Genomic DNA, 112,133 nt, shown 5'->3' on the forward strand with positions numbered 1-112,133 from the left:
TATGTTGAAAACGATATAGAAGGTCTGATTGATCAAAAAACAAATCGAGAGGATCTAGCAAAGAAGATCAGGTCACATTTAGAGACAAAACATAATTCATTTGATTGGATGGTTGTTGCATTTAAAACCAAAAACTCTGAGCGTGTATTTAAAATACGAAACAAACACACCCTGACAGGGTTTACTGTGGTGAAAAAAGGGGAAATTAGTGTGGCTGTAGCCCAACAGTCCAAAGGGGCACACACCATGGCAGGTAAAGTGAAAACAGCCATTCAACAGTGCTTTATAAAGACACCTATGTGTTATGAAGTTGAAAAGACTCTCAGGAAATGTAATAAAACTGTGGGTGAAGTTCCACTGTCCCAGACTTACACAGCAGTACATGCTTTCCATGGAAATGCTCATGAGAGCCACACAGATGTCAGTGATGTCAGTAGTCAGAACGCTAACAATTATGAAGAATACAACAAAGAGGTTGATATCAGTAGTGTTCAGGATTACATCCACTCAGGGGAGTGTTGGATATTTGTTATTTTTTCTAAAACACCCATTAAAGGAAAATACCAAGTTTTGATTAAAAGTGATGAAGCAATAAAAAACAATCCCTGCTCCAACATGAAGTGTGGTAGTAATAACCAAGGCCAATGTGTTTCAGTAGGCTTTCCCCCTTTACCAATGTGTGAGTGCAATCATCCTTACTATGGCAAGAACTGTGAGAAGACTATAGATGATTACAAAAAGAGCTTGAGCTTTGGTCACTAAAGATGTCTTTTGATGTTAATATGGCCTGGTGTGACCGAATGTCATTAAATACTGCTTGTTATTTTTAATTAATTAAGTGAAACTTGTTTATTCTCTTTTCCTCATAGTATGGTGACATCAGTTTCATTTCTGTGAACCATGATGAGGCTAAACACATTCTGAACCTAGTTTTCCACAAATACTGCAGGCAGATAGCGTAGAATCTTGCACCTTTTTTTAGCCTGACCCAAAATGGTTTCTTTCCTAAACAGAACAGAACTCAATTAAGTTGCCACTTACAACATGGCAAGTTTAATCAGATGACCTCCTGCATGTCACACACTGGACAGAGGTTAAACCAATGAGATTCTGTTCCTGCTTCAAGCTTATGTCCAGACATTGTTAGCTATAAAATAAATAAAAATCTGACTGTAATTGTTGGTCTGTGATTTATGCGCATACCTGTAAAGGTAGTTAAATCTTCAAATTAAATCTTTACTAACTTATTCAACTTGTTTCATTGTCTGTTTACTCTTAATTTGAAAATGTCACACTCAGAGTGTTTTTTGATTTTTTTTCACTGGTTTTGTCAGAAGATTGAAATTACATGCTGGAAGCGTCAATGTTTCAGTGTACGATTTAAACTGGTAGTAACACTTGACACTGAATCAGTCTACTTGCCGAGCTTTTCCTGCTCTGTAACAGCTTTACTTTATTCATTACACTCCGCCACACTTTGCACAGCTCTTCAGATAATCAGGATAGTTAGGAGACTACAATAAATAAGAAGCTAGTAAACTCACTAAATAAACACAAATGTGTGAAAACATGTCAAGATGGAGGACAAGTGGAGGAAGATAGCAAGAAAGTTCCTGTGGGCTGGTGACATCTGTGAGGCCTTGTAGTCTGTCTATCTGATAAGGTGTTGATATCAGACTGATGCCAGCTTGACAAGATACATACTTTTTTCTAATCTACGCTAAAGCACATTGCTTATGTTTTATCAAAAAGCAGACATGTCTCTGAATATGCCGATCTTTTCTTATCTCGTACGCACACGTTGAGAGGCAATGAATATCCTGGTAGATGATGTATATAAAAATGTACGTTAAAAAAATTATCGCTCTCTAGTGATAATTTTGTGCAAATCTCATGTTTATATCAGAAATAAAAACTTATTTTTTATTTGGCTTAAAACTGTTTAAAATCTGTCCTGGTTTTTAACATACACATTTAATTACAGGTGCTTTGGGAGCACAAATTACAAAATCTTTTAGTGTGAGTTTACTCTGATTAAGCATATTAATGATGCATTCACTTCATAAATCATGAAATACTACTCTCCCCTACAGGAAAGCACATGTAGGGTTAAGTGCATGCTATTAAACTAAAAGTATTGATATTAGCCCTGTATATTTACTTGGTATCAGATTGAAGCCAAATTTCGCAGTATCGCCCACCTCTACAGAGCGGTGTTTCACACGTGAGGACAGTCCTTACTCTGGCCATCTCCCGCTGTGTGTTGCATTTGCAAAATGCCCCTCTGGACAATGTCTGAGGCTAAATTCTCCTCACACTGTCCTTCATATGTAACACACAGTTCATACCTGTATGTGGAACAAGCTTCAGGTTAGCAGAGGTTGTGGCAAAACAAGTTAAGTATAGTGATTACATGTTGTTGTATTTCAAAATGATCTAATTATATAATAGACTTTGAAACAAGAGCAATGGCAGAAACATCTTGTCTTCTGACCAATTCATCATTTATTTCGCCCATTTACATGTAAAACCAAAGGTGTGTCAGCAGATGTCGCCATTGTAATTGTCGAATGCTTCAAAACCCTGAACCATTGCTTCACCCTACTGATCAGTTCCTGTTTAGTGATATTTAAATCTAAAAAAAAAAATTAATAAAAAAAAATCATGATTATGGATTCAATTCTGCATATTCTCTTTTTCTGTTTTATCCCTCAGGTCTGTGGTTTCAGATTTGACGGAGTTAACGTTCCACATAAATAGTTAACAAACGACCCAACTAACTTACCTGTAACCTGTTTAAGTTAAAACCCTAGCATAAACCTGCCCCTCAGTTAGCCGAACGTTTCATCGATAGAAATCGAAATTATAACAACTGCCCTAAATATAATTTTCCTGCTGAGCTAAAGAAATAAGAAACCAAACACCGTCTGTTGAGTGTTCATGTTAGTAACTAAGGGAGTTTGCCGACAGCACATAGCATCACAGGGATAAACTGGCAGCTAAACTAACTGCTAATTAGCATAACAACCGGTTAACCAGTTAAAAAGCAGTTCGGAGCAAATTTGACAAAGTAAACTCATAATTTTACCTGGTACAGGTGGCAGTAAGTCTCCTACCCGTGGATGTATCTCAGTTTGAACCCAAGTTATGGAAATACTGGCTCTTCACCTTCAGGATAATCACGGTGTTTCAAAAGTTAACTGCTGACCGTTTCCCAACAGCATCGATATTTACGCTCTTGAAAATAGGAAAAGTGTACGTGTAACTTTAAGAGTTAAAATACTAATTAGATAAAAGTGCAGTGTAAAGGGACAAAGTGGCACTGACAAGGATGGATACTGTGGCATCTGTCATGACTGCGAGCAGCCACGGATGCATTCGAATATAACCAGTTCATTTGTAACACGGGTTCTACAACTGAATATTAAAATAAAAAGCTTGTTAATAATAATTATTGACTTCATGGAAACCAGCTGAATCTACACAAACACTAACAATATACAACCTTAACAGTCAACAACAGAGCGGTTTATTCAGTATATGCTGTGCATGGAACTTTCATATCAGGGAGTTTATACCAGAAAAAGTTAAAAAAACAAACTAAAACTAGGTCAATGCACATCTAATGAGCACATTCCAGTTCTGATCATTTATCATGTTTTTCTCTGAATTTCAACCGGTCTTCACTGATATAAATGAGCTGGACTAAAGAAACCACAAAAAAACATCTGTCACAGCTGGTAATATTTGAAGCAGTGAAAATTACATTTACCTGAATATTTCTACTTTTTGCATCTTACACTTCTTCTCTGCGTTGTCTACACTATATGATAAAGATGGTACAGTATTTAACAGCGATTTCCCAGTTACTGCTAAGTTAAACCATTTATATATAAAAACACATGAATAATAAATCAAACTTATTACAAAAGTGAAAGCAGTGGTTTCCAGTTGTTTGTTTAGACATTTCAAATTTCAAATCAATGTGTAGCTGTGTTTGTTCTAGCTACTGCAACCAGTTTTTTCCTCTAAACCTCAAACAAATTTTATTTAAATACGTTTTCAAATCCCAAATAAGAAACATAACAGATTAGAAAAAACTCCTGACATGCATTTTGGAAGCTAAACCAGCTCCACTTCGAACATTTCAAACTATACAATAAACACTCACTACTTTTAATGATGATATTTATACTGGATGAACTCCCAATACTTATGTTGGCCAGACTTTCACTTGTAATGGAGTATTTTAACATAAACTGATTCCTTTTGTAAAGAAAAGTAAATTCATCACCAGCAGAGCACAGATGATTGGATCCCACAGTTTGATCAGCGTTTTAAAACAGTTCAAACAAAAGTTTTGTCCGTGCTGTTAAAGTGAACACGTTGTTACGGGCAGGCAGGGGCGTTATGGCAGGTCTGCTTTTCATACTTGTCTGCGGAAGCCATTGGGCCGCAGTCAGCAAGTGGTGTCCCTGAGAATGTTGCTTCCTCCTTCAGACGTGTAGTGACAGGGCTGTAACACACAGACAGTGACATCATTGCATGTTGGTGATTTAAAAATGTGTAAGTGTGCTAAATATTTTTGGAACTCTGGGCGTTTGCACTGGACTTTTGCTCAAATTGCAAATGGACACGTACTCGTAGCCGCTGTAATCAGGTTTACAGTATCTCTTCCTGACACGTTTGGAGTTTTCACCACAGAGTGGTTTACATGGAGTCCATGGTTCCCAGCCTTCCCAGGTGCCCTTCACTGCAACACAAACAAGCAAAAACAAATAGAAAAAATATGCAATTTACAATATTAATTCATAGTTTATGAATACAATCGTGACTGGTTCCTTTTGGTCCCCATAGTTAGAGACATTGGAAGAAAACAAGACCAAGAGTATGAACTTGGTATTTTAGAAGAAAAAGGAACACAAACTCTACCGAGGTTTTATATAAACAAGTTAATCCACGATCCACCCGGATCCATCCCGAAATGTAGTTGTTGTTTTCCACACTATCAGCTCTGTGAATGTAAATCCTGGATTTACGTTCAGGCCTGATTTACAAATCTGGCCTTTAGTTCTGATGGTTGGGGTTACGGGCTTGGAAACATATGCTGATCTGGACATATAGTACACAAAGAAAGACAAAGCCATTTGTGACCTACAGACACACTTGTCGACATCATAGCAGACCCGTCGGTCCGTCAGCAAGTTTCCGCTGCAGATGGATCCATTGTGAGCTCGATGGAGACACCAACGCTCCCGACTCTGACTGCCACCCAGCTGCTTACAGCGAATGTCACGGTTGGGTCTTTTACACAAGCTCCACTGCGACCACTCAGACCACACACCATCCACTGTAAAAAGACAGGAATAACTCTTCAATACAAAGGAAGCTGCTGATTCATGTGTTCATCCACATCCCTGCAGTGTCACACGAGTCGGATTTGATGCTTACATTTACATATACATTTACATTTAGTCATTTAGCTGACACTTTTATCCAAAGCGACTAACAAGTGAGGTACAAGGCAGCAAAAATCTAAGTCAAGGAGAAAACATCAAAGCAAAGTCCTATCAGAAAAGTGTTCACATTTCATGACATGCAAGAGCAAGAAAGAGCAGAGAGGAAGTTTGTTTTCTGAGATTTAAGTGCATAGGAAGATGCGGAAGAGTTCTGTCTTCAGCAGTTTTTTGAATATTGGGAGAGAGTCTGCTGAGCGTGCAGCGTTTGGTAGCTCGTTCCACCATTGTGGGATCATTGCGCTGAAAAGTTTTGCTTGGTGTCTTCTGTGTGGTCCTGGGACCACCAGACATCGTTCGTTGGCAGACCACAGCAGACGGGAAGGGTTGTAGAACTGGATGAGGGAGTTGAGTTCAGCAAGAGCTGTTGAGGTGATCACTCTGTAGGCGAGAGACAGAGCTTTGAACCTGATGGGAGAGAGTGAAGAGTGGTGTGACATGGGTCCTTTTTGGCTGATTAAAAATGAGGCTTGCTGCCGCATTTTGAAACATCTGCAAGGGTTTGATTGTGGATACCGGTAACCCCATCAACAAAGTGTGGCAGCAATCAAGACGAGTCGGACCAGTGCCTGTACAATGAATTGGGTTGCATATTCCATGAAGTAGGGTCTGATGTTTCTGATGTTGTAGAGGGCAAATCTGCATGCTCTAGAGACTGAGGAGATGTGGTCCTTAAAGCTCAGTTGGTCGTGGATGACCCCCAGATTTCTGGCTGACTTAGTTGGGACAATCACTGTAGATCCAGTGTTGTTGATGATATTGTGTTCTGGCTGGGAAGACAAGGACTTTGGTCTTGGAGAGGTTGAGCTGAAGATCTCTCTTTCTCATCCAGGTCTGAGAGACAGGCAGAAGTTGTCCGGTGGAAAGGACAGGAAGAGCTGTGTGTCATCAGCATAGCAGTGATAGGAAAAATGGTGTGGGGGATGTTGGTCTTCATCAACCGGTAAACCATAGATGATCACCTGATACAGTGGTGGTAGCAGTGCTTTGAGTTACAGTCCACAAAGATAATTACATTAATTGATGTAGTTTATCAAACAGTCCTGAGGAGGGCAAACCAGGCCACCATCATGTCAGATGATTTTATAAGCCTATTTAATTCCATCAGGATTTTATGCAGTGGTCAGGAAATAACAAAAAATCAACAGACTATTTTTCTATTTCAATATCTTGTATTTTGGTTTACACAGTCAGCCAGCAGCATGTCATCATCATACTGATAATTCTATGTTGCATTTCACAGCAAACTGTGCACAATCACTACTGTTTATCTTTGCTGCAAGGATAAACAACTAATCTGTTTGTGGACGTGGCCACTGTTGTCACAGAGCGACTGTGGCTGCTGTTCTCTGCCTCACTAATAATCACAACTGCAAAAAAGCTTTTATTTTTTTTTTACAGATGTCATGTTAGTGCACAAAGATAATTATCACAAAACCAAACAAACGAATTTAGATCTATTTCTTACACTGATTAGATTTTAGCCTATATGTACACACAATAAATTTTTCATTTGTGCCTATTTTAAACTCAGTGTGTTTAACCCACATCTGGCTGTATGAGTAAAGTTGTAAAAATAGTAAAATATCCATAAAAATATTAGATTAATGAAAAAACATAAGTAAAATGGGAAAATATATAAAAAATATCAGTAATTATCTCTTAAAAGCTTGGTAAAGCATGCCAAAAAATATCAGTAAAACTTAGATAACTCATAATATTCATAAATTCTCTAACAAGAATTAGCAAAATATCTGAAAATCATGACACAGCATCGAGCATTACAATGTGCAAAACGTTCTGGTCTCAGAACGTTGGTCCATCTAGTGTCCCAACTTGTCTTTTTGCACACTTCACTGTGTTGTAGATTTACTGTTTGCAGATTGTTGTGGATTAATGTGCTAAAATGGCAGCTTAATTTATTTTACATTAAACCTACAACTCAATGTGTGCAAAAATAGAAGGGCTGAATAATTTCAGATGAGACGTTGTATACAGATGTGGAAAAACTGCACAAACATTACTCTGCTGTGATTGGCTGCCCTATGAGCAGGAGTCAAAGTCGACTGGTTGGTTTCTGACCAGCGCCACACTTGACAATCAGCCAATGAATGAAGACATTTAATGGAATAAAAGACAGAATTCTCTGTGTACACACCTGGACAGTGGATGCTGGTTGTACAGATGCTGGTTCTGTGTCTTTCTCCAGGACATGGCTGGCCACCATGTTTGGGTGCAGGGCTGTCACAGTTTCTGTTTGACACCTGAAGCCCTACACCACAGGTAACGGGGCAGGGCGTGAAAGGAGACCAGGAGCCCCAGACTCCATCCACTATTAGAGACACAGACGAAAAGATCAAGTTTTTTCACTGCTTTTAAAGTGGGACCTATGAGTCGTCTTTTTGTCTCCGTAGACACCTGAGGGGCTGTTATTGTCCCAGACAGCTTTGGAATTTGGAATACATATGGTGGAGTGGTTCGAGGTGCTGTAAATGATTCAACATTAAAATAAGTGAATAAAAGTGGTTTATCAAAGACAGACAGGCAAACCTGAGCAGTGAGGCTGGTGGCTGCAGTTCTCGATCTCACGGTCGTCACCCTGGCAGGGTCTGCCAGGAGGTTTGGATGAGGGAGCCGGGTTAGAGCAGGACCGCTGGCGCGTCCTGGTGGGAATTCTGCCTTGTGAAATACATGAAGAGGAACATTCACCCCAATTGGACCATCCAGACCAGAACCCGTCCACTGTTAGAGACACAGATGGAGACACAGAGGCACCACTGATACATGAAAACAGCATATACATGTGGATATGTGCAGCATCAGTTTTGTTGCTTCTTGTTTGTGTGTTTGTGTGTTTGTGTGTGTGTGTGTGTGTGTCTCCTCAAAATAAAGTGAAAGTCACTGATCTCTAGTAGACTTTAAACTGTTTCAAATCAAGTTCCAGATGGTTGATAAAAATGTTCTGCAAGGATCAGTCCTAAGTCCACTGTTTTCTACTGTGTATTAGGGCTGTAATTAATCAGTACTGGTCAATCTCTGTTAGAAATGTAATTAATAAAATCTACATTAACTGATGCAGAGGACAAGGCCATCAGTAATTGTACTGTCATATCTTGTACTCAGATGTAGTACCTGGTTGTGCCAATAGTGTGTCTCACTGTTTATTTACCTGGTGCTTGACCTGGTTCTTGCTTGTTCGGTGCACAGATTGTAAAACAAACACCTCCCTGAGCTCACTGTGGTAGTTGTGTGGACGAATGCTGCAGCGGGAAGTAGTTTTCGAATACAGCCTCATTAGTCTGATCTAATGATGTTCCCCAATGAAACCTGCACTCCTTTCCTTGTGTTTGGCAATGTTTGAATTTTGTGTTTAATTTATAACTCAAATAACTTTATTAAAGAAGAGTGCATTGTGAAAACAGTGAATGTAGATATAGTCCAGCATTAGAAATAGTTTTCATTTGGTTTGGCAGCACATTGACGGACAGAACTCATGCAGAACATCTGTATCCTGTGTTTGTGTGTGTGTGCTCCATCAACTAATCTGTGCTACATGTTGAGTGAAACAGCACTGGGAACTGTTGAGTGTTTCTGGGTGTTACCAGGACAGGGGCTCTGACAGACGGTGGTCTTAGCACTCGTTCCCTCACAGAACCGACCCCCATATTTAGGAACTGGGTTATTACACATCCTGGTTGACAGTTGCAGCCCTTCCCCACAGGTGATGGAGCAGGACGTGAAAGGAGACCAGGAGCCCCAGACTCCATCCACTATTAGAGACACAGAGCAGAGTTTTTACTGCTTTTAAAATTGGGACCTGGGAGTCGTCTTTTTGTCTACGTCGACACCTGAGGGTCTTTTATTGTCCCAGACAGGAGGTGCTGTAAATGATTCAACATTAAAATGAGTGAATAAAAGTGGTTTATCAAAGACAGACAGGCAAACCTGAGCAGTAAGGCTGGTGGCTGCAGTTCTCGATCTCACGGTCGTCACCCTGGCAGGGTCTGCCAGGCGGCTTGGATGAGGGAGCCGGGTTAGAGCAGGACCGGTGGCGCGTCCTGGTGGGAATTCTATCTTGTGAAATACATGAAGATGAACATTCACCCCAATTGGACCATCCAGACCAGAACCCGTCCACTGTTAGAGACACAGATGGAGACACAGAGGCACCACTGATACATGAAAACAGCATATACGTGTGGATATGTGCAACGTCAGTTTTGTTGCTTCTTGCTTCTTGTGTGTGTTTGTGTGTGTGTGTGTGTGTGTGTGTGTATTTCCTCAAGATAAAGTGAAAGTCACTGATCTCTAGTAGACTTCAAACTGTTTCAAATCAAGTTCCAGATGGTTGATAAAGATGTTTTACAAGGATCAGTCCTAGGTCCACTGTTTTCTATTTTGTATTAGGGACAGAACTCATGCAGAACATCTGTATCCTGTGTTTGTGTGTGTGCTCCGTCAACTAATCTGTGCTACATGTTGAGTGAAACAGCACTGGGAACTGTTGAGTGTTTCTGGGTGTTACCAGGACAGGGGCTCTGACAGATGGTGGTCTTAGCACTCGTTCCCTCACAGAACCGACCCCCATATTTAGGAACTGGATTATTACACGTCCTGGTTGACAGTTGCAGCCCTTCCCCACAGGTGACGGTGCAGGGCTCAGGTGGAGACCATCCCCCCCAGTTGCCATCCACTGTAAAGACGTCCAGTAGCAACGGTCAACAGGGTTTTAGTATTTCATCCGATTATTTTAGAAATCAGTTTCTGGCTCACCTGGACAGTTGGGGAGCTCGCTGCAGTTCTGTTCCTGGATGTTGTCTCCAGGGCAACTGTCTCCAGGTGGTACCGTATTATTGGATGGGATGGGGTTGGAGCAGGAACGGTATCGGCGCCTGGAGGGAAGATCACCACGCTCGCCATTGATACAGGAACCAGAACAGTCAGACCAACCAGACCAACTGGACCAACCACCGTGGACTGAGACAGAGAGACCGACAGGTGAAGTCAGAGAGACGGGTGGAGAGAGAGTCAGGCAGGCAGACAGGTGAGTTACCTGGGCAGGTGTTAAGTGTTGGACAGGTCTCAGCCTCCCCTGAGGGACCACTGCAGGCTGAGCGACATTCAAGAGAACTGGAGCAGACCCTCTCTCTCTTCCTGACTCCACCTCCTCCACAGGTGACCGAGCAGGGCGACCAGTTGAGCCACAAGCCCCACCCCTCAGCTACACACACAGACAGGAAATAAACCGTGTGATAATAAGTCATGTGATTAAGGTGATTTAAGATATTTTAATGCAGATTTTTGAGGAAAAATTATATGAGACACTGTGTTTGTGTGTGTGTGTGTGTGTGTACTGTTGCAGCAGGTCCCGTTGCATGGCTCCATCTGCAGGTTGTCCTTAGCATTGTCACACTCTGATTCGCCGATGCCAAAACATGTCCTATTTCTCTGCCTCACTCCGTCCCCACACAAGACATTGCACTGGGACCAGGAGGACCAGGAAGACCACACTGGAGGACTGAAAACACACAAAGAGTGGCTTGATTTTTGGTTTGACCACTTGTTGATCCAGGTCAATAATAGAACAAGAACAAGGCCTTTTTTCAAATCGCAGTTTAACAGAATCTTCAAATCACAAAACAGAGATTTTAAAAAGTTTTTAGATGCCCTATATTCTAAACCAGCGAGAAAAAAACCCTGATCCCACCAGCTTCATGTGAGACCTGCAGAGAACCAGCACAGTTCAGGAAGCAAACAAGGACAGGAGTTTGTGACTATCACTGAAAATGAACACAAACCACTTCAAGATGTTTGACTGGTGTCACTTTATGTCATGTTGTGTCTCTGTGCATGTGCGTGTACTGACCCACAGGACTGACACGCTCCGTCCGCTGTCTTGTAGCCGTAATGTGGATTCTGACAGCAGTCATCTTCGTCCACGTTACCGAGCTCTTCATCACACTGACCCGAGGTCAGGTCGAAGCGTGCGAAGCATCTCACACACTCTGTAGACAGAAAGAGAAGACTCAAAGTTGTGCTTGTATGTTTGCTAGAAGAGGATTTCGAAACAGGGGAAAGTTTCTTCATGTTTCCCATCATACATTGCTCAATTTTCAGGCAAATGTCCAAAAATCTCTTTTACAAAAACAAATTGGTTAGTTTCACTTTAGATTTGTTTAAGTGGAACAAAGACAGAGAAGGTTTGATGACCCACAACAATAACCAGACTCAGCTGCACTGAACCTTTCAGTGTTAAATCTGTTCTTGGTCTTTTTCTTGTTCTACACATTTGTTTCCTGTCATGGATCCATGTCTCTGTGTACTTTACTCCAGTTTGCCTTCTCTAGCTGGAGGATAAACTGTATTTTGTTGTGTGAGGTTGTGTGTCTGTGAATGTCGGGTCGGACCATCTAACGATTTATTACAGTGATTTTATAATTACATCATTCAGGATGTATAATTTCAGGATGTGTTCACATTTGTGTCCATCAGACATGTCCACGAGTTTACAGTGGACCTGTACTTATATAATACGAATATGATTAATTTTGGAAGCTGGACACTTTGGTTGGACTAACTCAGACTGATGAAGACTCAGATTATCTTCAGCTCCACACAACAAGAACTTTTCCCCACCACTTACACTGATGTTTCTTCAAGGTCAAATACAACAACAGAGAGAGACAAGCGGACAAGATGAAAGTGACAACTCACCAAACTTTCTAACTAACTTTTGCAAGACAAAACACAATGTGGCACAAACGCTTTATCCTCCATCATTTAAAAAGCCTTTCCTTGATAATTCAGATGAGGCCAAAGGCCTCAATGCTTATTTTTAGTGCACAGATGTTCAGAGTCTTCAGTGTGTTTTTGGCATAAAGCTCTTAAGTGTCCCCTTTCAGAAAAGACCAGGATCATGACTGTAATCAAACCATTTTATTTTAAATCTGCATCTGCTTTAAAATCCACTGAGTGACAGTCACAAGATCCAGTGCTGAGATTTCTTTCATTATATAAACCCAGCACTGAAGTGGGAAAACATGCAAAGACAGAAAGAACAAGCTTCATATTCACACTGACCTGAACGATCCACAGAAACCAGAAGCAAAATCAGAACCAACAGAACCTTCATCCTCTAGCTGGAGATCAGTCTGAATCACTTCTGGTTTCCTTTTGATTTCTGTTTTTAGCACTGATCCTCCCTCTGCGGACTTTGGTTATTAGTAATGAAGGGAGGGGGCCAACAGCTGGTTCCTGTCCCTTAAATCATTCAGGATGTTCAAGAGGTTCTGCTTTATTTTAATGTTGCTTCAAGCTGTCTTTATTTTTAAAGTCATACGTGTTGTATTTGTGGTGAAGGGTGGAGTCAGTCAGCAGCAGAGGAGACAATGTCAAATTCTCCTAAAGACAAAAACAAGTTTTTGTGTTTCACTGTAAACAGAGAATCTCATGCAAAGTCCACAATCCCCCACACTGAGATGTTGTAACTCTTTAGCTGCTCAACACACACCCACCCACTAATTCCTCTCTTATCAAATGTGGACTTTTGGACATCTCCCCTGTATTTAAACATCTCTGCTTTTACTGGAAAAAACTCCCAAAGTGGTTAGAAACCATTCAAAGCTAATGCTGTGATAATTCATTGTGCGGATCGAACAAGCAGGTGGAAAAGGTGATTTTAAACAAAATTTTATTTAGCCAGAAATATGAAAAACAAGTGACAAAATATTGGGCCCATAAAATGGGTCAACAAAACCAAAATGGACTCAACTGACTTTAACAGAATTATCTCCAAAGAAACATATTAACAAAAACAAAGTAACACAACTATAATCGGCCCAACGTCTGCACACACATGAACATATCAGACCATTTAAGACACACCAGAGGTAACTGACAGACAAAGCTTCACAATTAACTTGTAAAGAACAAAATATAACAATAAACCTACTGGATGCAAATAATTAGGCATGATCCAAAACAATTATATTAAATAACTAACAGCTAAATAAAAAACAGACATTACAATCCCCCTTAAGGTAGCAGGCTCTTGGTAGGTCCAGTTTAAATGATCTGCTTCCTGGGGTGCATCCTTTTGCTCAGCTGGACAAGACGTACTGCAGCAGCCCGAAGGCCACAGCAGGTCCACCTGCACTGGTTACTTATAGAAATTGTACTTAACTCAGCAAAAGAAATTAAACTAAAGTGTGATTGTACAGAAGTTAACTAAATGTAGACGCTACATATAGGAACTATTGTACTGACAATGTACCAAATTACTAAATCTAAATCAAAGAAACCAAAGTGTGCAGTGCAGGCTGGTTACCGACATTTAACTGGACTGTGTGGCAGCGGGGCGGCCATCCTGTTCATATGTCACTGGTGTATTTACATGAAGCTCGTAACACAGACAGAATTGCGTTTGGAGTCGATCTGTTTATTTCTGACAGTCAAAAGACACAAAGGAAAGCGTCCTCTGCAGCTTCGTTGAGACTTTGGGGCACTGAGAATGTTTCCCCCTAATCACAGGTGGTGATAATGTGATTATGTTGCTTTAAGAAACACAGGATTTACACTTTGAACCTATTGAACATGTCATTGTACCAGTAAAAGCAACAAATGTATATCAGTCTGTTCTTGATCTGAGAAGCACCTGAGCCAGCTGTACAGCAGAAAACACCTGCGATGTTAAAAGAACAGACAAAACGGTACCATAGAAGAAGAAATACACCAAGAGAAATACACCAAGAGGGGCTTTGAGCAAGGTTTTGACAATCACATATAAGAAACTGGTTTTGTCCAATTTTAGTTACACATACAGGCCTGTAAAAGATGCTTCCAAAATAAGTGATGGGGGACATAATCCAGTCTTTCCCCTGCTCAAAAATAATTGATCAAAAACAAATATAAAGCTTTAACCTTCCTCACATGAAGTGGAAACGTTACAAAGCTGCAATCTCTTTAGGACAAGATGTCCTCTTCCTGGTACTGTCTCTCCATTGCAACTCAACAGAGAAAGGAGGAAATGAGGAAATTTCAAACTAAAAGCACTAACTTTAGATGATGAGCTCTTGATATGTTAAACACAGAATGTTTAGGCCTCTTATGACAGATTTAAATAATTAACAAGCACTGTGGATGTTGTTCTCCATCACTTCCACTTAAAGGACTTTAGCAACTTATCAGCTCATGTCCAGAATGATTAGGAGAAATAATCCTAATCACAGCAGGTAATCAGAAATATCTTAAATAAATGATCATTCTAATAAATAATATTAATTTAAAACTGAATAACATTTACATTCCTTTATATGTTGGATACTGATCCTACAGCACAAGTACAACAAAATATACAATAGAAATGTCTATATCATTTGCAACATCATTACAGGGTACAGTTCTTCTCTTCCTGCTCGTCTGCGTTTTTCCTCTGGAAGATGGTTCCATCAGGCCATTTCAACCAGCCCAGGGTGACTTCATCGTCCAGGATGTGCTCATTCAGTCTCTGATTCAGCTGGGGAATACAGAGGGGGGTGGGACGTTACAGTTAGAGGACAGTGTAAAACACAGGGGTCTGGGTTTCTAGCTCCTGAAGCTGAAAGACATTTCACATGTTTGTGACAAGCTCCCACATAATCCACAACTGTAAAAAATGATTACATTTGACAGCTTTAAATTATAGATGAGCAGCTAGTTCTGTAACAGCCACCTCCTGATTCCAAAAAGGAGACAGAAAGTGATACGGAGTAAAGCGTTCAGTCTACAGAGAGAGTTACAGCTAATCACTGTTCTTGGGGCCTGGTCTCAAATGTTGCACAAATTACATGATCAGCAGTGACATAGATTTTAAAAATTAGAACAAGTGAGAGACAGTATCTTATAATTGACTGTTATCCAGTACATGAATTTCAGCTTCAGGTGTGTTTTACAAGGCCTCCAACTATATGATATTCTCAACCATCATCACCTTCTGTAAGATATCCTTTTTCAGATCATCCATGTCCACAGAGGAGTCACTTGTCTCCAGCTCCACCTGCACCACCTGCTTCCTCACTGCAGGTTCTGTTTCAGTTTAAACACAGGGCATCTTTAAACTATTCATATAGCACAAATTTAAATAAGCCATCAGACAATCATGGCGTATTTATGAATGGTCAGAACTCACCTGCAAAACATGCAAAGTGGCACTTGGAGCTGCAGCCGAGGTTTGTCCATTTGCCATAGTTTGAAGCCACACATGTGTCTGTAACAGTAGCAGTTGGGGCTCCAGGATCCCAGTAACTGAATGAGACCGGGCTCCCATCAGACCACTTCCAGGAGTCTCTGAAGAGGCTGATCCATGTGTATGGGTACTGGAGCATCATCTGGATGTGATAGTTCTCAGCCTGGTTCCTCACACTGGCCAGGTCAGTGTAGTGCAGCCTGCAGTACTGCTGAGCAGCCATCCAGGTCTTAGGCTGGTTCACTAAGATGAAGCTTGATGAAGGATCCTGTGTTGCTGCTGAGCCTAAAGAAAGTGCTGCAATCAGTTATCTTACTCACAGCACAGTCAGATCCGCCACCCAACAAACTAAAACTTAGTTAACAGGGTTAACAAGGAGAAAAAAGCTAATGAAAATAAGTAGGAAGTGGGGCTGAGTGACTACGAAATAAAAGCCAGGAGCACGAAGTCAAACTAAAGAAAACTGAAGTCCCGAAACCGAGACCGTGACATGATGGTCCTCCCTAACTGTTGAGACGCGTCTCCAATGTCAAATTTTCATTTGTAAGGCTATTCTTGAATTTTTACCACCATGTTGATGTGAGTGAATGATGTGAAAAGACTTTGCAACCCACACCCTTTACTCACAGAACACACAAACAGAATCTGTTGTTTGTACCTATAACCTCAAAAAAGAATTTGGAAAAAGAACAGTTGTATGTGCAGCTCCTTCTACACTGACGGTGGGGAAAACAGAAACCAACAACAGAAACCAAATTCTACTCAGTATTTCCTTTAAGTTGATTTTAAACCTTGATTTTTGTTATCATCATTTAGTTGCCAATGCTAGAGTCTACTGCTCAAATATCAGCACTTTTTAACTTTGTAACAGTTTTAAGATTAATTTTAGTGGTGTTTAGTGTGTTAAAATTTTTCTGTGCGCACTTATTTTGCATACAAAGTAAACACAATTCTACACACATTAGTGAACGAGGCCCGACGTGAGCACGTCAAGTCGCTGGCATTATCATCCAGCTTCAAGCACAGACTCGTGCATGTGTGACTTTGTGTGACTTTTCTTACCGTTGTAGCAAATGAAGGGGAAATTGTTGGTGTCGCACTGTGCAGTTTGCCATTTACCGGTTGGGAACATTTCCACACAAACCTTGTAGTATCCCAGACCACCATTAGGTCCAATAGCTTGCCAGTTTCTGAAATCAGCCTCTCCAGCACCATAGTAATCCTGGTTTTCCAGAGACCATCTCCAGGACTCAATGTCAGGTCGCAGTCCGATCCAGACATGTTGATCACTGCCTATGAGCCGATTGAGCTCAGCCAGTTGTTGCTCATTTTGTACAATGGCCAGGTCGGTGTACGTGGACCTGCAGTAGCTCTGAGCTTCAGTCCAGGCCTTCAGTGTTGGAACCAGGATGTAGAAACGAGAAAAACAGGGAGGTAGGAAGCACAGTCCTGTGGTAAAGATAAAGCTAAGTATCACTCAGTGAAAAATGCGATGTGACAAATATGAGTCACACTCACAGTTTTATTGTCTTAGTTTCATTTCTTCTCTATGTTTTACTCCATGAAAGAACTAATGGCAAAATGCAGACTTTTAATATCAGAATGACTTCACGTACCTGATAAAACTGTCATTATAATCAGAGTTCTGTTCATGATGTGGCCTTACACAGCTCGATTTTACCTTAAAGAGTTTAAGGATGTTCATGTTATTTTCGGATATATTCATCCAAAAGCTTCTGCTTGACCTTCTAAGCCTCTCGATTTTTGCGTGAATAGTACATTTTGCAACTTCTTATTTATTGTAATTTGATAATGACTAATACCTGAAAGGCTATGCAGACATTGTACACTTAACCAATTACAATTAGTCATTTGCAGAAACTTTTAAGCAAATTCCAACTAGGCAGCAGATGCTAGGAAGAACTTGGGGGTTTGCCCAGGGACACTTTGACTTGTAGTTAGGAGGACTGGGAGTCGAGACACTGACCCTGTGATTTGTGGATAACTGCGCTACCACTGATCTACAGCCTCCTCATGTAATCATAGTCCATGGAGATTCCTGTCCAACCTTTGAGTTGCCAGAACATAATAAAATATAAGTTCAATGATATATTTTTACATAGAGTGATTATTAAATAGCAATAATGGAAATGCGGGGGAATAAATTAAGTTCAGTGTCAGTAAACATTGTGCACTTACATTTAGGATCAACAATTTTGCAAATTGGCAAACATGATGATCGTAATGTTTTGGAATTTGCTGTTGTAAATTATATAAAAGTTATTTTAACTCATATTTGAATCTGTTGCAAACAAATTTTCCCTTTAAGAATAAGTTATGTTTGAATGAGGGCAATGATAGCAGGGATCAGTTCCAGCACCCCTTCATCTTTTAACTGATTACGTGCTTTAGCTAATTTATGTAGAAAAGAACAGCTGAAAAACCCATAAAGTACATGCAAACATAAAACCACTGAAAATATTCATAGGGTTTTACCTTTTCCTCTCTTCACTTGATGCTTCACATTGACTCTGTCAGTGCAGAGAGTTTCAGCACAAGCTGCATGATTTACTGTGTTAATGAAGCAGTAAGTACAATTGGTGGACAATTGGTGGATGACCGCTTTACCTTCCTGCGTCACAGTCACTTCGTAGTCACAATCATGTCGTAATCTTTATTGTGTATTCCGCTCTGTTTTAGGGGGCAGCAGTGAAATTTAAGAGAAATAACCCACTTCCAACTTTAACCTGTTTCTGTACCCACGTCTGCAGAGCTGGAAGGTGCCGAAAAGGTCTAGAATCTGATATTAGGATTGATTATTTGGCTGGAAACTGCAAGTTATGAACAGTTCTTTTCTATTATTTTGTCCCCCACATTAAGTAGGCCAAAAGGACTGGCTACATGACAGCATGTCCTGTCTGCACAAAGGTCAACTCCTCTGAGTGTGAACACTAACTGAACACTATCACCTTCATGAAGGAGGATTTACTGCAGGACAGTTGGGTTAGACTGACTTCATCTGAGCCCAATAAACTTACAACTGAGTGGGAATTTATTCATCATATCTACAAATCCACACACTCAGTGATGTCTACGTTTCATGTAGACCCTGCCTGCTACCATCTTACACGCTGCTGTTATGTGACAGATTGTCTCATTGTAGACCCCAGCCTCTATTGGTCTTGTACTTAGAGCGTGTTCCTCCGCTCATGGAGTAAAGTTAACTTTTGTAGGCTTGGATCATGTTACTGCTTTAATGTTCCTAAACAATTGTTTTCCAGACAGGAACTTGACTACACCACAGCAGTGAGGCTGCTCTGTAATAGGAGTGAGTGTGAATGGGTGAATGAGATGCAGTTTAAAGCATTTTGGTACCAATAAGGTGGAAAAGCGCTTTATAAGTGCAGAGCAATTAATCGCTAACTGCTACAAACACGTTAGCTGGATGTGGTGCACTTAATGCACTGTTCAACCTAATGTGCCACAGGTTCTGGTGGACACGGAGACAGTCAAAGTCCCAAACCAGGCGGGACACTGTAGCAGCTGTAGCTGTCTGCAGAGATTCCCCATCAGCAGCAGACAGAGGAAGACAGGGATCAGTGATAGAGTCTGATCTCTGCAGATACAATGAATAAATTCCCACGCAGTTGTAAGTTCTGAGTTGTCTAATCCTGTTTTGCAGTAAATCCTCGTTCATGAAGGTGATAATGTTCAGTTTAGTTTTTAAAAATAATTTTTAGATTAATTTAAAAAACATATATACTGTAAAATGATTGTATACACACTAACATTTAATTTTACTATTAGAAAAAAAACCCTCACAGAGTATGCACACAACAGGGAGACACCCAATGACAGTAAACCTGAATTTGTATTCATTTTATCAGCTCAGGAAATCAGGATAGAAGCTTGAAGCAAAAACAGCATCTGAGGAGGTGATCACATCAACACTGCTCATATAGAAGATTATTTGCAGGACAATCCAATGTAAAACTGCATTTCACACTATATATCTTAGCATTTTAGATTCAGGTGTTTAGAACTTCTTTTTACACGATGCTCAATTTTCAACTGTCACTTTATCATCAGAAGATTCAAAATTTCACCCTATAAATACAATTAAATCCCTCCCGTCTCTGGACAGAGCAGTCAAACAAATGATGATGCATTCTTTTACAGCTAATGAATACTTATCCCTGTGCAGAACAATAATACATATCAATGAATTTATAGAAATTAATTATGAAAGTAAATTAAGATGTGAGTTTATTACAAGAACATTAGATGATTATAGGTCAGTTGATGACCAAAAGGCAGCTCAGAGTCTTGATTATAGTGAGTTTAATCAGCAAGAGGGAGAAACACACAGACAGAGTAGAACTATACTCCAGAGTGGGTCAATCAGATTGACCAGGTTTTACAGGTTATGGTCGTTTAACCTCTCAGCTCTCAGGACAAAGGAATAACTCAATGAAGGTAGAACTCAGGCAGGTGGACTTCTGGCTCAGAAGTTTCCCCCACACAAAAAGTCAGTGAAACAGGAGCATTTGCTAAATTGTTGGGAGTGTCCTTTGATTCAACAAATGGTGACCCTAGGCTGCATCAGATGCCAACCCTTGTTCTGGGCTGAGTACGATGCCTCCTGTCCACTACTACAAAGTTACTCTCTTTCTGCAAGTCCCTCTTGTAATCCTCTAGGCTCAGCTCACAGTGCTGGCCATAGTATGGAAATTTGCAATCACACATTGCCAGAAAGATGTCTGCCATCCGAACACATCTGCCTCGCGACTCGTTCTCACCACAGTTCAGCTTGGAGCAGGGGTCTTTCATCATCATCTCTTCGTCGCTTTTAATCATCACAACAAACTTGCCGCCTTTCACACCTGGAGATTTCTCACAGCTTCCACTGTAAATGTAAGGAGTCTGGGCTGAAGGGTTTTCAGGGTCAGCGTAAACCTCTTCTGGTGCTTCCTTTGCACTGTGGCTGTCATGAGCTTTTCTTGTATAGGCATGTACAGCTGTGTAAGTCTGAGATACCAAAATGCCTCCAACACTTTTACTACATTGTCTGAGTTTGTCGGCTACCTGATAACATTTAGTTGACGTAGGAACACATCCGATAATAGCTTTTCTGACTTCAGCTGCCTTGGTGTGAGTCCCCTTCACCTGTCTGGCTACAGCCACACTAACTTCCCCTTTTGTCACCTCAGTATATCCTGACAGGATGTGGCTGTTCAAGGTTTCAATTATTTTATGTTTGGAGCTTTTGGTTATAAATGCAACAACCATCCAGTCGTATCTCTCATACGTCTTGTCTAAGAAAGACCTGACATCATTTGCTAGTTCTTGACGCTTTTTAGTCGTATCAATGAGACCCTCAACATCCTTTTTAATGTAATCCATGCTGTGAGAAATGCAGTACTGGTGGGTTTTGAACATAGCTGATGAACAGTCATATGCAATTTGCGCTTCCTCATTCACCCTGGCTGGAGACTCGATGTTCTTGAGTTTGTAGTAGATCTGATTCATTGTATTGCCTTTGCAGATCAGTTTATTAACATATTCAGTATATGTTCTGAGATCCTGTTCGTGACATTTAACATGTTTAACCAGCATCTCTCCAAAGTCATTTATCAAGGTTGGTTGTTTAGCCATCAGCAGTGCATGTAACGTCTTAGTGGCAGGCTCATACTTTGAGTATGTGTCTATAAAGTCATCTCTATGCCTCTTTTTCTCATTGTCATCTTTTGCTAATAGAAGACTCTGCACTAGTGTTTTATATTTTGTCCAGGCCACCTTAATGTTTTTCTCTGGCTTGTGGTAAGCACTACTTGTCCAGGTGTCCCACCTAAGCTCTTCATGGTATTGGTCAAGCTTGGAATTAAGATTTTCAAATTCAGACTTGATAGTGTCAAGTATCGGGTTCGTTTTTACATTTTTGTTTACTACCGACACTCCCACCAAAGCTAAGGTGGTAATGGCACTAATCAGTGGCCCGTACACTGGTATTATTCCCAGAAAAGGGACAACAGTGAACCTGATCTCATCAATGGTCTTAAGAATAATTTTGCCAGTTGCTTTAAGGACTTCGTTGACCTTCCTTATTTTTTCTGGAGTGACTTCCTCCAGCTGGTTCTGATTGGGAGACGTACAGACAAGAACGGAGGATGACATCAACACCAAGAACAGCAGGCCAGGAGACGCCATGACTGAGAACACATTACAAACATTAACAAGCATGTTAATTACTCATGTTATTACACAAATTTAACCACATTTATTTACATTTATGAGATGCTTTTATCCAAAGCGACTTACACGTGAGGTACAAGGCAGCAAAAATCTAAGAAAAGGAGAAAACATCAAAGCAAAGTCCTATCAGAAAAGTGTTCACAATTCATGAGATGCATTTATTTAGGAATTATTTCACTTATTTTGTTGGCGTTCAGCAACTTGCAGAAGTGCTACTACTTGTAGAGCAGTAATAGTTTCATTTGGCATAATTAGCAGTACAAAAAGCTAATACTAGATGTAATAGTCATAGCTTTAGTAGTTTACTACTTAAAGAGTCACAGAGGTGGTTGCATACACTTGGGAAATAGCAGTAGTAGCAGCAGCAGTAGTAGTAGTAGTAGCAGATTTAGTTGCGAAAGTAGTTTTATTATTAGGAAGAACTACAGTGATATTTTATTTGATTATCGGTTGTCCACCAATCTCACAATCCCCAGCTACTCCTGTCACATGTCGAAGTGTCCTTGATCAAAACACTGTACCCCAACTTAGTTGCTCTCGTTGAGTGTTGGCCAGCTGTATAGCAGCTCCCCTATCAGTGTGTAAGTGTGTGTGTGATTGTGAGTGTGAATGGGTGAATAAGAAGCAGTGTAAAGTGCTTTGAGTGCCAATAGGTAGAAAAGCTCTATATAAGTGCAGAACATTTACCATTTAAAAACTTTCAGAATGCATTGTATTTTTGGTTGTAGTAGCATCATACTCTCCTACAATAACGACTTCTTGTTTTGCCATCTATGACATGAAAAACCCTAAGCAACAGATGCACCATTATTGGTTATGTCAGCTTTGACATTACTAACCTTAAGCTGGTGACTGAGGAGAAGATCTGCTTGGTTGGAGAATGTGAATGCAGTCTGTGACAACAGTTAGGGGATCACTGGTGTCTCGGAGAAAGCCTCTGAGATTGACAGAACAGAACCAATCCTATATATATAAGAAACTGACTGGTCACACCTTCTAAGAAACTGAGAGATTCTAGTTTCTTTCTGGGAACAGGCAGAGCTGCAGAGATACTGAACTTCACCTTTTATGGTGATGTTACAGATAACAAGGCAGTTAACATGCTTTGAGTATTTGTAGCAGAAAAGAAGTGTGAAACTTGCGGCTATTTTATCTTCATTGTAAGTAATGACATCGCTCATTTTGTTGTCTGGCATCAAAAGAGGTACAGTTCCAACAGATGCCTGTCTCCCTGCGAGACTGGTCTATTTCAACAAACTGTTCATTGTGTCAGAGGTTAGGGTTGGTGTAGGAACAGGTTCACTCCATTTGGTGTTTTTTGGCAAATAAAAGAACATTGAGTTTTGTGTAACTATGTCTTAGGTTTTACCCTCATTCCTAGTTATAACAATTTAAGACATAGCAGGAAGATGGCAAGAACAGAGAAGAGTTTCAAATTAAGAAACAGGTCCAGAACAATAATCAAAACTTGGACGTGCTGTGCTGCTGAATATGTTCACTGAACTTTAAGTTTGAGACCTCAGAGCTTAGAAAAATGTCATATTGGAGTAGTGCTAGAATACTAAAATACATATTTCACAATTGCTGTGCACTGTGTTCAGCATCCTTCTGGTCATACTTCTTTTGACATTGAAAGTGCAGAGATGATGCTGAGTTTTCAGTCAGCATGTCCGATGCATCCTCGCTCATAAATGAGATGAATCAACTGTCTTCATTGTCATTTGACTGCATTTAGAAGTAGTCTGCAGTATCAAATCCCAGCCTACCCACCAGGTGTGTCTCTAAGTGAGAAACTCAAAAGGAGGAAAGGAACACAATCAGGTCAAGAAAGCTCTTGCTGGGCCTTTGTCAAATCCCGAGTCCAGCAGGAGCATGTCCACAACAGACAGGAAAGATGAGGACAACAAACAGAACAACAACGTCATTCCATATGTTGCCAGATTATCTGAGATACTCAAAAGAATTTTCAATAAACACCACATCCCTGCACATTTCAAACACATTCACACACTGAGGCAGAAACTGGTTCTATGCAGCGTGGAATGTACAGATTTGTACAACCACTTCAAAACACATGTAAAACACAGGAAAGTCAGCAGTCCATCTGCAGTCCACTCCAAAGACCAGATGAGACACTTAAATTATTATTGTTAAGTAATCTTTGATCTCTTGAATTGAAGAGAGAATCTCTCATACAGACAACCTAAAACCTTTATTCAAGATTACAAACACGAATGCAGTAAACTTTTTCATCTGTCCGTACTAACAAAGAACCTGTAAAGATAATTAAAACAAGGTTTACAGTAAAATGATCTCAGCAAACAGGATCCTTTTCATTCTTAGTCATCATGAAACAACAGCATTAGCTACAAAAACAGACAGTAAACAGCAAACACAGCTTAGATAAACTCAAAAAGGAGATGTGAAGTTTTAGGAAGCTGCAACCTAACTTCTACTTTTGTGGATCAGTGCAGGAAGCAGAAATTACGCTGCAGTTAAGGTGTGGAAGAAAACCACCATCAAAAGCTTAAAGCTAAAAATATTATTGAAATGTGAAAACCAACCACAATCTGACTTCTGAACATCTAAAGTTTAATACATTTGTGCTCTAGATTGGGTTTATTTGAAATGTTATATTTTGGAAGGAATGAGGTGGATGTACTTTTGGGTCACTCAAAAACCCACCACAGAAAGTGTACTGACACCAGCAGGTGTGATGCACTTTGCTCAAACTACCATGAAACAGTGAATATTCCAAGGCAACACATTTCTTTTTACCAAAAGATCAAATTCTGATGTAAAAATGATTTGATGCGATTTTCCTGAACATAAAGTTTGTGTGAGTTGTGTACAGGCACCAACAACAGTTTGTTATATATATTTAAATTATTAAATTTTTCTCAAACAGCACTATAACTTCCCATTTATTTCTTATATGTTTGTGCTTGTTTTAACAGTAAACTGCATTGGTGTCTGTGCGCCCCCCCCATTCATTTTAAATAGGATGGCCAGAACATCAGAACCATCTGCACTCCAGTACAACTCCACCACCCACCATGACCTCAATAATAAACACATAGTAGCTGCTGTATTGGATTTTATTAGATTGTACAAGTGTATCTAATAAAGTCCCACCTTCCTCATCCCAAGCTCTAGCCCAAGGTGACAGGGTGGCTGCGTTAAAGCAGGGTTAATATAGGATAGGAAACAGGAGCAAACGATTGGAGTGATTAACAAAAGAGTGTTGGTGACGTAAGAGGAAAATCTCCAGGCAAAACAGGAAGTGGTAAACAGGTAGACAAAGTTGAAAACTGGGACAAGATAGCGACTGGTTAGGCACGGATCATTACAGCCAGGGTTTTTCTGGGACAAGGGAGATGAGATGTCAAAAGCTCATCTACACACTGAGATAAGTGTTGGAGCACATTTTTGTTAAAAATATTTTGAATACTGTAGCTTTAAAGGCTTTACATACATAGCTTTTAAACTAGGCAAGCCTTTTTCTCAAGCTCCAATAACAAGAATATCAATAATTCTTGTAAAAATGGTAAATGCTCTGCACTTATATAGCACTTTTCTACCTATTGGCATTCAAAGCACTTTACACTGCTTCTTATTCACCCATTCACACTCACACTGATGGGGGAGCTGCTATGCAGCTGGCCAACACTCACCAGGAGCAACTAAGTTGGGGTTCTGTCAGGATCTTGTTGCACTTCCTGTCCCTGGACTTTTATTTTGTGGCCCCTTCTCCTTACTTCCTGTCCCTGGTTATGTTTACCCAGCTTTACCCTCGTTGTCCCTCATTTGTGAGCAAACAAAGTAGCAACAGAGAGACAGGTTGTTTGAAAATTAGCAAAAGAACTCGCAGGAGAAAAAAAACAAAAACTTGAACAGGACCTTATTCTCTTAGGTGCAGATTTTCAGGATCAGAGACAGATTATTCACCGAGGCAGACTGAAAGACGATCTGGCAGGGAGTGACAGGTGAGCGGAGTATATAAAGGGAGGCAACAGGTGAGCGGCATGAGACCAATTGCAGAATAAGAATAAGACTCACGGCCGTGACAGGTTCAGTTTCTTGCTCAAAGACACTTGAGCATGTGACTGGAGGAGCCAGGGGTCGAACCAACAATTGCGAGATTGGTGGATGACCGCTCTACCTTCCTGCGCCACAGTCGCCCACAGTCACCTTATATATTGTTTGCCACAGTCCCCCAACAATCATAGTACCTGACTTCTTATCTCAAAATTAGTCTGAGCTTGTATCTGTCTCAGTCAAAAAAAATCTAATTCAACTCAACTATTTATATAGATGGCCGCTCACCCTGAGCCTGGTTCTGCTGCAGGTTTCTTCCGTTAAATGGAGTTTTTCCTCTTCACCGTTGTCTAGGGCTTGTTCAAGGGGGAATTGTTGGGTTTTCTCTATACATCTTTATAGTCTGGACTTTATTCTGTAAAGTGCCCTGAGATGACTTTGTCGTGAATTGCCGCGATATAAATAAAGTTGAATTTAATTGAATTAAATTGCCCATAGGTGTAAATGTGAGTGTGAATGGTTTGTCTGTCCGTGTCTGTCTCTCTGTGTTGGCCCTGAGACAGAGTGGAGACCTGTCCAAACTGGACACTGCCTCTCACCCTATGACAGCTGGGATAGACTCCAGCCCCCTGTGACCTTGAACAGGATAAGTAGGTACAGATAATTGATGGACTGACATCTTTTGAGTTGTCCTCTATCTGTGTGTGTGTGTGTGTGTGTGTAAGAGAGAGTGGGTCAAGCAGTGTAAAGTACTTTGAGCACCAATAAATTTGAAAAGTGCCTTATGAGTGAAGATCATTTAATGATGCTGATAAATGAATGATTACGAGGAGGATTAACAGGAGGCAAAAAGTAAAGCACAAAATGACACAACAAATAAAACTTAACTTCTACACACTAAAATACTTAATGGAAAAACTTCATTTGCTGTATTATTGACTCATATTGTTTTGAGATGCTTAGTAGAAATGAATAATTCACTTTCTTTTTAGAGCCGGTGCTACACGATTCAAACACACGTTTTGATCGTTTTGTTACTGTTTAAGATTCTCAGACTATCATCACTACTCAAATACCTACAAGTGGTAAAAGCTCTTCACCGTGACATTTCTGTCACAACTTCACTTTTTCCTGAGGCTCAGAGAAAAGGAAACTAGCCTGAAGAGCTAAATACTCACTTTAACATCAAGTCACAACCTCATATGTAGCTTCCTCAAATAGTGTACATTATGCTACATGTACAGTACTTATATATGCTATATTATAGTAATTCTTTTAGCAGTTATTTTTGTTCTTCTGATTCATTCCAATAAATCTTTATTTAAATTCTGTTTGAGATTAGCTTTAGTTTAAGTTTTAAGGATAAAACTGAAAAAAAAAGATCTTTGTTGGGTGAAGACGTTACATACAGAGTTCACTTTAAATTAGCTTAGTAACCCTTTAAAGATCGACCAGCAGCAGCCAGATGAATATTTTCATTTGATTTAAAGCAATAATCTTGATATATCGTTGAACCTGAAACACTTTCTTAACGCTTCTTGTATTTTTTCACCTTCTTGTCTTTATCCTTCTTTCGTTTACTTTTCTCACATGTATGTCTTGACTTTGGCCTTGCTTTAAAATATATGCTGTAATGATCTGATATTCCATCGTTTTGCACATAGAGACAGGAGGTTTTAACATTTCTGGTGATGACCAGATCCAGAGTGTGACCTCTGCGGTGTGTGGGCTCCCTGACATGCTGACTGAGATCATAGGCCTGCAGCAAACACCTGAACCTTTCTCCTCTCCTGAGATCATCAACCCAGATGTTGAAATCTCCAGTCACAATGATGTTGTCGCAGAGATTAAAAATCTCAAACAAGACGTCTTGAAACTCATCCAGAAATGTGTCGTATTTGGCCCCACTGGCTCCCCTACGATATAAACTGATGACCAGGACTGGTTCATCCCAGTCCCTGTGCTGCAGGACGGCGGCAGCGACTTCAAACGTTGTTGTTTTGCATTTAAAAAGAATCTGTGCACTCTGCAGCAGTGGTGTGACCTGAATCGCTGCCCCTCCTCCTCTGCTTGGCCTCGCCTGATAATAGAACCTGAAATCAGCTGGTGAAGCTCTCCGGAGGACAGCATCTCCAGTCTCCTCTTTTGACCATGTCTCTGTTGTGCAAACAACATCCAATGTGTTTTTTATTATAAGCTGCAAGATTCTAAGTACTTTGTTGTTCAGTGACCTGACATTGAGCACCCCAATGAATATTGCTGCTGGAATTAGACTCAGTGAACACTTTGCCTTCTTGTTTTTAGCATCATCTGTCTCTTCTTCACTATCACTCTCCTCTTCCTCTTCCTCATCACTACTTTCATCTACACTATCACTCTCCTCCTCCTCTTCCTCATCCCTACTTTCATCTACACTATCACTCTCCTCCTCATCACTTCTTTCATGTTCGCCATTTCTGTCGTCTTCCTCACGCGGTCCCTCTTCCTTATCCCTGCTTTCATGTTCGCTGTCACTCTCTTTGTCTTCATATCTGTTAAAGAAAACAAGGACCATTAACATGATTTAAAAAACCTCAACAGTTTAACAATCAACAGCTAAATTTTCTAACTGAAATCACACTCGTCTGCAAGCTTAAACCTAACAGAGTTGCATTTCTGAATGCAGGAGCGGATTGTGTTAAGTGACAGTAGTTTTCCAAAGTACTCCTGAGCTCATGTGGTTTGAAACCCTTGGCCTTTACACACTGACTATGACCAAGCTAATACAAATTCTGTATTAGCTTGTATTTTAAACCTGAAAATGTTTTCTTTGTATCAAATAAATAAAGGTTCAAACTAATTAACAAATGACATAATTTTTTTAAAAGCATTTTAGAATAAGTCCCTACTTTTCTGGAAATGGGGTTTGGGATTTTTTATAAAATTGATATTAATGCTTTCATAGTTAAAGCCAGAATATCAGTTTTATAATGATGTTTTGGGCTTTATTAATGTATATGCAAAGTCAGCTCTACTCGAGAGTAAAGCATGTAAGAATTAAGAGCCGTTAGTATGAAACATGAGATTAAATAGCAAACCTCATCTATATCTTAGATTAATGGGAATTGCGTTAAATTCGAACAAAATAGTTTTTAGTTTTTATTTGCTTGTTTACATTTTGATCAGAAGACCTTCAGCTTTTATAAAGATTGATTGAAGGAGATTTTTAAACATTTCTAGAAGGTGTGTATCAAGGGTTTGACACTCAGCGGCCGCACATACTCCATGTTTCTCCTGGCGTAATACTGCCCAGCAGCTGCCAGCAGACCCAATGCTGTTACTCCTGCGGCAGCAATCTGAAGGACAGACACATATTACAAAGGTTCTCCAAAGACTTGTTGTTACAATTCTTAAACACTCAGTTTACTTTTTATATTTTATACTCACAAGCTGACGTGCTATTGCTTTTGCTCCCAAAGCAGCAAAAAAAGCCATGATGTGATTATGAGTGACAGGACAGCAGATCTACAACAACAAAAGAAATAAAGCTCAGCATTAGTTCAGGCTGGTCTTATACTAGTATGCATTAAATTAATCAGCATATTCACATTTGTGTATTTGTATGACCGGTAACATCAGATCACAGTGTGGACATAGTGGTGTTTTACTGCTGCAGCTTCTTCCACCACACGAACTCCTCCTTCTGCAGGATTTCACATGTTAATTTAATTATGACTTATTATTAATGCGTGTTTATTTGTGAAGAATAATCTCTAAGCCATTTCCTAATTTTTGCTGAGATTCACTGAAAGTCACCTCCTTAATGTGACTGAACTGACAGACGAATTCTTTTAAAAAGTTAGAAAGTCAGGGAAGCATCTAAAACCGATATTATAAAACCTTATTGCTGGTTTCATTATGGATCTGTTTCTGACTGAAATAACAGCAGGACAGATTTCTGAACAATGTCCTCCAGTTATACAGCAGTCGATGTTTGTCAATGCCATAAAACTGTCACATTGTAGTTAGACCCACAGACACTTGTCATGAGAAAGAGAACGGCTCACAAAAGACAGAACCTTTCCAAAGGACATTAAAGTTTGAGTCCAGTGTTAAACAACTCCTACTGCTGTCTTGTGATAAGGAACAGAGGTCTTTATTAAGTGCCTAACTCTAACCGAACACCTGTGTTTGCACAGTTGTAATCTGGTGTTTTTGAATGTTAAACTAGCCACAGTGGTGTCACCTTTGTAAGAGACGGCATTCGCCATTCTGGTGCCTGGTGCCAAAAGGATGCAATTTCAGAATAAGCTGGCCTCTGGACATGGGAGCTCTATTTTAACAAACAGTCCTGTCTGCCAGATGAGAGGATGTATAGGGCAAAGGTTGCAGGACTTAGATTTTTACCATAGGTGGCAGCAGAGAGTGAGCTCTCACTGATTGAGCCCTAAATGTTTTCAGCAAAGCTCTGAATCTACAGTATAGTGCTCATCATGCATGCTTTCAGCCGAAAACCCGGGTAAGGTGCTAACGAAACCTGAGACAAAGATTTATTACTTAGAGAAAAGGATTAAATGCAGTATATGCCTATATTCACTGGTTTGCGTATATTCATGTATATATTCATTGGTTTTAATGTTACAGCTTAACTGAATATTCCACTTAACAGAATAACAATAAAGTATTTTAAATCAAGAGTCATGACAGTTTTTTTAGTCCTTGCCTGAGTTAGTTTAGTGGTGTGGTTGTGTAGCCTCAGAGTTCCGGATGTTTCTGTTCAGATTCCCTGATTCCCTCTTTTCATCAGAGCTCTTCATAATCAGAGCTCAAAGTGAAAGAGAAACTGTGAAAATGCCCCCATTTGTCAGAAACCCAGGGGTGGACTGAGATGCAATAACAGACATACAGACATCGAGCAAAGCCAGCAGGCTGATCTCACTGAACCACTTTTGGCTTTTTACTGTAGCCAGCAGGGACTTGGACTTGTTTATAACTGTTGTTATTTCCCTCAGGAAGAGCAACAGGAGGAGGGATCTGTCTCCAGGGTGGACAGACAGGAAACAGCCTGGGTGTGAACAACGGAGCAACACACATTCACAGCAGTTCACGTACTCAGTCCCAGAAGTCGAATGTAATACTGTGTTTTGTCCCATTGAACTTAACAACAGGGAGGATGACTTCTTTGTGATCCACGTTGATTTCTAATAAGATTTAAACACATCTTCAGTAAATAGAGGCATTAAAATCATCATATTACCTGTACAGACAACACTGACATTTAGTGGACTTAGTGGTTTTTGGACTTTATGAGATGCAGACCTCCACAGTATGTTGGTAAATTCTGTCACTTTATGAACAGATAAAAAAATCATAAAAGTCTCAAACTCATCAGAACTGTCTATGTGCTCTTTATGAAGTTTTTTAATAACGTAAAAAAGTAAAAACACATAAAGATAATAGTAGCTTCATACCTGTTCCCGATGGTTTTTCTGGATTAAAGTTTGGTGAAAAGTCCTAAAGGAAAGTGAACTCAGTCTGTTCCTCAGTCTGACTGCAGTGGAGTCACTTTTCGCCTGTACTGTTATTTTAATCGGGGATCTGTTGTCAGTAAATCATGTGACGTCTTCAGGGCCTCATTATTGTCCTAGGAGGCCGTGGGGCACTTCACATTGGGAGCCCCCCCAGTAAAATAGAACCACAAGTTGTAACAACATATGATACATTCGCATTTCAGTCTGAGACCTGCAAAGAGTCTGTGAGACACTAATACAACATGAACGTCTATATGTTTATTCCAGTGACAAAGATGCTGCCTGCAGGTTTACTCTTCTGTTACCATTGACCATAACTTGCAATACTACTACAGTTCTGCATATTTTAAGCAAAAAATAATAAAAAATACAAAAACTGTTGTTTCCATACTGTTGATGAACTGATAAAATAATAACTCTTCTAGAAAAAAGACTGTGGTCAAACAGAAGCAGGAGAAGGGACGGGCTATACAGCAAGTTAGCGGTCCCTCATACTCTTACCATCTAAGGCCACACACACACACACACAGATGGAGGTGTGGAGACATTTACAGCAGATACACAAATAACACAACAAAATCCAGATGGATACAACCAGACCTGCCTGATAAACACAAAAACAGCAGAGGTGACTTTATTAAAGGTGGAATTAGCTTGTTTGTGTTTGTGTGTGTTAATACTTCACCAGTGCTTCTGATGTCACTGTTCCTGAATTACCTGGACTCAGCAGACCTGCAGCTTTTAACAAAGGCAGACGTTACGTCAACGTTTCTTTGAAGTGAAGCCCACGCACAAAGGGAAATGATATAGTCACAAGAAGAAGAGAGGACATGTCCACTCAGTTTAAGGTAGCGTCACATTGCAATTATTTCAGATGGATTATTTCATCTGATGGAGATGGATATTCAACCCGTCAAATGAGTAGTTCCCTGGTAATGAGATCATTAACTGGTCATGTTATTTTTGTCATTGTACCTACTCTGTCACTTTTCTGTAAGTCAATGTCCAGTTTTACTGTCTACTAGCAGAAGAAAGGGGGAAAATATCAATTTCCCTTCGTTTGCTTTCCATCTATAGGTTTCTGTTTCACTTTCTTGGTGTTTGACCTGTTAAAATATAACAAACACAACCATTTCTTCCTTCACCTGCACAACATCTCTAAACTTCCTTCTCTTCTTAATTTGCGGCATTTACTTTTTTGGTTGCATCTCATAAAGATCCACCTGTCCTGTCCACCATCCAATCAGGACCACCGATAAAGTGTCAAAGTAGCTGTAGGATCCTGAAAACCACCACAATTACATCAGTGAGTCTGTAAAGCCGGCGTAAAAACTGCCAAATCAACATGGGGACAATGACCCTGAACTCACGGGATAAGCCGAATGGACAAAAAAAACAAAACAAAACAAAAAAAATAGACTGAAGACATTTCACAAGGCAGATTTACAAAGTTTTATCTTTTATTCATTGTTTGTCATGTGTGTGTTGTCTTGTCTGAATGATGTGATGAGTGATTATTTGTAGCTAGTCTTAAATAAAATCATTAAACATTTCTCAACTCAAACTGGTTTCTTTGTGTCATTAGCTCAGCTGTTCTCTAAATAAAACATAAATTATTCTTATTATTCATAAGACACAGTTCTTCAACAGGTGCATTCAGTAGATACACACATAAACACGGACTGTACAGGAGAGACAGTGTTGAACAGCAGGTAAAAGAAACTAAATTTCAATGAACATCAGAATTAAAACTGAAACTGATGCTGAAGAAATTAAGTGTTCGTTTGGAAATCTGTGAGAAATGATTACCAAACTGATCCATGTTCACAGGCGTTAGTCTGGACCTGCATCTGTCAAAGGAGCTCATGTCTAAAGCTTGAAATTCACAGGTCAGTGTTAATTAAAGCAATTAGTTTCTGTTTGTAATAAATCAAAGAGAAACAGATGAACATGTCAGTCTCACTGTGTTTTAATGCAGCCTCACTTCGCCTGTCAGACGCTGAACCAGGATAAAACCCATCACATTTCTTTATTACTGAGATGCAGGGAAAATCAGTGTCTTAAACTCACGGCAGGTTCATGACAGGAGAGACGGTGAAAGACACTGTCACACTCTGACACTGAAGACCTAAACTCCAAAGCAAAATAAAAAGAAGAAGTTTCCCGACTGAATTTACAGTTTCATCACTTTTTACTCAGTTTTCTACAGTTTCGTACACAAAGTCGTGAAGACAATTAACTAAACAGACGTTTAAAAAACCCCATCAAGGTTTCGCCGAACACATCGTCTGAAAGAGTCATTCCAGTGTCATCGGCAGCACAGGAGTACTGCTGCTTCAGATGGTTCTCATCAAGGTTCATTTCTCCAGACATTTTGCTCAGACACGTATCGAGATGGACGGTGGCTTTAAACCTGGAGGACAGGAGCACCAGAGACAGGGCCAAGGTGACGACGTAGACCGGGACAGTTTCTGACGAACTAAAAATCCCTTGTCCTGGGAGGAAAAATGGGATTACGATGCGGTTTCTCCCTGGTGGACCATGTTTTTTGGTCAGAGACTCATATCTTTCCCAAACAGCGACCTCTGGATGAAGAGGACTGACGGTGAGGGTTGGGATCTTCTGACCTCCAGCTTTCTTCAGTGAGTTCCACTGGTTTGGCAGGTTGGCGGGTCGACGCTTTTCATCTGGTATTTTACTGTTGTTTTTACTTAGGTAAAAAATTCTGTGCTCTGGTTTTATTTTTCCTGTAGCGACACCATATGTGACAATAGCATCTGTGACACAGTTCCAGGGAGAATACAGGACCACGTCTCTGATGTTGGACAGAGGCATCAGACAGTTGGCTGGGATCATGGGGAGTCTGATGCTTCCATGAGCCACGAAGATGATGTCGACATCATCACTGTGATTCTTCTTTTCTTCCTCATCGATGTGTTTCTTCAGGAACGTGAACATGTTGACAAGTTGGAAGAAGGACTCAGAGTTTTCTCTCAGCCACTGTCGAGTAGTTTGATCTGGACATTTGGTCACCGCCGCCTCCAGTAAAGGTTGACTTAAGGCCATCATTAATCTCTTCTCTGTGTGTTCCATCAGTAAAGTAAAGAAGAACATCTGGTGAAGAGTTCTGCAGGAAGAATTGAAGACAAGAAGCATCTTCAGTAATTTTAAGAAGGTGAAAGTAGTGTACATCAGGGGTGGGGCCATAGAGGCCAGAAAGGCTGCCCAAGACCTGATGGGCCACCCTCTGCCAGAGTGACCAGGTGGTAGGTACCTGCTGTGGAACTGTCAGCACAATAAGAACTGATCAACTGAAATAAATAACTATTAATTTAAATACATTATTTGATTATTATTTACATTTAATGTTGTTTGACAGCATTAAAACGCGACCAAGCAGATTATCCCTGCAAAAGAATGGATTGTTAATTCTCCCCAACTGTTTATTATTATGTGTTTATGACTATTTGGAGTTAACACAGTGGATATGTTACATATTTCTGACACTGAACAATACACCATTTGTCTATGATCACACAGTTTATTATTTTTAAAATGTTTTTTTTTAATTGAGCTTAAAACCTTTCACATCCTTTTTCAAATGTGCCTCTCTATTTCAAGTTCGTGCCCCCGACTGGCCATCCCTCCCCTGGTGCACAAAAGTGTATTTAATGATCACTGTACTTTCTATACAGCTGCTGATCTCAACCACATTTCAGATATTTAAAAACTTCAAAACCTTTGAGGATATATTGATATATTACTGAGACTCACACAAATCCTTCCATTTCTTCTTTCAGCTTTTTTAAAGCCGTCCTCGCCTCAGCCGTCTCCTTCTGAGTCTGACTGCCTTCTGTTTTAGAGTTGTTCATATTTTCACATTCGATGACCAACTCGGCAAATAAAAGAACAAGTCCAGCACTTCTTCCTATTCCAGCCTAAAAATATAACACAAAAAATTTAACCCAAATTCTAGAAAGAGTAAATTTGCTGCTCCACATCAGTCCAGCTGTTGGCAGAGTATAAACTCTTAGCTTAGTCGAGGCTTCTTATAACTGAACATTATTATTTATGTTTAAACATTATAAGTTGTAACAGAAGTAACAGATCATCCCTTAATTTTAAAATGCATGAGCAGAGGGTTTTCACTGTTACCTGCTTTAGCTCCTCACAGGTTGGTTTAAGAAAATTCTTCTGTCTGACACACACTTCAGTTTTAATGGTGACGGAGACGTGAGGTGGAGACTGTGAAATAAAGTGAAAGAGAAACTACTGTGGTCCCAAACATGCAGCGGGAATTTCCAGCAGTCAACCAAAGTGCAACAAACAACAGAGGTTCCACTAAAACAGACTTTATCAGCGACATCAGTGCCAACAACTTGAAATCACAGACTCATTAAGCTTATTAACTTCGTGTGTGGTCACGTTCTCTTCAGCACATTTGTCTCCATTTCTTATCGATCACATGACATTCACATGGTCTCCAGAGAAGCTGTGATACAGTTTGTGTCACTGATAAAAACACACACCTTGAAGAACAGGTTTATGATATTTGTTTTGTAGCTGTGAAATCCCACTGACCTCCTGGACAGGTGTGAAGCACCTGAGAGTTCCTGTAAACCACGTGCATTACTGTCACTGAGTAGTGACAGTAGTAGCATTCTAACTCTCTTCAAAGTGAGTTTCTCTGCTCTCTTTGCTGTTCAGTGAGTGACTTCACAGGAGGCATCTCCATAATTATTGTTTCTACCTCGGGTTGTTTTCCCAAACAATTCTATTCTGTTCCTTTGTCAAGTGATATTAATATTTTGTCTCAGTTGTACTAAAATGTTGAAAGTATTTGTTAGTTACTGTGGCTTCAGACTGGATTCAATTCCCTTTACTTTTTGCAAATTGGAAATAATTGTTTCTGCACGTTTTCCCATCAAGCTACAATTTTATACAATTTTATAATCTTTGTGGGAGCCCTTTTTGTCAGTAATGTGAATCACCTTGATTCAGTCTCTTCAAGCTTCTCTCACCTGGATTTGGACAGTTTTCCTCAGTCTTCCCCACTGACCCTCCAGGCTCCATCACATTAGACACATGAGATGTCTGTGAACTGCCATATTCAGGTCTTTGATCATATTCCTTGTATTTGATCTTTACTTGGAATTACAGGTATGGAACACTCTTTATTTGCACGTCTTAATTAAAAGGAAAACATTATTATTTTCACAGATGAAAATAAAATAAATACCTGAATACACACAGAAGCAGCCGTGTCATGTGTTTGACTGTGAAACCCGAGCACTTGCAGTAAGATGTATTATACAACATACGGTGTGTTCTGTTAATGTATGTTTCAGATCCTCTTAAACACACATACACCAATCAGGCAAAACATTATGACCACCTGTGCAATATATAAGCCAATACACTAGCTCTGTCTACTGTTACAAGGATAGTTCTGCATACATCCTTCACTTTAAATGTCAATGATAATCTCAGCCTGGATGTTTCTCTCTTTGTGGGTTTCCTTTATGGTTTGTGATCTGCCTTTTGTCACGTTCTTTGAAGAACTCCTGCATGAATGCAAATGAAGTGAAACCAACCTATATCTATAAAATACTGGTTCAGAACCACATCCTGAATATATTATAAATATATATAAAGTCACAAAATTGATTTGCCAACTTCAGATTAATGTCTTACCACAGGGCAGCATGTGAATATCTTCCATGTTAACATGGACAAGCAATGATGTTGCTTGTTGTGGTTCTTTAATATAAATTATGAATGTGATTTATTTGCCAGCTCATAACAAAAATCCTGGCAGACCTTTTTATAAAGTCTTGAAGTAGTTTTAATTCCTGTAAACTTCGTGTTTTACTGTGTTAAACCCTGCTGACTTTACAGTAACTGCAGCCTGAATTTTTCAGCCATGAATTTGTGTGTAGAGTAGCCGTTCAGGATCAGACTGCTTATGTGAGCTGTATTCTTTCCTGCTCTAACCGCTCAGCGAATATTTTAGGAGTTAACTCCATCTCAGGTGTTTATTTTAAAAAATGGGTTTCATTTTATTCATTAGCTCTGACTAAATGACACTTTATTTCTGTGAATCTAAATCAATAAATAATATGTCTTCATGCCACTGTGTTATTGTTGGACAGAGAACAACTATTGCTGCAGAGGGGAATTGTTATTGTAGTATTTCATGCAGGGCGGCATGGTGGAGGAGTGGTTAGCTCTGCTGCCTTGGCTCTTGTCATCATTCACCTGTTGTCTGAATCATCATAAAATAGCCTAAAATGTTCCTTAAAAAAAAATCTAAGAAATCAAAGCTAAATCCACGTGTACTGCTGTGCTTAGTTTATTCAGTTTTTCCATAAGTCTCCACTCAGTTTAATGACAGGACTCAGAGGAAGTTGCTCGGTGATTGTATTTTGTTTGGTGCTTCCTGTTGCTTCTGTTTGCCTTTCTTTCTCCTCTCGCCCCGGTTGAGGCAGATGGCCGCCCACCCTGAGGTTGTTTCTGTTAAAGGGAGTTTTTCCTTTTTACTAGTGCTGGATTTTTACTAGAAGGATTTGTTGGGTTTCCCTGCAATTCTCTAAAGCCAGTGGGTCAGTTTTGTTCACACAGAAGTACTGCAATTACTATTGGATGGATTGTGATCAAATTTAGAAAGACTTTAGTGATTTTATTTTATATTATGAAAAACTGCCTTTAGATGACCATGTTATGAACTGGTGCTAAAAACATAATAATGAATTGAATAAAATTGTCCTAAGTCATCGTCAGAACATCTTTCAGAATTTGTCCAATATTAGCAAACATTAAAGCCTCACTGAGCTGCTGGCTGTAAACTCCAGTTCCTTACCTTATTTAAAATGTGATTCAATTCAATTCAACTTTATTTATATAGCGCCAATTTACAACAAAGTCATCTCAAGGCACTTTACAGAATAAAGTCCAGACTACACAAGTATGTAGAAGCAACCCAACAAATCCCCCTTGAGCAAGCCCTAGGCAACAGTGGAGAGGAAAATCTCCCTTTAATGGGAGAAACCTCCAGCAGAACCAGGCTCAGGGTGGGCGGCCATCTGCCTTGACTGGTTGGGGTGAGTGGAAAGGGGAGAGAGAAAAGAAAAGAGCAACGAAAAGCAAAAACAAAACAACAAGAAAAGCAACAACAAAACAACAAAAAAGCAACAACAAAGCATTGTACAGGTTGTAGGACACAGAATTAATGGCATACAGTGGTGACAAGTAAATGTATAGAGAAAAGCTAGTTCAGGTTGAGTGAGCAGTTTTAACTATAAGCTTTATCAAAAAGGAAAGTTTTAAGCCTAGTCTTAAAAGTAGAGAGGGTGTCTGCTCCCCGAATTTGGATTGGAAGCTGGTTCCACAGGAGAGGAGCTTGATAGCTAAAGGCTCTGCCTCCCATTCTACTTTTGCAAACTCTGGGAACCACAAGTAGGCCTGTATTCTGGGATCGAAGTGCTCTAATCGGGCGATACAGAACTATGAGATCTTTTAAATATGATGGAGCTTGACCATTAAGAGCTTTATATGTAAGGAGGAGGGTTTTGAACTCTATTCTAGATTTTAGGAGAAGCCAATGAAGAGAAGCTAGTGAAGGTGAAATATGATCTCTCTTTCCTAATCCAGTCAGCACTCTTGCTGCAGCATTTTGGATTAATTGAAGGCTTTTTAGAGAGTTATTAGGACACCCCAGAAGTAGGGAATTACAGTAGTCCAACCTAGAAGTAACAAATGCATGGACCAGTTTTTCGGCATCACTTTGAGACAGGATGCTCCTAATTTTAGCAATGTTCTGTAGGTGGAAGAAGGCTGTTCTAGAGATTTGTCTTATATGTGACGTAAACGCCAAATCCTGGTCAAAAATAACTTCAAGGTTCCTCACCGCAGTACTGGAGACCAAAGTTATGTCATCTAAAGTCACTATATTGTTAGACAGCATATTTCTCATGTTTTTAGGCCCAAAGAGGATGATTTCAGTTTTGTCTGAATTTAGAAGTAGGAAATTGTAGGACATCCAGGTCTTTATGTCTTTTAGACATGCTTCAAGTTTGACTAATTGGTTAGTATCTTCTGGTTTCACAGATAAATAGAGCTGGGTATCATCTGCATAGCAGTGGAAGTTTATGGAATGTTTCCTAATAATTTTGCCTAAAGGTGACATATACAGATTAAAAAGTATTGGTCCTAACACAGAGCCCTGTGGAACTCCATAGCTAACTTTGGTGCATAAAGAAGAGTCATCATTAACATGAACAAGTTGGAATCTGTCTGACAGATAAGATTTAAACCAATGTAATGTGGTTCCTTTAATCCCAAATCCATGTTCTAGTCTCTGTAATAAAATGTTGTGGTCAATGGTGTCAAATGCGGCACTAAGGTCTAGTAAGACGAGTACGGACACAAGTCCATTATCTGAAGCCAGGAGAAGATCATTGGAGACTTTTACCAGTGCTGTTTCTGTACTGTGATGAGCTCTAAATCCTGACTGAAAGTCTTCATACAAATTATTCCTGTAAAGGTGATCACATAATTATTTTGCAACTACTTTTTCAAGGATTTTAGAAATAAACGGGAGATTTGATATTGGTCTATAGTTGGCTAAATCACCTGGATCAAGACAAGGTTTTTTAAGTAATGGTTTGATTACAGCAACTTTATAGGCCTTTGGTACATAGCCAGTTTCTAAAGATAAGTTAATCAAATCTAATATGAACGTGTCTATTAAAGGTAGAACATCTTTAAGCAATTTGGTTGGAACAGGGTCTAAAAGACATGTTGTTAGTTTTGAGGAGGCGATAGTTGAACTTAGCTCAGTGAGATCTATGGGTGAAAAACAGTCTAAGATGGACTGGGGCCTTATTGAGGATTCTAGAGCTGTTGTACATGAAGATCTAGCCGTAATATTTGTAGGGAGGATCTGGTGAATCTTTTCCCTAATGGCTACAATTTTACTAGTAAAGAAAGTCATAAAGTCATTGCTGCTCAAAGTTAAGGAAATAGTAGGCTCAACAGAACTATGGCTCTTAGTCAGCCTGGCTACAGTGCTGAACAGATCTTGTTCTTGTTTTCCTCTATTAGTGCGGAATAATATGCTGTTCTGGCATCACGGAGAGCTTTTTTGTACATAAACTGTTTTTCCAGGCTAACCGGGATTCTTCTAAATTAGTGGGACGCCACTTCCTCTCTTACTTTCGTGACGCCTGCTTTAAGCTGTGCATTTGTGAATTGTAGCATGGAGGTCGGCTCCTCTGATTCACTGCCTTCTTTTTCAGAGGGGCAACTGTATCTAGTATCATACGCAGTGAGGCTGCAGAATCGTCAACTAAGTAATCAATTTGTACAGGAGTAAGATGGCTACTCACCATAGTATTGACACATGGTGGTGAAAAAGATGAAGAGATAATTTCTTTAAATGTATTCACAGCATTTTCAGATAAACATCTGCTGTAGTGGAATTTTTTCCTAACTGCTGTATAGTCCGTTATTGTAAATTCAAATGTTATTAGAAAATGGTCAGACAGAAGAGAATTATGAGGAAATACTATTAAATTATCAGTTTCAATGCCATATGTAAGTACAAGGTCCAAGGTGTGACTAAAACAATGAGTGGGTTTATTTACATTTTGGAAAAAAACAATTGAATCTAATAATGAATTAAACGCAGTGCTCAGGCAGTTACTTTCAGCATCTACATGAATGTTAAAGTCACCCACTATAATGACTTTATCTGTACTAAGCACTAAATCAGATAGAAAATCTGAAAATTCTATCAAAAACTCTGAGTAAGGGACTGGAGGACGGTTCAGGATAACAAATAATAGTGGTTTTTGAGTTTTCCAGTTTGCGTGTGAAAGGCTAAGAATAAGGCTCTCAAATGAGTTATAACTATGTTTAGGTCTAGGAATTATTGATAAGCTAGAATGGAAGATTGCTGCTACTCCTCCACCTCGGCCTGTGCTTCTAGGAACATGATCATTAATATGACTCATTTAAACTGACATATTCTTCCTGCTGCAACCAGGTTTCAGTGAGACAAAATAAATCAATTTGATGATCATTTATCAAGTCATTTACTAACAGAGATTTAGAAGAGAGAGATCTGATGTTTAATAATCCACATTTGAAAGTTTTGGGTTTTGGTTCAGTATGAGTATTAGTCTTAACTTGTATTAGATTTTTATGATTAACTCCCCTTGTGTTCATTTTTGGTTTAAAAAGTTTAGGTGGTCGTGGAGCAGACATAGTCTCTATGGGGCAAAGAGCAGAGTGGTTAAGATCATAAAATTCAACAAATAATAATATTCCCTGGGTGAAAAATTAGAATCCATAAGAGCTGCATTTTGTCTGTTGGTAACGTCAGATTCTATAAATATCTCGGACTGTTTATACCTGTGGATGTTGTCGGGTGTTGGAGCGGAAGATGCAGGACAGGTGAGCACATCAGAGCCACAGGTGTTTTCAATGGTCAGTCAGTCTCCGGAGACTGAGATGCTGTGGACAATGTTCTCAGTCAACATCCGTGATCCCAGAAAGTTCGGGTGCAGTCCATCTTGCTTGAAGTACTGAGGACGATCCCAGAAAAGATTGAAATTGTCTACGTAAAAGAGTCCGTGTGCGGAGACTTGTGGTTGAAGCCATGTGTGCAGGCTGAGGAGTCTGGAGAACCAGCCAACACCGCGACCCAGCGTGGGAATTGGGCCGGAAATGAAGAACCGTCTGTCGTGGAAACTCTCCAGTGAGTTGAAAAATGACACGAAGTCACGTTTCAGCAACTCAGACTGTTGGCGATCAGGTTTGGAATTTTCTCCGCTATGTCAGTCAGGGCCAGACCACGGCAGCGTGTCATCAGTGTCCTGGGTTACTGAACAAACAGCTGGGTGGATAGAAACTGTTTGTTCCATGTAGCTCGAGGTATTAAGGGCTGCGAGGTGCTTTGCTTGTGTGGTGGCAACGTTGGAAAACCCCAAGATAAGTTCATTTTTTTTTTTGCTTAGTTCGTTTTCCAAGAGTTTGATGGTTTCTTGCAACTGCGTGAAAACGTGTACACAGTTTGAACAGACCGCCATTTCGAAACTACGGAAGTGACGCAACGAACAGCAAGTGATGCTTTCTTGCTTAGTGTTCTATAGCTTAAACACAAACCCAGAGAAAAGTCTAAACCAAATTAATAAATGTAAAAACCATATTTATGATTCACTAAACATGTCTGCTGAAACTGTCCTTCCTGTGTTGTCAGTGGCATAGGCGTACTGCCGCTGCAGACAGCTCCTATGATGCCTCAGTTCTGCAGACTGATCCCTCAGACAGGCAATGAGATGGACGGTGGCTTTAAACCTGGACTTGAGGAGCACCAGAGACAGAGCCAAGGTGACCACAGAAAACGGGACACTTTGACTTGTGTTTCCTGGAACAATGAACGGGATGAAGATATGGTTTCTTTCTTTGAGAGACTCATATCTTTTCCACACACCATCCTCTGTTGGTTCAATAGGGCTGAGGGTGATGGTCGGGATCTTCTGTCCTCCAGCTTTCTTCATTGAGTTCCAGTAGTCAGGCAGGTTGGCGGGTCGATGCTTTTCATTTCATCAGGAATTGGACAGGTGTCTTTCTGCCTGCAGTAAAACCTCCCACGGGACACTTTCACTTGTCCCTCCCCGGAGGATGAATGGGATGATGATACGGTTTCTCCCTGGTGGACCATGTGTTTTTGTAAGGCACTGAAATCTTTTCCAGTATCTGTCCTCTGGTGGTTTGACAGGTCTAAGTACATTGGGAATCATCTTGTCTCCAGCTTCCCTCAGGAGGTTCCAATGGTTTGGCAGTTTCCTGGGCTGATGTTTCTTATCAGATATTTGACATCCTTTCTTTAGCTTACAGTAAAAAACTCTGTGCTGAGGCTTCATGTGTCCTGTAGCAACACCATACGCTGCATCAGAGTAAATAATGCAGTTCCAAGGAGAATACAGGACCACGTTTGTGATGTTGGACAGAGGCATCAGACAGCAGGCTGGAATCATAGAGTCTCTGATGGATCCATGATGGATCCACTAAAAACTTTATGAATGTTTCTCTATTTGTCATCATTTGGAAGAACGATTTTTTAAAAAAGGTCATTTTAGGCTTAAATTCAGGAGGTATTCAGCCATTGTTTCTTTATCTCAGAAAATCTCAAAAAGTTTAACAGGCCTGAGAAAAACACATTTTCTGACATATTCACTTCAAGAGACTCATTGAATTTCACTCATCTCCTTTGCCAGCTCTTCTCCAGCAGTCTGCGTGGCATCAGTCTTCTCTCGAAGACCCTGACTGCTTTCATGTGACCTAACATTCCCCATGACGGTTGATAATTAGCTCAGGAATCAGGTCATCCAACCTGGAAAACAGACTGGTCTTCTGTAGCTGTACTAGACCATGAATAAAGGGGTCCACTGATCTGAGGTCAGTACTAACTCTGAGCTGAAGAACTGAGGTTCTCCACAGACAAACGTGGTGAAAAGAAAGCAGCTCTGACTGTGAGCAGTGAATTTTTCCCCTTTTCATTTTTATTCACATGGCATCATGTGTATTAGCTGACAGGTGGGATGACATCTGTACTTTAATGTTAAACTACATACATCTGGTAGAACAGGTTTGGTTTGCTAAAAATACACGAACTCATATTTGTTCTGTGCTGGCAACATTATTTGATTTTTAATAGCTTGTAACTTCCTCATAAATTAGCAGCCTTGCATTGGTCAACAGATGTAGAGACCAGACTCTGCAGCTTCAGGAGGATTTACCCACCTGGAGAAATAAGATTTCTGTCAGAGAACACAGATTTCTCTGCAATGTAAACTTGTAACCAAAGGCTGCAGACAGTAAGCTGCACGCAGCTGAGGGAAATTATGAATGAAAGAAGAGATCATTAACAAGTTAACGGGCGATGACGCCTCATTTTTAAAACAAAGTCTGTCTGAGGTCCAACAGAAAATGTAACTAACACAAACTGTTTCCTTGACGTCTAAATAAGTCACTGTCCCCTGCAGATTTTTAAAATTCACACTGCAGTGCATCAGATGTATGTGTCCTTCCTTTCTCTCCCCCTGCACTGTCTCTCTCTCTCTCTCACACACACACACACACACACACACACACACACACACACACACACACACACACACACACACAGACAGAGGGGAGAGAAAGTGGAAAGCAGAATTTTGAGGACCCCAGATTCTTACGTGCATGTTAAAGCACATAAAATGCTTTCATCCTACAATAAGAGACAGATTGTGCCTGAGGTCTTCCTCCTCTATTGGGAGAAGGATTCTCCATGTGAACTTAAATTTCTTTACGTCTTCTCTGTCCACCTGAGGTGTTGCTCCTCGTGTGATTGGCCATCCTCTTGTGAAGAGACTGTTTGTTGAAGGTTTTTAGAGCCGTGATCAATACATCATGACAACATTTCTAAGGAAAAACAGGATACATCTTTGAGAATCATATCAAATATCAGGTTTAATATTGATGGACAATTCAAACAGAATAAGTGACATGGAGCTGAATGTTCAGACTTTCAGTTTGTTCAAACAGGTTCAGGTCTTTACGTCTCAGCTTGACGTCACCTGATTTAATCACTAAAATCCAGAGGAGACGACTCTTGCTCTTTTTGTTCTGTTGTCAAAGGTCTGATCAATGTCTCCTTTACATATGACTTAAATATTATTTAACTAAATAACTAACCCTTTAAATAATCTTTACATAACACAGAGGTTGGAAACTGCATTCCGACAGAATAGAATCTGCTACATGACATATGCAGCAGAAATGTGGAAATGGAGAAGAAACTGTCTGACGGTGCAGAAAACTTCAAACCTGATCCAAGAACAGTTTCATGTCAAAGAAACGAGCAGCAGTTTAAGTTAGAAAAACAGCCTGAGCTTTGCCGGAAATTCATCAACAAAGATTCACCTCATGAAAAAAACAAAGACATTCAAAATAAAATTTACTCTTGCCAGAGGCTTAAGGCTCAATATTTTCTCTTAAAGTGCTAAAAAATTGTTCAGTTGTTCATGTCTAAACACTAAATACACAACAACATACAAAATGTGCTGTCAAACTAAATATTACATGTTAACTAAATATTAAATGTTTCTGAGACTGAAGATAATTGAAGGTTCAATAAAGTGACGTGTGTTGAATGTTGACTCCTCAGTGACCATCTTCATGTCTTCAGCCTTGTCTCTTACTGGAACACAGAGGTCAAAGGTCAGAGGTTGTTCTTTGGTTGGTCAGAGGTTGTTCAGCATGAGTTACCTAGCGCCTGATGTTTAAGATAATCTTTATATTTTTTTCCATGATGAAAAGAGCATTCAGCAGCATTCAACTGCCTTAAAAAGAACAATATGTTTTTCTTTTGGTGGAAGAACAACGTTATTAAATGACCAGGTTTGGAATCACACATAACTTTAGAATCAAAAAGTAAAACTACAAATGAAATGATAGACTTTAACTTCTGAAATGAAAAAACAATTTAAAGTAGATGCTCACACTGAAAAAAAAGATGAACTTTAAAATGTCCAGTCAGATTTTGGTTTCTTCTTTCTTTAGTTGGGTTAACTGATTCTCCCTAAAACAGCTCATTTTAGATTTAAGAGCTATAAAGACGACATTATGAACTCACCATGCAGCTGTGTCCGGGCATGAAGGTTACTCCTTTCCCCACTCTTTCCTGAGATCCACTGCTGCTGCCGCTGACCGAGCTCTTCCTCATGATTCCTGAACCAAAAACACGAGAATATATTGAATTATCATTTGATGTTAACACTAAAAACTCTACTGTGTTGTTTTATTGCCTTTATTGTTATTTTATTTTAAATATGTATTGTTATTAAGTATTGTTTGTGTTTGTATTATTGACTGTCTATATACAGCACTTTGGTCTGCTGTGGTTGTGTTAAAGTGCTCTATAAATAAAGTGGAGTTGAGTTGAGTTGTGTTTCCAGGTGTGTGGTGTTTTCTACCACCTAGAGGGGACGGCACGTCCAGTCTCTGCAGGCTGTTTTTGCGAGAAGGAGGGTAGTTTCCTGACTTGGAGAGGCGACGCTGGCGATGATTCAACATGGCGGCTGGACAAAGGATACCAGGGGGTGGGACTTTACCCTTCCTCGTGTACAGCTCCTCAATCTCTTGCTTCTGATTGGTCTGGAGATTCTGCACCTCTGCCAGGTGTCTGTGATGTGACGTTATAACACGATTTAAAGACTTCCTGTTTATGTCAGATACATTTACATTTAGTCATTTAGCAGACTGTTTTATCCAAAGCAACGTACATCTGAGGTACATAGCAGCAAAAATCTAAGTCAAGGAGAAAAACATCAAAGCAAAGTCCTGTCAGAAAATAGTTTACACTTCACGAGATGCAAGTGCAAAAAAGAGCACAAAGAAAGTTTTTTTTTTTTTAAATAGATTTAAGTAGATAGGAAGGTGCGGAAGAGTTCTGTTCTGTGTTCTGTTCTCAGCAGTTTTTTGAATAACACTCAGAGTGACTTTTCTGAGTGTGCAGAGTGTGGTAGATTGTTCCACCATCATGGGATCATTTAGCTGAAGAGAATAGGATTCTTCTCACCAATATCTAGGAATGAAATCTTTCAGCCGTTCAAGTTGTTTCTATTAAGTGTTTTTCCATTCAGTTCTTCAGCTCTCCAGATGTTTGGATAAAAAAGGTCAAGCTGCCACTAAGCAGTGCTTTGGAAGAACTCGGACCTGGATGAATCTCCACAAACAACGGAGACCGTTAACAACCAGGTTCACGATTCAGCTCATTAAACCCCACTCACCTATTACGAAGCTTCTGTAGCTCCTCCCACATCTCCTCATTGTCGCTCTCTGATTCGTCAGAGCTGAAGTAAGGTGTAGAGTGGCTCAGGGATTGGCTGAAGCTACTGCTTATCACAGGGCTACCTGATGACCCGTCTGACCGGCTGACACTCAGCCTCCAACTCTCCTCACTCCTCTCCTCCTGTCTTCCAGTGTTGTCAAGGTAACCAGGAGGGGGGATGATCACTGTTCTCATGCTGCTCTCTGATTCACTCTGCTCATCTGTGCTGCTATCTGAGCTTTCTGATTGGTTCTTCTTGGAAGGGGGCGGGGAATGGGAAGTGGGAGTGGCCTGGTTTAAGTGGCGGGACTCCTGATGAACAATATCATGAAGGTCTTTAGATGGTGTCACCTGGAATCGACCAACGCTGAAGACTGATGTTGTTTTTACTGAAGACAGAGCAGAAAGAAGTAAGAGCTTCATTGTCACTTATTATGCAGTGTAACTAAAGCAAATCTGTACAAGGTTTTTCTATCAGGTAAGTCAAGTTAAGTTTGTTTTTTGATTAAAAAGTGGAAAACCTGTTAAACTGTCATAAAATAATCCAATTATTTGAGGGGTAAAGTTGAAAAATCATGAACATGTCCTCCATGTAATGAATGCAGCTTCTTAGGACAGGAATCAGTAGGATTGGCAGGAAGATATAATTGCGTATCATCTGCGTAAAGTTAAATAATATTATGTTTCTACAATAACCAGTCATGTAAATAACTTCAGTTATTGCACCCAAGGTAGAAGATTAGAGAAATCTGTTTAAGGTAAATGTTACTTTTTTTTTTACTTTTTATTAGTTGTTCTGTCCTTAGCTTGTTCCTCTTTTAAGAAATGAATTAATTATTTGCAGCATCACAGTGTAGTACAAGTGGACTTTTCTAAAACAATTTAACTGGACACTTTAAAAGGTTTTGCAGAACTAGAGAAAGAAAGACAGGTAAGTCTTACCCTCCTGAGTGGATGGTGTGGGTGACAGTGAGACAGCGGGGGAAAGCTGCAATATAAGGGAGAACATAATCATCATCACAAAATGACAAAATATGTCAAAATAGAGACATGTCTGATGATATCAGCTTAGACTCAGGTTGGGGTTAGGGCTGGGGGGCAGGCTTTTAGAGGTAAACATGCTAAATGATAGAGTGGGGGTGTGTGAGTGTGGTCACAGCTATGGAGAGATAAATGTATATCTTACATGTGTTGACACAGGTGGAGAAGAGGAGGCTGAGGATTCAAACGCTTCTCTACGGTGGTGAGCACTGGTCATACTGGCGGGGCTGGGTGGACTGGAAACACTGCTCATACTGGGAATAACTGTTATACTCAGGGCACTGGTTGCACTGGAAACACTGGTTATACCCAAAGCATTGATTGCACTAGTATTTATTGCGTTGGTCCCACTGGGAGTGCTGGCTGGAATGAGAGCACTGGTCATACTGGGGACAGTGGTCATACTGGAAGTGTTGATTGCACTAGGAGCATTAGTCATACTGTGAATTCTGACTGGAATGGGAACGCTGGTCATAGTGGGAGCACTGGTTGGACAGGGAGATTTTGTAATCCTGGGAGCACCGGCAGGACTGGGGACAGTGGTCATAGTGGGAGCATTGCTTGGACTGGGAAAATTCGTCATACTGGGGAAACTGGTCACACTGGAAGTGTTGTTTGTACTAGGAACATAAGTCATATAGGGAATGCTGGCTGGAATGGGAACACTGGTCATAGTGGGAGCACTGGTCAGTCCTAAAACATTGGTCGTACTGGGCGCACTGATTAGATTATGAGTTCTGGTGAGACCTAGAGCACTGGTCAGACTTAGATTACTGGTTGTACTGGACGTGCAGATCAGACTAGGAGCGGAGACACTTTTTGAACCTGTGAACAAAATAAATAATGAGTGTCTTTCTGTATTTATTGTGTGAATATGGTGAAAAACTTTTTGATGTTTAAAAAACAGATTTCAAAGCAACAGAGTGAAGCTAACTAAGTAAACAATGTTTGTTTTCTTATGACATCTGTGGTGGATGTGATGCTGTCATGTCAAACCACTTTTTTCAGCTAGAAGCCAATAAATTTGCATATTTATTGGTCTACTTAATTGGTTCTGGTCCAAATCTTAACATTTTTTGCAAAATACATCAATTCTACTTCTGTGTTATAGCTGCCATTTACTGGTTGTTACCCGCCAATGCTTTGAAGATAAATAATTCAACTTTATTTATATAGCGCCAATTCACAACAAAGTCATCTCAGGGCACTTTACAGAATAAAGTCAAGATTATAAAGATGTAAATAAGAGTTGAGGAACTCTACAACTGTTGGTCATATTGCAAAATGATGATCATTCAATAGTCTAAAATCTGAATTTATGGACAACTACTGAGTGCACATTAAATGAAGAGTAGTAAATGTGGGAGCAGTTGAACAGGTCATTTCACACACCACTTAGTGTGTGTCAGTTTGTAATGTCAGCAGGGACTCACTATGAGAAGGTGGAGCTGAGTTGACCTTCACTTGCACTGGACGGTGAAGCTGCAATGAAATGAAAAAAAAAAACTTTAAACGTCATAAAAATTATGTGACACTGCAGACACAATATGTTGTGTCACTGTATGCAGAGAATACACAATTATATCTTCCTGTCAACCCTACTGACTCTTAACCTAAAAGGCTGATTTGATGAAATCGTTAGATGTCTTGAAAGCTGGGGACACATCTGAAGACTAGCCAAACTGTCAAAGACTGGACAGGTCACACACCTGATGACTTTATGTGACAAACGTAACGACGGGACAGTTACAACTGAAAGTTCTGCAAGTTCTGTTGTCTTGCCCCAAATAATCATGGTGGCAACCGGCAGTTTTTACTTTTTCTAAACTCTTCAATTTTTAGGTCCTGGATAGATTTGTAAAGTAAAGCTAATTTCTGGTAAAGCTTTAGTTCTTGAAGGTCTCTCTCTATTGTGATTTCATCATTTGCTGCTATTAGTTGTATTAGTTGCGTCTTAAGATTTAACATTGTAATCTCGACAAAGCACACACTAATGTCCTTTTCCTGCTGACTATCTTGCATAAACTGTGCACCTACCCGGTCCAGGCAGGTCCAAACAGTCATCACGGCTACATAACATATGGATAATCAGCTCTGGTTTCGTTAAGTGCGTGCAAACGTTAACTTATCAATGACAAGCTAAAGATGTTTGCTCCTTTAATAGAAAACTTGGCTTCATACCCAACCAACATCATAATACGGCGGTCTAATTAACAAAGGGCCATTCAGTCATTTCAGTTCAGTTTTTCAGTTGAGGAGGTTTTTTAAACATTGCAAGTCGAACAAGTCGTTCTGGAGTTCCAGAAAGAGGATCCTGTCACCTTCTCCGAGAAATTATTTTATTCAAATGATTATCATCATTAAATTGAGATTAACTTTCTGAACCAGGACCTCTAGTATTTGGATCCAGTTAAATTTAAAAAATACATCGTGCCAGATTGAGGAGAGGACAGCTGTTGTTATAACATGTCAAGATTAACATTAAAGGACTCAGATTAGGATGTGTGTAATCCCTTATTATCATAATTTCTATATTTATTTATTTATTTTATTTGAGTTACTGTTCCTGCTTTACCTACCTGAAATGTTTCTGCTATCTGGGCGGTTGGTGCTCCCTGCTGGGATTCAGGAACAGAGCCTGGCTGAGGGGTGAAGAAGGGGCTGTAGGGTGGTTGGAGGGTAAAGGAAGCAGCAAAGGAATTGCGGTTTGTAAGGTGGAATGTAGGTCCCAGGGATTGAGACATGGGGGGAGATAGAGGTTTCTGGGGAGGGGGAAATGAAGGGGACAGGGGCTGGGGGAGAAAGCCCTGGCTGGGGCCCCCCATTTGGAAGGACTGGGCCATATTCATTGCCAGAGACAGCACATTGGCCAGGGAGAGCAAGGACTGATCAGGGGGTGGCCAGAGAGGTGGGGCAGGGTGAGGAACTGAAGAAGAGGAAGAGGGTGGGTTGAGAAGGGAGGGGTTACTGTGAATTTGGTCGAGGCCGGGGGTGGAGCTCTGGCTGGGGAAGGGGGTGGCATAGAGTGGGTACTGGGGAGGTGGGAGGTGATACTGGCTAGGATGAGAGAGGTGGGTTGGGAGAGAAGTAACATCTGGATGAGGGTAAAGGGGGGAGTAGGGGAGGGGCTGATGGGAGGAAGCTGGAGAGAGAGAGAGAAGCGGGGTGATTAATAATGGATTAGAATAAAGAAACTCCATGTATGCTGATGATGCCTTTTGTTCAACAAGTGTTATTTTGTTGTAAATGTGTTCATCTTTGACAGATTAAGCCCAGATAAGAACAACTTTATTCGTCTTTGTAGGGGACATTTAAACAGGGGAGCTACAGAAGGTTTGTACTGTGTACACAAAGTGTAAACAACTCCTCCATACATAAATACATAAACCATATTATCAAATGTGCAGGGTCAGTGCCCAGTTCGTCATCTGCTCCCATGTGATGAACTGGACATTTGGCAGGACAGAGTTTGTGGTTGGCTTTCTACAGTATAAATGGTTGAACTGTGTGATTTCCCCGTGACAGAATATCACAGGGGAAAATATAAATGGCGTGAGCCTGTTTTTATTACTGCATTGGTATTTTACATGGTGGGGCTAAAACCATTACGTTGTTACTGCTGAGATGAAAACTGCATTTTTGGCATCTTGCAGACATCTGTACCTTGATATTATAATTGTTTCCAAATTTTTTCAATAGGCACTTCACTGAGACTGGTTTTAAACTGCTTCACGTTTGTATGACGTGAAACAGAAAGTTCAGCTGATCCAAAATATATTTAAGACATTTTTTGGAATGCTCCCTTCATGTCCTCTTAGCATATTAGAAGAAAGTAAGTCAATAAAACAATTTGTATAAGCTGCATTAAAACTAATCAAAAAATTGTGTTTGCGTACCTGATGAGGTGTGAAGGGACTGAGACCTCAGCGGTCTGACAGGAGGCATTGCCTCAGGGTCAACATAGAAGTCTACACCCTTCAAGGGAGGTTGGTCAGCATCTGCAAAGTCTTATGGCATAACACAGCAATTTTATATATATATATATATATATATATATATATATATATATATATATATATATATATATATATATATATATAAAAAATCAAAAACCAACACAAGAGCTGAACATCCATGTGTGACCAATTTCTAATAATTTTCTTTTCCCCACCTGGTAGTGACGATGAGGACAGGGTTCTGGAGAGGCCCTGGACTAACAGGTTTGGCTGAAAAACAATTAAGGAATATTGTTCCTGCTCATTAGCACATCATCCACCAGAAATAAACAACTACCATAACCACATTTAACACTGGCTAGTGGCATCTGAATAAGCTTGTGACTGATGAAGAGATTGAACAGTCTGGGCCAAGTTTGTCTTCAAAAAACTCTTGAGGCTATGTCACAGATTTAAAGAAATCACCTTGGGGTTTGGAACATTATCTGGAACTTTAAAAAATGAAAATATAAAAAAAAACAACTATATGACAATGATCGTGAAATATACCATGGACTCAGGCAGCACAGAGGTGGTCAGGTGAGATAACCTGTTAGTGTCGGCCAACTGCTGATGCATCATTGCCTCTGCTCTTTTGATGATGTCATACATGCGTAGGATGAATCCTTCCTCCTCTGACGGCAAAATGAAATCTCTGTACAGCTGAGAACACAGATTTAAAAGCATAAAACTGAGTCACGTTAAAAAAGTCATTAAAGACACAAAACACTGATGTAAAATACTATTAAATTAATAAGAATACAGAGAAATAAACAGGGAGAAAATGTCAGGGTGTAAATATACAGGTCAGAGTCTCTCTGTAAAACTGGAAATTAATTCACCATCACAGATGCGATGTCCTGTGGATTGTCTCCATCCAGGTCAAACTTAAACGTCACCATCTTGTTGTTGTGAGTCTGCAGCTGACACTCGACCACCCGGTCGACCTGGTCTGACACCTGCATACAGCAAATGCACACACACACACAAAGTACTGTATTACAGCAGTCTGTTGGATTTTATGGCTGCAGACGTGGGTTTAAGTGTTAGTGTGACACAGATTTTTACCCCTATGATCCTCAGACGAGCCCTCGCTCTCCTCCTAAACTGCTTCGTAGCCACTGTTTTCGCTGCATCCTGGTTTCCCTTATCTGATTGGCCATCGTTACCATCACTCAAACCTGAGGTTACATCAGAGGCGTAGCTACCAGCAGATAAAAACAGCAAAGAAAATAAAAGTGCAAATGTGAATGAAAACATTGGAATACATACAGTACAAAACAGATTCCAGTTTTAATCAATGTTAGTTTTTAGCTGAGCTGCTGCTGATGAGGTTCATCTTGAGGAAGTATATAATGGTATGTTAGTTACCTGTCGACAGGTGAGGAGAAGCTGCCATTTGATCCGGGTGGCAGTCGCTCAGCATTATGGGACACAGCAATGCTCTGGAGAAAGATTACGAGCAAACTGTTTCAGCTTCAGTTTTCACAGAGTGAAATGATTGAGAGAACATGCAAACGCCACACAAAAAAGGCCACAGCTGGCTGGGGGTTCGAACCGGGGTCCTTCTAGCTGTGAGGCATCAGCTCTAATAAGTCCATCACTGTGCCACCTTTAACAACACAACTAGTCTAAACCTTTCACAGGAAAAAGACTGAAGAACATCCATACGACCACCTCCACCTTCATACAATCCAGTAACAGACCAAAACCAACAAAACTGTGTCTGCACCTTACAGAGAGATTTTTATGTAGAATTATTGATATATAAAATCAGACAGAATAATTCAGTGCCCTCCATAATGTTTTAGATAAAGATCCATTACGCATTTGTTGAACTCTGTACTCAACAATTTGAGATTTAAGACACCTGGTTAAAGTTAATATTCTCATGATTTATTTCAAACTTTAACTGGCCGAACATTTGTTGAGAAAGGGAAACAAAAAATTGAAAAGATTAGTGAAAAACTGAACAAAAGATGCCAAGAGGTCTCTGCAAAAACAGAACAATTTAACACACATTTACATGTAATTACAATTAATAAAACCCGAGTCCTGTTTGTATGGACGTACATCCACACAACTATAACCGGAAAGGGTGAAGGAGACTTTAAAACATTAACCATGAAAAGCTGCTAATAATGCATATTTATCTAAGCGCCGCCCATTGCTCACCTTAGGGAACCTCAGCTCAGGAAGAAATGGGGCCTTGGATATTGGCATCACATCATAAAGAGTTTCCTGGGTCACCTGAGCTTGGTTGGGGCCAGATGAGATGTAGGTGTAGTTGGTGACAGGTGGGGACGTGGCGTCCACATTCTCCGAGAGCGCTGATGAGCTTAAGGAGCTGTCAATCTCGGAGTCCGCTGCCATGTCAAGAAGAGAGATTTGAAGGAAATGCACAGGTGAAGAAATTACTTAATTAACAAAATTTTAAAAAAAAGTTTTTGTCCTCACATGTAGCAGAGGAGGTTGATGTGTGTCTCATTGTCTTCTCCTCCTCGTTGTCTTCACTTTCCATTCTGCTGGAGACACTGCTGATCCCAGAATCCATTGATATTCTGCTTGATGATGTCACCATTATCATGGGTGGAGCCTGTTGCCAGGTTGTTGCAGGACTTGTAACAGTGCTTAAGTCCTGATGGAAGTTTAAAATAAAGACATTAGAATTGTGCTCAGACTCATAAACATGTCAAACCAGTTTGATTTTAGCTGCTGTCTCTTCTGAATAAAATCAAATATCTTTAATTAATGTATCTAATATATTTATCCTAAATAAATATTATTCATGATAAACAGCTTTGTTAAAGAAAGTATTTACATGTTACACGTCTTTACTTAAATACGTCACACTGTCTTTAACTGAGTATGTAGATAGAATTAATCAATTGGTTTTTAAAGTTTCTATAAACTGTCTTTGTCCTTACACAGCAAAGATCTGTCCCAGCAATAAGTTCAAGAAAAATATAATAAAATAAAAGCAAATATTTGGATTTTGGAAAATATTTGAAATGTTTATCAGCATCCGAGATGTGTGACATAATTTTTAAAATGAACAGTTTCATTCCCAGCTGAAGAAAAAGTGCAACGAAAAGGCTCATTATAACAAAAACTGGTAGAAATATAAACCTGAAATTATGTAGATTGTGCTGCTCTAAAAACCTGTTTACTGTAGAAACCTGAACAAACACACCTGGTTAACTGCTTGTCCAGAGACAGTTGAAGTCGTAGCAGGTGAGGGTTTCTGATTGGGTAGTTCAGGAGGCTGGTGGGTGGGGTCAGGCTCCTCCTCAGCATCCCTCTGCTGGTTCTGCGTTTCCTCCAGCTGGCGCCACTGTTTCTCCCGCTGACGCTTTATGGCTGACACTCGGTGTCTGATCGCCTTTGCGACCAGCTGGTAGTCAGCCTCACACACAAAGCCTAGCACCACCTAAGCCAGACAGACAGAGACACGTGTGACACCTGCATATGTGTACCCCTTAGGTGATGTCATCAGTGTGATGTCATCAGGTACCATTTCCTGGGCCACCTCCTCTGGGATGTCTTTGTATAGCTCGAACAGGAACTCGATGGCGTTGTTGTCTTTGTATTTGCCGTGAAGCTTCTTGCTGCCGTCCATACGGAGCCAGAGCTTCAGTGCTGTCTTCGAGCTGTTCTCGTCCTCGGCCAGCTCCACGTGGGCGCCCAGCTGCTCCTGAAAGAACCGGTGGTCCAGCAGGTCCTGGACCGTGAACCTGCAGCAGAAGAGAAATCATCACATGTACACAGCAACAAACCTAAAGAGTCAGATAAAAGAACCTGTCCATCAGGGAGTCTTCATGTTGTTGTTGTTCTTCTTCTTCTTGCTGTCAGATATCGCCATTAGGTTTTGTAGTAGGAATAGGGGTGCGCAAGCAGAAACCAGTGGTCTTCATCTAGCTAATCTCGACTTAATGTATTGTGATGCTATTGTTGTAATGTTAGATGTCTTGCCTTACTGTATGTTAAGCTCATGAACTAAACAGCCACAAGTAAAGTCTGAAGATTCTCAGAGATGCTCTCACAATAGACTCACTAAGACTTGAATTGGAGCTGTGTAATTTTGTGAGTCATGAATAGCCCTAGTACGAGACTTTGACTCAAAATTTCTTGTGTAAATGCTGCACTGTGATTGGTCACATTACCTCTCGCTGCTTTTGGTTCGGATGCACCCTTCAATGATCTCCTTAAGCTCTGGAACTTGTACTTTGAAGAAACTGTCTGGTTTGATTCCCTGAGAGACATAAACAGAGTCAAAAATGTTGAATGACACAGGAAGTGGACATTGCTCAGGTGGACTGAGGGGGGAGGGAAGCTTACACTTGTGACCTTGCGGTAGATCTGGGCAGCATTCTGACACTCAGAGTATGGATACTCAGAAGTTGCCATCTCCAGGATGCACATGCCGAAGGCGTAAATGTCTACAGCCTCATCATATTTCTCTTCATACATTTCTGGAGCCATGAACTCTGGAGTCCCTGAACACAGCATTACGCTCAACATAAAGTTTGTCAGACCAACTTCAAAGGTTTACTTGAAGATTAAAAACTGTTTTAGGATCGATGTTTTAATATGCTCCCTCTTTGTTCTTACCAATGACGCTCTTAACAAACGAAGCCTTCTTGAGGGTGGCGAGGCCCAGGTCTCCAATCTTGACGGAGGCAGTTGGTCCAGTGATGAAGATATTGTCACACTTGAGGTCTCTGTGCAAGACAGGGGGACAGCGCGAATGCAAGAACTGGAGTCCCTTCAGGATCTGGAAACTCCAACGCTGCAGCAGCTTCAGCTTCATCTGACGGAACCTGCGCAGGTACCTGGAGAGTTTTAAAGAACAAAAGCTGTGTTTTGACCAAACAGTTTCTGGTACTTTCTTGTCCCAGTTACTCAAGTTCAAGAACATCCACTGGGGTAAACGTCCTTCCAGTGTCTGTATCAGTATCTGTTTTCATATTTGATCTATTAGGAAATTACTGCTTTATTGTAGTAAGCAAAAAAATAAATAAAATAAAAAAGATACCATTTTGCTCAGGCCCAGGTGTAAAATACTGGGTGATATATGAACAATCAGTGACATTCAACACTAAACACCACACCCTGAAACTTCCTGAACCTTACAGAAAGTAATACTGCCAGACTAGGGACATTTTAAAGACTAGAATTATGGCCCAGTTATTTGCTCTTTACTGACTGTCTGATGTTCAGGACCTTTTACGGGCATGGATACATTCTGAAATTAAGTCTTTTTTCCTATCCTCTAAGTCCTGTTTCAGGTCCTATTTCAGCTGTGTACAAAAAAAAAAAAAAAAAACAGGACTGAAAAGTGGAGTATTTGATCCAGTTCACATTTATGCCATGTGAGGAGATCAAAACCCTCCTCCTTACATACAAAACTCTTAATGGTCAAGCTCCATCATATTTAAAAGATCTCATTGTTCTGTATCGCCCAATTAGACCACTTCGATCCCAAAATACAGGCCTACTTGTGGTTCCCAGAGTTTGCAAAAGTAGAACGGGAGGCAGAGCCTTTAGCTATCAAGCTCCTCTCCTGTGGAACCAGCTTCCAATCCAAATTCGGGGAGCAGACACCCTCTCTAATTTTAAGACTAGGCTTAAAACTTTCCTTTTTGATGAAGCTTATAGTTAAAACTGCTTTTCTCTATACATTTACTTGTCACCACTGTATGCCATTAATTCTGTGTCCTACAACTTGTACAATGCTTTGTTGTTGCTTTTTTGTTGTTTTGTTGTTGCTTTTCTTGTTGTTTTGTTGATGCTTTTCGTTGCTCTTTTCATTTCTTTCTCCACTTTCCACTCACCCCAACCGGTCAAGGCAGATGGCCCCCCACCCTGAGCCTGGTTCTGCTGGAGGTTTCTCCCATTAAAAGGGAGTTTTTCCTCTCCACTGTTGCCTAGGGCTTGCTCAAGGGGGATTTGTTGGGTTGCTTCTACATCTTTGTGTAGTCTAGACTTTATTCTGTAAAGTTCCTTGAGATGACCTTGTTGTAAATTGGCGCTATATAAATAAAGTTGAATTGAATTGAATTGAATTGAATCAACAACTTGGTGTTCAGTGTCTTTTCCTGAGGACACTTTGGCACGTAGCCAGGAGGGACTGGGAGTCGATCCACAGGCCCAGTGGTCCGTGGATGACTGCCTTACCCACCAGACAGAACAACCAGTGGTTTCCTCTGAATGACAACTGCCAAAACCGTCTCCATGTTCACGACCTGTTGGTTGACTCTGAGTCCTTTTCCCATGGAGACGAGACAGAGGGTGGTGCTGCTGTGTGGGGGTTTCTGTCACAGCACCTTGCGATGACATCACACAGGTGCTGAAAGCTCCAGTGAGTCAGCACCTGAACCTAAACATAGCTGCTACAAGAGAATATTTCATTTTATCTTATTTCAGTCTTTTGTGGTCACTGTTTCTCCATGGTAATCTATCCCAAGTGTATTTAAGAAGGGGATTAGAGACATAGCCACATTCATTCAGATATTCTATAAGTCACCATTTAATTAGCGTGGGCAATCAGTTTTTATAGTAACAAAGTCAATCAGGATAAATGACACATTTGCTATCTAGCTGTTGGCAAACACACCTAAGTTGCTATTCTATAAACCAGGTTTGAGTAGACTACATGTGTTATATGTGATTATATTCATTATAACAAGTAATGTGAATCCATTTATCATTATCAGTATCTGTTGCTTAACGTCCTTCAAAAACCCAACAAGAGTTTAAGAGAAGTTGAGGCGGCATCTGCTGGATGGGAGCAAATTAGAAAACAGAAATGAAATTTGAACTTCACCAGTGAAAATGAAAAACATCAATCTAAACAGGGTTTTGCAGGTCCTGGTTGTGGACTCACGTTTTGAGAGTCCCGGACGTCATGAGCTCCGTCACCAGGATGGTGTATTTGTGTCCCTTCACCGATGACTTCCAGGAGTCAAAGAATCGGACAATGTTTGGATGCTGCAGAGTTTTCAGCATCTCCACCTCCTCACTGAACCTCTGACGCTCCATCTTGTTCAGCCGGTGGGTCTGAAGAGGAGAAACACAATCTGTTAACATATTCCTATGTTGGCTTTCTGATAAACCTTTAAGGTCACGGATCTGTTCCTGCACCTGGACAAAGTTGATTAGTTGGTGTCAACAGAAAAATTACTTTCTTTACAAATTGAGGACATTTAGTCTGTTCAGACCAACATCTGACCTGATTCAAAGTGAGTGATTTGCAAGTCACGATGTGAAAGCAGAAATTCACATCCAATGCACCTAAATACAACTGTGGTCCTTCAACTGACTATTTTATGATACTTTTGCTGGTAGTTACTGTTCCAATGTATGTTCTGCTAAATTATGTTAATGTGATGATGTTTTAAAGTACAGATAAAAAAAACATGAATTATAATAAGATGAAATTAACCTACTGGGTTACACAAACACATATATAAGCACTGAAAACAGTGCACAGAGCAAACAGTTGGACCTCGGAACAAATAAAGAACCGAAGGAAACATGAACATTATTAATAACTCAGTACGTCCTGACGATCTCAGATTATGAAGTTTATTATAGTTCTTACACTGATGCAGCAGACACAGTTCTGATGTGATTTATCGTCATCATAAAGTTTTTCCTGTAAATGTTCTGAGTCTGTTCTCTGTTACTGATGTGGAACAGGAATTCACTTTACCTTCTGTTAATCATCTCTCAGCTGCACACATTTACCGTTCTGTGGGGGGGTTAATGAAGGTCGTGTATGGAAACACTGTTGGACCAATAGGAGTGAAGGACAGGTGAGTGTGAGCTTTAATGACCCTAAACAAATATCAGAGTGAATCTTTGCCCCCATTAACTTTCTCTTTTATTCCGTTGGGGGAATAATAAATGAATCAAGGTTTAGAGAGAAATATTGTACTTTATACTGCAACACATTAATCTGACAGAATCAGATACTGTACCCAGAAGGTTCTTGTAAATACATGCATAAGAAAATTCAAATTCAAATTCATTGTTTTTCAATTTTCATATAAATACCAAACATATCTTGGCTCCAATTTCACAAATATGAGGGACTGATGCATTTTCTTATTCCTTTGATAATTTCAATCACAAAGATTGTGAATGTGTTCTGCATTGAGTACATTTTTCAGGCATTAACTTGATTGTCCCGATAGTATTTTTGTACTTTTCCATAAGTAATGTGTTCACTGCAGGACTGTTGTCACCTTGTGCATACACACGAGGACAAACAGAAAGTCGTCATGTCGTAAATGATTAAACGTAGTGTGAAGTGATGGAAACACGACTGTGAGCGTTTATCAACATCCACCAGCAGCCGTCTGTCCAATCAGATACTGTGTACTATACGAAAACACTGCTGAGTCACTCTTTATCACACCCTCGATGCACACACACGGTTGTCTTTCAAGGAAGAAGGTCTGACTTTTTCTCCTAAAGCCAGATTTAAATTAGACACAAAAAGTTAATGGTAGTCTGAGCATTGGATTTTACCTGCTTTCACAGCTGTTAGCAGCTGCTGCTCTAACTGGTCTTGGTCAATCTCAAAGAGAAACGTGAGATTGTCTTCTTCAGTCCAAGTCAGTCAGAGACATTTAAACTAATGAGCCCTGAACCAAAAGCAAAAGTGCATATATACCGAAATATATATATATATATATGATCAACAACTTGGTGTACAGTTTTTTTTCCTGAGGACACTTTGGCACGTAGCTGTGGAAGACTGCCTTACCAACCAGACAGAATGACCACTGTCAAAACCGTCTCCATGTTCACGACCTGTTGGTTGACTCTGAGTCCTTTTGCCATGGAGACGAGACAGAGGATGGTGCTGCTGTGTGGTGGTTTCTGTCACAGCACCTTCTGATGACATCACACAGGTGCTGAAAGCTGTGTGCTAAGTGACCGTCTGATTACACGAAAGCTTGTGTGAGTTTTTCTATGTGACACTTTCAGGTGAGTTCAGTGTGTCAGACTGTACAACATCAGTGCGGTGACAACAAGCAGCTCTCGACCACGAACGTCTCTTTGGTTGTTATTGGTCAAAACAGCTGAAGCTGTAAAGTAGTAGTATCAGCACAACGTAGTTTTTATGTATTTCTGTATATTGATATATTTTAAGCTATGTGTGTTAATTAGTATCAATGTGTTGTAGTGTGTGTACTTCTATGTGTACAGTAGTAGTTGTTGTGTACCTGTAGTTCACACCAGGCCACCTCCACTGTGGTCTCGGTGTCCAGTCCTCTGTAAACCGTCTTGAACGATCCTCGTCCGATCTCAATGTTGAACTTGAGGAATCGGCCGTCAGGCGAAGACGCCACTGCCTTAGTCTCCGCCTCATCGCGGTCGTCCAGCTCTTTCTGCTGCCACAGCAACATCTCCTTGCTGGAGTGAGACAGGACAGCTGCAGCCTCCTCCCCCAAGTCCCAGCTGACGTTCTGGTTGGACAGGACGTTCTCCGTGGCCTCTGACTGGGCCGTGGGGTCATCCTTTGTGGTTGTCATGGTAATAGGAGGTAGTGAAGTGTAAACATTGGGCTCTTCCTCATCCTCCTCCTCGTTTGCTATTTCTTGTTCTTTAGGTTTTTTCTTGGCAAAGTCGTCACTGATCCAAGGCAGCATCCTCCAACTCCTCCTCCCCTGTGAAACAGTAAAACATCAATAGACATGTTTACTTCAGTGTTTGAACTGGAACATCATGGAGGAGATCTATCCATCTATCTGTGAATTTCACCTTGTACTCATCGTGTAAAGTTGCAAGAGATTTAATTTAATTTTGATTCACATTTAACCCACTTATTTATGTACTTCTTTGCTTCCTGTCTGCTTTCCTACACAAAGTATTGGATTGTTTCCTCTGGCTTTACTGACTTTATAGACCCCCCCACAGGCGTCATTCTTCCATGTTATCCAACATCATAACAGTGACCAGTTTATCCATACGTGTGTTTTATGTTTTCATATTATTGTGTTCTCTTTGTTTTCAGGTCTTTAAAGCAAATGTCTCTGTACTAGAAACATTCAGCGTCGATAAACTGTTGTTTCTGAAACTTTTAGCGTCCTATCGCTTCTCAACAAGCTCTGGTTTATTCTGGACTTGTGTATGACTGAGTACAAGTAGGGAAAATTAGTTTCGTATCTATGAGTATCTTTGTGAACATATGACATACTTTATAATTTATAATAATATATTATTTTACTGTCTAATGAAAGGGGAAAAAACAGGTGCAGCTTTGTGATCAGAGTGTAGTGTAGTTATATAATTAGTGTCCTGTAATCAATAAAGGAATCATATCATATCTAATAAAATCCTCCAAAAAAACAAACAAACCTCACTTGATCATAAACTATGAATTTATTACATATTATTAAGTACTTACTGTGCAGCAGTGAACTTAAATGAGAAACAGAAACTAGAAGTCCAGCAGAAACAGTAACGGACCCGCACAGGATCTTTAAAGTCCAAGTTCGAACCGGGTCCTCCTCGGCCTGTGTTTGACTTTCATTAAAACTCCGAGTCCTCCTCCTCCTTCTGCTGCTGTTTTTGACAAACACCAGAGCACGAGCTCTATCAGCAGCGTGCAGACCACACTAAGTGCAGTAGGAAGCTCCGCCCACCGGTCACTCACACACCTGAGGGAGAGGGGTTGTGGGTGGAAGTCCTAAAGGTCTTACTATATAAATACTTTAACTGTAAAATGTACTTAAAGTATTCAAATTATTATTATTGTTGTTGTGACTTTTTGTTTTATATTGAAATGATGACTTGACCAGCAGAGGACGCTCTCCTCGCTCTTTAGCTCTGCAGATATTTAACATTCACCAGCCGAAAACTTCTTTTTAACCATCATTTGAATATTTACATGATTTTAATAAGGATAAAATAACAATAATACACAGTGTGTACTCTTCATCAAGCTTATCGTATATATTTATTGAATTAATTTATGTATTATATGTATGTATTTTTTAAATGAAAATGTATTTATTTAATCAAACTAATTTGTTCAGAAGAAAACCCTACTAATGACATTAAAAAGATATACATCTTAATTTGTATTTTATTTGTGTATTTATTTCTTTATTTATGGTCGCTGTGACTCAGATCTGTCTGTTTCTCCTCCTTCAGTCTGACTTGCTGCTGCTGAGCATCAACATGTGAGTAAATCGTCTCTTTAGCTTTTCATTTCCTATTTGTTAAATTTTTAGTGAAGAAATCAGAGAACAACAAACACTAGTTGGCTCATGAAGCTTTGACACTTACGGAATCAATATTCAACACTACAACGGTTTTACAGCAATTTACTAAATCATTCATGAAGTTTGGTTTATTGTTTGTTGTCCTCTGCAGCTAAATATAACTGTAGAAATATGTAGAGTAAAGTAAAAGATTATGTCAATAAATACACAGACATTGGTATTCAAAAGAAGTGTGTGTTTTAAGTCAATTTGAAATTATGATTCACAATCTTAAAATAATATAATTATTAATTTTTTTTAATAGAGATTTTCACTCAGTAAAAATATCAATAGCTAAAATATTATTGAAGTATCACAAGTAAACAAACAAAGGAGTTTCTGCTGAAGTTTAAATGCTAACAAACAAAAAACAAAATATAAAAACAATAACTATAACTATAATGTGATGATAACAATATTAATACTGACATTTTAGTATTATGTGTGTAACTTAACCTTGTTAAAAAAATTTTTATGAAGTAGTTACATTTTTACAACATAGATATAATACTGATAGAACATTCTACAGTTTTAATTCTGGCTGCACATCACACCAGAAATCACATTTGTGGATTAAATGTAAATGTAAAAAAACAAACAAACATAAGGTTATACACAGTGTAACAGTTATGTAAATGAGAACAAGTACTTTCTGGTCAAATACAGCTACATCATAACAACTTTTGAATAGTAAGCCAGCAGTCAGGTCCGTAAGTATTTGGACAGTGACAGTGAATTTGCCGCTGTAACTAACAAATAAAACAATCAAAATGTGTTCAAATTGTCAGCATTTGAGTTAAAATGTTTTATTTTCTCTGCAGGAATTACAACTTTTTATTCCTAGATTCTTTGATGTAGTAATAAATAAAGGACAGATAGATGTTTTGTCCCCCACCCGTTCACACAGCAGTCAAATCTTTAATCCCTGCACTTTAATCTGATCATCGTTTTATTTTCTTCAGTAATCCTTCCTCTGATCCCTCTCTTTGTTCCCTCGTCTTATCCTCCATCTCACTCTGTTCTTAAATAATCTGCTCTTTGTCTTTTTTCACATTATTTGCTGTTTCTTTACGTCATACTAAAGTTTTCTCTCAGAGACCATTTGAGCTCTGACCTTTTAGAACACAGCTGCAGATCATGGACCTAAATTCACAGAGATGCTGCAAGTAGTGTCATGGTAGAAAACATAGCAATAGATATTATTTCATTTGCTTGGAAGTTAGTTTCTCTGTTTCTGCATATTAGTTGGCTTCCGGCATAAACTGCCTGCTTCAGGTCCATGGTGTTAACATCACATTACTGCTTTATTTGTTCTAGTAGTAGTAGAAGCACATGGGTATTTAAGTGTGTCACTGTCCTGCTGCATGATTCCCGGTCTGCTGATTTGGCAGCTCCAGATCCTGATACTGCCGCCACCATGTTTCAGAGATGGGATAAAGTTCTTACGCTGGAATCATCATCAAATATAAAGCTGCTCACTCAAAGGCAGGATGTTCTACTTTGGTCTCTTCAGGAAACACAATATCCTTCTAAAAACCCATTGCATGAAAGGCCTTTCATTTCCTACACCTTACCGTTACCTCCTTACCTCCTGGACTGTTCCACACATTTGCTCACGGTGTGATCTTTTTTTCATTTAGTACTTTTGGGATTTGAGTAGTTTTAAACACAAAAACAACTTGATCTCTGATATTACGGGTCATTTTTATCCTCACAAATCTCACTGATGGATGCTCATTAACACACTGGTAACAACTCTTTGTTAATTATAGGGTTTATGAAACCGAAGGTGTCCACACAACGTTCCACACTGTGAGCCTGCTGCAGCTCTCTTCTTCTGTGGTGGACGTTTCTCCAAATAGGATGATCCTTCTTTTTCTTCTTCTTCTGATCATACCTTTACCAAACCTGGTGATGACATCATCACTGTTAACCATGGCCCATCATGGCGAAAGAGTCTCTGCCCACAAGGTCTGCCACCAGCTGGAGGCACCAGATGGAGGAGTGACGGTCCGCTGCAGTGGACAGAGGCTGACCCAGGTCTGTGTTCAGATTTTCACGCTGTCATGGGGACGGATACATGTTTATACCTACTGGGGACGTGGTTTTATTACTGTATCTTGAGGATGCTCCTCCCATGTGAGCACTGAGGATATGGTCATGTTGTTGTGTAGATATTTGCTGTAACCCTGGAAAAGAACCAGGATCTGTTCAGCTGAATTTATGATGACTGGAATGACTGGAAGCATGCTAAAACTGCTAGCAGAGCTTCAAGATAGCGAAAGAAAGTGAGAAAAAATCTGTTCTTTTCCACCCACAACGATTGCAAAACTTGTTCCAAGTGAGGACCAATGCTTTACATGAAGACCATTCTTTAATGGCAATCAAGTACCAAACTAATATTTGCATGTGAGTGAACAAATTCTAATACAATTATGTTTAAAATTTTCAATTCAACCATATTGTGTTGTAGTTGTTCTGTGTTCAAATTCATTCGCTAGTACCACACAGGTTGCTAATTAACTAACTTTTGTAAGCCATTCTCAATAACTCGTTAACTCTCACACTGGTGATTCAGCTAAATAAGGATAGTGTTTTGTATAACAAGTGTTACTAGCAATCAGTCAAAAGAGCTTTTACCAATCAATCTAAAAACTGTGCTAAGATTCTATTGTTTGCACTGGAAAACGTGGAGGGTGAAATCAGGGTCAAATTATTGGTTAAAATACAAGGATCTCTGTTACCTGGTTAACTAGTGGCACGTGCTCAGGTGTGTTTGTGTCCTCAGGTCCCAGTCGGCCTTACTAATCTCACCATTCGTCTCCATCTGGATAAAAACCTGCTGACCTTTCTGCCGGCCGACGCTTTCTCTGATCTCTTTCTGCTCACTGAGCTCGACCTGTCACACAACCAGGTACTGAACCAGCACCTGTTGAGACCAGTATAGAGAGATTAAACCAGAGGGAAACTGGAAATGGCGGTTAAGTTTCCTGTTTCCTCTCAGCTCTCCTTGCTGGAACCTGGTTGTTTCCACGGTTTGGCATCTTCCCTTCATTTTCTGGACCTCTCATCCAATCGACTTACAACGCTGGACCCGACAGTGCTTGGCAACCTGGGATGTCTTGCCAACCTCACACACAATCCCTGGCACTGTGACTGCAAGATGCAGGTAAGTTTGATTTGTGCAGACATGTAAGAAGACCTCTTGGAATTTGTTAGCTGAACAACAGAAGTATAAAATTGTTTAATTCACTTTTTAATGTAACTTTATTTAAATTCACTAATTCACAACAAAGTCAAGTCTGTTCCGATCTGTAGAAAAAAATCCAACAAATCCCCTATGAGCAGCACTAGGTGACTGGAGCAGAAAAAACCCTTTTAATTAGTTGGTAGGACCAGTAGCTGCCCACTGGAAAAACACAGCCTCAAAGCCGGGGACACCTGGAGAAAGGAACAGAGAGAGGAAGACAGAGGGAGAAGGAAATGTACGGGAAAGAGAAGACAAAGTGGTGACTCAAGTGCAGTGGTGAAGAGAGAGGAGAGGGGAGGTGCTCAGTACATCAGTGGAAGCAGCATAGGAGCAAAACTAAGAGCTATTTCAGTGAGCAGAAGAACTCTGTTCTTGAGATTTGTTTTAAATGTTAGGTAAAGGACAAATCCTTGTCAAATTAACTCTGAGGTTCCTTGCAGTAACTCCAAAAATTGTTTGAGTCTGCATTCAGGAGGCCAAAGCTGTGGCAACTAGTATAATGATATTGTTGGACAGCATATTTCTGAGATTTTAGGCCCAAATACAATAACTTCAGTTTTGTCTGAATTTAGAAGTAGGAAATTGTAGGACATCCAGGCCTGATTCATCAAATTGAATATGGATCAAAATTATGGGGTGAAACATTTTTGAGCAGTCTAGTCAGGATTAACAGACATGTAGATTGTTTAGATTTTGTTTTTTATCCAAAGCAGCAAATGGGAAAACTTGGGGGTTCATTGACTTGCCCAGGGACACTTCAACTTGTAGCCAGGAGGACCTATATCCAAACCACTGACGATTTTATCTTTCATGAACCCTGCTTTAAGTTGCAGGTTTTTGAACTGTGCCATGGAGGTCATGGAGCAGTATTATTGTACACAATGATAATTAACTTGTATGGGAGTAAAGTTAAGGTGGCTACTCTCTATTGTATTGACACATGTTGGCAAAATGGCGAAGGATGATAGAATAACTTTCTAAAATGTATTTACCGCATTTTCAGATAAACATGTCGTGCAGTGGATTTTTTACAGTGTTTTGCGGTCAATATTGTAAATTCAAAGGTTAATAAAATATTTTTTGTAAAATCTGCAGAAACTCTCTCTCTGTGTTCAGTTGTCCCTGCCTCAGTTGGATCTGGATCCATCGTCTCTGGCTCATGTCATCTGTGAAAGCTCTGACATCCCAAACCTTGGTATACACGCACTCATTAGTAACGTAATGTAACATAAATGCAACATAAAGTAATGTAATGTGTCTTAGTTTTTATGGCTGTGTTACTTTTGTCTCTAATGTATTTTTTATGTATTATTAATGCATTATGTATGACAGTCAACGCGGATACAAAAACATTCTCAGACAGGATAATGAAAACAAACATAACACAGGACAATAATATGTATTCTAATGTAATATGTCATGTAATTTTCTTGTTAGACATTTTATATAACTTCATGTTCCTAATTTTGTTATATTCCCCAATATAAAAATAAATTGAAATAGTTTTATTGTGTACATCAAATGTTGTTTCACTACTTTATGTTGCTTTATGCTGTGGTATGTTACATTCAGGTAATGTAACAATGTAACATGCTTTACTACACTATAATGCTACGCTAAATTTATTGTTCATCTGGTATTATGCTCATTAAACATTGTCTTACATTACCTTATTTATGCACGGTTACATTAAATGTATAATGTTTTATTTGTCATCTTATGTTCGTTAATTAATTAATTAATTTTGAATAATGTTGCTTTAGGTTACCTTCACTTCTAAGTCCAAAATATATCATATGGTAATTTACTTTAACGTTGGATTATGTTTCCTTAATTGTGCCCATTTTAACTAAGTTCATATTTTAATGTTCCATTATGATCACTAAATGTTTCCAACCAAAATGTGCAGCTGGTACAACTGTCTAAAAAACTACTGTATTAAGAATTTCTGAGCCCACAGCAGAAGCAAACCAATATTTCAATTTGTAAATCTTTGTTCTTGTTCCAGGAACTATTGGGATATCAGTGGTCCTACTGGTGGAGGACTGGGATCTTTGTCTGTCAGTGAGGAGAACAACTGACGTGGTGATGCTGTTCACCATGTTCCTCTGGTTCTCCATGCTCTTCTCCTACCTGTTCTACTACATCCACCAGAACCAGGAGCATTTCCGCCGACATATGGAGTACCTCAAGACCCTGCAGTCCAACCAGGTGTAGAGGATAGAGTGCCACCTGCAGGAGATCAGAAGGATTTGACATGTTCTTTACGTTTATACTGGGAGAACTGGTTTTGAGAACTGTACTTTGAGGATGCAGATCATGTCCTTTAGTTTCACCTCTGAAAATCTTTTTAAGGGCCCTAAGAATCCTGAACGTCCTTAAGGACCTGTCGATCTTTCTTGTCGATCAACTACCCTTCAAACCACATGAAGGAGTTCTACAACCTCCTTAAAAACCAGAGAGTTCCCTAGTCTTTGAGCCTCCTAAAGGTGTTCTGGATACACTTTGATGACCTTTAAGATTCTTCAAAGAGTTCTTCATGATTTATTGAGACCCTTAGATCTTTCTAAGATTCCATGTATTCTGACAGGACTTTTCGAATGACTCCTGACTGTCCTCAGTAATTTTTCCTTCAAGGATCAAGAGAAAATTTTCTACAGTGACTACTTGAACTATTTCAGGAACCTCTAGAGCTTCATTGTGGACTTCTGGGACTGCGTCAAGGCCCCTAAATATCATTAGAGCTTTTTGGAATTCTGTAAAGTGTTTTTAAAAAACTCCCAGATTTTCAAGGAATCCTTGAATCTTTTCAATGCCTGGTTATTTTTTTCTAGGACTCTTAAAACATTTTCACTGACTATTTGAGCTTTCTCAGAAACCTTTACAACTTCCCTTAAGACTTTTGGAATCATATCAACCTTATTTAGAATCATATCAAGCTTCCTCAATAAATCTCAGAAGCTCTTTAGGGACCACAGAGATCAACAGAACTTTCTTGAACTCTAAAAGTTATTTTTCGAGAACTTCCAAAAATCTTTGTCCATAAGTTAGGCAACAAACTCACAAACTCCAAAAACATTTCCATTGACTTTTGGAAGTTTCTCAAAAGCCTCTAGGACCATCTTAAGGACCTGTAGAGCTTTTCCAGAGACTCTTGGGAACAATATGAAACCACCAGTTAGTTAAGTTGTTTGACTCTCCATTGTTTTTCAGTAAAGCTGTGACCGTGGTAACCGCCTCCCAGCTAGCAGCTGCACCTCATGTCATCTACGTTTCTTCTCCTCAGCTTCAAATCAGTTTCATGCATTTATTGGAAACCAACTTTATCTAATCCCAGTGTCTCTGGGTTTTTTCATCCTTTTAACTGTGCTAATGAATAATAATTCACTGTCATTATGACTTCACAAAAACAATAAACTGATTGCGGAGTGAATGAAACCCTGACTGATTCAGTATTAAATGTATCCATTTTACACAAATAAAATTTTACAAAATGACAAATAAAGGAAAGTGTAGTATTTGATCTGGGAATTGGTTTTAAAATAAGAGATGAACTGATCCAGAATATAGATCCATTCACACACATTAAAATAAAAGAAAAAACTACTGCTCCAAATCAAACTCAAGAGTTTATACTTATTTTTTATAATTCATCTTAATTAGTTTATGAATTGTTTATAATTAGGGCTCCACCTTATGATTATTTTTTGTCAATCTATAGATTAATTTCCCTCTAAGCTAATTTTTTTCAATTAATATAACAATTAATTTATTTGAACAAAGACATATATATTAAAACTCATATTTCTCATACTGAATTCACATATGATTTGAAATGACTTTGTTTTTAACGTCCATGTCATGTTGGTGCTCAACATTGTGCTCTGCCAGTTCTGCTAATTGTTTGACATATTTTGCTGTTGAATAGTTAAATGTAGATTGCACCACATTCCTTTTACTTGAATGGAACAAATCTGTAATACACAGATCAACAGTTAAGACTGGCCTAGTTTTTTGTGGGAGAATAAAGTCCTGCCCAACAAACTTTCTCATATTTGTTTGTTTAAAGAGTAGATGATTAAATCAAATATTGAAATATAAATGACTGATGAATGAAAATGTACATTTTTAGTGAATTAATTGTTAATGGCTTTTGGCTTGTCCCTTCAGGGGTTGCCAAAGCAGAACGGATGAGTTTTTCTCCCTTGGTGGCTTGACAGAGCCACACTTGGTGGGGTGGGATTCGAGCCCACTGCCTTCTGCATCCCAACCCAATGCTCTAACACTGAGCCACCAGAGCCCCTTTATAAATTAATTGTTATATTAAAAACAGCTTGTTAGGAAAATAATATATAGATTATGTGCAGGTACTGTGAGGTAATTTACTTTAGTATGACAGAATTGTCACAGATCCCGAATCTTTGTGCCCCAGGTACAATTCCCATAATTCACCTGGTAACAGTAAGTACCTGTGGTTCAAAAATGGCCATGTGAATAGTCGTGAAATGCTTGCGTCCTCCCGTGGTCGACATATGATCACAGCTCCAATAATGATAATAAGAAGAATTTATGCCTTTTTATTTAACTTTATAATATTGTGGAGTCACGTTGATAATTATCATCTCGTGAATTAGAATTAATTGAAAAATTTCTATTCAGAAATTAACTTTTTAGTAGTAAAAGCTGCTGAACACCTTCAGGGGAGTCATGGGACTCTTGGTGGCCTCCCTCACTGTCTCCTTCTTGTATAGTCACTGAGTTTTTGAGGACAACCGGCTCTAGGCAAGTTTAGGCATGTGCCACATAACTTTCATTTTTGAACGATGGATTTAACTGTACTCCAAGACATATTTAATGACTAGGAATCGTTCTTCTATCTATGAACCTGGCTTCTGCTTTTCAGTCATCTTTTCAAAGGTGATGCAGGTTTTGTTTTCTCTTCAAGGTTTGGATTTTGCAGGATACTGATCAGTGTTCAATGAAGTACTCAAACAATGTAATTAAGTAAAAGTAAAAATGCACAAATAAATAATATGTAATGTGATTGTAATATGTAACGCAGCCATCGTTAGAAAAAAAAATCAATCGCTATCGATTGTCCGTTACCAGAGTTTGATCGTTTTTTCTGCAATCAGCTTGTAATGCCTACGGTATCCCACAATCCTCAGCGCTTCAAACTAGTTGCCAGTCATTGTGAGAAGCAACAGAAGCGAGTGACCGTGACTCTGCAGATAAAAATCGGTTTATATTAACGCGTTCAAACAGACGGTGTTTCTTTTCCCTCTCTGTCTGCTTCCTTTTATTAGATTCAATGAAGGAGACAGCGGCCAAGCGGCGAGACAAGGCGGGAGGCCGGGACCGTGATTCTAAAACCGAAAAGCCGAAGGAGCCGGGCCCGGATCCTCAGGATGTGGAGATGCCCGAGGAGGAGGCTGCTAATGCGGCTAAACAGCCCAAAGAGCTGGACAGTGTCACCTTAGATGGTAAAACTGGTCTTTAATTATACTCTTAAAAATCACCAAGAGGGTCCGGTAAAGGAGCCGATTTACTGTGGCTCCAGTTTAATAAAGACAGCGGTTGTTAGCATGTTAGCATGTTGGCTAACTAACTGCTTGGAAGAAGCGTTAGCTGAATTGAAACACCGTCAAAAGGTTATTAACCAGACTGGATTAGTTCGAATTAAGGTAAAAGTTATTGGAATGTTAATGAAACATATATTAGTTTTTTGCTTACCTCATGAGACCAGGCTCATGTAAAGGTAGGCTTGTCAAAACCTTACGTTAACCTCAGTTTGCCACCGTCAGCGTCAACAAACATATAGGTCACACAGAAAAACAAGGTTCTGGTTTACTGGTGTTTTCTAATACACTAAATGTTCAGAGGTATCCATAAAGTGTTTTAAGCATGTGGTCATATAATTATTCCCGTCGGTGCAGTAAACACGATAGAATCCCGTTTCTTCTCCAGGCAGCCATCTTTGTTTTGATTTGGAAACAGTCACTGTTTGGGAAATGAGTTTTGCCTATCAGTCAGTGAACTCAAGATTTTAATACGTAAATGTTTAGAAGAGTGTTTTGTGAAGTATAGAAACATTTCTTCTCGTTTCTCAGTTCATAGATTTTAAGAGAAACTGAAGAGAAGTCACGTTCTGGAGCTTAATGGTTTAAGACCTTTTGCATTATTGTCACATCCTAAGTCGTGTTTTGAGAGGGTGATTGTAGACCCCCTTAAGATGTAAATGGATTTCCTCTGCAATATGCTCATAGGTGGAAAATTGGTGTAGATTATGCACTGCTATGCATTTTATATATTGGCCCCAGAGACAGCTAGTAGCTCTGTGCAGATATTTGTTTTATATTATTAGATATTATTTTATTTATTGTGTACATAGTGGAAGGGAAAGTGCATTTAGCACTAGTGAACTACATCACTTGGCATAAAAAATAATTGATTTTAATCTCCGTAGTGCCCCAGTACCATACACTATATTGCCAAAAGTATTCGCTCACCTGCCTTTAGACCCATATGAACTTTAGTGACATCCCATTCTTAATCCATAGGGTTTAATATGACGTCGGCCCACCCTTTGCAGCTATAACAGCTTCTACTCTTCTGGGAAGGCTTTCCACAAGGTTTAGAAGTGTGTTTATGAAATACATAATACACAGTGCTCGCAGTCTTCGCTCGAATTCATCCCAATTCATCTCTAATTTATCGGGTTGATGTCAGGACTCTGTGCAGGCGAGTCAAGTTCTTCCACACCAAACTCACTCATAAAATAAAGTAAAGAAATAAAGTTTATTAGGAGATCGAAATTGTTTATTTGGAAGTTCATATTGATATGACCGTAAAATGTTCAGAAAATGTCCATGCAGTGGTAAAAAGGGGCAATCTAAGTCCTTTTGAAATTAGTAAGACTTTTAAAATCCCTTTTATCAGAGTTCTGTGGCCAGTCCTCTGTTCTATGCAGTCACATGTTGGGGTAATAGTATCACTGTCAGTAACAGGAATAAGGTAGACAAGTTAATTTAGCAGACCAGATCTATTACTGGAATAACTCCTAATTTGTAAGATTGTGCTTGAGAAAAGGACCAGAAGGAGAGTACAGATTGTTCTCTAGTTTAGGGATCATACTCTTGCTTGGTGTTTTTAATTTTTAGTTTTTAATTTGAGAAGTGTGAAGTTTACATAGACGAGTAAAGTTTTCAAATCTAAGACTAAGACTGATTTCAGATCACCTCAAAGCAGGCCTACGTAAAAAATGCTCTTTACTCTTTTCTTGGACAGGTGTCCAACGTGGTCGAAATTAACATTGAGAAAATAAAAACAGTTTTACTTTGTTTATTAAGCCATAATAAATTTAGACAAAGCTTCTCGTTACAGTGGTTTTTCTTTGAATTTCTTTATTAGTCCTTTCGGCTTATCCCACAACGGATGATGAGTCCGGATGTTGAACCGGTCCAGTTTTTAGGCCGGATGCCCTTCCTGATGCAGCCCTCCACCATTTTTTACCAGGCTTGGACAGGGACTGCACCGCTGGGGATGTGGATTGTTTTTTTTCTTTGAATGTGATGACAATACATGACAAATTAACTGTAGCTAATTTGTGTCATGTTTTATGAATGAGCTTATGTCCTAACTGTGAAACTCAGATGACAGTCTGTTCTCTTCCTCAGACATTAAGGAGCATGTGAAGCAGATAGAGAAGGCAGTTTCGGGGAAGGAGCCTCGGTTTGTTCTTCGTGCTCTGCGAGCACTACCATCCACCAGCCGTCGGCTCAACACCAATGTGTTGCACAAAGCCATCTGTGGTTTCTTTACCAACAACGCCAGCACCCGAGACTTCCTCCTTGGCTTCCTGGAGGAGGTAAGTAGCTGCAAATTGGATGTTGACTTTTTTTTCGGTCAATCTAAAGACGGCAGTGACACAGAGATGAGATTCTAGTTTTGTAGATTAATATCATTTTAGTAAATAAAGTAACCAAACTTAAAAAATTATGATTCTATAACCTGAACACATTTTGTATCTTTAGGGTTTTAGGTCAAACAAGAGGAAAATGAAACTCTGCGACTTTGCAGCTGATATTTGTTTTATAAAGTGTAAAAAAAAAAATTTGCAATATGTTAATCACAAAAGTAATTTACCAAATAATGATGAGATTACAACCTAAAGTGAGTTTAACCAACAACAAAGAAACAGGTGGTTTGGTTTGTAGTCAGAAAATAGTGAATGGATGAAGACTTTTTCGATACATTTTCGCTCCAGAATGAATTTTATTACAACTTAATTTTGTCCTTTACAAACAGATGAGCCCAAGTTGTGGACAGTGAAATAAACTACACTATAAACTGAAGTTAACAATGAATTAATTTGAATCAGTACTAAAATGTTTTTTTTTTGTTTTTGTTTTTTTTCTGTTTGTCTATCAGCCGATGGAAATGGCAGAGGGAGATGTCCAGTTTCGTCCGAGGACAGGAAAAGCAGCGTCGACTCCTCTGCTGCCGGAGGTCGAGGCTTACTTGCAGCTCCTGCTGGTGGTACACCTGACCAACAACAAGAGATATACAGAGGTCTGACTCTACACCTGTCTATGTCTGTAGTGCTGTGGTGTGTTCCTAACAATGCAAAGATGAGCCCTCATTTATTGACAGTCCTGTTTCAGACATGAACATCTAGAGAATGTCAGGAGGAACAAGTACTGACATTTTCAGGAGTTTACCTTTCAGACATGTAGCCAACATCAGTAGATAGTCCGCATGAGATATGTTCCCACTTGTGAAGAAATTCTTTGTGTAACTGGGCACTTTGAGTAGGGGGCGGGACATGACGCAAAAACAAAGCTGTGGACAGAGTTTTGCTTTGTAATTTGGTCGTATACTACAAAATCTCGTGCTGTTCCTTGTATTTGTTTGACGATTTCAAGGTCTGCGCTTACTGAAAGAAGTTCAGAAATTTTGTTTTCCTTCCTGTTCGACATTGTTGTTGTGTTGGCATGAATGAATGAGTTCTTCACATATTCGTATTTGCCCTGTTTCGCAGCAGTTGCAGGAAATGGATGTAATCAACATGCACACTCACTCATGGCGAATTCTCTGAAGTAATCCCTCCTCTTTTCATAAATAAGCTCAGTTGAAGATAATCCAGACTTTGCACTAGTGAGCTGGCCGGGTAAAATTCAAGTAATGTCACGGCCAACAGACTTGTGCATTTGTGTTTACACATACACCCCCTTCAGATTAAGTCTGGATAATGTTTGAATTACGGTGTATGTCTGAAAGGGGTTTATATGAGCCGAGAGAGAGATGTGCTCTGATAAATTTTTCTTATACTTGATAAAAACTTTGAGGAGAATAAAATGTGGGTGGAGAGCAGAAATGAGGGTTTTTATGGTGTAAATATTTTCCACTCTGTTGTCATCTCTCTGGAAAAAGAGAAGAAAATGGTGATAATATTTGCTTTTATTGCTTTCTTTTGTTTGTTGTTAAGGCTCAGAAGGTGTCAGATGACCTGCTGCAGAAAATTGGTTCGAAAAACCGCAGAGCTCTGGACCTGGTAGCTGCTAAGTGTTATTATTACCATGCCAGAGTGTATGAGTTTCTCAACCAGTTCGACACCATACGCAGGTAATTGGGTACAAACCTGTTGGTTTTAAATTTGAACTTTGTACAACAAGAATAATATATGAACTTTTTGATCACACCGCAGGAATTGCAGCATGGGTGATGAATACAGACCCTACAAGGACCCTCTTGGTCATGTAGTTTAGTCCCATTTACAGAGAATGTCCCCACTGTCCCCATTCCTCACATCAGTAGTGTAAAGGTGTAAAGGCATACATCAGTGATTATGACCTTGCTTTGAAAGTTTGTGTCTCCGTTTATAACCCCTCAGTTTCCTCCACACTCGTCTCCGAACGGCAACTCTGCGTCATGATGCTGACGGTCAGGCTGTTCTTCTCAACCTGCTGCTGAGGAATTATCTGCACTTCAACCTGTATGACCAGGCCGAGAAGCTTGTGTCCAAGTCAGTGTTTCCTGAGCTGGCCAACAACAACGAGTGGGCCAGGTACCTCTACTACACAGGTGAGCTTTCTTTAAAATTATACTGTATGTTTTGATTTCTTACTTTTCTCTTAAATTTAATACATTCATTTATTTATTCATTCATTCATTCATTTATATATATATATATATACACACACACACACACACACACACACACACACAGTTGAGTGCAACACTTTGCATGCCTTTAGTTTGAAATGGCAAAAAAATACCAGATTTTTAAATAATATTTTACTTTTATAATTTAATGGGTTATATCGTTGCAAAACATTGTCCTTTTTTCAACATCAGACACCTTATTTTACATATAAAAGTTGATTAGTTTAAAATACTTCTCAAACGTTTTTCTTTACTTATGATGAAGGAACATTAGTCCTTGCTTAATGTGCATTAAATATGCTGATGACAATACGGACTTTTACCCTTGCAGAATTTTTCTGCTCCACTGTAATGAGATTTTTTAAAAACTTGTATCTTTATTATATTTATTGATATGCCTTTTTCATTTTTTTTAGTTTTTAATGGCTGTTTGTAGTGACTTTAAACTTGTAGTGACCTTACACTTTTTATTAATTTTTTCCTGTCATTTACTGAACACAGAACAGATTTTTTTTTTCAGATTATTGATTATCATATTGTGCTACAGAAATTGCTGTTGTCAGTGTTATTTTTATGTTTAGCAGTTAAAGCTGTTTGCGTTAACCTTCAGGTCGAATCAAGGCGATTCAGTTGGAGTACTCAGAGGCTCGCAGGACTCTGACAAACGCTCTGAGAAAAGCTCCACAGCACACAGCAGTGGGCTTCAAACAGACGGTGTGTATATACAGACACACAATAAGGAGGATTATTTAATCTAATTTCTTTTCATATATAGGTTTTATTTTTATCACAACAGCAGAAACAAGAACTGTTTCTACTTTCAGGTCCATAAACTTCTCATTGTGGTGGAGTTGTTGTTGGGAGAGATACCTGACAGACTTCAGTTTAGACAGCCATCTCTCAAAAGATCACTGATGCCATACTTTCTGCTGACCCAAGGCAAGTATTCACATAGACGCATTACTACTTCTACATCTGGGGACCTGTTTTGGCATAATGCACTGTCATACCTCTAACAGTAACATCACCCAAACCCTCAACTATCTCCACATTTAGGGTTTTTGTCCTCACATTGATAAGATGTCCACACACATGCAAACACACTACGCTAATCTCACCTCTGTGCTGTGACTGTAAGGAAATAATAATAATCTAATGTTTAACTGTATTTTTCTGTGTGTGTAGCGGTGAGAACAGGGAACCTGGCCAAGTTTAATCAGGCGTTGGAGCAGTTTGGGGAGAAGTTTCAGACAGACGGGACCTACACACTCATCATCCGCCTGAGACACAATGTCATTAAGACCGGTGAGAGGGGGGTACAGAGTGTCAGTCTAGTTTGTTGGACCTCTCAGATGTTTCAGCCTGAAAATTTAATTCACATTTAAGCCAAATTAGTTAAACCAACCTTGTTAAACCTGTTTTTGTGTTTGTGGGTTCAGGTGTGCGTATGATCAGCCTGTCGTACTCTCGGATCTCTCTGGCTGACATTGCTCAGAAGCTGCAGCTCGACAGCCCAGAGGACGCTGAGTTCATCGTTGCCAAGGTATCACGGAAACAATCATACATTTTTACTATTAAATTAATAAAATCTAAAACACAGACTACGAGTCTAGTCTGTGTGTTGTCATGCTGGTCACAGTTGAAGTTAAACTGCTTAATTGGAAAACACAAAATTATCGCTGCATTTATGTTAGACCTTTATTCATAAGCACAAATATTAAACCTCATATTGGGGGACATATTGACTATTGAGTTGATTTAAAATGTGATTTTGTTGTGACAGCTGATCATATCAGGGATGTATGATGTATTTGCTAGAGATGTTAAGCTTGATGCAATGTTTTGAAACACTGGGTTTTGTTCAGTCTTTGTATTTTAACACTGGGCCGTAGATTCTGTTTAATGATTCTCTGTACAAGACAGCAATAAGACATTGTGTATTTTAAAAATGTAGTAACAGGAGTTTGGTCAGTAGATGTCACCACAAGACTGTATCAGACCTTTGGTATTACTGAATCTTTAGATTTACAAGCTCCATTTTTCTGTCTCTGAGCTTTACCACTGGTGGTGGGGAACAATAAAGTATGTCTTGAAGGTGGTGCCAGAGGCATCAAATCCTGGACAGGACATCTGGTGGAATGGTCAGGCATTTGGCATTTCACTCCAGAGCTCGAGTCCAGTTCAGCCCTCACAGTAAAGCGGTTGCCTGCCTGGGGTTGAACAGAATAGGTTTCAATTTAGGCTTAGGTGAAGAAATTCATCCAGCTATTTTTTTATATCTACATCTCAATGTTTCCCCTTCACTTGCATCTACATAGGCTGGAAACTACAGATACTACAGAGTCCCACAGGTTAACTGTCATTCTTAGAGTAACAGTTGTGGTTGCTGGAAAAAGTGTGTGTGTGTGTGTGTGTGTGTGTGTATACACACACACACAGACTACTAACTACAGCTCTATAACTTAATCCAGTCCTAACAAGATTAAATCATATCTACCCATACCCTGTTTATGCACCACAGATTTGTTAATTGCTATGATCCCATCATTCTATTTTTGTCAAGGTAGTTTCCGTTTTCTCCAGCTGTCTGTGTGTGCACTGCCTCCTTGGTACTTCCTGTTTGCGTCATTACACACATACTGTACAGCATTAGGTCATTAGGACTGATTACACGTTACATTTCAAATAATTTGTATCACTTTCTTAATTCTCTACATATGTGATTCATTATGATTATCAGTTTAAAAACCAGTACAACATAGTCATTTTAATTTCTATACAATCAACTGTAATAACGATAAATTCACATATGCATGGATCAACTTCCTTAATGATTAACCTTGCTCATACGTTTTTCATTTAATCAGTATGTCAAAATCAACCTCTATCTCCTCTTACTGTCACATCCACAGTGTTTCTTCTTTGCACCATGGGTCTTTCAGTGTCTTCTTTTGTTATGTCATTCCAGGTGTTAGAGACACACAGCTGATGTTGTCAGTCCAGTCTGGGTCTTTAGTTGTAGAAAGGGCCTTTCATGATTCTTCTTCTTCTTCTATGATCGTCTCGCCCTCTACACTGGCTTTAGTTTAATTGCTCTGTTTTTGGGATGGCTTCTCTCAGACATACTCTCCTTGTGAAGCCTAGAAGGCCTTTTATAGGTTACCATCCATCCATTTGGCCACTTTGACAGTTCTTCACTTTTTATTAGGAGATTCCAACTACCCCAGCTATACCACTGGTTTCTTACAGTACAGTGGCTGAGTAAATGCAATAAACTGGCTAAATATCGCAATGTCAAACTGGATTCAGTTAAAACAGTTACATCTCAATACATCCAGCATTATTCATTGTGTCTGATCTGAAATTACTTTAGTCAAACTGACCTATGCAGCTACAGACAGAACTCAGTCAGTGTACATGATCAGAGTTCATGTTCTGCTGAATGATGATAATGACCTACTTTAGTGAGAAATCAATATTTGTTGTTGTTCAGTAATGACAGGATATTAGGTAGTGAAACTGGCTGACTGGCCAGCTCAAGGCCATTAACCTGTGCTTTAATGCTGAAACATGGTGTTTCTCACAGACCAGTAGAAAATGTTCTGAGGCCTGGCTCCAGGTGTCACTAGGTTAAAAGGGTTGTTATTTTTTTTTTTTCGCCTGATCACAAACACATCTACTGGTTAAAAAAAAATGAAAAGGTAAAGCAGATAATTCTGTCCTGACGGGTCTCACATCAAACAGACATTTATTAAAAACAAAAGTTAAGTTTGGATTCTGATAAAACAGATTCCTCTCAATTAAAACTAATCCGAGATCTGCATGTGTTGGCTTGTGTGTGGTTCAGGCGATCCGCGATGGAGTTATTGAGGCAAGCATCAACCATGAGAAAGGCTTTGTTCAATCAAAAGAGACCATGGACATCTACGGGACCAGAGAGCCTCAGCTGGCTTTCCACCAGAGAATCTCCTTCTGCCTGGACATCCACAACATGTCTGTCAAGGTATAAAACACATCTGAGACTCCTTTTACGCTCCCTGTTGAAGGTGGTATTATTTTTGCATCTTGTCCCCATGCTGTTCTGTATAAACTGGTCTGTATGTAGGAAGGGGACTCTTCTTGAACCTGCATTATTTCACATGGCAACAAATCTTTTTCGTAAGCAGTGTAGAACTTTAATGTTGAAAGCTAAAATGCCTAATGAAATCTCCCGGCTTCCAGTGGCAAATGTTAAGTAATAATATACCAATATGGAAAATAATTCTATATCTACATCTTGAATTGGAAGAGATGAGGTTAAAAGGCTAAGGCTAAGGGTATGTGTGCAGTATATATGTGCAGTACAGGAATAGGCAGAGCTCACTGCTAAGGGTTGAAGTAACTTGGGCTCAGTTTCAACTTTATAGGAAAACACTGGTCAAGCAATGTTATCAAAATGAACTGACCTCCTTTTGCTGCCTGTTAAATGCTTGCCTGCTATAGTGGTCCTTGAGAATCTTCCTCTTTCTTCACCAGCATATGTCTTATCGCAGAGGTGACTCTAATTACAAATATGTTCTACACGATGCACAATATTGCTTCAGTCACACTTGAAGTCACAAACTGAGGTGATGTTCTGCAGGTCTTGTTTGGTTTATTGTAAATAGGGAAAGCTTTGTAATGACAATTCAGTATGAATAAACTAGGATCTCTAAAAAGTTTTAACATGTCAAGCACCTGTTTAATACTGATAAATGATAATCAGTTATCAGAATTACTCCCTAATGACCGAAGAATTCATGTAAATAAAAGTTTTATGTGAATGAAATGACTTAAACTCCTGTTAAGTTAGCTACCTGTTATAAATACATATGTGTCTGTGTGTTCTCCTGCAGGCCATGAGGTTTCCTCCTAAAGCTTACAACAAAGATCTGGAGTCAGCAGAGGTAAAACACACCACTTCAAAAACATGTGATAACAAAAACCAACAAACTGAATTCTCCAGATTATATGATAGTTTTACTTGAGTCTAACTTTTTTTCTTTGAAACTCGTTTAATACTTAACTGGACTTGTAGTCAAAGCAACAAATCTCCAAACCTGAATAGTGTTTAGACACTAAAAATCTTCTTTTCATAGAGATGCAAACAAATGATGTTGATATAAGTCAGATTTTATGCTACAGGTTGTTGAGAAATTATTACTGTCTATTGAATCATCATAATTTATTGACATTGTAGAGGCAACTAAAATCTGACCAAGCTGAAAAAGGACAAAATAGCACCAGAATATTTTGGAACTGATTGAATGAAAAAATGGGGTTTTTGTTTTTTTAGAAATCTTAATTTGTGACAGCAGCTAATGATCATCAGTAAAGTGCTTCATGTCTGTGGTGAAGAGCGTCAGCAGTGATGCTAAAACAGTCATGGTCTGAGCTCAGTCAGTGGAAATATATTGGTGAAACATGGTGAAATACTCTGAAAGGAAACACACAAAATGAGGAAAATACAGAAACACACAAAATGAAAGTGATGATCTGACATTAGGAAAGAGGAAAAAGAGGTTGTGTGAACATGAAAAATGCAAACACACTTCAGCCTGGCTTGTCATTATGGTTCATTAATCAGCTACCTACAGCAGTAGAATTTACTGATGATCATTTTCCAGCTGATAACCTCACAGATGAATTGCAGGATAAAAGTGAAGTGAAAAGGGTGGAGGGGGAAACAAAGATCTTCTGGTCAAACAAGACAGTTGGTCTGAGGAGTAACCATAAAGCTTTCATTTTCAAAATTACTTTTTATAGTAAATGTCACTGTCGTGAAAATTGTCCAGAAACATTTCCAATACTCACGTTAGATTGATTTTTAAATAGAAATAATAGATTATCACACAGCAAATCATGAAATCATATTTCTTACAAAAGTGTCAACAATTAATCAAACACAAATTCTTATTAATGCCATAAAAAATGTATTAAGATGACCCATTGCCTCAGCAGTACAGTGGTATTAACTTAATGCCAAAGGATTCTCAACAATGTAATTGCAGTTGAAGAGGCCAGTGAGTAAAATTAGTAGATATAAAGTTATAGTTTTATTTATGATGACGGTTCTCTGATGCTTCTACACCTGCACAGCAGAGCTGCTGCTGCTGCCCGTGTGACACAGCCCTGCTAAGGTGAGATGCTGAGGCTGACAATGTCTCTTTGTTACTATGCGTGCAGTTTAAACCTTGAGTAAAAAAAGTAATAACATAACATGCACCAATAGTTTAGCTTGAATTCTTCACATAACTTTTATAAATTGGCAAGTTCTGGTTGGGTCTATTTGCAGCCTAAACACTAAACCAGCCCTCTCCCTCTGCCAGTTGTAGCTGCTCAGCAGTGAATCACATTAGAGAGGAGGACAGAGAACCAGTGAGTGATGGTGACTGATTTCTATAGTGATCATAGACAACATTACCACCACCTGGTGGTTTTAATATAAAATGATGATATTGTTTTTTGTTTGTTTGTTTTGTGCATCATATTAAAACAATGCTGATGTGAAATCCCGTCCCAAAACATGAAACTGTAAAAATGCTGTTGAATCAGCACAATAAAAAACACCATTCACATCTTGTGAAGGAAGTATAACTTCATTATCAGTTCATTAGATTCTGACCAGATAAAACAAAATTAAATTAACAATAACAACTAAGAAATGTGACAAAGCCACCGAGCTTGAGAACCAAAATGTGTTCACGTCCCTTTAAACTTACCATCTGTTTGTACTGGAATCATCTGAAGCATTTGTGATTTTTAAATTAATGAATATTTTTTGTGTGTTTGTGTGGGGTGCATTCAGGAGCGTCGGGAGCGTGAACAGCAGGATCTTGAGTTCGCCAAAGAAATGGCTGAAGATGATGATGATAGTTTCCCATGATCCTCTCTGCTGACCTCCTGTGTGTGCATGTGTATTGGCGCACAGATGTTAGTAGATCAGTTATCCCCCCTTCTTTTTCCTCCTCCTCTGTGGTGTGTATTCCTGCAGATGTCTGAACTTTAACTCTTCTGCACTTTGTTTCTCTGAGACAAAAAAAAAAATTAAACTTTGAATACACATGTTTCTGTGGAATGTGGTCTGTCACAAGCTTAAAAACAAAATCAATCTGGTTTTGTTTTTTATAACACAAGACTCAGATGTGGTGTGTATCATGTATGTGCGTGGTGTGTATCAAATCTCTGTATCTTCACAAACCATTAGAAATTGTACAAAGAACCAGCACAGTAGTTCCCAATAGTTCAGTGTTGCCACAGCGGATCATTGTCCGCATGTTGATTTGGCACAGTTTTACGCCGGATGCCCTTCCTGACACAACCCTCCCCAATTTCTACCGGGCTTGGAAATAATCTTACCAAGACAATATCAATAATACGTTGAGTAATTAAAAGCTTTGATGTTTTGGAGAAACAGATCCACTAATTCTAAGTTAAATTTGAAATAAATAAAAAGTGGATCCAGTTTCTTCTCTGAGCTTCCTGAGCTGGAAAACTAACTCTCAAACATTCCTTGAGTTAGCAAAAGATCTGTGTTGAGCCTCGGGCATCTGATAGTTTATTCAAAACCTTCTTGGAAAAATGAGGCAATTATGCCTAATCATAACAGATTTGCCGGCAGAGCCAAAGACACTTATTGGCTTATTATGTGGTTCCCGTCAAATGCTTTGATTTCACAAGAGCAAAATGCCTACGGTGCGGAGAAAAGTTTTGTCTGATCGTGTGAGTTATGCAGTTTCTGTTTTTTTCTTTGTTAAAAAAACTGTTAATGATTTTCATTCTAATTTAAACATAAAAAGAACAAACATGAAAAGGAGTCAAAATAAAGTTTTATTTACATTAGGAAATCACTTATTCCACAGCTGATAAATTAAACATCCTAATTTTTTTTTTTTATACCTGCGTGTTCCTTCATTAGCTGCTACACCTGCAACCGAACACTTGAGATCAGTTTTTCCTCTTCACTGTGGAGGATTTTTAGCTGAACTGCTCTAAATCAGCACAAACAGCATGTTTAAGGTCCTGCCATGGTATCTCAGTGGAGTTTTTGGGAGCCATTAGGGGTTGACCCAGTTGGACTGAGGACTTTACAGTGTCCCTTGGCTTCCTGATGACCACAATCACCTGTGGCCTCAAAGTGGAGCAGAGAATCAGCTCCCTAATGAAGAGGGAGCAGCATAGGATGAACTTCCTGAGGCGATGAACCTACTCCTACACGATTTACTGCTGCCAAAGACAAGAGCAGTGGCTAATTCCCAGCTTCTCTGTTGAAGTGTCCTTTAGCAAGACCTCAAACCCCAGTTTGCTCTCTCAGTGTTGAACTGGGCCTGATGACTAGAAATCATATACAGCATCCAGAAGAACCCCATACCTCCTTTGAAGTGTGAAGATGGAGATGCTTTGCTGCATTAGGTCAGGGAGCTGCCATCACTGAGGGGAACGTGAGTTCTTGAAATGCTTCTTACCAGCTCAGTGAACATGTAGTGAATGAGGCTCGTGTGGATCAGAGATTAGAGAGGAATGTGTCTGTAATGTTGGGAAATGTTCTCTATTATACAAACCTCTTAGAAGATAAACCTTCAGAATTCATTATGACAGAAAACAGGACAAGGAAATAAAAATGCTTCTGACTCACTTTCTTCCACGATTTCTTAAAAGAGAAACACTCCAACCTGATTACACAAAAGGAGGAAGTGGTGAATAATTAACCACATCCCCCCCCCACACCCCACAAAACACACACATCCTTTTATAGTCAATATGAAATCGCACAAAGATGATGTCAACAAAACTCCACCAGAAAGAAAATATAAAAGTCCAGCTTTTAAACAACAAATACATTATTACACACCTACAGACTGAAATAAAAAGAACAAATCAATGATACAAATATACTGTAATATAATAGAATCTAAGCAAATGAAAAATAAAATATCTAAAAATATTAGACATTGCAATTTAAAAAAATAAATTTGTATTTATATGATCCAACCTAATTTCTCTACCCTTTCACATGTGCTTATAGTCACTGATTTCTTTGAAACACTTGTGACAGCAAATAGATTTTAGCATGTGTAAAACGATTAACAAGTTGAATCCTTCATTCTGAAGCACAAAGGTTTAATATGGATCATTCATTTTGGAAGTAGTTTGATAATCCGATTCTGTGTAACCTGTGATAAACTACTGCAGATGGACCATACGATTTAATAAATTTACTGATACTTAAAGTAAAGTTACAATTGTCACCTTTCTGACAATTTCAACCTAGAAACTGAGAAATGTTAACCTTGTAAAAGTAGAATTCATTGAAGAGCTGCTGTTATGGTATAGTACTAAATTGCACAGGTGATCATAATGTTATGCCTGATAAGTTTATGTGTTTTTATGTGTAAGAGTTTTTAATCTATTTCACTTTTCTTTGAAGATAGAACTGATCCTCTTCTTCCTGGGTTAGTACAGAGCCTTGTGTAAAGACTTCACCTGTAGAATAAAATATCCCTCTTTCCTATTGTAATCCAAACTCTCCTCCATGACTCACCTCGAACCGGTGATACTCTGACACATAGGAGTGGAGATTCCAGGTAAGGATCTACAGTCAGCGTTTCCTTGTCAAAGAAAGTATAGAATCATTGTAAATCTTCCTAGTCTCTTACTCAACTATACAAAACAAATCTAAAATAAAAAATTAATTTTGCTAAACAAACAAAAGAAATTCTTGCTTTTATTAATTTCTCAGTCTATGGTTTAATATGTATTCTCCATCTGCCCTCCTTAATGTGAGCCTCTTTACAAAGAATTAAAACATTTAATAATGCTCTTGATGCTGCAGATGCTGTGTAACAAGGGGTCATTAGTCAGAAACGATGTTGCAAAAAAATCTGATAAGACATAAATACATCGTGAACCTGAAAATCAGCAGCTGCATAAACTCAAAACTGTTTAGTTTGTAAATATTTCATCTAGATTTTGAGTCTTTTATATTGTCCTAAAAACATAATGAGAGCATAAGTAATTTTCTTCTTAAGTTAAACTTGAATTTCTCTTCTTCTTAATAACTACCTCTTATATTTCAAATATACAATACTGAATATTTTTCCTGCAGCTGCACATAACAGAAAACATTTTACATAAAAATTTATTTTATAAAAATATGATCTGAAAAATGTTATAAAAGTTGAAATACTGAGAAACTATTAAGTAGAACAGTGAAAGGCAGCTGAAGCATCAATGACTGACAATTAATGAAATAATATAACAATTGTAATATAATAATAATAATTAAACGATTCTGGTGTTGTACTGGTCTCACAGGACTTGATGGGAACCAGTCGTGTTTCTTCCTTTTCCAGTAATTGTGATATTTTGTGACGTAACGTGGCAATAACAGTCTTAACTTTATCGTGCACACATGTTACCACACACATGTAAAGCCTTTAAAACACAAAACATGAACTGTCAATAAATAAATGACAAATCTAATGAAACGTCAAAGTAAATATGTTTCATATTTAAACTTTTATTCATCCAGCATCCTGAGTGCTGCTGCCCTAATGTGAACAAACAGAAAAAAGCTTAACAAAAGGACATTTAGTCATTTAGAGAAACAAAATTTTTACCACATTTCATCTGTGAAGTTAGTGACTCTTCACGTTTTAATATCAGTAATTTCTTGCAAACTTTGACTGGTCATTCAGTAAAGGTCACTTCATGAACTTTGAATATTTGGATCTTTTTTTATTCTTCTCATGAATCAAACTGAAATTCTGCAGAAATTCTACACTTAACGTAGAAAATTCCTGGAATAAGTTTAGCATAAGTACAAATTGGGAAGAATGACACATTTCCAAATTATTTAAATCATGTTCTTCATTTTAATGCTGCAGCTGGTAATGATGGAAGTAAATGTAATTATTTTTATAAACTGCTAAATAGGTTAATCTGTTTTTATTACAAATGACTTTATGATTTATTTATTGATTACTTTTAGTTTTATTAAAAAGAGTCTGCAAAGTAAATAAAACTGTAAAAATCGAATCTAATACAGTAAAGACAACCATTTTCTATCTGAGATGCAATAAGTAAAAGTAGAACAACTGAACTTCTCCAAACTGGAAATGTATTTGAGTAAACGTACTTTTTAACCACTGCTTTTCATCAGTAATAATCTCCCCTTTACATTACTGCTTACTTCTACTGCTTAAACCTACAGGTGTAGAGTCACGTGGTTTTTTGCGATCCAGGTAAGAGCCAGAATCCCGCCTGTTCAACCTCCCACAGCGTGACGCAGCGAGCTTCGCCACTTTGGGATTTATCGGATGACGCCGCGGTGAGTGAGTGACGGCGCATCGGTTCCCGTCAGTGGAAAACCCCACATGGGAGACAGTGTCCGGATAAAAGGTCCAAGGCGCTGCAAATGGAAGCTGAAGCAGAGTTTACCGGCGGACAGACACCGACACCTACACCGAGAGACAGACAACCACCTTGACAGACATGAACGCTGGGATCGGTAAGACCCAACTATTTTCTGTTGGTGAGGGACAGTCCAGCTATGATCCGAACAGAAAACTGCCAGAAGCCACTTTTCTGTGCAATGGGACAGTATGGACCTGCACAGCCCCTCACCGCTGCACAGCTGTATGGAGACTCATTAGTGCCAGAAGTGGTTTTGTATGGAGGCCAGTTAGTGCCAGATGTTAGAACCAGGCTGAAGCTTTGCATCTGTTAAACTTCCGACTAGAGCAGAAAGGAAGGATTTTCATTATAGATCAGCAGACAGTGAAGCTTATCTTTTCATGATTAGCATTTATAATTTGGCATGTGTTTTACGTCGGATGCCAGACTTGAGACTGGTGCAAGAAGGCACTGGCTTGTGTCCCCTTGCATTAGCAGTGAAGCTTATATTTGTATATATTTTTATTGAGAGTTGTGTCAGTAATGTGGTTAATCTATTGTTTCAGCTCTAATCTGTAGTTTAACACATTTAAATTATTTTAATAAATATATACAGACAGTGAAGCTTATATTTGTATATATTTATTAAAATAATTTAAATGTGTTAAACTACAGATTAGAGTTTTATTTTGGTGAGTTGGTTTTCTGTTTCCATTATGTTATTACATTTGAAATGATCAGTTTAACTTCTGTAGAACATTAAAATCACTCTGCAGACTCTTGAATATTGACTTCATCAATTGCAACAAATATCAAGTCTGTATTGAGCTTTTATCTCAGTCTGAATAATAAATATTCTACACGAAATTGTTCAGAGCCATGTTAAGACAGAATTTTATTGCCATGTTATAAACTTAAGTGAATTTGAACTCAGATTAATGTGAAGATACCTAAATACAGCCAATCGTTTAACTTTATTGACATTAATGTGCTCATGGTGGGATTATACAGTTGTGATTAAACCGTATGAACACTGTTCCTGTTAATATTTATTTGGGTTTATTTTTTAATTCCATTCTCTGAATTTATTGATATACTTTTTTGTGACACTAAAACAGTGCTGTACCTGTGGTTGTTTGTAGTAAGCCCGTCTCCCAATGATCCATCTGCAAATTGTTAATAAATGGATTTTGATGCAGTAGCAGAACCAAATCAAATGATTTGTTTTATTACTAACGTCCTGACTTTCATTAAATTTTTGGTTTGAAACCCTGAGAGCTTAGTATTTTATCACATTTCAAACAATAACCAGCTGTTTGTTTCCCCTCCAGTCGTTGCTCTGCTGCACTGCTTCCTTTTCGCAGTCCTGGTTCAATCGGCCCCGACTGCCCCCCCACCACTGGCCTTCAGAGAGGCTGTCGAGCGAACAAAGGCACTGGTGGAGAAAATCCTGACGGACCTCCCGACTGTGCACGCTGCCACCGTAAACATCCAGGTGAACAACACATCTGATTGGCTGCCTCTGCTGCCTGTGTTCTTCTTCGTCTTCATGTGTTAAAAAACTGCTTCCTGTGCTCCTTAGGGTCTGACCCTTGATTCCTCCAGTCAGACTGCAAACCTGCAGATGATGGTGATGTCACTGGGCATCTCTGCCTCCCCTGTCATCAAACCTCTGTCTGAACACTTCACACTGGTACAGTTCTTAAAGAGATTGGACAGTGCTCCATGTTGTCCCCCCCCCCTGCACTGACTACAGTTGTGCTGATGTATGTGTGTGTGTGTGTGTTCCCCCTGTAGGACATGTGTGTGGGTCGCATGTTGGCTGGCAGCCAGCTGTATAAGGGGATTCTGGGAGTTCTGTCGGAGCGACTGAGTGGACTAAGCGACCTAAAGGCTGAGCTCAGAGACCTGCATCTGCACATCAACAAGGTAACACACACACACCTGAGTTGAAATCACTGAGGAGCTGAGCTGTGATTGGCTGCTAACAGGTGAAGGTTTCTTTCAGATGAAGGAGGTGGCTAAGCTCAGTGGCACCGACAGCTCGGATCAGAGCTCTGTGTCAGATCTGGCTGCTCGACTCCAGGACGACTACAAGGTCCAAGTGGCAGTTCACCTGACGCTATCGCAGCTCCGGTCCTTCTGTCACGACATGATCCGCAGCCTGAGGAACATCGCAACCAACACGTCCTAAGCTACAGGTGGGCGCTAATCCCCAGCCAAAGGGGACCGCTCAGCGCTGCATTCAGGGAGACACTGGAAAACTCGGACCCCTGTGAAACAACCTGAGGCGTCGTAAGGTTATCACAGATCACTTATGTTGACCTACTAAGGGCTACATTTCAACCCCCCCACTGCCACCCCCCATCAGACATCTCTAAACACCGCGTTTTTGTGCCAGTTGACTTTGAACATTCCCTCCTCAGCATCTGAGACTCATCAGCTCGTGTTTCTGTGTCGCTGCATGTCCATACGCTATCAGCCGGAGGATCAGAGCTTCTTGTTTCTTCTGGAAAACAGGCAGCAGGAATGTATTTGCAGCTGGAGGACAAATGTGTTCAAAAACAGGAATGATTGATGTGACAATCTGCAGGCCTGAACTTGCTGTTGCTGTTCATTTCACCTTTTGCAAAATGTGCCAAGTTTCTCTCAAATTCTGCCGAGTTGGGAAAAATCCATGAAGACAAACTGTCAAATGTTTGAGGAGTGAACAGAAAAAACAAGCTGCTTATTTTATATTAAGGAGTTGCCAGCCTGCTGATGTTTGGCTCAAACTGGATTCTGTAACGTTCACTTCAAAGCTCAACGACTCCTTTGGCTGCAGTCACAGTTTATTTAACTTCTCAACTCAGAGGACAAAGACACGTGTGTTTCGCAAACCGAGCAGTTTTCAAACAAAATTAAAAGACTTTTAAAAAAAATCGGGAAATTAGCTGCCAGAATATGAACTCAGCAATTAGGACGATAAATTAATAGTAGTAGAAGGACAAATATTATCATATGCTATTATCATATCAATTTTAAATTAGTTACTTTCACAGTTTTGTTGTTATAGTTTTATTAATTTTAGCTGCGGATTAAAGTCATCAAGGACCACTATGATGAAAAATGAATCTCCTGATCATGAGGAGAACGTCTCAACACTAAACTTTACGGACAAATAACAGGGTTGCTTCAAAAAGGCAAAACCTCTGAATATGTTTACTTCAGGCCACATTATGCACAAGCATTACTTATCGGCCAATTTCGTACAAATGTTCAGAACAGGCTGAGTTGCCCTTCACATATTCAGCACAGCCACAGTTGGAATAATGCACGTGCACAGTCTGCAGAGTTTTGATCACGTTATCACTGCGTAACCCGATTTACTAAATGTTGACAGTCTCAGTCAGTAGATTATTTATTTGGAAATCCAGTCGTCCACTTTTCAAGCACATTTGGTGTTTGATGGCTGATGTCCGCCTGCTTCATCTTTCTACCTGGTTCGTTTCAGTTTACGATAATTACTCTGCTGTGGACTGATTGATTCTTTTTAGACAAAAAAATTAGATTTTAGTAGAGACAATGGAACTAATAATCATAGCCTAATCAATAATGAAAATGATCCAAATTTCATGGTTTATAGTCGACTTCATATTTTACTTCAAAGAGTTTCAAAGAATTGCTTCCAGCTGTTTTAAATTCACAATAATAAGCCCTAATTTTACGAAGAAATGGCGGCTTTTACTGTGAAACAGCAACAGGAAGTGGTGCTGCTCAGGGAAACTTTGTGTGAATGTTTTAATTTGTTTTTAAATGTTTACAGAAAGTTTATCAGTTCAGTTTGTATTTTTGTATCATGGTGTTTATTGTATTTTTATTTATTACTAATATTTATGAACATATTTATGAACATATTTATGTATTTACTGTTTTTGTTTTATGACTTGTCATTTCATGATTTTATTTGAGAGATAAGAATAAAAAAGTACTGAGAGGTAAATGGTTTTTGAGCCTTGTGTTGTCCGTTGCCTCTTTGGGATTATTTCACAGGTTTTTAACTGAGCTCAAACCATCTGACCTTTTCATCTATGTGTGTAAATGGTAAATGGCCACTATCCAAAGCCCATTGACCCCTTTACACACACTCACATAAGCTGCTCACCTGACCTGACCCAGTTCAGTGTCTTGCCCATGGACACTTTGAAGTGTAACCGAGACCGGAGTTCGAACCACTGACCCTGTGGTCTGTGGACAACTGCTTCACCAACTGAGCTACAGCTGCCCCATGTGTGAATGTGACAAGTGAAAGTGTTGCATGTATTTTTTAATTATTGTGCTGGACGAGTGAGCTTTAAAACAAACAGGAGAGAGAGCGAGTTGTTGATTTACAACAGGAAGTGAAAACTTTCTTATGTTGAGCAATGTTGCTGATTATGTCAGAGCAGCGTTGCTTCATAACTGAGTCACGCTTCGGCCACACGTGTTGGAACATGTTTTTACTGTGTTTTAATTGAATTCAGGACAAAATCTGTGTCACTGATTAAACAGAAAGTAAAACCTGAAATGATCATTTAAATTTCGAAAAATTCCTTTTAACACTTCCTCCTCACAAAAAAGTGGTTTTTACATTTGTCTGTTCAATGTCCACACATTTTGACCCACGATCAGAATAGTTTGACCCTAGACTCCATCTTGTCAGGTCAGACTTATAGGTGCTATAGAGGTTTATAAATCTAAACTCATTTATTTTCCCTGACCTTCTCTTTGTAAGTGACGGACGACAGCAGGGTCTGAACCTGCTACCAGGTTTCAGTCTCAGTGAGTTCTTTTCTGAAAACACCCGCATCTCTTTCAACTTTAGGTTTTGTTTCCTTCCATTTTTTCCCATTAAAGTTATTTTTTCTTTATTTGATTTCAGGGTCTTAAGTGTGCGAGACATAAAGTCGATAAAAGCCGTTGGACTGTATCCGACTGTCGTCATCACTGGCTTTTCAGCCTATTTACCACGTCAAATCAGTGTGGGCTGACAGCTTAGCGAATCAGTGCTTGAAAGAAACCGTGTTCTTACCAACACCTGTCCAGTGTTTAATTATCCTATCCGATCACAAGTATCCTCGATTAGAACTAGTTATAAACCATCTGTGGTTTGTGACAGTGCTAAGTTAATGCTGCTGGTTACAGTTGGTTCATGGTCCCAGATCTTTGCTTTGTCTTCCACAGAACGTGCAGCGCTAACGTTACGTGCTCATTAACTGTTATCTTTGTGGTTCCTTCGAGTGCCACATGTGAGCTGACGCAGCTTCTGTAAGGTTTCTGGATGTAATCTCTTGTCACTAATTATGTCCTAAACTCAATTCGATGTACATTTCATTTTTCCAAATTTCATGACCAATGTGTTGGCATATTCCTTTATATCCACCATTGTTGTTGTGCATTTTCTCCTCTCAATGAGGAAAATGTGGATTTAATTCGAAGAACTGGTCTGGAGATGTGAGGGTGGATGACAAAGAAACGACAGACAGGTTTGAAAGAGCTTTAAACGTCTTCACAGTTACAACAGGAAATATTCACTAGATTATTCTGACAGTTTTTAAACTTCTTAAAAAGTCCGACATGTTTTAGATTCTTCACACCTGCCCACAGTGTCGAACGTCTCTTGAACGCACCTTGACACATCTCCTGTGTACTTTTAAAGATTTCTTCTAGAAATTACGGTGGCCTCAGAGACAAAATGCACCCAGTGTTAATTTGGCCGCTAACACAAATGTATCAAAGACGTTTACCACCGATTTGAGATAGTTGAATGAATTTCATCACTTTCCGGTCATAAAATGGTTAAAATGCTGCGTGATTTCGATCACTTCAGAAACAAATTATTGGAGAAATTAAAAAGTCTGTGTGGAAAAAAATGGTTGCAATTAGTTTCACAGCAGGATTTGTCCTCATCAGCCACCGTAAGAATAAAGTTAAAAGAGCCTGAATGATGTCAAACTTTGTCTTCATTTCATCTTTTATTTTTTCATTTAATCTTTTCTCCTTCAAATCAGCTTCAGCTGCTTTTCTTTCGTATTGTCGATGTTCATCATGCTCCAGGAGTTTTCCATGCTTGGAAAACAGTTGGATCTGACATTCCCAGATTTTCTGCAGAGACCATTGGTGGTTTGGAACATTCTCTCCTGCAGCTCTCCAGCATCTGTCCTCCTTTCGTCCCTCTCTCTGTCCCCCATCTCCCTCTGGTGGAGGTGCAGGTCTTCAGTTCCTACGCTGCTCCTGGTCTTTCCTCCGCTGTTTCTCTTTCTGTTTCTCCAGTTTGTCCAGAGCTTTTTTCTCCTTCTCTGCTGCACTTTGAATTTCTTTAATGCGGCGCTTCAGAGCGCTGCGGTCGGACGAACTGAGGACGCCCAGTCCCTGCAACCAGACAGAGACTGAAGTGTTCAACACTTTTTCCCCTTTTCTGGGGGGCAGAAATAAAGTAACTTTTCGAAACATTAGGAAGCCAGACTTTAATTAATGCAACTTTTTGAGTGGACCTGATATTAACTGGTTCATTTGAGGATCAACACATCCACCAATGAATCGTAATTAATATCACGTGTTAAAGAAAAATGCAGCTGTTAAAGTATTTCACTGTCAGGTGTAGTGGAGTACAAATAGCACAAAATACTCCTCCTCCTCACCTTCAGCTTGTTGCCATCCAGCTGCAGAAGCTGCTCCCCGTCCACGTCTTTCGCGGTAAATTCTGGGACATACTGATCCATGTTGAGTCCTCGGAGCCACTGACAGACCTGCTGGGTCGTCCACGAGGACACAAGGCAGGTTGGCTCATCACAGGGCTGGAGAGGGGGGAGGGGGGTTATCACTATGAGAACTCCACTGTTTAGTTACCTGAGACCTGTACATAGGTATGTAAACACTGCTGGTGCATTTATCTACCCCCCTCCCCATCCCATCTTTCTTCTGTTCTTTACTATCATCTGTCTCGTCTCCCATCCATCAGTGTGTGAATCAGTGTGCGTTACCTCATCGGAGGACTGGGACAGGGTGTGGTACGGATGGGAGGATCTGGAGGAGGAGTCCACAGGAGGAGAGGTGGAGGAAGAAGTGTGAGGAGGGGAGAACTCCTCACTGAGAGCCGACTCCTTCATGACAGAGAAACAAGGTCTTAAGAAAAGGTGAATTATCTTCAGTGCTGGTTGTTACAATTAGTTCTACCTGTAAGGTTTAACTTGCAGCTAAATGTAAAAAAAAAATAAATCTGGTTTTATTTATTGTATTGTATTGTTTATTTTATTTATTTTTTTATATCTCATGCAGATCCAAACCAACACGTGTCAGTTCTAATTTTACACGAAAGTAGTGACATGAACCCAGTGGCTTCTACTAAAGATGTAAATCTTTTAAAATGTGTCACTCACATATAAATAAGTTTTTAAAACAGATCTGCAGGCAGGTAAACTGGGCCAAACATGCAACATAAGACCAAACTATCCCAGGCTGGAAACATTTGTTTAGAAAAATTCATTGACTTTGAAGCGCAAATTAAAGATTTTTTTATTGTCATTTTAATCTGATTTTTTTTACAGTTTAATGTTTTACTTTTTTATTTTCTGTGTGTTTACATGTTCTCCCCTCTGAGAATCACCACCTTAGTGTGGTGGAGAGGTTTATGTGTCCCAGTGATCCTGGGAGCTGGGTTGTTTGGGGCAACAGCCCCTGGTAGGGTCTCCTAAGGCAAAGTGGTCCCAGGGGAGGGGCCGAACTAAGTGCAATTCACAGATCCTTGATGAATATGGCAATTTGGGAATGTGACACCTCGCCCATATTAGGCACAATGCAGCATCCTAGAGCCAGACCTAGGAGAGGACCTTGCTGGAGAATGTCTGGTGGCTGGTAGACCTTCATCCATAGAGCCCAGTCAGGCACAGCCTGAAAAAACTGCATGTAGGCACCACCCTTTGAGCCCAACACCTTCAGGAACAGGAATCAGGGTGGGGTGGGATGCAAGCCAGGCATCCCATGTACTGATCCCAAACTTTGTAAGCTAGATATAGGCCCATGGAAAGTCAACTCTCTGCTGGAGAGGTTCAGCGGTACCAATTAGATATAATTTAGCTTACCTGTATGCACTGGCTGTAAAGCCCTGGCTGTAGAACCAAGGTAGTAGAGAGGAGTTGCTTTTTGTGGAGTAGCCCAAATTAAGACACACTGGGCAGGAGTATGGATATTCATAAGTCCCTGGCCGCTGTGTTAGTCTGTGTTAGACCTGCTGCTGACCGCTGTGTTAGGGCTGCCCTTTTAGAGAGGCTATGAAGAAGGACTTCCCATAGCCTGCCAAACAGTAAGACAGCTTGGAAAGACCTTGTACTTAGGGGAGGAGAACTGCAGACCTGGACAGACAACATTATTGGACGGTGGAAGGAAGAGGGTGAGGAATTCCTGAAGCTAACATTTATGAATGGTGGTTCCCATATTTAAAAAAGGGGACTGGAGGATGTGCTCCAGTTATCGTGGTATCACACTGCTCAGTGCCCCTGGAAAAGCCTATGCCAGTATACTGAAAGGAAGGATTTGGCTGATTGTTAAGCCTTCGATCAAGGAGTCCTAGAAAGACTACTGAAAGGGATTAAAGAAGTCAGGGCGAGAGGTGGGGTTCACCCTGAACAGATCTCCAGTCTGTCTCGAGGTCCACGGAGAGAAGGAGAACAGAGAGCATGCAAACTCCACACAGAAAGGCCATGGTAGGCCTGGGGATTTGAACTGGGGACCTTCTAGCTGTGAGACTGCAGTGCTAACCACTCTAACTCATTAATATCGACACCAGGTATCACTCAGATTTTGGTACCACACAGTGAGAGCATCACTTCCTCCCACACATAATGTTATAATAGCTGTTAGAGCCATTAGGCAGCTCTGTGATGGAGCTTTAATGGACCTAGAGCTGCTTCCTCTAAGAGACACATAAAGTGCAGAGATAACATGGGCAGAAACCATAAAGGAGAAGAACTGGAAGCCGAAAGTGTGTTAATTTACGCACACACACATGCATGCACACACACACACGCACACACACAAAGCTGTGGTTTGTTTTGTGGTTGGTGATAAATATCTTGCAATATCCTGTAGAAACAGTGTGAGATTATTATTTTAGGAAATTGGTTACAGTGATCAGATTAGTCAGTTTTAGGTTAGTGTTAAGAAATGCACCGTGTGTGTGTGTGTGTGTGTGTGTGTGTGTGTGTGTGTGTGTGCACAGGTAAAAGCATGTAGGATGAATGCGTAGGCAAAGATGAGTAAATCAGATAATCAATGCAGAGATACACACCCACTGCAAACTGATACACTGTGTGAACTGGACCATTATTCGCTATTGCAACGGGAAGTGCTGCTTTCTGACTGGCTGCTCCCTTTCTGTTCATGTCAATATTCTACAACCAGAATCAAGTGAAGAATCTTTGAGTTAGTTTCAGCAGGACTTGTTTTAAGGACTTCTTTCATACTGGAAAAAGACAACTCCTGGTAACTCGGCCATAACGTGGAGGCAGAGCACCGAGGTTACTGTAATAACCACTGTTCTAAACATGGCAGAAGAGACGAGTTTGTTCTGTACCTGGGAGTGGGACTTTCGGGGTCTTGGGGAGCCCAAGGAAGGAATTTTAGGGGAACAGGGGGGAGTCCCAGAGGAGGAGAATGACCCTCGTCCTTCAGTGAACCAAGAAAAAGGGACGAAGGATCCGGAAGAGCGAGACGGGCTCTCAGATGGCTCTCTGAGGACAGAGGACAAAGCGAGATATGTTTATGTTAAATGTTTCCTTTTCATTGGAAGTTTTGAATGTGATGGACCCACCTGCTGCCCACAGAGAGCCTGTTGGATTTATCTTTCCTCACCCTGATGTACGAACGCCTCAGAGTCACCCTGAGAGACACACAGACATTATTACTGACAGTTTTAACATATTTAACCTAAATAAATGAACACATTTGCATTTGTACATGTATGAACAGCTGAACCTTTATCTCTGAACTATCTATGCTCCAATGGAAAATAATTTTCTGCATGAAGAACCAAAACGCAATGTGCAAATGAAGATAAAGTCAATATCCTGTAAGTCACTCTATTTACAGTCTGTATATATATTCTGTTACTGCCTTTTGTCTCACCCAAGGTCCAGGAACCGTCTCTTGGTTTTCTTGTCGAAGACGACAGGACTGCTGGGATCAGCTGGACTTGTGTCCTGGCTCATGTCAGATACCAAAACTGAGACACACACACACACACACACGAAATAATCAGTAACAGATAAGTATAAGTTCCACAGCTCACACTGTTCATGGGCTGAATAGCATCAACACCATGAAGAGAGAGATGTTTGCAGTGTAATTGTCCTGTATTCACCTGTAGCTTGTTTCCAGTGCATAGCTTTGCTGTTTTACAGATTTCTGCAGGTGACCACATGTGTGTCCAGGCGTGTTTCCTTTTTTTTCGTGCCACCTGTTTTTTGCCAGTTTTCAGGAATGTGTACAGATGCATTTCCAGGTGTGTTTACCTTCACTGTCGGGCCTCCTGTTCCTTCTCATGTAGACAGGTGAGCAGTCGGAGGAGGGGCAGGATTTAGAGGGTGAGCTGTTGGGTGTCACCAGAGCCTCCTGTGACGTGGCATTGGTCAGCTGGTGGTACCGCCCTCGTGGGGGAGTTGGTAATGACGCACCCCCGTCCTCCGGAGAGCGACGCACCTGAGGAATCAAACAAACAGAAACAGAGGTTTTACTCATTTCAGCATCTTGATGACGATGACGTGAACACCTGTCCAGAGCTCTGATTGATCTCACCAGTGACGTGTCGAACGAGAAGCCGGGGCTTCGAGCTGACAGCAGTGAATCAGGAGGGGGGGAGGATCCTCTCATGGCCAAGTGTAGAGGTGAGCGTGCAGAGTGTAACGCACTGTCCTAGAAACACACAAACACACCAATGTGATAAAGATGCGATCCAGTGAAACAAACTCCACCTGAAACAAATCTCGTACCTTCCTGTCGAAGATGTCGTCTCCCTCCGTCGAGCTCACACTGTCACGGTAACGGGACCTGGATGGCCGCTGCCGTCGGGCTTTGACAGACAGCTGGGCTCTGCCCTTCTGGATGCTGTTGTCCAGCAGCTCGGTCTCCGGAATGGCCTCGTTCAGGTCTGAAAGGAGAACAGACTTTTTCATTTTTCTCTGTTTTTATCATCCAGGCCTCACTGAGCGAGATTCACATTTTTTCCCCACATGTAAAGAATTATGACCTGGGGACAATGGAAGCAGCAGAGGATTGTGGGCAATGACCCTGAGATGACCTCAGCTGCAGGTTATTGATCCATCAGGCCTCACGTGACAGTATTCACTTTCTGTAGAAGTCTGTAGTAGTGTGTAGTAGTTGTACATAGTCTAACGGTCTGATTGTGTATTAGTGTTTCTGAAGAAATGTTGGAAATACAGCAGATCATTTATTAAGATAAAAGAACCCTTGAACCTTAAATGTCCAAAGGTCAGTATGACCTGAGGAAACTGTAGAGTTGTAAGAAAAATTCACCAAACATATCATTCAGTTGTAAATGTCACAAATATTTTTTCAATTTCTTCCTAAGGTGATGTAATTATTACTAATATTAAGCTAGTTTTAATTTCTATCATCAAGTATAATGTGGAAATAGTCCATGTTCAGCAAAAGTCTTCCTGTTTCTTCTTCTCTGTCCTCCCCCACAGTGAGCAGACAGCACTTTATTTCCCAGTGGGGACACAGAGGAGAGGAGGGGGGATGTAAACCTTAAAGAGGGGGAGGAGCTGAAGAAGCCAGTCAGGTGATCCAGAGATAAAATACAGATTTAATGAAGCAGAGCATGGAGGGATGTTGGAGAGAGGGGTGGGGGATGATCCAGAGAGAAAACAAATGATGTATGGGGGGATGGAAAGACATTAGATGATATTACAAGTGGAGCAAGAGAAGAAGAAGCCTGATCACATTTATGTTTTTTGTTTTTCCAATATCCAAATAAAACACATAAGTCAATGATTCTGAAATTCATTTATCACTTCCTGTTTAAGCCAGCTAAAATGTCTGAAACCAGATGGGGTTGGTGGGGGGTGGGGTCACTGTTGATCCTGCATTATTCCAGCAGTGGGTCTAGTAAACTGTGGTGTCCGTGAAAGAGGAGGTTGCAAGATGAAGGGGTGTAATGGTCTAAGAACGTTATCACCTCCCCGTCCAAGACACCAGGACTGATTCTCCTGGGAAACCCTCTAAGGACCATTATAACATGTCTGGTGTTGGACGATGACAGGGGAAGAAGGAGGTCAGATGCTTTTTGGTAACATCACCCAAATAGGTCTTTTGCTATGATGTGTAACTGAACCTCACCCTCACCCATCACCAGTGACCTTTTACCTCACTGCGGCTGCATGTTGTAGTGGTCTAAACCACATGGGGTGTTGGTTCCAGGAACAACCACCTGACCTGCCAAATTTTCCATATTGAATTGTTTGATAGCATGTTGCAGTGTTATCTGAAGGTATTTGGTGTGAACACAATGTGTGTGTAAAGCTGCTGATCACTGAGCGAACACGTTTGTAACTCAGATTTGATGTTTTTGTTGGTTCTGGTGTGTATGAGGAGATTGAGCAGGTGTTTTCTCTTCTGGATTTTTCTTCCATAGAAATAATTCTATGAACACAGTAAACAAAGTACAGCACTGTAAAGGGATGAAGTGAACACGTGTGTGTGACTCACCGAACACATTATCTGTATCGTCCAGGCCGGCAGACATGGCTCAGCAGTTACTGTGCAGACAGAAAATGAGAGCATTTAAAAAGATGACAGCGTATCAACATTTGAAGAACAGAGCATCAAATGCCTCTTACAAGCGGCAACCAATCACAGGACAGACACAACCAATCACGTTCACAATCACTCCTACAGTCAGTTAAGAGTCACCAGTTAACCTAACATGCATGTCTTTGTCCTGTGGGAGGAAACCCACACAAGCATGTGAAGCAGCTTAGTCCTGTTTTTTACAGAAGATTCAGTCCAAACAGACCCCCCCCACCTTCTCTTTTCTCCACTCTCCCCCTCCCTCTAAGCCTCTCAGAGCATTTGCCCTCTTCATCAACAATTCAGCAGTGAAGGCAGAGTGATGTTCAATAAAGACGGACAGAGTCCTGAGACAGGAAGTCAGGAGGGAGACGAGGGAGAGGACTGATCCTGCTGACCCACTTCACACAGAGACTGGATCCTTCCTCCTACTGTAGGCTTTGATTTCAATTTGTTTCCATGAAAATCAACTGCTGCAGAGAGATGATCCATGAAATGTAAAGGAAGCTACAGCATGTTCCACTGAGCTGCAGACTGCAGTCTTGTCTTAGCTGCATTTTCAAAGTGGACCTGAAGCTGCAAAATGGAAAATGTGGATAAATACAGGTGGAAAATGGAGCATGGAGCACCTGTTTTCTGCACAAACCCAGGTTTCAGAGATAAAGAAGAGGGAGAAGTGGGCAGGTAGCCCAAGAGAGAGGCCATCTGCTGCCTCACCCTGCAGGAACCAGATGGACACTGTGGACATCCTGTACTCAGACAGTAAAGACAGTGAGGGAAAAATCAAGAACCAAAAGCTTGGATCAACACGTTTCTGTTTTTCTGTTCAGTGACATCACAAATAAAGTGGTATCACCACAAAATATCAAAATAAAAGAACTGAACTACACACTGACATGCGACACACACTGACCGAATCATGCGGTGTCCAGATATTTTGTGTGCAGCAAAGGATTTCCTATTGTGTTATGTCTTATTTGATCCTGTTTTGTGCTGTTTTGTGTGATGGAAGAATTTCGAAGTCACAAAATTTCAAATTATGTCTCAGATTTCAGTCCTGATTGGTTTTGTCATCTTGCACTCAGTAAAACTGTCATTGTCATGTTTAGTTAAATCATGCCGTATCTGTAAATTCCCTGATATTTCACGTTATGTCACAGCTCACGTGTTCAGATGTGTTGCGTTATCTTGTGTAGAGTAGTGTTGTGATTTCATGCCATGGCTCATCACGCTGCCTTGTGAAGTGTAATACTGTGTAATGTTGTGTCTGCTGTTGGGTCCTGTCATTTTCATAAGATGAATTTCATCACTTTACACTAACACACCTTGTTTTTACTGCCAGGTGGCTGTTATTATCACAATTTGTCTTGGTCTGTTTATCATGTGTCACGTTCTATTCATGTTGTGTTTTTAATTTTCTTTAATTTCATATCTTTCATATCTTTTTGTGTTGAGTCACATCCTGTTGTGTTATGTCGCTTTGTGTCATGCTGTTGTGTCATGTTCTCATTTAAAGTCATATCATTTGTGTTGCACTCGACTCCTGTTAGCCACGTCATTTTAGGTCTTGGTGTGGAGAGTTGTGTAACGTTACATGTCTGATAATTTCACATGACTTGTGATTTGTGTAATTTCATGCAATATTGTTGCAAGCTGTCAGATTTCATTGTGCCGTATGATGGTGCATCATTTGTGTCACACGTGTCTTTTTACTTCTTGCATCATTCCATTTCTTCTCTGTGAATTTCTACACTGTGAGTTGTGTTTTTTCTTCACAGCTTCATGTCCTGTCCTGCAGTGTTATTTCATGTGACGTCATGTTGTTGTTACATTTTAAACTCTTGTGTTCTGTTGTTTTACATTACACCTCCTTCTAAACTACACTCACACCTCAATGCACATTTGATTGATCTGTTCTCTGCTTCTCAGACTGGGTGGAGTTCGCTCACACACACACACACACACACACACACACACACACGAGTAATGACACAAACACTGACAACAAAGCAGAGCTCGTTCCCTGGAGACTGAAGCCCCAGCAGGAAAATGCACCGTCACACCGGGGGAGGCAGAGGGGGAGGAAGATGTTGGACACAGTCGAAGACATGCAAAGATGGTGGATGAAAAACAGATGAAACCAATGATAATGCAGATGATACAGAGACAGGAGGGAGACAGATAAAGGCAGGACATGATGAGAAGCAGCTTCAGAGATAAGCAGGGAGGACAGAGGCACAAGCTAAGGCATCAGGCAGGTAAACAAACAGATAAACTCACCTTTCTCCACCTTTCTCTCTGACGGTTGTCATGGCACGTCACCCTCCGTCTCCACCACCAGCTGGTTAGTGAGGACCGCGACTCCCAGGGTTCCACGGGGCTTCCCTCCAGGCCAGGCAACAGTCTGGGCTGCAGCAGCAGGATTGTGGGCTCTGTAGTCTCCTCCTTCCGGACTCTCAGGCTCGTCGTCCGTAGGCAGAGTGAGCCAGTGCTGGCTCACCGCTACTCAGCAGAATACCGCAGCCTCCATCTGAAGCAGCAGCAGCAACAGCAAGGACAGCTGAGACAGACTGAGGAGGGGGAGGACGAAGAGGGATGATGAGAGGGGAGGGTGGGAATGTGCAGGGAGGCGAGCGAGTCGATTGGGCAAAAGGGAGAGAGGGATGGAGGAGATAAGAAAGATGAAGATGATGTTTAATAAACATAGGTAGAGCTGTGTAACATGTATGTGCAGCTTATGATAAAACGACCTGAATGGATCTGATACACTCAGTGGTTTTAGAGGTAACAATAAATAACCCTGGGCCTGAATTGTGACTCAAGGATAAAACCTGTTAGAGTAATGTTATCCCACGACAGACAGAGGCAGTTTTCATTTAAAAAAAACAAAACATCTTCAGGAGGAGGGAGATGTGATGGAGAAACAACAATAAATACCAGAGCCCGGTGAGAGCAATTTTGTGGATTCACATCTACAATTATACACAGACAGGAATATGAAAGCACACGGTTCTGTTTTATTAATCTGTGGAAATGAGCACATCAGCCTCATTTATCGATATTTGTGCATTAGCCCTGTAGCTGTGGGGAACAGAAGCAGCTTTAATGTTGCATCAGTGAGGCTGATGTGACCTTATGGTAACAAATGACTTTACTGTCATTTTCTCAGCTACAGGACACATGTACATCCAAAGTGTGGAGCAGCCTCTTCATTTCAGTCAGGTTAAAAAAGGTCGGTTTGTAATAAAACTGCACCGAACAGCAGCTGTCACACTGTAACTGAAGAGAGGAGGAAAAACTGTTTTTCACATTGTGAATTGTTGCACAAGAGTCAAATATTGCACATCATGTACACTGTGGGGGCAGCAAGGACACTAATAAGGGATGACTGCTGTCAAACCACTGTTAGTTCAGTGTAAACACGCATCAGGCCCACAAGCCACTACTGTCATATGATCGGATGTTTTCATTATTACACACTGTTTCATTTGCAGCAGGATTTGTTATAAAATGCACCAATTTTCTCTTCATAAAGCTACTGCCTCACAGCTTCAGGGTCCCTGCTTCAAATCCACCTGCAGCTTTTTGAGTGGAGTTTGCATGTTCTCCCTGAGCTTATATGGGTTTTTTATGGTTTCCTCCCACAGTCCAAACACATGCATCATAGGGTCATCGATGGCTCTAATTGTGTGGATGTTTGTCTGTTTGTGTATGATGCTCTGTGTTGACCCTGAGACAGACTAGAGAACTGCCACCAACTAAAATTCTGACATCGGTTTGTGTTTGTTTAAAATTTTGAACTCATCTCTTTGGACACTTTTAAACCCGTCCAGTCTACACTGTGTAAACATACAATCATCTGTTTCAGTTCCTGTCCTTCTTTGGTCTTCAGACGTCCCTGTCATGCCCTGTCACTAACTAACCTCACCTGTATTTCAGCTCCTGATCACCCCGCCCCTTCTCATGTCTTGCCAGTCTGGCAAGACATGATCACCTGTTGCCTTTCTGCCATTCTGTGTCAGTGTCAGGATTGTTTATGTTCTCAGAGACTCCTTGACTCTCAGATTTTATCCATCGTTTCTTCGTTAGGATTTGGTTGATCGACTTTAAAGTGTCTTTAAAGTCTCCCTGACTGCTGTTGCCTGGACACCTGGTAAGACTATTTTCTGTTTGCAGTAAAGTTGTTCTTATCCTGCCTTTACCAGACTCCACGGAACAAAGAGGGAGGAAAAACTGTAAAAGTACAATCTGAATTTTAATATTTGTAATAATTAAAATCAAAGCTCTAAATCAATTAATCAAAGATCCATCTTAATTGAAAAAAATATTTCATAAACCTATTTATGGATTTGTTACCTTTTTACTTTTTATTTTATTTTATCAGGTTTAATGAAGATCAGTATTTGAAATGAAATATTTTTCTGTGCATTTTACTTTCATATTAATAAAACACATGGCCCCGCCTTACTTATCCATATAGATTCAGTTTTAACAGTCTGCATGTACAAAGACACTGAAGCTTAAGGTTCACCCCTTGAAGGAAAAGTTACAGGAAATGTAAACGTAAATGTAAGGCACATGTGCTCAGGTGGGTGTATAGAGTTTGGGTAAATGGATCCCTGGTTACAGTAAGATCCTATGAAGATAGGAAAAGTCATGTGTCGGGCTGTATTTGCTGCTGTACTGTTCAGTCTGAAGTGGAATGTCACTCTATAGCTGAATAACTTTTCATTTTAAAAAGAGCAGAAAGTGAAACATAAAACAACACATTTTAATGTTCAGTTCATTTGGAGACTGGATCCTTTGCAGTTGTAGTTGTGGACTGTAATAGGCTCCCAAAACATCATAATGAGAAGTAGTTAAACATTTGATCTGTTGGCTGGAGTCAAAAGTCCTGGACTGATGTTTAATCCTTCTCTCACCTGGATAGGGGTGTTGTCACTGATTCCTACAAGAGATTCTGAGACACTTGATAAAAACGGACCCTGGACTACAGAGTCCTGTCTGTGGTTAAGGCAACGCAAACATTTTACTTATGTGCTGACTGTTGCTTGCTTTTCTATTTTGTAGCTGCAAACGTTAGTTTCACAGAATCATTTGCAGTAAGTATCTCAAGAAGCTCTGAAGAAGCTCTTTTCTCTTTCAGCCTCCTGTTGGTCCCAGAAGATCAGCAGGACACAGATCATGGCCGATGCCAAACAGCTACTGGAGCAGATGTTCTCCTGGCTGGAGCAGAGGGAGAGCTGTGCACAGCAGCTGAGGGAAGCTGCAAGTAGGATTGAGGTCGGCATGACCACGTGTGCAGCAGCTGGATCCACTCAGTCCTCGTTACCCAGCAACATCATGAATGACACACACGACCCAGACGGGAAGAGGAAAGAGATTTTAGAAATAATTCAGCAGCTGTTCCAGCTACTGTTTGAGCAACTAAAGGCAGAGGTGAGTTTTTCAAATACCCTGATGAACCAGAACAACAAGTCTGAGATCATGATGAGAAAAACTCACACAATATCATTCTTAGATAAAGTTCTGCTATTTATGATTGATGTGGTGGATTTGTTTGCATGACTGACAATTTGGATACATTTACATGTGCTTTTATACTGGTAATAATGAAAATACATCCTGTATTGATCATCAGATCGTGGGAGGAGCTGTTGGTTCTGTGTTTGCACATCCTGAGCTGTATGAACACTGGAAAAATCTGATAGAGAAGAATAATGTGACTGAAGCTAGCTAATCACTGAGACACACCGCAGACGGCGTCACGAGGATGACCCGGATGCTAAGGGGACACTTTGATCATGCCAAGTTTGATGTTTCCTGTATGTGAAGAGTCTCTAAAAGGAAAACTTCTGCAGTAGTTTCTCAAGCTGATATTTGTTCAATTGTTCTATTCACAGGAGGATGTTGGAGGAGATGGCTAACAGTCAACACACTCTGCAGAGCAGAAATGAGCAAGAAAGTTACCAAAATGATGTGGTTGAACATCTGATAGGGAGGAAATGGAGAAGCAAAGATAAAGAGAGAAATAAGCAGGATTAGGAAGGAAAGATTAAGGATAAGGAGGAAGAAGGTGATCAGCAGGACGAGTATGGTGCAGAAAGTACAGAGGACAATGTATCACTAAGTGTGGAACTGCTCAATGTTCGGTCGATGGGGAAAAAAACTCTAGTTCTCACAGGAGTTATATGCTAAACAAATCTCTTTCACCTGCACAACAGAAACCTTTGAATTTGTTGCTGTGAATGTGAAACATGGTGAGTGGGACGAACCTGTCCTAATTATCAGTTTGTATCACCCACCAAAGCCGAACATGACACAGTTCCTGAAAGAATTTGAAAAGCTATTGAATCAAATCTCTGAAAATTATAACAGCATCGTCATAACAGGAGACTTCAATGTCTGGGTTGATGATCAAAGTAGAGGAACAAGATTTAAAAGCTTATTCTAAACCAAGTATAAACTTGTATATTTTAACATGAGGCCAGTGTCAGTAGATACAAAGAAGAAACCAGACAAAAAGCAGTCATCAAGAAGAGCTAATAGGAGAAGACATTGAAGAATTAAAAATTAATGAGTGAGACAGGGTTAAACATTTTAAATATGTCTAAATGGAATTTTTAATTCTGTGCTCGAGAAATGTGAAGAAAAATATTGAATTCACTGAGAAATAATGTATAAATCTGATTTCCATTTATTATCTGTAAATGCTTGTCCTGTTTAGGGTCAATAGGGGCTGGAGCATATCCCAGATGTCCACTGAAAAGCAATTTTGTTGGCCCTGTGGGTCAGTACCCAGATGTTAAATCCAGTATACTCAAGTTCTTTGCTGTGAATTAGTAATGGGTGGATGTAGAAAGGCAGACGGTCCACTGGCTGGCTAATTTGAGTTGGACTAGACTGTGTTACACCTTGAATGTAGACAGTACTGGTGCAACAAGGAGGACGATGTCAACTAGTGATACCATGCCTGTGTATGAACACACAGAGTGAAACAGAAGCTCACTGCCCCAAATCATACATGCTCTTTGCAAAATGTTCACACTAACAAAATATTGCAAACAACCAACAAACGCAATTTCTTTCCTCTCAAACACACAACTTGTGCTCCAACTCTTTCACTCACTAAACAAAATACAAATAAATCTATTAGCCTCCCAATATATTTCTCCAAAAATTAGTTAAAAAATATCAGTCTTTTTTTTTCCTGTTTATTCTGCTGTTGAGGAAATGTTTTTTTGGCAAACATCTGATTTTGTTGTACATTTGCAGCTGCAGCCACCCGAGGAAAAGTCTACAGAGCAGCTATGGTTTGTTAATTTGTCTGAATGTATTTTAAAGAACTGTGTACTAAGGACCCAGGAAGGGTGATGGAGAGAGGAGGGATTAATAATAAAAAAGGGCTTATTAACAAAAAGGCAAACGAAACAAAAATTCACTCCAAGAGGAAGAAAGGAAAACACACTAACAACTGACTTCACTATCAGTTCCATTCCAGTGTCCATGTACAGCAGTGGGGTGTTGGCTGTGTGTCTATATAAGGAGGAGGACTCAGTAAATGCTGCAGTTGCAGGTTTCGCACAGAGACTCTTCATCTATATCCCACTGCTGTAAAGTAAGTCAGGCTTTTATCTTCATATGTACCTGGTTTGAACAGGATCATACAAAAAGCTTTAATCTAAATCTGAATATTCATATGTGCTTTTTCACTGATTGTTTCTGTGATTATTGGTTAACAATATTTTCACAGTGGTCATTTTCAACCACTTACTTACAATCACAACCACTGTTGTGTATTTTCTTCTTCTCTTGACTTGATGCAATGGTTACCAGACTGTTCACAAACTTTATTATTATGTAGCCACTTAAAATTCATCAATAATCTGATGGTATAAATAATTTGTGTGAATAAATAAAAACATAGATAATGGATAAAAACACAGGTTAAACGTTTTCTTAATTGTGATTTGTAAAATGTTTAAACATGTTTTGTTCTTTTTATAGAAATTGCTGAGCTGTTCATAAGCAGTAACTTTGCACAAACGTGTCTGTGGTCATGGAGATTTTTACTTGGATAAGTGATTGCTGTGCTTGCATGTCAGAAGCTGCTGCGGACATTGATGCGGACATTGATGCGGACATTGATGCGGACATTGATATGGACATTGATATAGACGTAGGTAGGAAGCTCCAGTTTTTTAATTTATTTTTTACCTTTTGGGAGTAAAGTAAAGTAACAACAGGAACAGACTGAGGCCACCAGCTAATCAGGCCTGAACCCAATTTATTCACTGGTGGTTGGCGGTAAAGTAGACTTTGGAAATGACTGGGGAATAAAAAATTAAAAAAGGAGGACAGTTAAGTTTTGTGGTTGAAACTAAAGTGCAGTCAATGTAAAAGACTAAATAGCAGCTAGAATTAATCTTTGTGTGATTTGTTTAGCTTATGATTAAAAAAATACTTACCTTATACCTAAATACCTTTGATTCTAGGTGATATTCTTTCTGCTGTTGGAGAAAGAGCTGGGACCTCGGTGAATACCACACATCGCCAGTGCACCATCAAGATTAAGAATAACTCCTCTGACTACAAGCTGATGGACCCCAGGTAACAACATACTTTGTTGTAAATCTTACCAGTGTTTGTTCTCTTCCACTAACATTCTGGTTGTGGTCTTAGCAAAAGTTGCTGGAAGGTATTTTTGTGTTTTTTCTATATTGAGGCTTCAGATATCCCCTTTCTCCAGTCTATAAGCTAAACACATCCTGTGTGGAGAGAGAATTATCTGGATTACCTTACTTAACACAGACAACATATCAAAATTACTTTGACTATTTTTTTCTCTTGTTCTTGTGAACAGGAACTACACTTACAGTGGCTCCTGTAAGAAGCCTTTGCCGGCTACTATTAGTGTTTCCAGCTCTGGCACAGGTCTGTTCATCAAAGCTCCTCACACAGCCAGTGGATCTGTTGGAGTCTTCACCTATGATCTCTACCAGAACTCCACTAAACAGAACAGGGGAAAAATGGCCGTCATGTTCTCTAATCCCTTTGACTTTAACCTGTACTCTAACTGGTTTGCAGTGGGAGTGTTTGACATGAACAAACAGTGTGACTATGATCTCTATAATGAGATGTATTACAATGAAGTAAATGGGTTTGTTAGAAGTGAAGCCAAATGTGGCAGCCTGACTTATACAAGCGAGGGAGTCACCATCAGAGCCACCATGTCAGACAGTTACCAACCTGTCATCAAGGTTCAGCTGTCTGATGATTGAGGTGAGAAAGCTGAAGTTGGTCATAATGTGATCAGAGTGACCTACAGTGTTAGCACAATAAAAGACTTTACATCTACACAAGCAGCACTAAAGGCCTTTAGAGGCAAATCTCCTGGGCACTTTTTATTTTATTCAAACCGAGGGCCTATTAATGATCCATTTCTTATCTAGGAGGAATTTTGCTTTGTGAAAAAGCAGCATTTGTTTGTTTTTCCATCTAACACACTGCATCTTCCAGTATTTTTACTACTTCTTCATGGACGTTATTAAAGACCCTCTGCACAGCACCATCACCAGGCAGAGAAGTGTTTTTAGTGACAGACTGCTGCCCCAGCCCGGTGTTTCATTGGCTATGTTGCCCTCCTGCACATGTCTGATCTTGACAACAGATGGAAATGAGCCTTAGGCTACAGTCTGGCATATTTACATTCAAGTGATACGTTCATGTAAGGTTCATTAACATGCACTGTCCCTTTTAAATAAATTAATTAATAAAGAACTGATCCACTCTGGTTAAAATGTGCTCACTGTGGACTGAAGCTCCTCAGCTTGTGCAGCAGAAAGAGTCTGTGATGGAAAATCAAGCATGTATACTTTTAATGCTTATGATTATTTTAGTTGTACTCATGGAATGTGCTCATTATGCTTGTGCAGGATGTTTTATGGGGATGTTGTGACACTTGGTTTTAAAGAGTATTCTGCCCAGCAACAGGAGGATATAAAATCATGTTAGACATGTTAAGAGTTTAGAACTGCATGGACGGAGACTTGAGAATCTGTTGATGTACTGCTCTCTTGCAAGAAAATAAAACCCTTAAAAACATCCTGGATGTGGAAGCTTCTTTAGTGATTACACTTGAGGTGTCATTTACCACTAATTTTGAATTTTCGAGTTTTGCCACGACAGAGTCTCTGTAGTTATTTTCTGGTAATGTAGTCCACATGGTTGGAAAAAGGGTTCAAATTGTTTAAAGGAAGTTGCTTGCTCCACCTTCTGGTTACTGAGTATTACAGACTTGAACAGAGGCTTTGGCAGGAAGTTCTTGTTCAAGATTCAAGATTCAAGATCAAAGTGCTTAATGTCATATGCACAGACAGAAGGCATTTTTCCCTGCACAATGAAATTCTTACTTTGCCGTCCACACTAAATGATATACAGTAAAGTAAAATAAAAATAGAAAAAATTAAATAAAATTAAAAAATAAGAGCAAAAAATAAGAGCAATAAAGGTGAGGTAGTGCAGTTTTTAATAAAGGCAATAATGTTGCCATCTAGTGTGTGTGTCTGTAAATGTACATCAAGAATTTGGTTAGAACATGACCCAATTTTCCCTTTTATTTAATGAAATATTTTCATATTCAAGTCAGTTCAGTTCAAAATGAAATGTTGCAGCATTCATTTTACAGACTTTTGTGGACGTTTGTGGTTGTTCCACAGTATGAAATCTGCCTTCACAGTAAAGACCAGTGTC

General features: G+C 39.8%; 9 protein-coding genes across 23 annotated transcripts; 4 read left to right on the forward strand and 5 right to left on the reverse strand.

Annotated features, from left to right (window-relative positions):
* Positions 1 to 3,506: 3,506 nt before the first annotated feature.
* Positions 3,507 to 12,854, reverse strand: LOC137099785 (properdin-like). Of its 2 annotated transcripts, XM_067477049.1 has the most exons (13): positions 12,597 to 12,841; positions 11,383 to 11,521; positions 10,871 to 11,034; positions 10,570 to 10,737; positions 10,290 to 10,493; positions 10,042 to 10,209; positions 9,462 to 9,653; positions 9,119 to 9,286; positions 8,067 to 8,258; positions 7,675 to 7,848; positions 5,159 to 5,350; positions 4,642 to 4,753; positions 3,507 to 4,516 (listed from the first exon to the last, which is right to left on the reverse strand). In XM_067477049.1, exons 1-13 carry the CDS (start codon positions 12,646 to 12,648, stop codon positions 4,390 to 4,392), a joined length of 2,052 nt encoding a protein of 683 aa, XP_067333150.1. In that variant the 5' UTR covers positions 12,649 to 12,841; the 3' UTR covers positions 3,507 to 4,389. The 2 variants fall into 2 exon arrangements, with proteins under 2 accessions (XP_067333150.1, XP_067333151.1); XM_067477050.1 differs by lacking the exons at positions 3,507 to 4,516; positions 4,642 to 4,753; positions 5,159 to 5,350 and adding an exon at positions 5,396 to 6,478 and having other exon boundaries at positions 12,597 to 12,854.
* A 12,199-nt stretch (positions 12,855 to 25,053) lies between these two features.
* On the reverse strand, positions 25,054 to 31,597 carry LOC137099797 (uncharacterized). The gene is made up of 4 exons (XM_067477066.1): positions 31,479 to 31,597; positions 29,455 to 29,532; positions 29,290 to 29,363; positions 25,054 to 28,559 (listed from the first exon to the last, which is right to left on the reverse strand). The coding sequence occupies exons 2-4, from the start codon at positions 29,500 to 29,502 to the stop codon at positions 27,557 to 27,559; spliced, it is 1,125 nt and encodes a 374-aa protein (XP_067333167.1). The 5' UTR covers positions 29,503 to 29,532; positions 31,479 to 31,597; the 3' UTR covers positions 25,054 to 27,556.
* A 1,397-nt stretch (positions 31,598 to 32,994) lies between these two features.
* LOC137099792 (uncharacterized) lies at positions 32,995 to 35,979 on the reverse strand. Its single transcript, XM_067477060.1, has 3 exons — positions 35,694 to 35,979; positions 35,313 to 35,476; positions 32,995 to 34,665 (listed from the first exon to the last, which is right to left on the reverse strand). The coding sequence occupies exons 2-3, from the start codon at positions 35,408 to 35,410 to the stop codon at positions 33,774 to 33,776; spliced, it is 990 nt and encodes a 329-aa protein (XP_067333161.1). The 5' UTR covers positions 35,411 to 35,476; positions 35,694 to 35,979; the 3' UTR covers positions 32,995 to 33,773.
* Positions 35,980 to 44,096: 8,117 nt separating this feature from the next.
* On the reverse strand, positions 44,097 to 63,322 carry LOC137099780 (serine/threonine-protein kinase WNK4-like). Of its 3 annotated transcripts, none has more exons than XM_067477039.1 (24): positions 62,875 to 63,322; positions 61,691 to 62,134; positions 59,341 to 59,513; positions 57,066 to 57,286; positions 56,793 to 56,950; positions 56,618 to 56,706; positions 55,969 to 56,188; positions 55,648 to 55,884; positions 54,912 to 55,092; positions 54,630 to 54,820; positions 53,826 to 53,899; positions 53,523 to 53,658; positions 53,297 to 53,413; positions 52,965 to 53,117; positions 52,631 to 52,685; positions 52,356 to 52,466; positions 51,039 to 51,601; positions 49,893 to 49,941; positions 48,605 to 49,284; positions 48,361 to 48,406; positions 47,378 to 47,807; positions 46,565 to 46,806; positions 46,222 to 46,316; positions 44,097 to 45,008 (listed from the first exon to the last, which is right to left on the reverse strand). In XM_067477039.1, the coding sequence occupies exons 2-24, from the start codon at positions 62,114 to 62,116 to the stop codon at positions 44,883 to 44,885; spliced, it is 4,773 nt and encodes a 1,590-aa protein (XP_067333140.1). In that variant the 5' UTR covers positions 62,117 to 62,134; positions 62,875 to 63,322; the 3' UTR covers positions 44,097 to 44,882. The 3 variants fall into 3 exon arrangements, with proteins under 3 accessions (XP_067333140.1, XP_067333141.1, XP_067333142.1); XM_067477040.1 differs by having other exon boundaries at positions 44,098 to 45,008; positions 46,565 to 46,770; positions 62,875 to 63,320; XM_067477041.1 differs by lacking the exon at positions 44,097 to 45,008 and adding an exon at positions 45,031 to 45,786 and having other exon boundaries at positions 62,875 to 63,320.
* Positions 63,323 to 63,581: 259 nt separating this feature from the next.
* Positions 63,582 to 69,216, forward strand: LOC137100164 (leucine-rich repeat-containing protein 3-like). The gene is made up of 6 exons (XM_067477801.1): positions 63,582 to 63,652; positions 65,506 to 65,773; positions 66,522 to 66,647; positions 66,738 to 66,902; positions 68,100 to 68,178; positions 68,992 to 69,216. Exons 1-6 carry the CDS (start codon positions 63,582 to 63,584, stop codon positions 69,198 to 69,200), a joined length of 918 nt encoding a protein of 305 aa, XP_067333902.1. The 3' UTR covers positions 69,201 to 69,216.
* A 2,925-nt stretch (positions 69,217 to 72,141) lies between these two features.
* Positions 72,142 to 84,232, forward strand: psmd3 (proteasome 26S subunit, non-ATPase 3). 2 transcript variants are annotated; one of them, XM_067477055.1, is made up of 12 exons: positions 72,142 to 72,466; positions 74,660 to 74,850; positions 75,414 to 75,554; positions 76,471 to 76,607; positions 76,876 to 77,066; positions 77,758 to 77,861; positions 77,972 to 78,086; positions 78,333 to 78,452; positions 78,587 to 78,690; positions 80,995 to 81,150; positions 82,022 to 82,072; positions 83,495 to 83,970. In XM_067477055.1, exons 1-12 carry the CDS (start codon positions 72,295 to 72,297, stop codon positions 83,498 to 83,500), a joined length of 1,488 nt encoding a protein of 495 aa, XP_067333156.1. In that variant the 5' UTR covers positions 72,142 to 72,294; the 3' UTR covers positions 83,501 to 83,970. The 2 variants fall into 2 exon arrangements, with proteins under 2 accessions (XP_067333156.1, XP_067333155.1); XM_067477054.1 differs by lacking the exon at positions 83,495 to 83,970 and adding an exon at positions 83,974 to 84,232 and having other exon boundaries at positions 72,143 to 72,466.
* A 3,187-nt stretch (positions 84,233 to 87,419) lies between these two features.
* csf3b (colony stimulating factor 3 (granulocyte) b) lies at positions 87,420 to 92,464 on the forward strand. The gene is made up of 5 exons (XM_067477080.1): positions 87,420 to 88,674; positions 89,891 to 90,054; positions 90,142 to 90,252; positions 90,357 to 90,488; positions 90,568 to 92,464. Exons 1-5 carry the CDS (start codon positions 88,659 to 88,661, stop codon positions 90,751 to 90,753), a joined length of 609 nt encoding a protein of 202 aa, XP_067333181.1. The 5' UTR covers positions 87,420 to 88,658; the 3' UTR covers positions 90,754 to 92,464.
* Positions 92,465 to 94,060: 1,596 nt separating this feature from the next.
* On the reverse strand, positions 94,061 to 103,921 carry samd14 (sterile alpha motif domain containing 14). Of its 2 annotated transcripts, XM_067477056.1 has the most exons (11): positions 103,662 to 103,907; positions 101,301 to 101,350; positions 99,563 to 99,720; positions 99,369 to 99,485; positions 99,086 to 99,272; positions 98,700 to 98,796; positions 98,386 to 98,454; positions 98,149 to 98,305; positions 95,561 to 95,680; positions 95,219 to 95,374; positions 94,061 to 94,949 (listed from the first exon to the last, which is right to left on the reverse strand). In XM_067477056.1, exons 2-11 carry the CDS (start codon positions 101,335 to 101,337, stop codon positions 94,794 to 94,796), a joined length of 1,254 nt encoding a protein of 417 aa, XP_067333157.1. In that variant the 5' UTR covers positions 101,338 to 101,350; positions 103,662 to 103,907; the 3' UTR covers positions 94,061 to 94,793. The 2 variants fall into 2 exon arrangements, with proteins under 2 accessions (XP_067333157.1, XP_067333158.1); XM_067477057.1 differs by lacking the exon at positions 95,561 to 95,680 and having other exon boundaries at positions 103,662 to 103,921.
* A 192-nt stretch (positions 103,922 to 104,113) lies between these two features.
* Positions 104,114 to 111,479, forward strand: LOC137099798 (DELTA-sagatoxin-Srs1a-like). Of its 10 annotated transcripts, none has more exons than XM_067477071.1 (9): positions 104,405 to 105,534; positions 106,528 to 106,820; positions 107,023 to 107,206; positions 107,285 to 108,171; positions 108,657 to 108,694; positions 108,872 to 108,999; positions 109,389 to 109,564; positions 109,877 to 109,991; positions 110,245 to 111,479. In XM_067477071.1, the coding sequence occupies exons 7-9, from the start codon at positions 109,441 to 109,443 to the stop codon at positions 110,660 to 110,662; spliced, it is 657 nt and encodes a 218-aa protein (XP_067333172.1). In that variant the 5' UTR covers positions 104,405 to 105,534; positions 106,528 to 106,820; positions 107,023 to 107,206; positions 107,285 to 108,171; positions 108,657 to 108,694; positions 108,872 to 108,999; positions 109,389 to 109,440; the 3' UTR covers positions 110,663 to 111,479. The 10 variants fall into 10 exon arrangements, with proteins under 10 accessions (XP_067333170.1, XP_067333172.1, XP_067333174.1 ...); XM_067477073.1 differs by having other exon boundaries at positions 107,285 to 107,641; XM_067477068.1 differs by having other exon boundaries at positions 107,285 to 108,694.
* The last annotated feature ends 654 nt before the right edge of the window (positions 111,480 to 112,133 follow it).

This window comes from Channa argus, chromosome 15 (assembly GCF_033026475.1).
Source record: "Channa argus isolate prfri chromosome 15, Channa argus male v1.0, whole genome shotgun sequence".
In the NCBI taxonomy this organism is placed as follows: domain Eukaryota; kingdom Metazoa; phylum Chordata; class Actinopteri; order Anabantiformes; family Channidae; genus Channa; species Channa argus.

What these genes read in the sequence shown, in the direction of transcription:
- LOC137099780 (XM_067477039.1), bottom strand. Translation starts at nt 62,116, where the DNA reads ATGCTGCCTTGGATCAGTGACGACTTTGCCAAGAAAAAACCTAAAGAA. An exon ending in CTGGACAAGCAGTTAACCAG is followed by an intron (nt 55,093 to 55,647) that starts GTGTGTTTGTTC and finishes AACTTCCATCAG; the next exon opens with GACTTAAGCACTGTTACAAG. An exon ending in AGATAGCAGAAACATTTCAG is followed by an intron (nt 49,942 to 51,038) that starts GTAGGTAAAGCA and finishes ATTTCATTGCAG; the next exon opens with CTTCACCGTCCAGTGCAAGT.
- psmd3 (XM_067477054.1), top strand. Translation starts at nt 72,295, where the DNA reads ATGAAGGAGACAGCGGCCAAGCGGCGAGACAAGGCGGGAGGCCGGGAC. An exon ending in CAGTGGGCTTCAAACAGACG is followed by an intron (nt 77,862 to 77,971) that starts GTGTGTATATAC and finishes TTCTACTTTCAG; the next exon opens with GTCCATAAACTTCTCATTGT. An exon ending in ATACTTTCTGCTGACCCAAG is followed by an intron (nt 78,087 to 78,332) that starts GCAAGTATTCAC and finishes CTGTGTGTGTAG; the next exon opens with CGGTGAGAACAGGGAACCTG.
- LOC137099785 (XM_067477049.1), bottom strand. Translation starts at nt 12,648, where the DNA reads ATGAAGGTTCTGTTGGTTCTGATTTTGCTTCTGGTTTCTGTGGATCGT. An exon ending in GGAGCGTGTCAGTCCTGTGG is followed by an intron (nt 11,035 to 11,382) that starts GTCAGTACACGC and finishes GTGTGTTTTCAG; the next exon opens with TCCTCCAGTGTGGTCTTCCT. An exon ending in AACCAGCATCCACTGTCCAG is followed by an intron (nt 5,351 to 7,674) that starts GTGTGTACACAG and finishes GTCTTTTTACAG; the next exon opens with TGGATGGTGTGTGGTCTGAG.
- LOC137100164 (XM_067477801.1), top strand. Translation starts at nt 63,582, where the DNA reads ATGGTCGCTGTGACTCAGATCTGTCTGTTTCTCCTCCTTCAGTCTGAC. An exon ending in CTGCTGCTGAGCATCAACAT is followed by an intron (nt 63,653 to 65,505) that starts GTGAGTAAATCG and finishes TGTTAATTATAG; the next exon opens with GGTTTATGAAACCGAAGGTG. An exon ending in CTCTGACATCCCAAACCTTG is followed by an intron (nt 68,179 to 68,991) that starts GTATACACGCAC and finishes TTCTTGTTCCAG; the next exon opens with GAACTATTGGGATATCAGTG.
- LOC137099798 (XM_067477069.1), top strand. Translation starts at nt 109,441, where the DNA reads ATGGAGATTTTTACTTGGATAAGTGATTGCTGTGCTTGCATGTCAGAA. An exon ending in GGACATTGATATAGACGTAG is followed by an intron (nt 109,565 to 109,876) that starts GTAGGAAGCTCC and finishes CTTTGATTCTAG; the next exon opens with GTGATATTCTTTCTGCTGTT. An exon ending in TACAAGCTGATGGACCCCAG is followed by an intron (nt 109,992 to 110,244) that starts GTAACAACATAC and finishes TCTTGTGAACAG; the next exon opens with GAACTACACTTACAGTGGCT.
- samd14 (XM_067477056.1), bottom strand. Translation starts at nt 101,337, where the DNA reads ATGTCTGCCGGCCTGGACGATACAGATAATGTGTTCG. An exon ending in CCCGAAAGTCCCACTCCCAG is followed by an intron (nt 95,681 to 98,148) that starts GTACAGAACAAA and finishes TCTGTCATGAAG; the next exon opens with GAGTCGGCTCTCAGTGAGGA. An exon ending in TGGATGGCAACAAGCTGAAG is followed by an intron (nt 94,950 to 95,218) that starts GTGAGGAGGAGG and finishes GTCTGGTTGCAG; the next exon opens with GGACTGGGCGTCCTCAGTTC.
- LOC137099797 (XM_067477066.1), bottom strand. Translation starts at nt 29,502, where the DNA reads ATGGCTTTTTTTGCTGCTTTGGGAGCAAAAGCAATAGCACGTCAGCTT. An exon ending in AAGCAATAGCACGTCAGCTT is followed by an intron (nt 29,364 to 29,454) that starts GTGAGTATAAAA and finishes TCTGTCCTTCAG; the next exon opens with ATTGCTGCCGCAGGAGTAAC. An exon ending in TACGCCAGGAGAAACATGGA is followed by an intron (nt 28,560 to 29,289) that starts GTATGTGCGGCC and finishes TTTCTTTAACAG; the next exon opens with ATATGAAGACAAAGAGAGTG.
- csf3b (XM_067477080.1), top strand. An exon ending in CTGCCACCGTAAACATCCAG is followed by an intron (nt 90,055 to 90,141) that starts GTGAACAACACA and finishes TGTGCTCCTTAG; the next exon opens with GGTCTGACCCTTGATTCCTC. An exon ending in TGCATCTGCACATCAACAAG is followed by an intron (nt 90,489 to 90,567) that starts GTAACACACACA and finishes GGTTTCTTTCAG; the next exon opens with ATGAAGGAGGTGGCTAAGCT.
- LOC137099792 (XM_067477060.1), bottom strand. Translation starts at nt 35,410, where the DNA reads ATGAACAACTCTAAAACAGAAGGCAGTCAGACTCAGAAGGAGACGGCT. An exon ending in GAAGAAATGGAAGGATTTGT is followed by an intron (nt 34,666 to 35,312) that starts GTGAGTCTCAGT and finishes TTCTTCCTGCAG; the next exon opens with AACTCTTCACCAGATGTTCT.